This window comes from Arachis stenosperma, chromosome 8, assembly GCF_014773155.1.
Source record: "Arachis stenosperma cultivar V10309 chromosome 8, arast.V10309.gnm1.PFL2, whole genome shotgun sequence".
Lineage (NCBI taxonomy): Eukaryota > Viridiplantae > Streptophyta > Magnoliopsida > Fabales > Fabaceae > Arachis > Arachis stenosperma.
Genome location: NC_080384.1, coordinates 53558797 through 53676227, shown reverse-complemented (window position 1 = coordinate 53676227; position 117431 = coordinate 53558797). Strand labels below are relative to the sequence as shown.

The 117431-nt window shown below is 29.6% G+C and overlaps 19 protein-coding genes across 29 annotated transcripts; 9 read left to right on the top strand and 10 right to left on the bottom strand.

Moving 5' to 3' along the window:
- Positions 1 to 3337: 3337 nt before the first annotated feature.
- Positions 3338 to 6842, bottom strand: LOC130946231 (cytochrome P450 71A1-like). The gene is made up of 3 exons (XM_057874901.1): positions 6381 to 6842; positions 5187 to 5654; positions 3338 to 3964 (listed from the first exon to the last, which is right to left on the bottom strand). Exons 1-3 carry the CDS (start codon positions 6840 to 6842, stop codon positions 3338 to 3340), a joined length of 1557 nt encoding a protein of 518 aa, XP_057730884.1.
- Positions 6843 to 8512: 1670 nt separating this feature from the next.
- LOC130946229 (cytochrome P450 71A1-like) lies at positions 8513 to 10729 on the bottom strand. The gene is made up of 2 exons (XM_057874900.1): positions 9710 to 10729; positions 8513 to 9147 (listed from the first exon to the last, which is right to left on the bottom strand). Exons 1-2 carry the CDS (start codon positions 10727 to 10729, stop codon positions 8524 to 8526), a joined length of 1644 nt encoding a protein of 547 aa, XP_057730883.1. The 3' UTR covers positions 8513 to 8523.
- Positions 10730 to 18412: 7683 nt separating this feature from the next.
- LOC130946228 (uncharacterized) lies at positions 18413 to 24182 on the top strand. The gene is made up of 13 exons (XM_057874899.1): positions 18413 to 18670; positions 19156 to 19293; positions 19414 to 19495; positions 19950 to 20026; positions 20234 to 20340; positions 20588 to 20693; positions 21184 to 21300; positions 21407 to 21498; positions 22049 to 22115; positions 22247 to 22325; positions 23354 to 23445; positions 23857 to 24000; positions 24156 to 24182. Exons 1-13 carry the CDS (start codon positions 18413 to 18415, stop codon positions 24180 to 24182), a joined length of 1386 nt encoding a protein of 461 aa, XP_057730882.1.
- Positions 24183 to 25932: 1750 nt separating this feature from the next.
- On the bottom strand, positions 25933 to 26427 carry LOC130946227 (3'-5' exonuclease-like). Its single transcript, XM_057874898.1, has one exon. The coding sequence runs from the start codon at positions 26425 to 26427 to the stop codon at positions 25933 to 25935; it is 495 nt and encodes a 164-aa protein (XP_057730881.1).
- Positions 26428 to 29465: 3038 nt separating this feature from the next.
- On the bottom strand, positions 29466 to 30134 carry LOC130946226 (3'-5' exonuclease-like). Its single transcript, XM_057874897.1, has one exon. The coding sequence runs from the start codon at positions 30132 to 30134 to the stop codon at positions 29466 to 29468; it is 669 nt and encodes a 222-aa protein (XP_057730880.1).
- A 7620-nt stretch (positions 30135 to 37754) lies between these two features.
- Positions 37755 to 38420, bottom strand: LOC130946225 (3'-5' exonuclease-like). The gene has a single exon (XM_057874896.1). The coding sequence runs from the start codon at positions 38418 to 38420 to the stop codon at positions 37755 to 37757; it is 666 nt and encodes a 221-aa protein (XP_057730879.1).
- Positions 38421 to 40931: 2511 nt separating this feature from the next.
- Positions 40932 to 41591, bottom strand: LOC130946224 (3'-5' exonuclease-like). The gene has a single exon (XM_057874895.1). It carries the CDS (start codon positions 41589 to 41591, stop codon positions 40932 to 40934), a length of 660 nt encoding a protein of 219 aa, XP_057730878.1.
- Positions 41592 to 42565: 974 nt separating this feature from the next.
- LOC130946223 (uncharacterized) lies at positions 42566 to 43202 on the bottom strand. The gene is made up of 2 exons (XM_057874894.1): positions 42882 to 43202; positions 42566 to 42790 (listed from the first exon to the last, which is right to left on the bottom strand). Exons 1-2 carry the CDS (start codon positions 43200 to 43202, stop codon positions 42566 to 42568), a joined length of 546 nt encoding a protein of 181 aa, XP_057730877.1.
- A 4506-nt stretch (positions 43203 to 47708) lies between these two features.
- LOC130946221 (3'-5' exonuclease-like) lies at positions 47709 to 48365 on the top strand. Its single transcript, XM_057874892.1, has one exon. The coding sequence runs from the start codon at positions 47709 to 47711 to the stop codon at positions 48363 to 48365; it is 657 nt and encodes a 218-aa protein (XP_057730875.1).
- Positions 48366 to 49582: 1217 nt separating this feature from the next.
- LOC130943713 (cytochrome P450 71AP13-like) lies at positions 49583 to 52626 on the top strand. The gene is made up of 3 exons (XM_057871716.1): positions 49583 to 50171; positions 50692 to 51105; positions 51790 to 52626. Exons 1-3 carry the CDS (start codon positions 49638 to 49640, stop codon positions 52399 to 52401), a joined length of 1560 nt encoding a protein of 519 aa, XP_057727699.1. The 5' UTR covers positions 49583 to 49637; the 3' UTR covers positions 52402 to 52626.
- Positions 52627 to 53550: 924 nt separating this feature from the next.
- On the top strand, positions 53551 to 57883 carry LOC130943293 (histone acetyltransferase of the MYST family 2-like). Its single transcript, XM_057871095.1, has 9 exons — positions 53551 to 53871; positions 54731 to 54819; positions 54980 to 55042; positions 55587 to 55796; positions 56404 to 56472; positions 56652 to 56813; positions 57082 to 57175; positions 57270 to 57412; positions 57487 to 57883. The coding sequence occupies exons 1-9, from the start codon at positions 53568 to 53570 to the stop codon at positions 57688 to 57690; spliced, it is 1338 nt and encodes a 445-aa protein (XP_057727078.1). The 5' UTR covers positions 53551 to 53567; the 3' UTR covers positions 57691 to 57883.
- Positions 57884 to 58130: 247 nt separating this feature from the next.
- Positions 58131 to 61596, bottom strand: LOC130944959 (rhodanese-like domain-containing protein 11, chloroplastic). Its single transcript, XM_057873576.1, has 10 exons — positions 61289 to 61596; positions 61086 to 61178; positions 60724 to 60831; positions 60290 to 60386; positions 60119 to 60158; positions 59725 to 59799; positions 59424 to 59511; positions 59254 to 59321; positions 58628 to 58700; positions 58131 to 58537 (listed from the first exon to the last, which is right to left on the bottom strand). Exons 1-10 carry the CDS (start codon positions 61439 to 61441, stop codon positions 58454 to 58456), a joined length of 879 nt encoding a protein of 292 aa, XP_057729559.1. The 5' UTR covers positions 61442 to 61596; the 3' UTR covers positions 58131 to 58453.
- A 6817-nt stretch (positions 61597 to 68413) lies between these two features.
- LOC130946220 (putative ubiquitin-conjugating enzyme E2 38) lies at positions 68414 to 69310 on the bottom strand. Its single transcript, XM_057874891.1, has 2 exons — positions 69120 to 69310; positions 68414 to 69023 (listed from the first exon to the last, which is right to left on the bottom strand). The coding sequence occupies exons 1-2, from the start codon at positions 69308 to 69310 to the stop codon at positions 68414 to 68416; spliced, it is 801 nt and encodes a 266-aa protein (XP_057730874.1).
- A 2821-nt stretch (positions 69311 to 72131) lies between these two features.
- On the top strand, positions 72132 to 77160 carry LOC130946905 (E3 ubiquitin-protein ligase RGLG2-like). The gene is made up of 12 exons (XM_057875800.1): positions 72132 to 72382; positions 73102 to 73368; positions 74063 to 74147; positions 74237 to 74377; positions 74470 to 74583; positions 74666 to 74763; positions 74984 to 75063; positions 75134 to 75239; positions 75353 to 75480; positions 75706 to 75895; positions 76008 to 76064; positions 76934 to 77160. Exons 2-12 carry the CDS (start codon positions 73114 to 73116, stop codon positions 77012 to 77014), a joined length of 1335 nt encoding a protein of 444 aa, XP_057731783.1. The 5' UTR covers positions 72132 to 72382; positions 73102 to 73113; the 3' UTR covers positions 77015 to 77160.
- A 1536-nt stretch (positions 77161 to 78696) lies between these two features.
- On the top strand, positions 78697 to 86083 carry LOC130946537 (pentatricopeptide repeat-containing protein At3g53360, mitochondrial). Of its 9 annotated transcripts, none has more exons than XR_009072292.1 (4): positions 78812 to 79227; positions 80170 to 80243; positions 80383 to 82945; positions 83739 to 83972. XR_009072292.1 is itself a non-coding variant. In XM_057875307.1 (4 exons), the coding sequence occupies exons 3-4, from the start codon at positions 80677 to 80679 to the stop codon at positions 82716 to 82718; spliced, it is 1941 nt and encodes a 646-aa protein (XP_057731290.1). In that variant the 5' UTR covers positions 78812 to 79227; positions 80170 to 80243; positions 80383 to 80676; the 3' UTR covers positions 82719 to 83147. The 9 variants fall into 9 exon arrangements, 7 of the variants coding, with proteins under 7 accessions (XP_057731289.1, XP_057731290.1, XP_057731288.1 ...); XR_009072293.1 differs by having other exon boundaries at positions 83750 to 83901; XM_057875307.1 differs by lacking the exon at positions 83739 to 83972 and having other exon boundaries at positions 80383 to 80679; positions 80781 to 83147.
- A 1162-nt stretch (positions 86084 to 87245) lies between these two features.
- LOC130946976 (3'-5' exonuclease-like) lies at positions 87246 to 87893 on the top strand. The gene has a single exon (XM_057875891.1). The coding sequence runs from the start codon at positions 87260 to 87262 to the stop codon at positions 87878 to 87880; it is 621 nt and encodes a 206-aa protein (XP_057731874.1). The 5' UTR covers positions 87246 to 87259; the 3' UTR covers positions 87881 to 87893.
- A 5836-nt stretch (positions 87894 to 93729) lies between these two features.
- On the top strand, positions 93730 to 100814 carry LOC130943698 (probable galactinol--sucrose galactosyltransferase 2). Its single transcript, XM_057871697.1, has 13 exons — positions 93730 to 93988; positions 96309 to 96604; positions 96869 to 96959; positions 97066 to 97206; positions 97390 to 97497; positions 97600 to 97719; positions 98047 to 98457; positions 98781 to 98922; positions 99031 to 99098; positions 99186 to 99320; positions 99538 to 99749; positions 100119 to 100207; positions 100328 to 100814. The coding sequence occupies exons 1-13, from the start codon at positions 93795 to 93797 to the stop codon at positions 100622 to 100624; spliced, it is 2304 nt and encodes a 767-aa protein (XP_057727680.1). The 5' UTR covers positions 93730 to 93794; the 3' UTR covers positions 100625 to 100814.
- Positions 100815 to 101432: 618 nt separating this feature from the next.
- Positions 101433 to 103967, top strand: LOC130946605 (28 kDa ribonucleoprotein, chloroplastic-like). 2 transcript variants are annotated; one of them, XM_057875402.1, is made up of 4 exons: positions 101433 to 102044; positions 102457 to 102558; positions 103173 to 103461; positions 103725 to 103967. In XM_057875402.1, exons 1-4 carry the CDS (start codon positions 101535 to 101537, stop codon positions 103778 to 103780), a joined length of 957 nt encoding a protein of 318 aa, XP_057731385.1. In that variant the 5' UTR covers positions 101433 to 101534; the 3' UTR covers positions 103781 to 103967. The 2 variants fall into 2 exon arrangements, with proteins under 2 accessions (XP_057731385.1, XP_057731384.1); XM_057875401.1 differs by lacking the exon at positions 103725 to 103967 and having other exon boundaries at positions 103173 to 103643.
- Positions 103968 to 104314: 347 nt separating this feature from the next.
- On the bottom strand, positions 104315 to 106896 carry LOC130943738 (protein-L-isoaspartate O-methyltransferase 1-like). Of its 2 annotated transcripts, XM_057871742.1 has the most exons (5): positions 106639 to 106857; positions 106341 to 106476; positions 105900 to 106170; positions 105146 to 105310; positions 104315 to 104843 (listed from the first exon to the last, which is right to left on the bottom strand). In XM_057871742.1, exons 2-5 carry the CDS (start codon positions 106428 to 106430, stop codon positions 104593 to 104595), a joined length of 777 nt encoding a protein of 258 aa, XP_057727725.1. In that variant the 5' UTR covers positions 106431 to 106476; positions 106639 to 106857; the 3' UTR covers positions 104315 to 104592. The 2 variants fall into 2 exon arrangements, with proteins under 2 accessions (XP_057727725.1, XP_057727724.1); XM_057871741.1 differs by lacking the exon at positions 106341 to 106476 and having other exon boundaries at positions 106639 to 106896.
- Positions 106897 to 117431: the final 10535 nt, after the last annotated feature.

Genomic DNA, 117431 nt, shown 5'->3' with positions numbered 1-117431 from the left:
GATTCAAGAACACTAACAATAACACATTATTCAAATTCAGAAATAACAACATCAAATTTAACAACAAAATCAACACACAACAATAATGAAATAAAAAAAATAACAGAAGCAGAAGCAAAAACAAAAACATAAGCAAAGGCAGACACAAAAGCAAAACAAGAAGCAGAAGCTCAAGAAGAAGCAAAAAACAAAGGATTTGGATCTTCTAAAGTTTGAATTTTACTTTAAAGAGTAAAGTGTGATCTCTCACCATTGATTTCATAGGTGGACCAATAATAAATATGAAAGAGAAACTATTCAAGGGTAGAAGATCACACTTTACTCTCTAAAGTGAAATTCAAACTTTAGAGGATTCAAATCCAAAAAACAAAGGCCGAAGCAAGAAGAAGCAGAAAGCAGAGGCCGAAGCAAGAAGCAGAAGGCAATGCAAGAAGCAGAAGGCAAATCAAGAAGCAGAAGCAGAAACAGAAGGCAAAGCAAGAAGCAGAAACAGAAGCAGAAATGGGGAGGTGCAGCGGCGAGGTGGCGAGGTGAGGCGGCAAGCGGCGAGGTCGGTAGCAGCGGCTGCAGTGGCGGAGCACGACAGCGAGCTCTCTCCCTGGCTTACATCTCCTCTCTCCCTCGCGAGCTCCGATTCCCGATGGCGACAACGGCTCCAAGCTTCGCCGGCGCCGTCCCGCTCCCCCTTCTCCTTCCCCCCTTCCCCCTTTTCCCTTTCCCTCCCCCCGTGTTCTTTTTATTTTATTTTATAATTTTTTTATTAAAGTAGAGATAATTTAGTAATAAAATTAAAATTTTTTATTAAAAATAACGATTTTAATACGAAATAAAACGTTTGAAACGATTCTAAATAAAAAATTACGTGAGGGACGGTTTCGATTCTGACTCTAAACATTAGGGACCAAAACAATACTTACTCCTACTTTTAAATTTGATTATTTAATTACAAATTTAATTATTTAATTTATTTATTATAAATTTGATTATTTTAATAGTTAATTATTTAATTAAAATAATATATAAATACATAATGTCTAATTTATCGACTAATTTTTAATGTATATAAAACCTTTTTTCTTTCATGTGATAAATAATGCATAGATTTGATCAATTATTACCATTTAAAAATCTTAGTGGGACAGTAAATTAGATAAACGAAGAAATGATGTGCCATATATATATATATATATATATATATAATAAGACTGTTAGTAATTTAAGTTATTATCTTAAATTTTCGAAAAAAAATGTTATATATATTAGCATACATGTGAATAAATAAATTTTAATTAATAACCTACTAACATAAATTTGTACGATAGTATGACAGCGAACTTCAATGGTCCTCTATTGTGCCACGGGCACTTTAAACGTTGCAATAAACTTGGTTGGTTTATGTTGAGATTGGTGTTATCCTTTTTGTCTGTGTTCATGAGATCCCAATTTGCAATGGTTAGTTGTAGCAAGTGGAGAATGAGTGGAGGCCAAGAGGGAACGAGAGGGGGTGGATGAGGTTTTAGGATAGGGCAATCCTCACATATTACAATGTGAATATATACATAGAATACATAGTGTTAGTATATCTGAAAGTGAAATTATATTTTATTGAGTTAAAGTACACCATACATACACCACAAAAATCTAACGCCACATTTCAAATATACCATTTTCTTCAACTGGATAGTTATTTAAAAAATTAACGATGTTAAGGTGTACATTAAAATTATTATCAAAATTAATCATTAGTAAAAAATAATAGGATACAAGATACACTTTAAAAATAAATAAATATATAATAACTAATTTTAGTGGTCGATTTTAGTATGTATATAATATTTTTTTTAAAAATATATAACAAGTCACTACAAGAAGTTTGACAGATAGTGACAGTTTTTTTATGGCAATCAACTGGAACCGTCGCAAAAAAAACTAGCAGTAGTAGTTATTACGACGATTTTGACAGATGTTGCAAATATGTAGATATTTTGCGGTAGTTTGACTTAAACCGATGCAAAAATGAAAATGTTAGTTGCGATGATCAGTGCGATAAAGTAAAACATCATCTAAAGAACCAACAACAACAACAACAACAACAACAACAACAACAACAATAATAATAATAATAAGGGTTAAGTACAATTTTGGTATTTAAGGTATAGGTCGAAAATTTTTTCATCCCTAACCCTTTTTTACATACAAAATCGTTCTTCCGACCAAAATACTCAATTTCTATTATTCTTCTCCATCACAACAGCTTCTCTTCTTCTTTTTCAGCAACAACAACAATGAAGTAGAAACAATGTAATAGACATAAAAAAAAAACACAGAAATAGAAATAAAAGTAACATCAAAAGCAGAAAAAACAGAAGCAGAAATAGAATTAAAAGCAGAAGTAAAAACAGAATTAAAAACGGAAATAGGAACACAAACATAAGCAAAATCTAAAGTATAAAAAATAGAAGCAGAAGAAACAGAATAATGGATTAACAAAATTAGAAACATAATCAAAATTGAAAATAATGTGATTAACAATGAATTAAGGAAATCAGAATCAGAAACAATGTGATTAACAAAATCAGAAAAAAGAAGCAGAATTGGAATCCTAGAAAGGAGTAGCAGCGTGGAGCAGTCGCTTTCGAGCACCGTGAAGGAAAGGAGAGAGCGTGAGCACCAACGAGAAAAGGCAGAGAGGGAAAATAGATCGGAGAAGGAAAAAGGGGGCCGCTGTGCCATCGCCGAGTTTTTAACGCCGTTGCCAAACCGCCGCCGTTGAGTTTACCAAGAAGAAGGACGACAAAGACAGAAAGAGGAACCGGGGGAGAACACCATGCCAGAGTGGGAGCGAGCTGCCTCAATTTTCCCTTCTTTCCCCTTCTTCTTCTTCCCTTCCCCGCTCTTTCTCGTTCTCGTCCGTTTTTTTATTTTATTTTATAATTTTTTTAGTTAGGGGTAATTTGGTAATAAAATTTAAAATTTTGATAAAAAGATTATTTAAAACCAAATTAAACTTAGAGATGAATTTGTATGAAAAAAAAATATTGAAGACAAAAAAACTTTAACCTATACTTTAGAAACCAAAATCGTACTTATTAATAATAATAATAATAATAATAATAATAATAATAATAATAATATATCGTTTTATTTACAAGCTTTTTTTTCGCAGAAACTTGATAAAAGCTCTTGCTACAAAGTGGAAGAAAGTTCATAGCACAAAGTGCTTATAAATACAAAAATAGAAAACAAAGCAAATAAAATACTAACACAACAGACAAAACATATTATCAAATAAGAATTTTTGACATTGTCAATAACACACCTGAATTCCTTTCCACCCTTAACAAATTAAGTAAGGCATTGGCTCCAAATAAAGTGGTTGTTTCTTGGTAACGCTCAACCCATTAAACTCACTCATATCTATCAATGCACTATTATTATTATTATTATTATTAGGAACCTTCCAATCAAACCAATAGAGAAGATTAGCCATCATATACTCAAAAGAAGCAACCCCAAATGAAATTCCAGGACAACCCCTCCTCCCAAAACCAAATGGGATCAATTGAAAATCTTTTACCTTATAATCAACTTGTTGGTTACCTTCAAATCTTTCAGGAATAAACTCTTCAGCATTGTCCCATAATTTAGGATCTCTATGAATTGCATATGAATTTATATATACTGTTACTTTTTTGGGAATGTGGTACCCTTTTATTTTCACACTATTTGCTGTTTCTCTTGGAATCAAAAGTGGACCTGGTGGATGTAATCTAAGAGTTTCTTTGATTACACACTTCATGTACTTCATTTGATTTAGGTCATTTTCCTTTATCATGGATTTTCCACCCACAATTCTTCTTACCTCTTCTTGAACTTTCTTCATGATCTTTGGATTATTAGCAAGCTCTGCAAAGGCCCATTCAATAGTTGTTGAAACAGTGTCACTTCCCCCAACAAACAAATCCTACAATTAAGAAAGATGCATAATTTGTTTACTGTAAATTATTTCACATAATAATAATAATAATAATAATAATAATAATAATAATAATAATAATAATTTGATCATGTAAACTATATCACTAAATATTTAAGCTTTTTTCATTCTTAACATAAATATTTCAAACTTATTTGAAACAGTAAATAATTTTCAAGTATTAATAAAATATCATAAAAGAATCATGACCAATTAACCATTGTTGAGAATCCTTGCATTCGTTTAGAGTAAATCAGACAAATAAATGAAATGAATGCCCCCTAATATTACATGATTATCTTAAACTATGTTTGGTTACATATTTGTCTTCTTTAATTTTTTTTATATGTAAATTATGGCAGAGTGGCTAGAGAGATTTACCATTTAAAACTACTTTTTTACAAATTAAAATTAGATGCTAAAACTACTCAATTAAAAAAATTGAACATAATGATAACCGTTGAAAATAAATTCTTAAAAATGTTTATTTCCTCTTGTAGACATGCATATACAATTTAATTTTTCTAGACTGAGAATCTAAAATAGTAACTACAAAAAAAAATTAAAATAATTTTACATATACATTTGATGATATATTATAATATATATCATTAAAAGTAATTAATTTTTAAATATATTATTTAAAAAATTATCTAAACATATGAAATTGATTAAATGATCAAATAAACCTCTTACATTGATAGTGTATCAAATTAAACTGTGCTTAATACATACTTTATTTTTATCTAATAATTATTTTTCTGTAAGAAAAATGATAACATATTTTGGAAAAAGACAATATGTTAGAATGAGAAATAATTTCATTTGTGGGGGATGGGGAGCACATAAATCATGGACGGTAAGGATTTTATTATTTTGTCCAAATGTATTTATTATTATGTCGAATAAATGACTATTTGTATTTATAAAAGATGAAAATACTAACATATGTATCCATATTAGATCGAAGTTAAGTTTGTACCCACGTAAAATTTTTTTTGTGTGACAAAAGTATCCTACGTGACACTTCAATCCTCCAAAAACAGGTATTTTTGTCACACGGAGGACATCTTGTATGAATACAAATTTAGTTTCGATTTAGTGTGGGTACATATGTCAGCGTTTTCATCTTTTAAAGTACAAATAATCATATATATATATATATATATATATATATGGTAATAGAAGAAAGAGAGAATTGAAACCAAACCAAGAGGAGTGATTTCATGGTATCTCCATTGAGCTCAAACTCAAGCATGTCCCTCTCTTGAAGTTGAAGAAGTACATCAACGAAATCTTTATTATTATCATCACAATTTTTCTTTCTCTTATGCTCTTCAATAACCTCTTCTAAAAACGCATCTAATTCAGCAAAAGTAACTTTTAATCTTGACATGAAACCTGTAAAAACATCAACCCAATCCAATGAAGGGAACAAATCTCCAACTCCAAGTGTTGTTAATTGTGACATCATCTTTCTCACAACCTTAGCAATGCTTTTTCTACCATCATCACTGGTTTCGAACCTTAGCCCGAAAATGCACCTACTAGATATGTTTGTTGATGTTGCAATAATCATCTTAGATAAATTCACTGACAACCCTTTTGCACAAGCTTCATATACGGAGTTAATCATCATTGATACTTCATTTTCTCTAATGGGTTGAAAGGACTTTACCTATGTTTGACAAATACGAATTCAAATAAGAATATATATATATATATATATATGGAATAAAATATTAGATATATAATTAGATATATACTTCTTCATTTCAGCTTAATTAAATGTTTTAAAAAATAAATTCATAATATGACATTAGACCTTTAATTATTTAAAGCTCTATAATTGATCCTTATTAACTTTAAAAATAAAAAAATTATAACACTAATAAAACAAAAAAAAAGCTTATATAAAAAATTGACACACATCTTAATAAAAAATTTATATGGACGTTTTAAAAATATAATTGTTTATGTATTTTTTTATTAATTAAAATTTTTTGGAGAGATAATTTTATGTTTGTGATATCACAGCATCAAAATTTATATGACCTGAAAAAAAGCCTACGTGAAAGTTATATAATGTGAGAATTTTTATGATTCAAACGTCTAGAGTTCAGTCCTTGTTATAAAAAATTTAACATAAGATTAATAAAAAAAAGTCTATACAACAAAACTCACGTAAACTCAAAAGAGATTCATGTCTAAAGAGGTATCTTAAAGAGATAACTATTTATATATATCTTTTTATTCGCATAAATTTTTGAAAAAAGTGATGGGATAACATTACCAAAATATTCTTTTGTTTCTCTTATATGTAACAAATAAAATATAAATAAAATAAAATAATTATAAATATATTTTGAATAAGAATGAAGTTTTTGTGTATCATAACTCTTACCCTATTTGTGCTTAGAAGCTCAAGAACACAGAGCTTCCTCTTTTTTCTCCATTCCTCTCCATAGGGTGCAAAACCAACCTCGTTGCATTGATAGAAGAAAACCCTTGCAGCTTTATTGTTTGCTCTATTGGAGAAAGCAACATCATGTGATTTTGCTATTTCTTCAACAAGTTCTGCTGAAGAGACAACTAGGGCTTGAGTTTGCCCTAATTGAAGCAACAAAAGAGGGCCATATTTTTTAGAAAGTGCCTTTAAAGATTGGTGTGGAAGTGTTCCTAGTTGATGAAGGTTTTCAATTAATGGTAGCTTTGGTGGAGATGGTGGAAGGTTATTGATCTCGTTGTTTCTTCTTGTGAACTTAACAATACACAAGATACTTATGATTATGAAACATATGGTAGAGAGGGTTGAATTTGGTTGATGTTGCAATTTCTCTAGAATTGATGATAGAACAAGTTCCATTGTAATTTTTTGTTTTTGTGTGTGCCTAGCAGTGCAAAGTTGACATCTCTTAATTAATATAATGCTCAAGATGATGTTGAAATACCTAACATTCAAGTCAAATTCATTTGTGGATGTTGACCGCTTTGACATTTTGATCCCCATAATTTTGTTTTTTATGGTAGACATGATGACAAAATTTCTTATACTTACTCATTAAAATTTTGTCAACCACTGTATATAGAAATATGTATTTAGTATTTTATAAAAATATTTTAATAATAAATAAATTTGATTATTTGCCTATTATAAATATGATTATTTTATCAACTATGATATATTTAATTATTCTAGTAGCTAATATTTAGTTAAAAAAATATAAAAAATTTTTATATATAAATATATACAACATAGTGATAGATATATTTAGTGACTAATTTTCAATATATATATGAAATACTTTTGTTTTCATGCGATAAATAATGCATAGCTTTAATCAATTATTACTATTTAAAAATTTTAGTGGGCTAGTAAATTAAAGAAACGAAGAAATCATGTGCCACATATATTTAATAAGACTGTTAGTAATTTTTGTTATTTTAATTCTTTAAAAAAAATGTATATATATATATACTAGCATACATGTGAACAATTAAAAATTAATTAATAACCAGATAACATGAATTTGGACTATAGTGTGATAGCGAACTTCAATGGCCCTCTACAATGGCAGCACTTTAAACGCTGCAATATATATTATATGGTTTCAAAACGACAATAAACTTTGATAGTGTTTGGCCGATGTCTGTTTTTTTTTTTTTTATGTAAAATGTGAATGAGACTGAATACCTAATTTTGTTAGAGAATGCTAATGTGTTTTGAAAATAAAAATGTAGTTTTTTTTTTAAAATGACATGTTATTAGAAATAACAAATAAATTAATAAATTTTAGATTTTTTTTAATTTTATGAAAAAGTGACTAACTTATTGATAGATTATTCTTTTAAATTTGAACTATTAATAGAAATCTTACGTGGGTGTGGCCGGGTGATGCACTTGGATGTTTTCAACAAATAAGTTTGCATGTGGAAAGTGAGGAACAACAAATATTTAAGTTTGCATGTGCTTAGAGCTGATTATAGAATGGGGTTGTTTTCTTCTTTTCCTTTCCTTTTTTTTTTGTTTTTTTGTGGCTTATGTTTTTCTCTTGTCCTTGGGTTTTCTGCTTTGGAGCTGAGCTCCTCTTAGATAAAAAGTTAAAAAGTATAATTTTGATGTATTGATAGTATAATTTATACAATCGTTTAATTAAATATTTATTTTTTTAAATAATTATTTATATATTTAATATAAAAAATTATTATTTTTATCGATATAATATTATATAATTTAATATACATCGTATAAAATTATTTTAAATTGGTAGTATATTAAAATTAAATTAATTATTATTAGTATTTTATTAGAAAAGTAGTAGTGAATGATTAGTAGAATAATTATTCCTATCAAGGTAATTAACAAAAGAGAATAAATTATCTTTTAATTTTTATTATTCTAATATATTTCAATTATTTTCTTAATACAAGCACCATCGTTTAAAATATAACACTTAACTAAAAACAAAGAGAGTAACATATATTTTTTAACCTAATTTACAAAAAACACACAAAATATATTTTAAGAACATGCAAGTATTTCAACTTTAAATATCGCAACGCGGCATTATCGGTTGAAGATAAAGTGGAACTTTCCTGTTGACAGTGAGGCCAAAGGTCTCAGACATATCTAGGGCATGACCAGGTACACCACTTTGATTTGGTAGCTTCCAATCAAACCAACATAAAAGATTTGCAAGAACATATTCAACTGAAGTAAGTCCAAATGTCATTCCAGGGCATTTTCTTCTTCCAGAACCAAATGGTAAAAATTCAAAGCATTTACCATTGAAATTAACCTCATTGTCTTCAAATCTTTCAGGTATAAACTCATCAGGTTCTTGCCAAATTTGAGGATCTCTTTGAATTGCCCAAACATTAACATAAACCATTGTTTTTTGAGGAATATCATAGCCTTGGAGTTTGGTTTTACATGTTGTTTCTCTTGGAGTCAAAAGAGGAGCAGCTGGATGTAATCTTAGGGTTTCTTTGATGACATTTTTTAAGTAATTCATTTGATTAATATCATTTTCTTCTAATTTTGATTTGTTGCCAACAACTCTTCTTACCTCATCTTGGGCCTTTTTCATTTTGATTGGGCTTCTCATTAGCTCTGTGAAAGCCCATTCTAGTGTTGATGAAGTTGTGTCACTCCCTCCCAAAAACATGTCCTGAAATTTAATTTAATTTAATTTTATATGTATAAGCAAATAGTCAAATGGGAAAAACCAAATAAAAAATAAAAAAATAAAAATTTTTCATTTTTTTAGGTAAATTTTTTATTCTATAAGTATATACAAAATAAATATTAATGTTGAAAAGTCAGAACAAAAATTGCTGGATTGATATAATTTGAAAAATAATAATAATAAATAATAATAATTGGAGTGAAATTTTCTTTAAAGATTTTAATGAATATATATTTCATACAATTTAATTTAATAGTTGAAAATTATCTTTTCATTTTTCATAATAATCCAACAATTATTTTCATGATATTACCAGAAAATAATAAATTATCGATAAATTTATCAACATATTTTATCTATCAGCACAAATTTTTAAAGATTTTTTTACGAAGATAATTTACCGACAAATTTTCTTTTGATAATCGGTTTATAGATTTGGCAAAAAACATTCAATTTTTCAACAAATTTTTTGTCAAAAATTATAGTCATCTTGGCAAGTGTGGATATATATACAGAAAATATGAGATAGAGAGAAATTAAATACCAGTATGAGTGCCTTAACATCATGATCACCAAGCTCAAAGTCGACCATAATAGCCTTTTGATGTTGAAGAAGAGTGTCCACAAAATCTTTCTTGTTATTATCATGATCATCCTCTTTGCTTGCCATCTTATGCTCCTCAATTACATGATCAAAGAAAGCATCCAACACTTCAAAAGTGTCCCTATACCTCTTAACCCTTCCACTTATTAGAACATCAACCCAACCCAACATAGGAAAAAGATCCCCAACCCCTAAATCCAATAGATGACTCATTACCTTCCTCACAATCTCACCAAACCTAAAATTATTATTATTATTATTATTATTATTATCCTTATTATTATTACCTTCTACATCATAGTACTTCCTACCAAATATACACCTACTTACAATGTTGTTTGTTGTTGTAATTATCATCTCACTAAGGTTTACATAATTAGTAGAATTACCATAACTACTATTATTAACATTCATGCAAGATTCACGTAATTTATTAATCAATATTGTAACCTCCTCTTCTTTTATATATTGGAGTAATTGAACCTTTTTCGCGCTAAGCAACTCAAGAACACAAATCTTTCTTTTCTGTCTCCATGCTTCGCCGTAGGACTCGAATGCGATGTCCTTGCAACCATATAGCAAGGCCCTCGTGGCCGTATGGTGCGGCCGATTAGCGAAAACCACATCGTTTGTCTGCATGACTTCTTTCGCCAATTCGGCCGACGAAACTACCAAAACTCGGAGGTGGCCTAGGTAAAGCAAAATTAAAGGGCCATAGGTTTTTGATAGAGATTGGAAAGTGCGATGAGGAAGTGTTCCTAGTTGATGGTAGTTTCCAATGAAAGGGAGTTTTGGTGGACATGGTGGTAGCTTCAATTTGGTTCTTCTAATTGTGAGTTTATGAAAAAACAATAGTAGTAGTATGATGATTATGAAGGTAGATATAATAAAAAACATAGCATCATCTATGTTATATGGTAGTAATTTTCTCCTCACATATGATAATAGATTTGGATCCATTATCGTTATTATTGTTCTTCCATTCATCATCTCAATAATGATCATGAAGCACTATATATAAGTGCCGCCATTGGAGATGGCGTGAGTACCCAAGAGGCTGGGATACTTATCATTAAAGTATGTTTGCTTTTTATTTTTAATATTAAAGTATATTTGCAATTGTGGTTCCAATTTGTCCCTATGATCATCTCTGTCACCAGAATGTTGATTTGATGCAATTGCATGACATGGTGGACACTACTTAAACGACGGCGCGTTGGTTTTGCGCTCAAACCCTTTGGAACCACGTCGTTTTAGTTTTTTGTGGGTTAAAACTCTCTTTCTTTCCACTACGACGATCATAAGTTGTCAAAAATAAAAAAAAACCTTACACTACGTGGTTTTCAAAGAGTTTGCGCGCGAAACCAATGCACCGTCGTTTAAGTAGTGTCCATCATGTCATGCAATTGCGCTATAGATCAGCATTCCGGTAACGGAAATGATCGTAGGAGCAAGTTAGAGCCACGATTGTAAATTTGAAGATTCTAATTGGGGCCAACGAAATTGTGGGGGTTATTCTGAGTATCTAGTAAAATTTTAAGGGCCAAATTGAGATTTAACTCGTATATATTATATAATATCATAAAAATGAGAGATGTATTATGAAATTATGGAGGACAATTAAAAAGAATTGAGAGCCAAATTTAAATACAAAAAATATGAGAATAAGATTTGTGTTTATGATTTTTTTTATTTGCTAAAATAAAAAATTGAGGATGGTTATTTATAAAATTTTATTATTTTAAAATCACAGATCTAATAGTAAAATTTTTGTACCTATAAAATTTTATCATAAAATTTGATCCTTAAATTTTTCATTTCTACACTAAAAAAATCACATCACATTTATTCATCTCTAAAAAGATTAGTTTATATTCTATAAAAAATTTTAGTTAGCCAGTACTAGTCAATTAAGAATTTAGGTTTTACAATTTCAAAATAATGTTAAGAATTTATGATTTAGAAGGTAAAATAAATAAAATACTTTTTAAAAGAATTAGTTAATGTTGGTCCAAAAAATTTGATTTTTTAAGATTATATTTAAAAGAGATATTAAAACTAAGAAATAGAGATTAGGAGATAAAGACTGACAGATAAAAATTAAAAGATAGAGACTAAAAGATAAAAATTAAATTAAGTCTTTATATTATATTTTTGGTGTAAAATATATTTGATTAAGTTATATCTCACTTATCATATTTAATTTAAGATAAAAAAAAAAGAGATTAAAGAATAGATTTAGAATTTAAAAAGATAAACGAAAATATTTTTTAAAAAATAAAATACTATTAAAATTTCGATTGTTATCTCTAAAAAATTCAATTTCTTGAGTTTTCTGTTTATTTTTTTCAAAGTACTTAAGAGACTAAAAATTTATGACCAGAATTAAAATTTTAGTTCTAACAAACACAATATATCAATACTCAATTTTAATCTTTCAATCTTGATTCTAGTTTCAAAAAACAAACACGGTCTAATATTACTCATTTTATATTTTTTAAAGTCGAAATATATATTTTTTTATTAGAAAAAAATTATCAGTTTGATTTCTAAATGACATAATAAATGTGGGCAGCTGCTAAAAAATGTTTTATTAGTGATTTATACTTTAATGATTAATTATTACTCACAACCACTACTATAATTAAGTTTAATTTAGTTTGCTTATGTTTAGATTTGCATAAATTTTATATAATTTTTTATTTAATTATAATTTTTTTAGTTGAAATTAATTAAAATAATATCCTAAAAATGTTTAGTCATACAAATTATAATTTTATGTCATGATAATAAATTTATTGTATATCTCTAAAATTTAATCAGATAATCCTTTTTAAAATTTAAACTAAACCTAACTCTATAACCAAACAAATAAATTTAAATTTAAATGATAATAAATTTGTTATATATCTCTAATAGAACTTTCCCGGCATAATAAGATAACGACACAAATGTTGCCCTATTATGTGGTTCGGTGCATGGCAAGATATTTTAAAATTTTGATCCCTTGCTTCTTTGTATGTATCCTTAAAATTCAAAGAAACACATCATAATGATAATAAATGTCAGAAAAGAGAGGTGATACGGAACGTAACTTAAGATAAAAGATTAAAATTTTTTTATTTTAATTTTATTTTTTGATATAATAATTAAAAAATATATTTTATTTTATTTATTTATATTAAAAATTTTTTAAAAAATTCAAAAAAATTTATTTATTAAATTAAATTAAAATATTTTAAAAATATAAATTAATATTTTTTAGATAATACTTAAATTTTTTAAAATACAAATATTTAAAATACATATCAGAAGATATATTATTGTGATGATAAATATTATTAGCGTTATATGTTATATATATAGCTAATTTTATGATGTTTATAAATTTTTATCTAAATTTTATTTAATTTATTTTTTATAATAAATTTTAATTTTTTAAAAATTATTTATTTTTATATTTTTTAAATTAAATAATAATTTTTAATTTTTTTTAATAAATAGATACCGATTTTTAGGTACCATAGTATTCACATATATATTATCTTCAGTAGTATGATGATTATGAAGGTAGATATAACAAAAAACGTAACATCATCTATGTTATATGGTAGTAATTTTCTCCTCACATATGATAATGATTTAGATCCATTATGTTATTATTCTTCTTCCATCCTTCTCAGTAATGATCATGAAGCACTATATATATCATCATTGCTAGCTAATGTGCCGCCATTGGAGATGGCGTGAGTATCCAAGAGGCTGGGATACTACTCGTTAGAGTATATTCGCTTTTTATTTTTAATTTTCTAAAGTAAAAAATTTGAGGATCATTTATAAAATTTTATTATTTTAAAATCACAAATTTGATAATCAGATTTGTGTACCTATAAAATCCCATCCACATTTATTTATTTCTAAAAAAATTAGCTTATATTCTATATAAAAAAATAGAACGAACCAATTTTTAGTTAGTTAGTATTAGTCAAATTTAAAATTTAGAATTTATAATTTAAAAACAATGTTAAGAATTTATGATCTAGGATGTAAGATAAATAAAATATTTTTTAAAAAAATTAGTTAATATTGGTTGAAAAAATTGGTTTTTTAAGATTATGTTTGAAAGAGAAATTAAAATTAAGAAATAGAGATTAAAAGATAAAAATTGAGAGACAAAGATTGAAAGACAGAAATTAAAAAATAAATATTAAATTAAGTTTTTGTATTGTATTTGATATAAAATATATTTAATTAAGTTATGTCTTACTATCATATTTAGTTTAAGATAAGAATAGATATTAAGGGAATTTGAAATTTAAAAAGTTAAATAAAATATTTTTTAAAAAAATGTTATTAAAATTTCAGTTTCTATCCCTAAAAAATTTAATCTCCTATGTCTCCACTTTTTAGAGATACTAAAGAGACTAAAATTTTATGATCGAATTAAAATTTTTGTTTTAATTTTTTATCAACAAACACAATATATCAATACTCAATCTCAATCTCTTAATCTTAATTCAAATCTCAAAAAATAAACACAATCTAATATTTCTCATTTTATATTTTTTAAAGTCGAAAATACAATTTTTTTTTCTATTATAAAAAAATTATCAGTTTGATTTCTAAATGACATAATAAATGTAGGCAGCTACTAAAAAATGTTTTATTAATAATTTATACTTTAATGATTAATTATTACTCACTATCCCCACTACTATATAATTAAGTTTAATTTAGTTTGCTTATGTTTAGATTTACATAAATTTTGTATAATTTTTTTATTTGAGATTAATTAAGATAATAATATTCTAAAATTTTTAGTCATATAAATTATAATATTATGTCATGATAATAAATTTATTGTATATCTCTAAAATTTAATCAAGAAATCCTTTTTAAAATTTAAACTAAACCTAACTCTATAACCAAACAAATAAATTCAAATTTAAATGATAATAAATTTGGTATATATCTCTAATAGCTAGAACTTTAATTTCCTCGTATAAGATAACGACACAAATGTTGTTCTATGATCTATCACGTGGTTCGGTGCGTCGGGAAGATACTTTGAACTTTTGAATTTTGATCCATTGCTTCTTTCTTTGACTGTTTGTATTCTTAAAACAAAGAAACACACTACAATGATAATAACACTGCCACGATGATTACATACTACAAAAGAGAGGTGTATTATTGTGACAGATATTATTGGCGTTATATGTTTATACATTATCTTCAGTACCATATAGATACATATAACACCGTCTCCAAAGTAGGCTTGTGATATGATAGAGATATATATATAGGAAGATGAAAATTCAGGTTTATTGTGAAATATTAAATAATTTAATTAATTTGACTAAATTTTTATCTAATAATTTTTATTTATTAACTTTACATACTACATCTGAATTTTCGTATAAAAATTTAACATATCAACGAGATGAGAGAGGAAAAAAAATCTTCAACTATATATGATTTTTTTTTTGGGATTCGTAAGAATTCAGATCCCGAAATCGCATCATCCACATGAATGAGAATTATTATGAGTACATATCTACCGTTAAAATTTCAGCAGAATATATATCCATATAGGAGAAATGATTGACGCATCCAAACCTGTATTCGATGAAGAAAAATTAACAACGCAAATTTCGGACACCTTGTTAAAATTATTAAATAATATAAAATTATTATTATATGTTATAATGATAATTATATACTATTTAAAATTATTAAAAGAGTTATTATCAATAATAATTATATAATTATTGCTAAAAAATTTTAATTATAAAACATAATATAACTAATGTTTAATTATTTATAAATATCAATAAAAATAAAATAAATAACTATTAAAAAAATTTAGTTCTTGATGTAAATTCAGTTTTTAATCACCATCTTTATTTGTTATTTCTAATTCTAATATATATATATATATATATATATATATATATATATATCTTATTCAATTAAAATCTATTAAATACTACTTATTGAGGATAAATAGCAACTCTTGATATGCAAAATTAGAAGACGATTGTAGTGAATATTTTACTATAACATATTTAATTATTTTATTAATTAATTATTTAGTTAAAAATAAAAAATATTATTTATATATTAAAATTAATTATTATATATTAAATAAGTATTATTTAATTTATTTTTAATATATATTTTATATTCTAACCATGGTTTTAAAAATCGAATCGGACCGGCCGGTTCAATCGTATTAACCAGAAACCGATCACTTAACCAGTCCAAATAAACCTATAAATTGTCTGCCAAAAAACAGTGAAAAATCGGTCGAACCGGCGGTTAATCGATAAACCGATAAAATCGTCCAGTTTTTTAGAGGATTTTCGGTTCGAAAATACATTCTCTGAAACGTCGTTGTTTAGCCTATAAAAAAAAAGAAAGGCTCAACGCTGAAGTGCTGAAGTCTGAACGACTAAACCCTAATCACCAATTCACACTCGTCTCTCCTATCTTTTATGAACCATTGCAGCCACCACTACCAATCGAGCAGCCCACCGCCACCGCGTCCCGCAGCCACAGCCACAGCAGTGACGGGTTTGACCACCGCAGCTTCCACTGCGTCTTTGTCATCGCCGACCTCGCCTCCTATGTCGACGTTGTTGCTCGCCGCCGGTAAGTAATACTCTGTTATTCCTCCTCGTCGCCTTCTGATTTTCTGTTCATGGTTTTCTGATTTGCTGGACTTCATAATTTTGGCATCTGTTCATGATTTTCTGATTTACTGGATTTCATGATTTTGGTATTTGTTCATAATTTTCTGATATTATTTTGGATTCATGATTTTGGTATTGTTTATATTGGAATCTGATTTTCTATTCATGATTTTTTCCTGATGTTATTGTTTGTTGAGGAATCTGCGCTTCTCGATGGAACTTGGGTGTTGCTATAAGTCTGAGCTAAATTTTATTCAACTATGCTTTTTTTCTGAAACTGAATTGTTGCACCACTCACTCATTAATATTGTGTCGATGGATTAGATCTTTGAGGCTGATGGATCAAGCAGCCATGTGGGACTCACTTATTTGAGAAATTTTGCATCCATCATAACATCACAAGGGAATGCACATTTCATATGATTATACAAAAGTCAAAATTTACATTCTAAATCCCTCAGATCCACCCAAATTAACAACTAACCTAATAAGCGTGAAAGCATAGTTTGATCATAGAAACAAATAAGGAAATTTATTTGAGAAGAACTCTGAAAACTAATAAAGAGGATCAAACTAAACAAACTTATGAATACTCCAAAATCTTTCTTTTATTTTTTTACCTCTCTAATCTTCCTTTCTTGAGTGGAAAAAGAGGTGGTAAGGCACTGCCTTTGACCTGGGTACAACTTGAAACATTAATTATTGGTCTAATTCTAATAGTAGCTGACCTTGTTCTCTCTAACCCTTTCTTGATCCTCTTCACCTTCTTATGATTATTATTATTATTGTTCCTGATGATCCTTCACATGCGCTTCACATTATTCAACATATTTGTTAATACATATTTAGTTATGAATAGTTGCAGTTCAAGTGAACTATGCTTTTCGTTGAGTAATAAAACTTTGATTTTGATTTTGATTGATGTGATCGTGCATGTTGTTGTGTAAATGGAAGCAATTTGGGTCATGTCTTGGAAAAATAGTTGTTTTTTGTTATGAACTTTGTTGATTGAAGTTGTTTGTGAACTTTTAATATTAAATTATAAATAATTTATGATGTGAAATTGTGAAATTTTAAATTTTATTAAGTTAAAAATTATTAAATTTATATATTCAAAATTATATATAGATTTTTTAATAATTTTATTTAATATTTAATTAAACTGATTAAATTTCAGTTGAACTTCAGTCGAATCAATAAATTATTGAACCAGTAATTTCACCGGTTTATTAACCAGTTTGATTCTCGCAACCTTGATTCTAACTTATATTTTATATTAGCGATTAATTTTACTAATTAATTTTAATGTATATACAACATATATATATATATATATATATATATATATATATATATATATATATAGTTGATTAAAAATATACAGTACTTTATTTAATAGTTAATTTTTAATGTACAAAGCCTTTGTGAAAAAATAATCCAGGTGTAATTTTCATAATTATTTCACATGGAGAAAGGCATTGTATATAGTCCTATATATCATCACCATGCAAATCGGATTTTAAATAAAAATCAAAATTTTCTAAACCCCATCTTACTACCTAGAAATATGGAGAAGAAAATGATGATAATTAAAGTAAGCAAGAAAGAAAGAAGAAAGACTTCCAAAGAATGCTAATAACCAAGGGATAATTAAAGTAAGAGCAAGAAGAAAGCTAAGAAAAAAGAAAGACTAATAACAAAGAATGCTAATTAGCATTGAATTTGTATTCTTCCCAAAAAAAAATTTCATCTTACGATGAAAGAAATTCAAGGAAGGGGAGGTAAAAGAATACACAAATAAAACCCCACTTTCAAGTTTTTACTTTTATTTCTTTTTTTTTTCCTTCTTATTTTCAAAGGAAAAAAAGAATAAAAAAAAGGAGTTTTGTGAAATTGGATATGATTTTTTGGTAATTGGAGAAATAATTACCATAAAAAATTGAAAACCATGATGGAGAATTCTGGCTATGAGCGTGTCAGAAATTATGATGAATGTGATGAAAATGAAGAAAGGATACATCTCAATCCAATTAATAGAACAAAGAAAGATGCCAAAGAAAATGGTGATGTAGAGATGGCTAATTTGCAAGTCTCAGAATCAAGACGTGGCATTATATTTTCCAATGCAAAAGATAATAATAATAATACTAATAATAAAAATGATCGTCTTGTTTCACTAGATATTTTTCGAGGTCTTACCGTCACTGTAAGTATCATTGTTCCTCTATTTATTTTTTTATACAATTTTGTTTTTTTTTTAATTGATAAATGTTCATCATTCAGATTGTATTTTATGTCCTTTAAGCTTTTTTTTTGCCTTATTTGTTTATTAATTTGCTATATTAACACTTTTATTTTGGAGAGGATGATGTTTCAAATGATTTGCCAATTATTAATTACACTTATATTTAATAGAATGTTCAACTAACTTGTTCGTTTAAATGAGTATCAAAAATTCTAATTTTAATTTATATATGTAATAATTTATTAATTAGTAATTTTTAGAGTTAGAAAATACCGTAATACATATAAAAAAAATTAATAAGGTGTGAAAAAAAATATGCTACTTTTATGCAAATAATGTATGAAATGAGTGTTTTTTACATCAAATGAAATTATAAGTTTTTTTTTAAATATATATAATCTTAATTACATTTATCCTAATAATGCAATTGCTTTATGAGGATGCAGCTTATGATATTTGTGGATCATGCTGGTAGACTCTTTCCAGGGATTAATCATTCGCCATGGAATGGTTTAACATTAGCAGATTTTGTCATGCCATTTTTCCTTTTTATTGTTGGTGTCTCACTTGCACTCACATACAAGGTATATATATTTAATTTAATTTCACAAGCTAATTAAATTATTTCTATATATGTTTATAAACATACTTTGTATAAACTAACGTTGGATCAATTTTGCTTAACAAGCTTTATTTATAAACAGAGATTATCTTCTGGAATTATTGCAACTAGAAAGGCAATTATACGAGCTCTTAAGCTTCTATCAATAGGTGTTTTTCTTCAAGGTGCTTAACTGAGCCTTTTATTGTGTATGCCAAATTTTCAGAATAGGTTTGATTTAATTAATATGTTGGTAGATAATTTTACCAAATTTTTAATTGGTGCTTGCATATTTAAAGCTTATAATTAGATCTATATACTAAAAAAAAAAAAAGTATAATTGGATACGTGCTAGTTATTATTAATTTTCAAAAAATAATACAATAATCCTAGAATATTTATTTTTAAAATATTTCATAACTCATTCTATAATAAATTCAAAAATTAATATTTCAAAAAGAAATTGCATTTTTTAACACGGAGTTAGGATGAATTTGATTGAAAAATTTTATCCAATATAAAAATTTTGTAAAAGTATAAGAATCCTTTAATCAATAATCTTCAGTATAAATATTTATTTAAGACAAAAAACAATGTGCTTATATATTAATAAACCAAATATATTATATATATACACAGGAGGTTTTATTCATGGTCTCAATGATTTAACATATGGAGTGGATATAAAACAAATAAGATGGATGGGAATACTACAGGCAGGTATCCTTGTTCCTCTCTATAGTACTCCTTTTTAAACGATTTTTTTTGTTTTTATTTTTTATTTTTATATATAGTGGTGGATATATATCATTTGTTATAATTCTCACAAATTAAAATGTTACCATTATTTTCCGTTGTATATATTATTTTACAAAAATTTTAAAAAATAATCCTCACTCCTAATTTTCTTCATTTGATGTCAGAGAATTGCTATAGCATATTTGGTTGCGGCATTATGTGAAATTTGGTTGAAGTGTAATGATTCTGTTAATTCAGTTTTGTCTCTATTAAGGAAGTATAGATACCAGGGGTAAGCCTTCATTTTTTATCCGTGTATTTTTAGTTTCCTTAATTAATTCAAATTTAAATTATAAAATAAATACTTATTTTACATATATAAAATAATTAAATATAAGAAAAAATAATTAAAACTTTCACTTACTTATTTTTTCAACGGGCACAGAAATTATAATACTCAACTTTTATGTATAAGAATTATGCATATCTCATAATTATCTATTATTATTATTATTATTATTATTTATTTTTTTTTGCAGGGCTGTGGTGTTCTTTCTTAGCATCTTTTATCTTTGCTTACTTTATGGGTTGTATGTTCCTGATTGGGAGTTTCAAATTCCAAATGTACCTCCAAAGACATATTTAGTAAGTGCAATTCTACAAATTTCTTTTGTTTTTCTCATTATAAATTTAGAGAGTTCAAGCTTTTAAGGAAAACGTTGTTTCTTTTATTTTTTTAATATCAGTCATAAAATAAAGAATATAAATTAGAAACAAAAAGACATTATTAATTGATATAACTAAATTATATGTGTACACTAAATTACTTTCATACAAAAGACATTTTAATTGATATAACTAATATTATATTTTTTTCTAAAAATTACATGTATCATTATTAGATGGTGGAAACTCAGGTGCATGTAGTAAACTTCACGTGAAGTTGACAGTTGATGAGAGCAGTTAAATGATTTGATTAGATTTTCATTTAACGATTCTCAGTTATCAACTTCAGATAAAGTTGATTACACCTGAATTTTCAACTTATTAGATACAACTTAAAAAAAGTTACTATTTTATCTAAATATTATAAATAAAAAAATATTATAAAAATATTATTTTTAATTATTAATAGGTCAAATGTGGTGTAAGGGGTGACACAGGACCAGCTTGTAATGCTGTTGGAATGATTGATCGAACGATTTTAGGTATACAACATTTGTACAAGAAACCAATATATGCAAGAAAGCATGTATGGATATTCTTTCTTTGATAAACCTTTTATAGTTGTTTACTTTTTGTTATTCTTATTCTTTGATAAATAATTATCTTAGTTAATTATTTCTTTCTTTCTATAGGAATGTAGTATTAATTCTCCTAATTATGGACCATTGCCTCCTAATGCTCCTTCTTGGTGTCAAGCCCCTTTTGATCCTGAAGGATTTTTGAGGTTAGTAGTAAACCATATAGTTGATTTTATTTACAATGTCAAAATTATAATACACTACAATTGACATAAACGACACTTTCTATGGTTATTTATTTTAAAAAATCATTTAGCTACTCATTCCCAAAATTGCCGCAACTCTTATATCTAGCAGCGGTTTACAAAACCACCACTAAATATTCACTACTTGTCGAATGCCGTGTAATATAAAAACACAAATACATAGAGACTAATTTTAGTAGTTATTTTAGTATATAAATAATATTTTTTTATATGAATAATTGTAAAAGGATAAAAATTTGTTGACAATACTTTAGCAGTTATTGTTCGGTAATTTTAACAATAAAAAATAGGTGTCAATAAAAATATAATTGAACAAGTATCTTGGATCATTAGTTACTATTAAAAATGCTTTTGAATTTTTCAAACAATTATTAACATAACGATTGATTGTCAAGAATGCTAACTACTTTCTTTGAAAAGCATTGATGCCCTTAAAAAAATGCCAATATGTTATTTGGTTAAGTATTTATAGTGTGTTATAAAATTGTAGTTCTCTGATGGCTGTTGTAACCTGCTTTGTTGGCCTCCATTATGGGCATATTATAATTCATTTTAAGGTAACACTCACTTCTTTTTCCATTATGTACATATTTCATATATTATTATTACATCTTTATCTTTAATTCATATGCATTGTTAATAAAGCTTCTAATTAATCTTCGTTTTATCTCCGTAATGCTAAATGTAGGACCATAGAGTGAGAATTTTTCAGTGGATGTCCCTAACTTGTTTTCTTGTAGTTTTGGGGCTAATATTGGACATAATTGGTAAGCATATTATTCTTTTACTTGTTTTAGTTGTATCTAGGTTTATTTACGATTTTTTTTTAATGTGAGTTGGCATAAAAATAAAAAATATCAACATTTGAGTCAAATTTTAATTTGGTCTCTAATATTTTAAATGTTTTATTTCAAACGTTCTATTTTAATCTCAACAAATTTTAAACATGTTCAATATTGTCACTATTAAATTTGACACAAATAATTAACATATTAAAGAGAATTAATAACAGTCAATTTTAATACATAAGTAAAATTAACATACTAATAATCACTGATAGAAAAAGTATTTTTTTAATTTTGGAATACTGGTGATTGATTGTTAAGAAAAAAATGAAAAAAGAAAGTATTACAAGAAAATTTTTATTATTTTTTCTAACATACGAAAATAAAACAATATGACTTAACTAATAACATTGTTAATGTTTACATTACTAACTTTGTTAATTATTCATGTCAAATTTAATAGTAAAACAATATTAAACTCGTTTAAATTTTTTTGAGATAAACATAAAATGTTCGAAAAGTTAAGAACTAAATTAAAATTTGATCCAAACATTAGAGACTAATATAATAATTTATTCAAATAAAAAATTTATCTTCAAAAAGGATAAAAAGTTAGGAAGACCATTTTTATAATGAATATCTTCAGCTATGAATGTTGTTAAGAATAATTTAGAAATAAAATAAAAGATGAATTTTTTGTTAATTGTCTTTTAATTATATTAAAAGAATTGCTGAAAAATTTGACACAGATTCTATTATCAATGAATTTTATGATACGAAAAATTGACCACTATGTTAATAAAATATACATACATATTTTTTGTATTTTAAAATATATTATTTATCAGTATATTTATGTAATATATTTTATATTATATAATTTTTTAATATTATATATATTATTTGGACCATGATAATATTTTTGGATCCTTTTTAAATATATAGGGCACTTTAAAATTGTCTCTGTTTAATTTGTATTTATAATTAATGTTATAAGTCTTGTCTTGCAGGAATGCACATAAACAAACCTCTTTACACACTTAGTTATATGTGTGTGACTGCTGGAGCTGCTGGTATCCTCTTAGCCGGAATATATTATATGGTTTGACATTGATTCCTTGTTTCAAAATTCAAATATTAATAATGAAACATACATACTTACGGGCAATTGAAAATTAAGTAAACGTAATTAACGAACGCTTAAGTATATACACATACATAATTTGCTCTTATTATTACTTTGGTTGAGTTTGATCTAACAAAAAATGTGTTAAAAGCTTTTATTTTGTGAATACAAATTATATTTGTCCTTTTATTTTAAGAATTTAGTTAACATGTATTTTAAATTTTTAAGTTATCATTAGTAAAAAAAATTTAATTTTTTTATTTAATAAATATAAAATAAATATATTAAAAATTTAAAATATTTTTATTTTTTATAAAAAAATTTTATTTATAAATTTAACATATATTTTTAGGACACAAGGTAAATATTTTTTTTACTCTATTGTAGGTTGATGTTTGTGGATATAGATACAAGATTAGGTTTCTAGAATGGATGGGTAAGAATGCACTAATGATTTACATAATTGCCACTTGCAACCTCATTCCTGTTGTGCTCCAAGGATTTTATTGGGGAGAACCTCGCAATAACATTGTAATATTTTTGCTTCCCTTTCCAATTTGGTAATTTGGAATTTTTCATTAATTTATTATTTTTTCTATGACATTAAAAACCTAGAAAATTGTTGGAAATTCTATATTGTTCATGTGTTGATATCTTCTAATAATTAAAATTTCTATATGTTATAGCTCAAGTTGATTGGAATTGGACGTTGAATGAAGTATGGCAATCAAAGTTGGTGGATGGTTTAGGTCAAAAAGAAGATGTAACAATATTTGACCTTCTCTTTCATTGGATGTAAGTATTTTTAGAATTTTTTTTTGTATCATAAGATAGTATTCAAATATTCAATGAAAGATTACTTTTTTAATTTAATTTAATCCTTTTATATAATTTTTCTCTGCTGATCCGCATATGCATCCCACAAGTGAAAGATAGGGGAGAGGAAATGATGATATGCAAATTAAACATACATCTAATAACAAAAATACATCGAACATAATATATATTATTACTCCAAATAGTTAATTTAACTAGTATCATAATCACTTTCAAAACATTATTAAATTATTAAACCATTAAAATGGTGTTTAGGGAGGAAAATAAATTGGTAAGTTGGGATGTATTTATAGACTTAAGAAAGAATATAATGTAATCCTAAATCTACAACTTCTTTCTTTTATTGACACAATTAACCCTGCCTTTTCTTCTTCTTGTTTTTATGACCGAGAGTGCATGTATGTTCATTTAAGGGATCATGTATTTTTCTAGGTTGGACTCTTAGTGTTCCGAGTTTCTTTGGCAAACCAATGCAAAGAGATAGAGTAGAATAAATGCAAAGAGATAGAGTTTCTTTGGCAAACCAACGCCTCCTTTTTAAACAAACAATCACAAATTGGACTGTCTAAAATTTGTGATTTTGAAAATAAAAAAATTTTAATGTTCAAATCGAACCGTTCGATTTTTATTTTAAAAAATAAAAAATATCAAATACAAATCAGATCCTTCGATTTGTAGTTTATTTTCTTTTCAAACAGATCGAACTTTACGATTTGTAGTTTTTTTTAAATAAATCGAATCGTCCGATTTAAAGAAAATACCATATAAAAAAATACCTAATCTTCCAATAATAATATATTATACATATATTTAATCAATATAAAAAAAATTAGCTTAAAAATTTCGACAGTGATGAAGGTAAAGGATGAAGATATTAATGACATTTCAGTATTTTATATGCCTTTTATATATATATTATGTCTATGTCTTTTTAATTTATGTTTCAGTATTTATGGCATACATTAATCAAACATAATGTCTATGTTTCTTTATAACGCAATGTTATTTAACATATATCATAAAGGCACATGATAAGTTTATCGAAATAAATTTTTTAATATTTTTATTTAATAAATATAAAACAAATGCATTTAAAATTTTTATAACTTTATGTAATTTTAATAAAAAAAATTTAATTTATAAACTTAATATATGTGATACAAATTAAAATAGATAAACTCAATTATATATAAGTCCCAGTAATTAATTATAATGACTAGTCAATAATCACTCTCAAAAGTCAAAACATTGAAGTATTAAACACTTAATTAACCTAGAAGCTAGAACGAACTACTCTAGAAGGAACATGACCTACTAAGAAACAAATTAAGGTTAACAAGCTAATTAAAAAAGAAACAAACCAACCACCATTTTTCTTCATCACTGTACTCCACTAATTAATAACTAACATTAAGAACCACATGAACTAACTAAACAAGACTAATAACCCAATAGCACCACAAAATAACACATCCATACATAACCATTCTTGAGAAGCTTGTGACCAATCTTTTGCAGACATACTCAACTTGTTCAATGCTCAAAACCCTAGATTCCCAATTGCTCTGACAAATATATATGCAAACAGCACAAACTAACTAAACATGCATCATCAAGATTAAGTGATCAATCATCCCTGAGAAGCTTCTGACCAACCTTGTAAGAAACATAGGCATCGATGCATCCATACTCAACTTGCTCAATGCTCAAAACCCTAATGTCCCAATTGCTCAAACTCACAATGTTAGGCTTCTTTATACTCAAACCAACCACATCCATAGCTAGATCCTTCAAAGTCAGCGACGACCGATTCCACCGGACGGGCCATTTTCTTACCGCAAGGTCCTTAATATCGGCACGAACACCACCACAATTGAGACCATGCTCATTATTAATCTTAGAAATATCTTCAGCAAATGAAAATCCCACAAAAAAGAAATTAGGGTTCATGAGAAAGTTCTTGAGAGAAAGAGGCAATTTGTCAATGTAGATGAGTTGCACGATAAGGCACTTCTTATCGATGCAAAGATGCAATGTCGCGGGTTTGTAGTAATTACACCATTCAACATTTAAAGCAATGATAACGGATAAATTTGGTTGAGGCACCACTAATTCCATCATATTTACGGATTGATGATGTTGATGATGATAATGATTTTGATGATGGAGGTCCAAACATTTTCCTTATGTAAATGAACAACGAGAGAATACAACTAAACAAGCATATAAGGAGTTTGGGGATTAAGAACGAAAATAACTTGAAAACTTGGGATGTATTTAATTATTTATAGACTTAAGAAAGAATATATTGTAACCATATATACCCTTTCTTCTTCTTTCTGTTTTTATGACTCAGAATGAATGCATGTATCTTCATTTAAGTGATTATGTATTTTTCTAGGCAGTAGTGCTAGTAATCAACAACTCATTAAGAATAATAAAAAAGAATTACATTCTAAATAACAATCTCATTTAAAGGAGCGTGTTATTACGTTTCAAAATAACTTGATATATTTTTTATGAAGAATGCTAGGTTCAGCAACTTTTGTGATTTGTAGCCATCAAATAGTCATCAAGATAATTTTAATAGTGTGAGATTGATATGAGATTTCATCTAATAACTCACTTTTTCTTGCTGGTTACATACTGGCTAAAATTTAATAAAGTTATTTATCTCTAAACTTTTCTTTTTTTATTATAATGATTGATTCAATTCATTACACCATATATTAAATTCTACATTTTATGCGAATACATCTAAAAACATCTTCTATTTGTATTTGTTTCTATTATGCTCATAACTATTCAATTTTTTCAAATAAAAATCACAATTTTCAAAGCACATTTCACAAAAAATTCTAAAATTTCAAAATCACACATTATAAATCTTGAGAGCATATATTCATAGTGCAAATTTACCTATATTTATGTTCATTTAAGGGATCATGTCTTTTTCTAGGATGGACTCTTAGTGTTCCGAGTTTCTTTGGCAAACCCAATGTAAACAGATAGAGTAGAATCAATGTAATTTCATTTTATTTTTTTAAAGTAACTATTTGGATCTTGCATTGCAAAGTATATTTATTTTAAATACTGAGTTAATCTGTTTTAAATACCCCCTATTATTTTGTCTCTTAGTCTCATTATATATCTTTTCTTTTTCAAGACAAACCAAACTTAACATTAGTCCTCAATCATTCTCGATCTCATCCTCTATCCACGATACATGTTAGTTCTTCTTTTATTTTTTGTTAATAATGTGTTGACATAACTATTAGAGATATAATTATTAATGTTATTTTTTTTATCAATTTAAATTTTTAAAATAAGTGACTCTATGACAGTAGCATCCTAACATAAATTGTTAATGTCCTGTGTCAAAACATGCTTTAATCATGTGTAATTGACTGACAATGTATCAATTGTTAACACGTGATGACATGTCATCAGAGAATGAATTTTCTTCAAAAAAAAATTGGATGATGTTAATTGTGATATTTTATTTTTTATTATTTTTTTATATTTAATTTTAGTTCCACTTATAAAGTTAATGCTAAAAAATTACACTTTATCTTTTCAAATGTTAAAAAAATTGAAGAGAATTCATTTCCGTCACCACCCCATTGTATATAATTGAACTATATTATGACACATAATACTAATAATTCACATCAACATGTCGTTAATATATAGAAAATAATTCATAAATTTAACATTGGTCATGTAGATATCTACTTTAGAAACTAAATTGAGTATATTAAAAGTTCAATAACTTTAAAATGAGAGTGCAATTTCAAATACCAACATAAATATTAACTCCTATTTTTACTATTAGCCTTTTGTACTATGCATATAGACTAAGCAAATAATTAAAAATATTTTTATTTAAGGTAATTTTAATTTTCAAAATTCTTTTTACTCATTAGTATCTTTGATCTAAAATAGTTGTCTATCTTTCAAATTTGATTAGATTGTAAATAAGTGTCTATTAGAATAATTGGACAGTTTTAATTAATTTTTTTAATAAAGAAAGAGTAAGAGAAAAATGATGTACAAATTATTTTATTTTTTATTTTTTATTACTCCTTTGTTTTGTTTAAATACTAAAATAAAATAATATCATTTAATTATTTGTCTATAGCTAGTGTAACAAACCATAACTAATATAATAAATTTTGAATATAAAAAACAAAAATGATAAAAAATTTTAATAGAGATTATTATAGAAATTTAGTCCAGAGTAGTCGAACTTTATTGTTAGTTGTCTTATTCATTATTTAACATGTTTTAATTGCATAATATTTTCCCTCTCTCCCTTCTAAGAATGCATTAATGATTTACATAATCTCCACTTGCTCCATGGATTTTATTGGAAAGAACCTCGCAATAACATTGTAATATTTTTGCTTCCCTTGCCAATTTAGTAATTTATTTATTTATTTATTTATTTATTTATTATTATTATTATTATTATTATTATTATTGCTATGCCATTAAAAATTTAGAAAATTTTTGGAAATTCTATATTGTTCATGTGTTGATATTATTGCTTCATCTTCTAATAATTAAAATTTCTATGTTATAGCTAAAGTTTGATTGGTATTGGACGTTGAACGAAGTATAGAATGTAACAATATTTGAAGCTTGTCTTTCATTGGATGAAGTCATCTTGGTTGTGTTAAAGCAGTTTCAATATTTTTTTAGACTTTAATTTTGTATCATAAGATAGTATTCACATATTCAATGACAGATTTTTTTAATTTAATTTAATCCTTTTGTACTCACATATTCAAAGTTAAACATATATCTAGTAACAAAATAGCTCCAAAAATAAAATTACTCAAAATAGTTAATTATATCATAATCACTCTCAAAACATTAAAATATTAAAAACCATCAAAGTAACACAGAAGAAACAAGACCAACCTAAAACCAAAACATTAAAAGATCTGTACTAAGAACCAAAACAACCTAATTAAGATTAAAAACAGAATCAAAATCAACAGCTATTTTTCTTCATCACTCCAATAATAAATACTACTTTACTAGTAATAACTAATAACAACTATAAACATTCAAAACAACATTACTTTAACTAAACAAGAACTAACTAATAATAACCCAATAACACTACACACTATAGACATACATCATGATGATCAACCATTCTTGAGAAGCATGTGACCAATCTTGTAAGAAGCATAGGCATCAATACAACCATACTCAACTTGTTCAATGCTCAAAACCCTAGATTCCCAATCGCTTTGACAAATATGCAAAGGCTTCAACATGTTCAAACCAACCAAATCACAAGCAAGTCTCTCCAACCCTGGCTTCATATAATACCTAAGTGGCCATTTCTTATTTGAAAGCTCTCTAATATCAGCATGAGAACGACATTTAAGACCATACTCATTTCTAATCTTAGAAATATCATCAGCAACATCAACTCCCACAAAAATGAAATTAGGGTTCATGAGGAAGTTCTTGAGAGAAAGAGGCAAATTGTCAATGTAGAAGAGTTGCAGGATAAGGCACTTGTCATCAATGCAAAGTTGCAATGTGGCGGATTTGTTGCTCAAATATGGAATCCCAGTTGGTCTCCATTCAACATCTAAGCCGACGACGACGAATGATTTTCCTGCGTATAGAATGTTAATTTCTCGAACCCATTGATCTACAATGGTGGATTTGTCAGTGACTGTGGTTTCAATTGCTTTTCCATCAAAATTGATAGCGTATTTGGAAGTGTCATCAGGGTTGAATGAAACGGTTGTGGCACCACTAATTCCATGTTTATAGATTGGTGATGATGATGACCTAAACATGATTCTTATGTAAATGAAAAAAGAAAGAAAGAGTTTGGTGGTTAGGGATGAGAAATAATTTGGTAACTTGGGATGTATTTATAGACTTAAGAAAGAATGTAATGTAACCCTAACCCTATAGCTTCTTTCTTTTATTGACACAATTAACCCTACCCTTTCTTCTTCGTGTTGATTTTATGACTGAGCGTGCATGGATGTAAAGTGATGATGTATTTTTCAAGGATGGACTCTTTGGAAAACCCAATGCAGTGAGAGTTGAATCAATGAAATTTCATTTTATTTTTTTAAAGTAATTATTTGGGTTTATTTTTACTATTTACTATTTTGAGTGTTTATCATTTTTATTCATAAAAATTTTAGTCACTCACAAATGTATCCATAAAAAAAAGAAACTATCATATACTTTTTTATCCACAAAAAATAGTTTTATACGATAAAATTATTCAAATATTAAAAAATTACTTAAAAATTATAAATTACTCTTTTTCTAACCCTAATCTCAACATCTTTTTTCAAATCTCAACTTTTTCTTTATCTTTTCACGAACTTCACCATGTAAACCCCATCTTCGAAGACAAAAAAGACAAAAAAAAATAAGTAAACACATAATCTGGTTCTTATCTATTTTTACAAAGGACAAAACGATCTCTATTCAAAAAAAAGGGACACTTTGATCTTCAACCTTTTTATTTTGGGACAATACGATCCTTCTGTTAAAAAATTATTTAAATAATAATAAAAATTGGTTTTGTAGAAGTTTTATTTGTATTTTGTGGGGGTTTTAAACCTCCACAAACTATTAATAAGTTTATTTTTGAAAAATTCATTCACCAATAGTGGTTAAGTGAAGAAAAACTATCAATAAAAATGATGCCACAAAAAAATAGTAATTGTAGTACAAATACTTTTTAAAAGAAAAAAACATTGAATAAGAAATGAAAAAAAAAAACTTTAATGTTGATAATATTAGTATTAGTGATGATGACAGTAGAAGAGATAATGATGATGATAAATTAATAAAAATAATAGAAGTAGGAGCCATAATAATGAGAATGAAGAAGGTAGTAGTAATAGTGGTAGTAATTAGCTATATTATTGAAAATAATTTAGTGAAAATTTAAAATTCTCACAAAATACAAATAAAATTTTCACAAAACTAATTTTTATTATTATTTAAATAATTTTTTTAATAGAGAGATCGTATTATCCAAAAAAAATTGAAAGTCAAAGTATCTCTCTTTTTTAGATAAAAATTATTTTATCCTTCGTAAAAATAGACAAAAACTATATTGGTGTTTACTCAAAAAAAAAACTTCAGCAAGGCACCACTTGCTGCCTGGACTGGATATAAAAGTGACAAGTAGCACATGTTATAAGAAATAATGTTAATCTTCTGAGACTTCGTTCTAAAATTATTTATTAAAATATTTTTATTTAACTTATAATTATAAGGAATATAAAAATAGATTAGGTGGTCCATTTATTCTGATTTGATTTATAATAAAATAGATCTAAATCTATCTTTAATTTTAAGATTTATACAAGTTAAGATTATTAATAAATTTTATTTTTATAGAAAACATGTAAATTTTAAATTTTCAGTGCATTATTTGTATTAATTAAAGTAACATGCTTAAAAAATTTTATTTATAATAATCTTACTATTTATATAAGATACAAATCAATTAAATCTATAAAATAATTAAAAATACAATTGTATACATTCACTTGAAGATAGGGAAGAATATTTAATCTATATTAATAATTATAAAAAAATGAACAAAATTCTTTTTAAAAGAAACATTTATTAATAATAGGAAAGGATAGACAATACTCTCTATCATCTCATTACTTAATAAGCAACAAATGCACTTTCATTGGGCATAACAACGAAATTGGGAACACTAAAAGTCTACATCCTAGAAAAATGCATCATCACTTATTGAATGACCATTGATATGCTCACTATTAAGTAGAACAAAACAAGAAGGAAAAACGTTATTATATTATTATTTGATCCGTCTATATAAATATATATACATCACATTTTATCAAATCTCTTTACATTCATTCTAGCTAGTTTGATCCACCAAAGTTTGTCTCATCATTTTCTTTTACCTAAGAAAAATGTCTCATCATTTGCTTCCCTCGCCAATAATGAATTTATTATTTTGGAATTTTATTTATTTATTTATTTATTATTATTTAGCCAACATATATATGTCTTAAAGACACAAATTTAAGTTATCAAGTGAAGTAAGTCCAAATGTTTAGGGCAACACTAATCCCATTTTTAGGGCTTGCTGATGATGATGACGGTCCAAGCATTTTCTTATGTAAATGAAAAATGAGAGACAACACAACAAGATATAAGGAGTTTAATTTGGTGGTTAGGGAGGCAAAGAATTTGGTAACTTGGATGTATTTATAGACTTAAGAAAGAATGTAATGTAATCCTAAATCTACAAATTCTTTCTTTTATCGACACAATTAACCCTACCTTTTCTTCTTCTTGTTTTTATAAGTGTTGAGTTTCTTTGGCAAATCCAATGTAAAGAGATAGAGTAGAATTAAATGTAATTTCATTTTATTTTTTTTAAAATAACTATTTGTGTCTTGCAAAGTATATTTATTTTTACTATTTACTATTTTTCTAAGTTGATATATATCCCTAATAAATGTTAGTTTTTCTTTTATTTTTTGTTACTGACAAGTTGATGTAGCATTTTAACATACCAACAATGCTAGGGAACCAACTCTATATAAGCCAAGAATCAGCCAACTGGTAAACTAGAGGTACCGGTGACTTTAACTGGATGATGTTACTGATAGGCACACGGATGTTTTTTTTTTCTTGTAAATTGGATGGTTTTGGATATTATTTCTATGTTTCATGTATTACGCATTAATAAAACATAATTAATTATATGGAACCCGCTAATTAATGATCAAAGGATCTGTTCCGTGATTCTCTCCTATCACTAGCGTATCTTCCTTCATATTTTGAATGTGGTCAACAATAATTTAAAAAACAAATTAAATTATAAATTAATAAAATTAATTAATAATTAATTATGTTGTTCCATTCTTGGCTGATTATTAGTTGGTTCCATATACTTTTCCTTAACATAAATGGTTAATATCACGTGTCAAAATATACTTTAATCACGTAAAATTGGTTAATAATGTATCAGTGACAGTGACAAGTAATATGTTAGGCTGCGTTTGTTTACAGAGACACTGAGATATAAAATTGTGTTTGGCAGAGGAGACATGGATAGAGACAATATGTTTAGAGACACTGAATTAATGTACTTTGTGTCCATCATAATAAAAAAAACACAAATACATTAACAAGGGACACAACTTACTTTTTATTTTTTCTTTCGTTATTCTTGTTAATTTTTCATAATTATATTTTTTATTATTATATTTTTCATCTCAAATTTTTTGAATAAAAAAAAATAAAAACAAATTAAATTTTCATAATTTGTTTTAATTTATCACCAAACAAAATACAATAACACAAAATTTTTCAATGTCTTATCATATGTGCTCTTAGAAACAAACGCCAGTCTTAGGTTAGAGTTACATTATATTCTTTCTTTTAAGTCTATATAAAGGCTTCCCAAGTTGGTTACCAAATTATTTTCGTTGTTTAATCCCAACCAAATAATTAAACTCCTCTTATATCTTCTTGTTTTCTCTCGTTTTTCTTTTACATCAGAAAAATGTTCGGACCATCAACAATCCGTAATTACAAAGGAATCAGCGGTGCTTCAATCGTTTCCTTCAGCACCGACACTTCGAAGTACACAGTCAACTTTGATTGGAAACAAATTGAAACAACAGTGACTGACAATGCCACCGTTGTAGATCAATGGGTTCAAGGCATCAATGTTCTATATCCATCAAATGAATCCGTTATCGTTGGTTTAAATGTTGAACGGTGTGCAAGGAAGAACAGATCCGCAACATTGCATCTTTGCGTTGATACCAAGTGCCTTATCGTTCAACTTTTCTACATTGGCGGATTGCCTCTTTCTCTCAAGAACTTTTTCGTGAACCCTAATTTCTTTTTTGTGGGTATTTTGGTTGCTAAAAATATTTCTAGGATTCGTGATGAGTATGGTGGTCTCAGTTGGGATATTGTTCATGCCGATATTAAGGAACTTGCCATGCAAAAATGGCCCGACCGGTGGAATCAGCTGGGTTTGGAGGATCTATGTAGCGGTGTGCTTGGTTTGAGTATGAAGAAGCCTAAGCTTGTGAGTTTGAGTAATTGGGATGTTAGAGTTTTGAGCATTGAGCAAGTTGAGTATGCATGCATTGATGCCTATGTTTCTTGGAAGGTTGGTCACAAGCTTCTCAAGGATTGTTGATCATGATGATTCATTTTTATGGTTTCTGGTGTTATTGGGTTATTAGTTCTTGTTTATTTAGTTTGTGTTGTTTTTAATCTTACCTACCTAGTTCTGGTTTTTTTTTTTATTTATTTTATAGAACCTAGTTTTGGTTCTTAGTACAAGTCTTTGAATGTTTTATTAGTAGGTTGGTCTTGTTTCTTCTATATGTTACTTCAGGGTTTTATTATGCTAATCTTTTAAATTTTTTTCAGACATCATATTGGTTTTGAAATTATTTTTTGGTATTAGTATTGAGTGTACACATTGATTTAATTCTTACCTATCACATTAGATACAAGACTAAATACTAAATAGCATCATTTTATTTTAATATTTAAACAAAGCAAAAACAAAACTAAAAAAAAAATGTACATAATTTTTTTTAAGTCTTTCTTTAACAGATTACTAACGAAAAAATTTTGACGAAACTGTCTAATTATTGTAAATGGACACTTATTTGCAATCTAATCAAATTTAAAAGATAGACAATTATTTCAGATCAAAGACACTAATTAGTAAAAGGAATTTTGAAGATTAAATTTACCTTAAATAAAAATATTTTTAATAATTTGCTTAGTACATATGCATAATGCATACTTTATATATATACTTATTAACAATTTACTTTGGAGTTAATATTTATGTTGGTCATTGAAGTTGCTCTCGGATTTTATGTCGACTTTTCAATATATTTTATTTATAGACTATTTTAATAAAGGCACTAAATATTTTTTTTTTAAAAAAAACGTTTACATTTGTGATGTTATTGTTGGATATCTTTATTAAATTGGATAATAATTTATTTTTTAATAAGCCAGAATAAAATCGGTTTATTATAGTAATAATAATAAATCCAATTGTCTGTATTATAATTATTAGACTCGATTTGATCCGATCGAATTACACACTCTAATCTAAACTAAATATCGTTAAATTTTTTTATAAAAAGACAAATATATCCCTAACTTTTTGTTTTGCAGTCATTTAAATTCCTAAAAATTTAAAAATACAATTAAATTTCTAAAAAGAATCGATTTATTGCTATTGTTATAAAAAAATCAGTTTTATTCTAATTTCTTAAGAAATTAAAAAATAATCAATTTGTTAATACGTCCAATAATAATACGACACGTAAGCGTTTTTACGGAAGGACGTTTTACAGGTCTTTATGGGAACATCTCCCATTTTATTTAGTCTCCCAAAGTTGATTTCCCTATGACTCACGGTATGTAATTCATGGATTATTTTTCGTTGAATTTTTAAAATGGTATAACAATACCTTGAGAATAAGATATAAAAAATAAAGATAAAAAAATTAATATTTTTATATTTTGTCTAGTAATAAATTAGAATAAATTATAAAAATTTAATTTATTTTTATTTTTTAATTTAAAATATTTGAAAAAAATATAATAAAAATATAAATATAAAAAATTTAAAAAATAATAATAAAAGAAGAATTTAAAAATATGACATTTTTTATTATCAGAATTTGATTTAATGTCTTTAGACACAATATTTATATTTATATCTCATCTATTAAAAGTAATTTTCTATTATTGTATCCTTTGTGTTCCATGCTTCGTAAATTGGCATAACAATGAAATTGGGAACATAAAAGTCCATCCTAAAAAAATGCATCGTTACTTATTAAATGACCATCGATATACTCGTTATTAAGGATTATACTAAGTGTATACTAAAATTAGTCACTAAATCAGTTATCAATATAAAATATATATTAAAATATAAATACATATTAAAAATAAATTAAATTATACATGTATTTATATACAAATACATTAGTAACTTATTTTAGTGTAACATTTTCTCACTAGTTTTTTAGACCAAAACACAAGACAAAAAACGTTCATTGGACTTTCAACTTGATGAATACTCGGTTGCAAATCACATTCATTCTAGCTAGTTTGATCTACCAAACTCTGTCTCATCATTTTCTTTTACATAAAAAAAATGTGTAGATCATCATCAAGGATCCATAGATTTGGCAATAGTACGTAGTAGTAGTAGTAATAATAGTGGTGCTTCCAAATACAAAATCAACTTTGGTGGAAAAGCAATTGAAACAACGGTAACAAACAAAGGCATTGTTGTAGATCAATGGATTGAAGAAATCAACGTTCTTTATATATATGCTGGAAAATCAACCGTAGTTGTTGGATTAGATGTTGAATGGAGGCCAAATTATTCTCGCTACATGAACAACAAATCCGCAACATCGCAACTTTGCATTGATGACAAGTGCCTAATCTTGCAACTCTTCTACATTGACAATTTGACACTTTCTCTCAAGAACTTCCTCATGAACCCTAATTTCACTTTTGTGGGGGTTGAGGTTGGTGATGATATTTCTAAAATTAGAAATGAGTATGATCTCAATTGTGGTGCACATGATCTCAATTGTTTGCTGTTATAGCTCAATTTAATTGGCATTGGACGTTGAAGTATATATGGCAATCAAGTTGGTGTATGATTTAGGGCAAAAATATGAAACAACAATTGAGCTTGTCTTTCATTCATGGATTACATGATCTTCTTCGTGGTTGTGTTGAAGCAGTTTCAATAATATTTTAGACTTCTTTGTATCATTAGATAGGATTCACATATTCATTTAGGATTATCTTTTAAATTTAATTTAGTCATAGCTAATAAATTATTTTTATCTGCTTATCAGTATTTGCAAAGTTAAATATATAACGGATAATATCTCCAAAATTATATATTACTCCAAGTATTTAACTATATATAATAACTAGTACCATTAATCACTCTCAAAACATTAAAGTATTAAACTCTTAATTAACTTAGCCAGCTAGAAGCTAGAACTACTACTCTAGAAGGAACATGACCAACCTACTAATATACAAATTAACAAGCTACCTAAAAAAACAAATAAAACCAACCACCATTTCTCTTCATCACTCCACTAATAATTAATAACTAAGATTAAGAACCACATGAAGTACCTAAACAAGAACTAACCCAACACCACCACAAACTAACACATGCATCATGAACCATTCTTGAGAAGCTTGTGACCAATCTTGTAAGAACTATAGGCATCAATGCATGCATATAAACTCAACTTGTTCAATGCTCAAAACCCTAGATTTCCAATTGCTTTGACGACAAATATATATATATGCAATAGCAAAAACTAATTAAACATGCATCGATCATCAAGATCAAGTAATCAATCATCCATCATGAGAAGCTTGTGACCAATCTTGTAAGAAACATAGGCAACAATGCATCCATACTCAACTTGCTCAACGCTCAAAACCCTAACTTTCCAATTGCTCAAACTCACAAGCTTAGGCTTCTTTATACTCAAACCAACCAGTTGCTTAGCGAGATCCTTCAAATCCGAGAACCGACATTGGCCGAGCCATTTTTGCATGGCAAGCAACTTAATATCAACACGCACACCACTGCAACTGAGACCATACCCATCATTAATCTTAGAAATTTTTTTAGAAACCTCAAACCCCACAAAAAATAAATTAGGATTCATGAGAAAGTTGTTGAGAGAAGGTGGCAAATTGTCAATGTGGAAAAGTTGCAACATGAGGCACTTGTCATCAATGCAAAGATGTAATGTTGCGGATTTGCACCTCGAATATTGAACCGTATCTGGTTTCCATTCAATATCTAAGGCAACGATAACGGATGAATTTGGTGAATATAGAACATTGATGTCTTGAACCCATTGATCTACAATGGTGGCTTGGTCAGTGACTGTGGTTTCAATTTCTTTTCCATCAAATTGGATAGTGTATTTGGAAGTGTCAGGGTTGAATGAAACGCTTGACGCACCGCTAATTCCATTATACTTACGGATTGATGATGTTTCAGACATCTTCCTCGTGTAAATGAAGTGATTAAGAATGAAAATAACTTGGTAACATAAGATGTATTTAACTATTTATAGACTTAAGAGAGAATATAATGTAATTATACATGTAACCCTACGTTTTCTTCTTCTTTCTCTATTTATGACTGAGAACTAAGGCATGGAAAATTGATTCTCTCAATTTTTTTAATAATTGACAGAATAAAATGTCATTTTTTATTATTAATTTTATAAGTGAAACTAAAAATAAATATAAAAGAGATAATAATAAAGATTTATTGATCATACTTTATATTTTTAATTTTTTTTAATCATTAAGAGAATTCATTTCCCAAAAGCATGTATCTTCTTTTAAGTGATTATGTATTTTTCTAAGATGGACTTTTAGGATTTCGATCCCAATTTATTGCAATAATTTATGGTGATAAAAAAATAATATTTATTTTTTTTTATCAAAAATAAGAGATTCAAACTCGTAATCTCTTAAATGAGTATGAGAAAACTATGCCATTTGAATTATAATTCATTGGCTAATAATATTTATTAATTATTATAATAATATATAAATATTAAATAAGACAACTTTTTTTGGTGCGGAGAATCAATGCAATTTTATTTAGGTTAATATTTAAATTCGTTGCTCAAGGATAACCGAATCTTTGAATTGGTCTTTCAAAAATGTTGTTAATTACATTAGTAATGAAAAATACACTCCTAACTTAAATTAACTTTCTTCGTTACGGATAATGACATGACACACAACATGATAATATAATTACATAGCAGATTATTAATATCATATGTCATAAAATAATTATTTATATCTTAATGTAGCAAATTATTATATCAATCAATTATTTCATTACAAATGATATTAATCTATTATGTTATTATTTTATATGATATATTATCATCTAATTGATAAAAAAATTAATTTAACTTATAATTGTATTTTATAAAGACTAATATGAGTACTCATAATTATCAAAATTGAACTAATAATTAATCCGGTCACAGGTTGAATCGGTTAATTCGGTTATGATTAAATAATTATATAAAAATTAATTTTTTATAATAAAATTTTTGTATACAAAATTAAGTTATTTTAATATTTTAATAATTTATTAATTAATTATATTAATCAAATATATGTTGAAAAAGAGTTAATATTAATAAATATTATATAATTATCAATAACAAAAATATGGTATGATTAATAAAAATATTTTTGTTTATCTTTTTAATTTAAAGAATATTTAATAATATTTAATATTTTTAATAATTATGTAAAATTAAAAAATAATTAATTTAAGTGAGTAAACATAAAATAAAAAATTAATTAAATTAAATATAAAATTACTCATTAGAATAAATAGACAAAAGTATAAAGAGATTTTAAATTTTACATAAGTAAAAGAGTTAATAAGATAAAGTTATTAATTAAGATATATTTAATAAGTTATATATAATATATTTATAAAAAAATATCTATACTATAATATCAAAAAACATGGATCCAAGTGGAACTGGGCTTGAATAGGTTTTTCAGAGTGTTAGAGTTATAGTGATTTTTAGAGGGGTGTCGAAAATCATGAAAGAATAATTTAAAAATTATGTATTAACATAAATTTAATGTGAGAATATTTTTGTCAAACAAATTTTTCTTATAGTTATAAGATGAATCGATTTTTTATGGTAGTTTTGTCAATGTCATTTTTAATTATTTTTTAAAAATAAAAATAATATTTTACTCCTTTATAAAAATGAAATTAAAGTAGCATCTTATAAGAAATAATGTTAACATTGAGTGACTTTATTCTAAAATCATTTATTAAAATATCTTTAATTAACTCACAATTATTAGGATCGAAATAAAAATAGATTAGGTGGTCTATTTATTCTTATCTGATCCGGAGCAAAATAGATCTAAATCTATCTTTTATCTAAAATGCATTTAAAAGTACATATTAAGATTATTTATAGAAAAAGTTTTTATAAAAAATATACAAATTTTTTAATATACAAGTTTTTTGTAAGAAACATAGTCATCATCCATGCATCCATACTCAACTTGCTCAATGATAGATTATTTTTAATTTAATTTAAACCTTATATATTTTTCTCTGCTGACCAACATATGTATCCCATAAGTGAAAGATACGGGAGGAAACGATGATAAGCAAAGGTAAACAAATATCTAATAACAAATAAAAACTCCTAAAATAATATTACTCCAAATAGTTTATTATAAATAGGATCATATTATTTACTCTCAAAACATTAAACTATTAAACCATTAAGTAAGTAACATGGAAGGAACAAGACCAACCTATACTACAAACAAAACATTCAAAGACTTTTACTAAACACCTAAACAAGCTAATTAAGATTAATAATAAAAACAAAATCAACAACTACTTTTCTTGATTACTACTTCACTAATAAGTACTACTTTACTAGTAATAACTAATAACTAAAAACATTAAAAACCACATAAAATAACTAAATATACAAGTTCTAATTGAGAAGATTGTGGCCAATCTTGTAAGAAGCATAGGCATCAATGCAACCATACTCAACTTGCTCAATGCTCAAAACCCTATCTTCCCAATTGCTCATACTCACATGCTTAGGCTTCCTCATATTCAAACCCACCAAATCCTTAGCTAGATCTTTCAACCCCGGCCGGCGAAACCGGCCGGGCCATTTCTTCATTGCAAGCTCTCTAATATCCGCATGCCGACCACAATTGAGACCGTACTCATTTCTAAGCTTCGAAATATCATCACCAACCTCAATTCCCACAAAAGTCAAATTAGGGTTCATAAGGAAGTTTTTGAGAGAAAGAGGCAAATTATCAATGTAGAAGAGTTGCAAGATAAGGCACTTATCATCAATGCACAGTTGCAATGTTGCGGATTTGTTGCTCAGATATGAAATCGCATGTGGTCTCCATTCAACGTCTAAGCCGACGACAACGGATGATTTTCCTGCGTATAGAATGTTGATTTCTTGAACCCATTGATCTACAATGGTGGCTTTGTCAGTGACTGTGGTCTCAATTGCTTTTCCATCAAAGTTGATAGTGTATTTGGAAGTGTCAGGGTTGAATAAAACGGTTGTCGCACCACTAATTCCAAGTTTAGGGATTGTTGATGATGATGATGATCCAAACATTTTCTTATGAAAATGAAAAACAAGAGACAACAAGAAGATATATAGGGAGATTGGTGTGGTTAGGGATGAAAATAATTTGGTAACTTGGGATGTATTTATAGACTTAAAAAAGAATGTAATGTATAACCTTAACCCTACCTTTTCTTCTTCTTGTTTTTATGACCGAGATAGAGTGCATGTATGTTCATTTAAGGGATCATGTATTTTTTTAGGTTGGACTCTTATTGTTCCAATTTTCTTTGGTAAACCCAATGCAAAGAGATAGAGTAGAATATGTGTAATTTCATTTTATTTTTTAAAGTAACTATTTTGGTCTAGCAAAGTATATCACTACATGATTTGTCTCGTCTGATCTACAGATATATAATAAATATATCCAAACTTATATTTATTTTTTCTCAAAGACAGATTAAAGTTATTAATTAGTTAATATATGTATATATATATTAAAAAACTTTTATTATTTATTATTTTTAGTAGTCATCACTTTTTAGTTAAGTCAATTTTTTTAGTTAAATATTTTAATAATATATTTTAACTTATACTTTTAAATAAAAAATAATAAAATATTAAATTCTGATCACTATCCAATGTTTTTTTTACAAAAAAGATACAAATTTTAAAGTTGCATTTATTTTATATTTATTAGAATAAAAATAAAAAAATAATTGCTTACAATAATACTTCAAATATATATAAGCTAAACCCATTCAATTATGAAAAGCATAAGTTTATACATTCACTTCAAAAAGTAACATGATTCTAATTGATCTTTTTCACCATCTCTAAACAAAAGAAAGACTTGTACTAAGAACCAAAACAACCAAAATCAAAATTAAGAACATAAGCAAAATCAACCACCATTTTTTCTTCATCACTACTCCAGTAGTAAATACTATTATCATTAATAAGGACAGAAGATAAACCCAATAGCACAAAATAATTAAACATGCATAATCATAATGATCAAGTGATCAATCATCCCTGAGAAGCTTGTGACCAATCTGGTAAGAAACATGGGCATCAACGCATGCATACTCAACTTGTTCAATGCTCAAAACCCTAGCTCCCCAATTACTCAAACTCACAAGCTTAGGCTTCTTCATACTCAAACGAACCAGATCGTTAGCTAGATCCTTCAAACTCGGCGGATCAGCCCATGATGGCCACCAGTGGGAATATCTTTCCAAGGCAAGCTTCTTAATATCGATTAATATTAGGAATATCATTAGCAAACTCAAAACCCGCAAAAAAGAAATTAGGGTTCGTGATAAAGTTCTTGAGAGACACAGGCAAATTGTCAATGTAGAAGAGCTGCACGACAAGGCACTTCTTATCAATGCAAAGATTCAATGTTGCGGATTTGTTTCTTATGGCACACCGTTCAATATCTATGCCAACAACAATGGATGAATTTGTTGCATATAGAGCGTTCATGTCTTCAACCCATTGATCAACAACGGTTGATTTGTCAGTGACTGTGGTTTCAATTGCAGTTCCGCCAAATCTGATGGTGTATTTGGAAGTGTCAGGGTTGTGTTCAATGGTTGAAGCACCGCTAATTCCTCTATAACTTTTGATTGATGGTGATGATGATGACGATCCAGACATTTTCTTGGGTGATTAAGAATGAAAATAAGTTGGTAACTTTGGATGTATTTATTTACTTAAGAAAGAATATAAATATAACTTGGTAACCCTATCCTTTCTTCTTTTCGTTTTAATGCATGCATGTATCTTCATTTAAGTGATCACGTATTTTTCTAGGATGGACTCTTAGGCTTCCGAGTTTATTTGGCAAACCCAATGCAACCAGAGTACTATTAGAATAATCGTTCAAATTTTATTTGGATAAATATTCAAATTCCTTCTTCAAACATAATCTCATTTTCAAATTAGTCTTTCAAAACTTTTGTTAATCACATTAACGATCAAATATATAACTGTAGCTCAAATTATTTTTTTTTCATAGATGATAACATATTACGTGACATAACACATCAATATTACATGTTAAAAAATAATTGTTATGTCATCATCATGTTATGGGTGGCAAAATTTAAAACTTTGTTTTGGAGGAATAAAAAATTTTAAAATGTAATAATATTTATATTAAAATAAAATTTATAAATATAATTACTTTTCAAGCTTGTTATTAATATATAAGTTTGCACATGGTGGTTAAGATTAACAAAGAAACTAAACCTGATTTTGATTAATAAATTAAATTAGTTTTAAATAATAAAATAGATTATTAATCAGTTATAAAATTAATAAATTAATATGAAAAATGAAAATTATTTTTTAAAAATTAATTTGAGTAAGCAACTTTACACACATACTGAAAGCTCTAAAACATTGGCAAGAACAAAAGACGAAGTAGTAATAAATTATTAGGGATAAATATTGTTTTGGTTCCTAACGTTGATGGTTAGAATCGAAATCGTCTCTGATATAATTTTTAATTTAAAATCGTCCTAAACGCTTTATTCTAAGTTTTTGTTTAATTTTTCTGAATATGGTGTTGTTATTTATATAATTGTGCCGATATCAATATTATAGGAGAAAGTACGAGGAAGGCTCGTTGGTAGAGAAAAGTTGTGGATCAACACTCATAAAAAATGGCTCGTATATCCATGCTGATACTTATTGATGTAAGTAATGTTTGAAAATTTTAAACTTAACTTATTGTATATATCGTGCTAATTTTAAATTATGATAACTCATTTTTTTGTATATTTGTAGAAAGCAATTGCGAATATTGAGAGTCGAGATGAATTCTCTAAGCACCTTTTACAAAATGATTCACTAGTACAAATTCTTGGAAAGGAACATCCAGGACGAGTTCATACATTAAATGTTGGATCATGTATCACCCAAATTTTTGGTAACACTGCTACACAACCGTTGGGTTTTAGTGTGCCAACTGAAGAGTATCAAAGGACGATTGCAGGATTAAAAGCTAAGGTAGCAAAAGAGAAGGTGACGAGACATTCGATAGAGAAGCTTTTGGAATATCTAATCCGACAGCAAGGAGACAACTTGCTCGTTGATGTTGCTGCAGAGCTGGATTATTTGGGCAGTACACCAACCTCATCACACGCAAGGCCATTTTTTTCTGACAATTATGACCCGCAACAAAAACAATGACTTTCAGTCAATGTTATTAGAATACTATTGAATTTAAATTGTTTTAGTGTTTTAAGTTTATTTTCTTGAAATTATCGAATTCTACTCTTTATATTGAATGATGCACTTATGATAATCACATTATATATGTTATGTTTTCATATATATAATTTGGTTTGTTATGTTATTTTGTTGTTTTATTTGGTTGAAAGTTCTTTAAATTAACCAGTAACTAATAAATAAAAGTTGAATAAACAGATAGCTATAAAAGAGGCAAAATAATAAAAAAAAAAGTTTAATTACTTTGTTGGTTCCTATAGTTTTCTAAAATTTTTAATTAGGTCCCTATACTTTTTTTTTAATTGAGTCCCTGTACTAATTTTTTTTTCAATTAAGTCTCTCTTAGTAGTAATTGGCTTAATTTTATAGGAGCCAACTAAAAAAAAAAAAGAATTAGTATAAGGACCTAAATAAAAGGAAAAAAAAAGTATAAGGACCCAATTAAAAACAAATTTTGACGCAATGACTCAATTAAAAGAAAAAAAAGTATAGGGACCTAATTAAAAATTTTGCGAAACTATAAGGGCTAATATAGTAATTAAACCTAAAAAAATTAAAACTTTCATGAGAATCCAAAATTTGACGACAGTTTCTAACCACCACAAAACGGCCATCGTTTTCATTTCGCTGCTATTTAGCGGTAGTTTATAAACCGTCACAAAATTAATATACATTTTGTGAATTCCTACGCCAATGGATAAAAATCGCCGGCAAAACTATTTTTTAATTCGCGGTGATTTTTCTAGTTGTTAGTTTAAATCGCCATAAATCGTTTACTTGCAACCTATTTTTCAACGGATATTTAACCACTGTAATATGACTCCATAACTGCTGTCATATGCCGGTAGTGTTGTAGTGGTCGAACATAGGTAGGTGAGTTGGGAGTATATCATCAATTTACTTAAATGAGCTAAATTTTTTTACAAAATTTTTAAAGAAATCATAGTTTTACATTGTCCAAATAAAATTTAATTTCACCTTTATATATTATTATTTTATAAAATATGACATTAATCTTTTTTATTATTATATCATGTGACATGTCATATTGATAAAAATATCATTTAATTTTCAATTATATTTTGTAAGGATTAATATGATTAACAATAAGAATAATTTTATACAATTAGTTTAACTTACCTAAAGTCATCTCCTTAGTCTATGAGCCCAAGTAAAATTATGGTTGAATAATTTTTGCATAGTGTTTGAGTGAGAGTTTTAAAGAGGGTGTCGAAACTTACGAAAGGAGAATTTAGAAATTATTTAACATAATTTTTTAAGAAAATTAACGTAAATTTGATGTTTGAATATTTTTATTAAACAATTTTTTTTATATAGATATAAGATGAATTGATTTTTTTATGATAGTTTTATCAATGACATTTTTAATTATCTTTATAAATAAAAATAATACTTTATTAAGATGATACTAATTGATCTTTTTCACCATCTCTTTGTTCAATAATAATAATTACACATTGAACATCATTCTCTTTATAAAAACACAAATATGATGACAGGGAAGAATAGCTAATCTATATTAATAATTATAACACATTGAAAAATACTCTTTTTAAAAGTATCATATATTATTAATAATAGAAGGAGTAAATGGTGCTCATAGATTATCCACTTTTTAAAGAATTTAGATATTTTAAAGTTTAAATTTTACTTTAGAGAATAAAGTGTGATTTTTTATTTTTGAATAGTTTCTTTTTCATATTTATTATTGACCCTATTTATAAAATCAATAGTAAAAGATCACACTTTACTCTCTAAAGTGAAATTCAAACTTTAGAGGATCCAAATCCCTTTTTAAATTAGTTCTAAAAGATTTATTTTAATTAAATTCATCTTTAAAAAATTTTAAGTTGATTACATTAATATTTTTATCACTTCAATTACTAATGGCATCAGAATTTATTGAGATGTCATGTTAAGTCATATTATACTGATCACAATACATATTTGACAGTTCTAATTGACTGTTAATATATAGTAATTTTATGAAATTAAATTACATTAATTTAAAATTAATTTAATTTTATAAATTTATTATATTAGCAGCTAATTAAAACTATTAAATATATATTATGATGTTATTTAATATATTGCAACAATTGATACTGTGAACAATAAAAATAACAAAAAGACTAGTATGATTAATTTAAAATGTTTGAAAAACGAATTTAATAAAAAAAACTTTCAAAAACTAACTTGAAAAAACGAGTGATTTTTTAAGCGTCATTTGTTTTTGAGAATAGGACAAGACAAAACACTAAGAACAATATACAAAGGCCAGAGACACAAAATTTAGTGTTCTTTTATTTTATTTGGTGATAAAATAAAATAAATTATAAAAATTTAATTTATTTTCATTTTTTTATTCATAAAATTTGAGAAAAAATATAATAACAAAAAATATAATTATAAAAAATTAACAAAAATAATAAGAAAATAAATTGTATTCCTTATTAGTATTTTTATTTCCTTTCCATTAGAATGAATACAAAAACACTAGTTCAATATTTTTAAACATAATATTTTTATTCATATTTTATCTATCAAACACCATTTTGTATCTTTTATATGTATTCCTTTCTTAATGTCATGTAAACAAACGCAACAAATGCACTTTCATTGGTGTACTCCATATCATCTCATTACTTAAGCAACAAATGCACTTTCATTGGGCATAACAACGAAGTTGGGAACACTAAAAGTCCATCCTAAAAAAAAGCACATCATCACTTATTGAATGACCATTGATATGCTCACTATTAATTAGAACAAAACAAGAAGGAAACACGTTAAATTCTTATTTGATCGGTCCATAAATACATCACATTTTATCAAATATCTTCACATTCATCCTACCTAGTTTGAACCACCAAAGTTTGTCTCATCATTTTCTTTTACCTAAGAAAAATGTATAGAACATCATCAAGGATCCATAGATTTGGCATTAGTAGTAGTTGTAATAGTAATAGTGGTGCTTCCAAATACACAATCAACTTTGGTGGAAAAGCAATTGAAACAACAGTTACAAACAAAGCCATCATTGTAGATCAATGGATTGAAGAAATCAATGTTCTTTATGCTGGAAAATCAACCGTAGTAGTTGGTTTAGATGTTGAATGGAGGCCAAATTATTCTCGCTACATGGAAAACAACAAATCCGCAACATTGCAACTTTGCATTGATGACAAATGCCTAATCTTGCAACTCTTCTACATTGACAATTTGACACTTTCTCTCAAGAACTTCCTCATGAACCCTAATTTCACTTTTGTGGGGGTTGAGGTTGGTGATGATATTTCTAAGATTAGAAATGAGTATGATCTCAATTGTGGTGCACATGCCGATATTAGAGAGCTTGCAATGGAAAAATGGCCCGGCCGGTTTCGCCGGCCGGGGTTGAAGGATCTGGCTAAGGATGTGGTTGGTTTGAGTATGAAGAAGCCTAAGCATGTGAGTATGAGTAATTGGGAAGCTAGGGTTTTGAGCATTGAACAAGTTGAGTATGCATGTATTGATGCCTATGCTTCTTACAAGATTGGTCACAAGCTTCTCATGGATGATTAATCACTTGATCATGATGAATCATGTTTAATTAGTTTGTGTTATTGGGTTTTTCTTTATTTTGTGTCCTTGTTAATCTTTTTTGTCATTAGTACTAAGTGCCTAGAGAGCTAGAGTGATGAAGAAACCTAATGATAGTAGTTGTTGCTTGTTTTGATTTAGAAATTAAAGTTTTTGAATCATGTTTCTTGCAATTAGAAGTTTTGTGATTATGATAGTGATTGTGATTTGTTTTTTAGAAAAAAATAGAAAAGAAGAAAAAAAAAGTAAAAACTAAAATTGTTTTGCTTGCATTAATTACAACCAAATATAAAAGTTTTTTTCCATACGAGGATTGCAATAACCTTCAATAAATAAATATGTAAATTACTATAATTTTACCAAAGAAAAATAATATTCTTAGAAGCATTTTTCTCTTCAGATGTCAATTTTTTTTTTAATAATTGCTTTACATATAATAAACCTATTCATGTTACTAATTTCACTAATTAAAGACTAAATAACAAAAAATAATTTATAAATAATAATTTTATATTTTAATTTAATAATTTAGTAAATAATATCTATACTTAGAATTTGAAAAAACCGGCCCAACCTGTTACCAAGTGTGTGTATATATGTGATAGATACCATTTCCACTTTTGTAGAGTTCAAATGTGATTTCCCTTCTATAAAATTAAATATAGTTGAACCGTTTTCAGTGAATCCCAGTAGTTAAATTAAGGGATAAGGCATTCACGTTTTTCTCAATAAGACAAATGAGTAACAGCCACTAGTATATATCCTTTATTTGAGGTACTTCATTAACAAATCAAAGAGGAAAAAGATGGTAAATTATTGATCTATTAAAATATATTTATCTCCTTTTAATGAACATTAACTATATTGTCTTATATTAGGTGGTGATAAACATGCTACTTATATTATTTTTAATTATTTATAAATAGATTTCAAGCTATTAGTATATATTTATTATTCCCTAAGCTTTGCCAACAATTAAAAAAATAAATAAAATTCCAAGTTAATTTTAAATTTTTTTAGTGATCACTTTATTTTTTTTCTTTTTTTTTTCCTTTACCCTTATCATCTCATTCTTGCCAACAATTCTACAAATAGAAAAATCAAATTAATTTTAACTGTTTTAATGATCACTTTATTTTTTTTTTTTTACTTTTTTACCCTTATAATTCTCAAACTTCAAGATCATAATTAAGCTCATTCTTGCACTTTGCACACAAAGAACACTCTTCTTCCTCCCCTCTTTGTTTCTCAAAAATGTCTCTTCTTACATGGCTTAAGGAAGAAAGACTTATTACACCATTTTTCTTCATCTCCACACTAATTTTCCTCATTCTATTAACAAAGTTCCTCCTCACAAACAATTCAAGAAACAAGAAAAAAAGAAAATCCAAAAACAATATAAAAAATCTTCCTCCAAGTCCACCAAAACTTCCCATAATTGGAAACCTCCACCAACTAGGCACAAACCCCCACATTTCTCTTCAAACACTTGCACAAAAATATGGGCCAATAATTCACCTTCAACTAGGTGAAGTCCCAACAGTGGTTGTTTCATCATCTAAGGTTGCAAAAGAAGTGCTTAGAACACATGATCTTGCACTTGCAAGCCGTCCACAACTATATTCAGCTAAGTACCTTTTCTACAATTGCACTAATGTTGTGTTCTCTCCCTATGGTGCTTATTGGAGGCATATTAGAAAGATTTGCATACTTGAGCTTCTAAGTTCCAAAAGGGTACAATCATATAGTTCTGCTAGGGAACAAGAAGTTGCTCGTTTAGTTCAAAGGGTAAGACTATGTATTATTTGAATCATTTTCACATGAATAAGTATATAGAATTATCTTTTAATTAGTTAATATTAGTTAATTTTTTAATATAAAATTACTTTTTTTAATCTTTATTTTTTGAAAATAAAATTTACAATTTTTGAGAGAAATTTAGGATTTATAATTTATAATAAAAGAATAATTTTTTAAAAATTAGTTGATATTAATTAAAAAATAATTAATTTTCTAATTTTGAGTAATTCTTTGAACATTAGAAGTTTTAATATAATATAAATATTTAGTGAAAAAAATTAGAGATATATCTGAAAACTCAGGTGCAGTTGACTTCACGTTAAGTTGATAACTGACAGCCGTTTCATGAAAATTTAGTCAAATCGGTCAAATCATCTTACGATTCTCAACTACTAACTTCACGTGAAATCGACTGCACCTAAATTTTCATAGTATTAGTGTCGATTTGAAATATAATAGGTACTAAATTTAAGGATGCTACTAATTTTACAGTGTCTGTGCATCATAGGTTGCAGAGACTTATCCAAGAGTTTGCAATCTTTCTAAGATGCTTGGACTGTACGCAAACGATATTCTTTGTCGCGTGGCATTCGGAAGAGATTTTTCGGTAGAAGGAGAGTACCAAAGACATGGATTCCAGAAGATGCTTGATGAGTACCAAGAACTACTTGGAGGGTTCAGTGTTGGTGACTTCTTTCCTTCATTGGAGTTCATACATGGCTTAACAGGTGCAAAATCGAGGCTTAAAGAAACTTCTAGAAGATTTGATCAGCTCTTTGATCAGATATTGTATGAACATAAAGCATGTAATAATAATAAGGTGGATGAAGAAAAGGACCTTGTTGATGTTTTGCTTGAAGTTCAGAAGAATGGCTCACATGAAATGCCTCTCACCACTGATAATATCAAAGCAATTATTTTGGTTAGTCATGAAGCCTTATATATAATCATGTTTAGATTCAGTTTAGAACTTAGAAGGATTTTGGATTAGATTTTAAATTGTTTCAACCTGTTTGGCAATCATATTTAGTGAATTTTTTTTAAAAAAAATGATAATACTAAAAATCAAAACTTTATTCTTAGGCTAATTTTATTATCAGAAAAATGTGAAAATAAGATGATATTAAATCTAAGATGAATAAATGAATTTTACGACTTTATATCATTCAATTTTCGAAAAAATTTCTTCTTATGTAGTATTGGTCTACTTTATAATATCATTGTAGTCTTAAACCTTGATTTGAGTTACATTTTAATATAGTTAAGGGTCTTAAACCTTGTGTAATATTGCTCTGCTTTTTCAATTTGAAAATCAAAAACTATGCTTTTGAGAAAATAAAAGAAGAATTGCTCTGTTCTTCTTGAATCAAACACTTTGTAGTAACTTTAACTTACACTCCAAGTTACCCTCTTGATCATCATGGTTTGGATTATTTCTCTCTAAAGTTGAAAATTAATATAATTTTAACTTCATTAACTAATTTTTGTCAATTGTTTTTGGGCGTATCATTGAACTAAAGCATAATATATCACGATCAAACAGAGCAAACACAGAGCAAAAAACAGAGCAAATAAGTGATAACATTTTTACTTTGAATGATTGCAGGACATGTTTGCTGCAGGAACTGATACAACATTCATTACCCTTGATTGGGGAATGACAGAACTTGTAATGAACCCACAAATTATGAAAAGGGCACAAAAAGAAATAAGAGACATCATGGGAGAAAGAAAAGTTATCCTAGAGAGTGATGTTCACCAATTTCACTACATGAAAGCCATAATCAAAGAAGTGTTCCGGCTACATCCTCCGGTGCCGGTTTTAGTCCCGAGAGAATCCATGGAAGACATAGTCCTAGAAGGATTCGAAATCCCGGCAAGAACAAGATTCTTTGTCAATGCTTGGGCTATAGGAAGGGATCCTGAGAGTTGGGAAGATCCTAACGAGTTTAAACCAGAGAGGTTCTTAGGGAGTGATGTTGATTATAAAGGGAATGATTTTGAGTTGATTCCATTTGGAGCAGGGAGAAGAGGGTGTCCAGCGATTGCGTTCGCGGCCGCAGTTATTGAGCTTGGTCTGGCTCGGCTGCTACATAGTTTTGATTGGGAGCTTCCTCATGGTGTTAAAGCTCAAGATTTGGACCTCACTGATGTCTTTGGAATTTCCATGCATAGGAGACAAAATCTTCATGTTGTTGCTAAGCCATATTTTCCATAACACTTTATAGAGTTTAATTAGTATGTTAATTAGTAATTAGTTAGTGTTAAGGAGTTCTTAAGGTGATTTGTAAGTCAATGACTCCCTAGTCAGGTAGCAAAGTCAATTAGAAAAGAAGTGTTACTATGTAAGATCTAAAAGATCAATGAGATTAGTATGATATTGTTAGAAGAATTTAAATTGGATGTTCTGATAGGGAATCGTATATGTTATTTTGGATGTAAAGCATAGTATATTAAAATTAAATTTATATTAAAATATATAAAAAAATGAATTTTTGCAAATTTTATGGTTTGGAATTGAATGAACTTGTAATTCAATGAATTTTCCATTATCTCAAGCGTTGATAATTTTGGTTTTTCTCAAATTCAGTATATAATATACAAGAAGTTAAGAGGCACTATATGAGATAATACTCAATTTGATTTCTGAATTTATATGCAAACTTTAATTTAGTCTCTAAAATTTCAATTATTTTTACTTAGTTCTCAAATTTTGCAAACATAATTCATGTTATTGAAACACTATTGTAGACAGCTAGATGCTACATTAAACTTTGTAAAATGGTGTCGTTTTAATTTTGATGCTCAAATAACCCAAAAACAACATTGTAAATGGTGTTTATTAAAATTTTACCTAATAAAATAAGTGATATGACACCGTTTATAAGCTATTTAAATGTCAAAACTAAAACTACATCATTTTACAAGTTTGAACATGATATTGACTGTCTATACCAGTGCTTCATTAACGTTTTTGTACTGAAAATGGTCTCAGAAACTAATGTGAGATACGGTTATAAAGTTTGGAGACTAAATAGAGGCAATTGAAATTTTAAAGACTAAATTAAGACTTACCTGTAAATTTAAGGACCAAATTGATTATTAAATATATAAAAAATAACAAAGGTTATTATTTTGTAATTGGCATGATTAAATAATGTAAAAAAATATTTATACTAATAATAATGAAATAAAATTAAATGCACTAAATGTTAAAAAAAATAAATTTCACTTTTCTAGGTTTTTTTAATTCTTAAGGGTGATTTATGGTGGATAAATATTTTTGTTTTTATTTAAATTAAAAAATTATTTAATGTTTTACGATAAGTATATATAAGCAAAAAAAATTCAGACAAAATTATTCTCCACATCACAGAGCATCCAATGGGTTCGCTCGAAGCACCAACGACTACCGAAAACGGTTCCACCGCCACTCCCGCCGGCAACGGCAAATCTCTGGCCACAGACGGCACTGCACGTGTTCCTCCTCCGGAGATGACGTCGGAGAAGCCTCCGGATTCGGACTCATCGAAGCGCCGGAGATCGTCGGTGCTTCCCCTGGAGGTCGGGACGAGGGTTATGTGCCGGTGGAGGGACGGCAAATACCACCCTGTCAAGGTTATCGAACGCCGCAAGGTTTCTTCCAGTGACCCCAACGATTACGAGTATTACGTTCATTACACAGAGTGTAATTACTTTCACTTTCTCTTTCTTTTTCTTTTAATTCTTGCTATTGCTCATTTTGGAAGAGTTAGGGTTTTGATTGTGAGGTGGAAATGTAGTTGGAGTGTGCAATTCTCTTTGATAATAACTTGACTTCGTCTTTTTTTGGAGTTAACTGTGATTAATTGAACTTTTAGCTGGAATATTAGGGTTTAGGGTTTCGATTTTTGAATGTTATAGTTTTAAGAATCGGTACCAATTGACGGATGTATTAGAATTCTACAGATTTTGTTATAGGATGGATTTAATTTCAGTGTTATCCATGTAGCAGAGGTTACCTAGTTGGAAAAGGTTTGGCTTTTTCCTTCTGTTATTGTTGGGGGTGTTTGGAAAATGTGATATTAATGTATCATCATCATGCTTTCAACAGTTGTTGAGCTTCTCTGTTGTCTTTTTTGTTTTTGTGGGGATGAGGTGGTTGAGGAGGAGAGGAAGAAACAGAGAGATAGATTACTATGCTTTTCGACCTGGAAAAATGAATAATATGATGTTTTATTAAGAAAAAAGAAGTTAAAATAAGAGTAATATAATGGCTTTAATTAGTGACAGTTTCATGTATTATAAAGTTAACAGGGCAATATTTTCAAATAAATTTGCATTTTGTGTTTTTATTACTCACAAGTCACCATGTTTCCCTTGTATTGCTGTTTATGTATCTGAACTTTTTTTAGTTCCCTCTAGTTTATCAGCTGACGTCCAATTTTTTGCAAAGAATTTTGTTTTGTGATTGTGAGCACAGATGCCAACTGCTTAGTCTCTTGTTTTTATTGTTTCTTTTAGTCTTTCTATTTTTTAGTTATGATTATGGTTCTCTCTCTCGGCAGTTAATAGAAGGCTTGATGAGTGGGTGAAGCTCGAACAGCTTGATCTTGAGTCAGTAGAGGCTGTTGTTGATGAGAAAGTGGAGGAGAAGGTAATGATTATATCATCTTCAAAGTTCTTGGCAGCCTTTCAGTGGCTGCCTAAAATTAATTTTATATCTGTAGTCATTTGCTCCTGCTAATCTTGATTTTAATGCAATGAGTGGTGCTTTATGATTAAACATTTTGAAAATTACACATTTGGTTTCTCAGGGGGCAACAGGCTTGAAGATGACACGCCACCAAAAGAGGAAGATTGATGAGACACATGTAGAGGTATTGAATGGTTACTTTTCATTTACAATGTTGAAATAGGCTGAGCATACACACATACACACGCATGCGACAAAGTAAAACCTGCTAGACTAAACCTTTTTAGTCTCAACTTCAGCCATTGCTAACCAGCATCTTGACCTGAAAACACATAGAATTGTATAAAATGACAATTTTTTACACTGGCACAGATACCTACACACAATGTTCTGATTGAATAACTTCCAGTCAGTATTTGAGTTCTACTTTTAAATGACATATAAGAGACATGTGGCGCCTACTAGCTATGGAAACAGTACACACATTTGAGTACCAGTAACTCTGGTTCTGATATTGTCAGAGGGAAAATTTAATATTAATGTTATCTTGCTGGAAATTATTGCTGCTAATTACTATTTTCAATGAAACTGAAGCGACATAAAACATGTAATTTTATTATTATTCTGTTGAAACGTGAAGCTGGTGGTTGCTTCTTGCTGTAATTCCTATCCTGCTTCAAGCTAAAGCTTTGTTCCTTATATTCTACATTTCTCTTGATACATCATAGGGCCATGAGGAGCTTGATGCTGCCAGTTTGCGAGAACACGAGGAATTTACCAAAGTGAAAAATATAGCTACTATTGAACTTGGAAGATATGAGATTGAGACATGGTACTTCTCCCCCTTCCCACCAGAATACAATGACTGTTTGAAGCTGTACTTCTGTGAGTTTTGCCTCAATTTCATGAAACGGAAAGAACAGCTTCAGAGGCATATGGTAAGGGGTGCTTGAAATGTTCCTTTTTCCCCGTACTTCTCTTTGTTTTGGCTATTTTTGGTGTATATTCTTGTTGGAAGATCGTTATACATATGATTAATATGTTCACTTGCAGTTTATTCTACCATTTTGTAGATTGCACAAATGATGTTTTTGTAACTTGTGTTATTTTAGCTCTTTTTGCAGTTAGAGAAGTTAATTGTATACCTATGTGCGATATCTGTTTCCCCATGTGCAGTTCTAATATGTGGTTTTTTCCTCGCAAATATATTGCATAATGATACAACATACGATAATTTTATATGTATAATCATGTGTATTTTACCTTTTGTGATAAGAATCTATCATATGCTCTTTGTACTATTCTTCTCATTTACTAGCTACATATTTGAAATGACCCCTTTAGTTAAAATGCCATTTTTTTGTGGGAAAAAAAAACGATAATCAAATCCTATGAAATAGCTAGTGAAACTCGCTTGTGGTATTTCTTTCTCTATCTTCTGAGTAGCCAAAAAATAGAAGAAAGGTGACAGTTTTATATAATGAATGCAAATTATTTATATGCCTTTTTGAGCCCATGTAACAACATTGGTTCCTTTTCGTGCAGAGAAAATGTGATCTTAAGCATCCCCCTGGTGATGAAATATATAGAAGTGGTACCCTGTCAATGTTTGAGGTATATTTACAGTAATGTTTTTGTTATTATTAATATAAGTTCATCATCTATTCATTTTTCTCCTCCTATGGTAAGTTTTATCCTATGCCACTATGATTGATATTTTTTATATCCAAACTCAATTCTTTATTTCTTGCAACATTGTGATTACTTTTAATTATTGTTCTATGTCTAAACAGGTTGACGGGAAGAAGAACAAGGTTTATGGCCAGAATCTGTGTTATTTGGCAAAGTTGTTTCTTGATCACAAGACCCTCTATTATGATGTAGACCTATTTCTGTTCTATGTTTTGTGTGAATGTGATGATCGAGGATGCCACATGGTTGGCTATTTCTCTAAGGTAAATAATACTTGGCTCTAATCATTTCAGGTTGGCATGAGATATTTCAGTATTTATATTTTTTAATTTGCTAGCCCAATTCTTTCATCTCTTCTCAGAAGCCTGTGATGCTTTGTAATTGGTGAAACTTGACATTGGACATTGTTTTAATTTAAATATCTTATTTCTCCTCCATACTTATGCCTTGTGGTTTTGTTGCACTTATTTCTTCGTATTTAGTTTACATGAACGATACTGGTGTTGATATTGACTACCTTTTATCATAAAGGAAAAACATTCCGAGGAATCCTACAATTTGGCATGTATCCTCACGCTTCCACCTTACCAAAGGAAAGGTTATGGCAAATTTCTAATAGCCTTCTGTAAGCTCTCTCTCCTCCTCCTCTATCCTTCTCACGTGGATGCGCACACACATTTTTGTAGATTTCATCCATTCTAATTTCAAATATTGAACAGCATATGAACTTTCCAAGAAGGAGGGCAAAGTTGGCACGCCAGAAAGACCCCTTTCAGATCTTGGACTGCTAAGCTACAGAGGATATTGGACCAGGGTTCTCTTGGACATTCTGAAAAAGCACAAGGGTAACATTTCCATCAAGGTAAGCATCTGTATAATAATTTTATTTCATACAACGCGTGTTATCTTGTTACTGAGGAAGTTGTGTTTCTGCAGGAGCTAAGTGATATGACTGCCATTAAAGCCGAAGATATATTGACAACTCTTCAGAGCCTAGAATTGATACAATACAGGAAAGGACAGCATGTTATTTGTGCAGATCCTAAGGTTCTTGATCGCCATCTTAAAGCTGCTGGTAGAGGGGGTCTTGAGGTTGATGTTAGCAAATTGATCTGGACCCCTTACAAGGAACAAAGTTGAGGCAAGAGCTACCTACTATTTATGTAACTTTGATGAACTTGTATATATAGATTTTAGGTTAGGTTGGTTAGTTGTTTTAGCATTACCCCCCTTTGTGTATTAACAAATAACAAATACATGGTCTTGTAAAGATCTTAGCTGAGCTTAGGAACACACTGATTGTTATAAGCTGAATCATTCTTACCTGTTTTAATTCATGACTCAATTTATTTGTGCTTAATTTCAACAAGAGAAAAAGAGAATACTTGGAAATCGACCTCTAATATATTTTAAAAAATAGAAGTTGGTAAAATTAGATTTAGTTCTGCCTTTTCTTATGAGCAATGTACTAAATCGCATCTTTTCGTGCAGTTTGAGAGGCATGTATTGTATTTTCTTTTCTACGGTATCTTCCAATCGTGCAAGTTAAAGATTAATTTGTTGCAAATTTGTGCTCAATTTAACAGAGCATATTGAATTAGATTCTGAAATTAATATCACAACATGTTGTTATATAAGAGACCCAAAAATAAAAGGACTTCCCAATCAAACTTGCATTTACAAGCCACCAAAATTCTAGAATTAAGATGAGAAAAACTCAATCTATGAAAAGTTGAAAACCACTAAAAGACAGATATGCTATAAGGCTCTTGCAATGGTTGGTCATCAGAACACAAAATTGGTTTCCTTAGCCTACTGTTTCCTCTATATGCTCATCCATGACTAGCAACACTGTTTAACAAAAAGGGTTAGTCACTTCATGTTCAAGCAAACCATTGTAACCCTAATGACTCCTGATATCCTGGATATAGCGACCAATTTGCTGTGCACCGAGATATAATGCATCTACCGCAAGAAAGACTCCAAGCTGTGAGGAAATGATCAAACATACAAAACATCACGATTGAGAAAACGAGAGTTGCGACTAACAGAAAGAAACATAGATTTGGCAAATTACCAGCCGTGCCGAGAACACTAATCTATAACCCCAACCTTCCTTCGCTGCAGCCGCTCTTTGCTGATCAGTCCAACTGGATAATCATGAAAACATAAATTTTGCATTTCCAGTAGTAATATAATGAAACTATATTTAAATGGTGCACATAATGACTATGTTGTTTCAATTTTATATATAAATCCCTTTTTTATATTCCAATCATTTTGCAGCCATAGAATCTAGCTACACAGTTTTGTATTATCAACAAGCAAAGACAGGACATTATTATGATTTGTATCTCATGCTGAAATCTTCCAAACTTCTTGTCTTTGCAATTTATGTACTCACATGCTTATAATGACAATTTGAATATTTTAAAAATGTTATTTGACTTCATCTTAAAAAAGGAAAATCACAATAAGATGACCACAATTAAAGTTTTGCATGTTTTTCCAGCCAATTAATAAGTTCATAACTGTTAAAAGAAGCAAAAAAGTCAAGCATAGCAAGAACTTCTTTTGATAAAAAAAAATGCATACAGTATACAATAATTCATACTTTATAAAATTGAAAAAGCTTCAAATTGACAAGGCAAGCCACATCATATACATGCACTAAGAGAGATATAGTTGAGATTAGATAGTCACCCAAGGAATTCTGAAACGCCACCAATACCGGCAAACTTAAGAGGCATAGGACCCTCTACGATGAGATCCTGCTCCGCAGCAATAACAAGAGAGCCGAGAATGAATAACCTAATTTTCATTTCCAAAGTACACTAGAATACCAAAAAAAAAAGTAAAATTGGAAAATATGCCTCGTCATCAGCAGCCTCTAATCCTCCTTGAACCCAGAACAGGTTTTGATAGCCGGCGTTGTACAACAGTTCACAAGCAGCCAAGGATCTGAGCAGAAAATGAGGTTCAGAACTACTCAAGGACTATGTTCGGCAACAGTGAAATGATCTGAGAATTTTCTTTTATGCATGCAAACTAATTCAACTGGTGCAACAGCTATAAAATTAGTACTGAATGTGTTGCAAGGGAATGGAAAATTAGTACAAATAACAAATAGCAATTTAGCCTGCTAATAACTCGATTATGCGTACAAAAGCTCACCTCAGTCCCTTCTGGCATGCAACTATCAATTCTGTATCTTTCGGGAACTTCTCCTCAACTTTGGCTAAGAACTGGCTGTTGGAAGAAGGGAAAAGAATGAATGCAGAAATTCTTGTACACAGATCATGAATTATGAAAGTAAAGGGGAAATTATACTGTCTTTGCTTCGTACTAGTCGATATTACATACATGGCCTTGATTTGTAAAACCATACACTAACCTCATCTAAGGTTTTGAATGATACCGAACTCAATACCTTGAAATTTTTGTAAAATATGACATTGACCTTCCCTATAAAGTATAAACATGCCAGTAAGGTGCCAAATGTGACCTCACATGACCTTAGAGGAGTTCAGTGTAATTTATACAAAAAAGTAATGATGGTTCATCATACCTATCATAAGACAGTGTAGGCAAGCCACTCCACCAACCTCCTGTTTAACACAACATCAATTCAAATGCAGTAGATTTGTGCCGAAATGTTGAAAATTGCTGCATAACTTCTGAAAGTCTAGAATGAAAAATTAATAATGGAAGAGCCAGCATGGATCTTTCATTTCAATACCCATAACGAAATTCGTGACTTTTCTTGGAATGCTTCCAGCATCTAGCCTTTTGTCAACATCAAATATCGGAATCCAGGTTGAACCTCTGACCCATGCCTAAAAATTATGCAAAAGGAAAAGACAATGAACATTATAATGATAAAGAAAAGACCATAAGAATGAAGACTAAGTTTTAGATTACGTATTCGCAAAAAGAACTGAATCAAGAAGTGCAAATTATGCTTTTTAACAGATGACAGCTACCAATGTCAATGACCATCATGACAATAATCATCATCATGTCTTGACACATACGGCACCATGTTTACGCAGTCAAATTATTTTCCTTTTGACCTCCTAAACTCCTACTTCAAGTAAATGGCTAACCAACATGTTCAATATATTTGCTAATATAAACAAACATAAGGAACAAGTAATACATCAAAAGAGAAACCTTGTTGTGCTCGTTCGAGGGTCGAACATCAAGAAAGGGCTTGTTCGAAAGCTGAACTGCATAACCAGCTTCCCTTGGGGTAAGAACTTTAACCTTTCCATCTCTTATCTACAAAAGAAAAAGGGTTAACTTAAATCAAAATGAGAGATCCAATATGATCAGCATCATGATCTAAACTCTAAATTCAAGAAGGAACCAATCATATAGACAAGAAGGCACCTTTCAAAAACAAAACCTTTATCATAATACTACACAAGTTCAGGCCTTTGAGATAATTACAAACAATAAACACAATTTACAACTGAAAATTCAACTCTATGAATTATAGTTACAAGCATAAAATTGAATAAAATTATTATTACCAGAGCTTCCCGTCTCTTTCTAGCAGCAGCCATGTCCCTCATTTGCTTCAATTCATAGTCCTCACTATCAGCTTGAACTCTAACAACACTCTTCTGCAAACAGAAAAGGGCACAGCATACATAAACAAGGAAAAATCCACAAACCCATCAATTAAAAAACAAAACTTGAATAAGAAAAGAGGGAGATTAAGAATGAATAATACCAAAGAGAGTGTTGTGGTGGCAGTGAGAGAAGGAGTGAGTTGTAAGGAAGAGAGAGAAGCATAGTGAGAAGTTGCAGAGAGAGAAGTGAAATTGGAATTGGAATTGGAATTTGTAAGGCTAACAATGTTTATGGGAAGAGAAACAGCTCCCATTATTATTATTATTAACACTGAAAACTGCAAAGTTCTTCAGAAATGAATGAATCAATGAAGAAGAAGAAGAAGAAGAAGAAGAAGAAGAAGAAGAGTTGAGGTTCTTATCATCCCCTACTCTATTTTGTCCTATCTATCTTCCCTTCTTCTGTTCTTCACTTTATTGCTCATGCTCAATTAACAATGAAAATTCGCATTTTTATTAGAAAAAAACTAAATAAGTAAATATCAATAGAAATTAGGTTTAATTTTGTGAAAATTATTCTGAAGCACGTTAGAGAGATTTAATTATTAAAAATGACCTTTAATATTAAAATTAATAAGAAGGACCAAATCTTTTTATAATATTTAAGAAGACGAACCAAAACTTTTTATAATAAAGAGATAAATCTTTTTATAAAAAACTCTCTTGTTATAAAAGGTGCCCTTGAAGTTTAACCCATACTGCTGAAGAAGTAAATCCACCTTCCACTCCTCCATGATTTCATATGAAATTTTGAACAAATAGTAGGATACTCTTGTTGGGTCAATCCTTCTTCAGCAGTTTTGTCAATAAGGTAATACCTAAAACATGACAAGTTGAGTGAACAAGCCATCTAAGAGCCATTTAGACAATATAATCTTAGGGAATGGATCTTTTCTAGTGAGAAAAAAAATTAGATGGTGCTCTAATTTGTATTTCAGGTGAATCTTGCACATATTAAACATGTTTATATATAGGTGCACTGCACAACAATAGCACATACATAAAACAATTTCGGACAAAATTAATTCAAAAAATATTAAGATATTTGAATATTCATTTATACTCTTGCTAATAATTGAATGATAGACATTTATTATTTGATTATTTTTTATTAATTACTTATTTATTTTTTTATTTTTGTGATCTTTAGCTAAAGAGAAAAAAAAGACAAAAGATCATAAAGTAAAAAATAAATAAATAATAAAAATTATTAAAATTTAAAAAAAAATTGTTAATATAAAAATTATAAAAAATAAATAAATAAATAGTTAAAAATTAATATTTTAATAATTAAATCTTTTTAACGTTCTTTTAGAGTACTTTTTTAATTAATTAATTAATTAATCTCAAGTGAATATTCATACATATTTATATAACGTTGAGAATCAAACAGCATATATTAAAGATTATAAAAAATAATTAAAGATATATTTATTTCTTTATAAAAAAATTTGATTCTTCTTCTTAAATATTATAAAAAGATTTGGTCTTTCTTACTAATTTTGGTATTAAAGGTCTTTTTTAATAATTAAATCTTCTTAACGGTCCTTTACAATAATTTTTTCTTTAATTTTTATATAGTTTTACAAAATTTTCAATTAGGTTTCTATATTTTTTTTTAATTAGGTTTTTGCACTAATTTTTTTTCAATTAATAATTGGTTTAATTATATAGAGATCCAATTAAAAAGAAAAAATTAGTGCAGTGACCTAAATAAAAGAAAAAAAAATATAAGGACCCAATTAAAAATAAAATTTGGTGCAAGAACTTCATTAAAAGGAGAAAAAGTACAAGGATCTAATTAAAAAATTTATAAAACTATAAGAACCAAAGGAATAATTAAACCTATAAATTATATTTGTATCATTTTGAAAATAAAACTCTTATCTTTTTACTTTTTATCATTTAGTTTTAATATTAAAAAATAAAAAAATATATATATACAAAAGTAATATATAAAAAATATTGGTCAAATATCTAACCTTATCATGTTTATTTTGGAAAAGGACATTCTTAAGAGCATATACTTTCAGTTTTAACTTTTAACTATCAATCTTAGTTCAATTTTATTTTGGTTTTCACAAAATATTATTTTAATATTTAATTTCTATTTATGTAAGAAGATACAATGTAGTTGGTTTTTACTAAAGCAAAACTATCTATTTATGTTGAGACTTTTATTTTTAATACAAAATAAAATTTAGAAATAATATATTTTTATAAAAAAACAAGTCCAAAAAAAATTACTGAAGATTTGGAATTGTTCCATACAAATATAAATGACAATTGTTTTTTTTTTCTCATCTAAATAATATAGTATATATTTGGATTAAAGTTTGTAAATAAGAGTTTGTATTAAATTAATTTTACAAATATATTTTTGATAAAAAAAATAAATTGGTATTAACATTATTTATATGTGATAATTTTGTATTAAAATAAATTATAATAAAATGAATGTTGTTTGAATTATATTATTCAAATTTAAAATCGCGTACATTTAGATAAAAATTACTAAAAAAAGATTTTATAATTTTGTATCATTCAAAATCATATATTTTTTAACATTATTTGAGTATAATCTCTTTTATAAAAAAAAGTGTTAAAATTTAGTATTTTTTGTGATAATTTATTAGTACTTTCTTAGTACTCTTTTTGTAATTAACCGGCATTTTTAATGGAATCAATAATTTATATTATAAAATAATAATAATAATAAATAAAGTATATATTAATTCAAAAATACATAGTGAAAATTATACAAAATCAAAAGAAATAACAAAGTTCTATAAAAAATATATATATTAATAAAAATGATTTTAAAAAATATATGAATATTGAGTACTCAAACAATGATAAAAAAATACAATAATATGCATTAGAGAACATAAAAAAATTAAAATAAAGATCATAATTTTAATAATATTTACTTTCTTCATCCATATACGAGTAATTTGGAATAAAATATTAGTTGAAACTTGAATATAAATATGAATAAGATTAGATAATTTGCTATATTATATATTATTGAAAAATGTTTAAATAATTAATGTAAAATTAATAAGAAGATAACAAAGTTATTTAAATTTAAATGTTAACAAATTATTAGATTCTAATCTAACTAAATCTATTTGTATACTATCTTTGCTTTAAAATTAAGGAAAAGTATAGGTATTTAACTATTAATCTGCTAACTATTGATAATAATCATTAATTATTATTTTTTAATAAAAAAATATAGATATCCAACTATTAATCTGTCAACTATTGACAATAATTATTAATTATTATTTTTTAATAAAAAAAGTATAAGTATCCAATTATTAATCTGCTAACTATTGACAACAATCATTAATTATTATTTTTAATTAAAATTAAAAATGTATTGATATCCATTAATTAGAATTTTGAAAATTAGGATTTTTATCTAGTAAATATTTGTAACGTGAATGGAGGAGTCATGCAATCCCAAATTCTCTCACTCTTCTCTAGCTATCTTTGGGCCTGGAACTTACACCGTCGCCGGAACGCCGCCAACCACCGCAATATCTCCCTCGTGATTTGCAACACCGCCGACCGTCGCCCGCCGCAGAGCCGTTATTGTCGCGATTCGCAGCGACATCGATCACCACAGCGCCCTCCTCGTTGCGATTTGCAGCCTGCCACCACCATATCGCCGTTCTCGTTGCAATTTGCGCCGTTGCCACTACTGCCGCAGCCCTTTCCCACACGATCCGCCACCACCACCGCAACTCTCCTCTCCTCGCGATTTGCAATTTATCGCCGCAGCCCCTCTTCCCCACCACCACCGTCTTAGCCCTTTCCCTCGCGATTCACAGATCACCTTCTCTCCCCGACGCATGCCCACCAACACGGTAACTAACGGGTCTCTACAGTGTTGTTTCAGTTTTTTTATTTTTTTATTTTTTATTAAATTTTTCATATTTGAAGAAAGGTGTTTTGGATGTTTTGGGGTTTTTTAATGTTTTGATATATTTTTTTCATAAAATTGCAGGTCTTTTTATGAAGAAAGGTATTTTATGTTTGGAATTTATGTGGCTTTTTATTTTTTGTCATATTTCATGTACTTATTAAATTTATTCTAATTGCTTCAATGAAATAAAATTATGAAGATTTACATATTCATATTTTGGCTACTTATATATTTATATTTTTTTGCTAGTTTTTAGTTGGTGTCTAGTTGTCATTATATATATTCCTTTTTAAAAATCTAAAAAGTTAAAAGTTGAGAGCACCATAATTTTTCATTAGTTGAGGACATATGTAGAGCATAAGAATTATATCATGCCTTTACATTGTGACATAAGCACCAAGATAAAACCAAGTTTCTAAAGAGTTGTTCTACTTGTTATGTATTTTAATTTATGTTTTACTTTTGTTTTGGTGAATGTTTCTTTTACATTCAAACTATGCTTATGGTTTTAAATTAACTCATATTTTTTTGTCTTAATTTTTGCTTTGTGCTGCTGAAATTAGTTTATGGTAATTGTTAGATATAAAATCAGTTAACCTAAGAAATTAAACTATTGATAGTGCCATTTTGTATACTTAATGTGTCTATATTAATAGTAAAAATGAAACTGTTTCGGTTGTTGTCTTTATTCGCTAAACTTAGATGATTGTGTTTGTTTCAGGGATTGTTTGGGTTTAGTTTTGTGTTTTTTGATTGATGTTTATTATTTTTTTTGACAGATTATGAGAATTTTTACAAGAGTAAGAAAATTTCGAAAGAGGAGGATAAAAAAATATAGGTCCAAATAGATGTGTCTTTAATAGTTATAGGATTACTATAACTAAATAGATATAACAAACAATAAAACTTACATTGATGTTAATATATTTACAGAGAAATTGAGTAGCTTGAAAAAATAATGTGCACATTCATATATACTTAGAAAGTTTATTGATGAATAAATTAGGTTCTTTGAGATTCAAAATAAGAATCTAATAAAATTTTAAGAGTATAAATTACTTAATCTAAAAAATGTTGAAAATTCAGCAAAAAAAAAAAAATTTAAAATTTAGCTAAAAATTCAAAATTTAATGGCAACTAGAATTATGATGACTATCTAATTAAAACCACCCAAACCTCCAAAGATGATCATCAAGGTTTGATTAAAATAAACATATGTACAGGAACAAAAGTTAATTTTTTTTGTTTAAGATTAGTATCAATAAGTGTTGCTTATTCAATCTTCTTCCCCAAGCCAATCTTCATGACCTTAGCAACTAGGGCAGTGCACTTTTTACGCTAGCAACACTCTTGATCACGCAATCTGAAATGGAGCTTCAATTTCTCTATATAACCTACTTGAGAGACTAAGTTAGTCGTAGCTTTCTTCGTATGGGGATGGGAAACTAGCGGCGTCTTGTACTTGTGACGACGACGTTGACCTGTGCCGGAGTTTGTGGCGGCAGCGATGAGAAGTGACGTTGCCGACGATTGTATTCGTTCAAGCGGTGACGAGACCGACGAACTGGACAAGAAAAGCACATAGACGACAGTGATCAGCTTCTTTAAAAACGACGACTACGACGGTGTTTCAGCAACTTTAGTGTATAGGATAACAGTGAATTAAAAAAATTGAATGAGTGTTTTGCCTATTAAAAATTGACAGATTTTAACAGATTCCTTCTTACGTAACACAATTGTTAAATTAAATGAATACCACATCGCATGAATATTCATAAATTTTGTTTTTCTCGTCATCCGTTTGCACTTTTACTTGGCATGCGGGGGATACTTTAATAATTTGAAAACAATTTTCTTTCAAACCAAAATAAAAAAAATAGATATTTAATTTTATTCTTAATAGCGAGTCAAGTTAAAATAAAGTATCCCAGTGTCCAATAACTACTAATAGAAAACATCAAAGAAAAAGTTATAAACAAAAACATCAATATTATAAAAACAATAAATGAAAAATTGATAAAAAAAAATTAAAACTTACTAAAAATAATAGTATAAAAAAGCGTTGTTTGTAAAACATGATCATGAAAAAAATACAAATACAAATACAAAAAGTTTGATCAAGTATCTGTTGTTATAAATAAGATTGAATAACAAAATTAATTGAAAAACAATTTCTTCAACTATTTCTAAATTTAATAATTAAATGTAAAAACTATAATTTGTTATTTCTGCTAAATAAGAATTAAAAAAAAAACAGACAAAATTTTAACATTCAAACAAATCAAACGTTCGATATATATTTCAAACACTAAGCTAAACATATTTGTAATTTTTAAGAATTAAATAGCTTATATATTTTTATAAAAAATTATTATTCTTTATATAAAAGATGGTAATGCCCGAAAGATGAATAATTAGAAGCTGTATTTTTAAAATCAGGTGATTGTCGATAAAAATGGATACAAAATGTTATTGAATTGAATATTTCTGTTTTTTTTATATATAAAAAGAGAAAATATATATTGCGTTAATATTAGAGAAAAGCTATAAAATGCCAAGGTTTTGATAGTTCTATATAAAGTAGTATTTTCATTAAATCACATATTTATATAATATTTTTGTTTATTATAAACTATGCAATTCACACATATATTTTTTCATTGAGTTATACTAGTTAATCAATGATTTTTTTGAACAATATGAATAACTACCAATAAAATAAAAATACACTACACATATAAATTATCTACTTAAATTTTAATATTAGAATAAACATCTACACACCTAGTGAAATGAACATCTAATATATCTCTTGTTTACATTGTTTAGTATTTTCATTGTCTACCTATATTTTTTCTTTCTTATTAACCTATCTTCATACTTTGGTCTTTCTTTAAAAATAATATGAAAGAATAAGAAAAGAAAAGAATGTGGCCTTTTATTGATTGTTGATTGAATTGAATTGTAAATTATGAAAGTAAAACTAAATATATATAGAACATTGGTTTAAGAAATAAGATAAAGAAAAGATAAGATAATAAAACTTAAAATTGTAATTGAATTTATGTATTCTATTGGGCTGAATTTGTGGGACATGAAACCTTTTTATTGTTGTCATGAGCTAAGGTCGAATAGTAGTTTAATATAATATAAAAAAAGAAGAATTTTTTTTCTTTTTTATTATCAAAATTTATAAATCCGAAAACATTCACTAAAAAAATTCGTAACCTTAACTAATCTCAATTATAATTTGCACATTAACAATAACATAAAGCAACAAAATCTCTATTATTTACATAATACACAATGGCAATTTGGAGTATCCATTTTTCTTCGTGATGTTGTTGCACTTTGCTTCCTCATAATCATGATTAACAACTTGATTACAATGATGCTTACAATAACTTCCATTAGCTTCAAACGCCTTGATGAGCTTCCAGAATAGATTCTTCATAGTTTCATCCTTAGAATCCATATAATTCTTAAAGTTTCTAAGAATTGCATGGGCTTGAGTTCTAAAATGTCCCTTAACCAAGATTTCAAAACCCTCCAATGGTGACTCTAGCATCACAAGCATGGCCTCCCATGTTCTAATAATTAGAACATTTTTTTTATTGCTTGAAAACTCATCATTGAGAAATCCTTGAATAGTGACAAGTATATCTAATATTCTAAATGGATTTGAAGAACATTTTCTCTTAGAGTGTGGTAGGTTGACTTTTCCACTCTTTTTCAAATTTGGATTCAAATCATAGTCATAAGAATGGTAGAAAAGTTTAGGAGGTTGATTAGGGTAATCACAAGTAAAACATATGTCGAAGCAAAATAATGCGTTATAATAAATGGTGTTAGGAGGACCTTTTATTATAGCTCTCATAAGATAAGGTCTTGACTCATAAACCCTAACATAAATTGAAGAGTTTATTAGATTTAAATCTAATACTTCCCATTCTCTCCTAATTATGAAATTTACAGAATTTTTTTCACTAATGTGATACTTAACGAAGTTGTCGTGACTAGAGAATCGATGATCAGTCGGAGAAGATTGTACCTTGTCAAAATTCTTTATCTTCCAAAAATTCATCTCAAGTTCATCTTGTAATTCTTCAATCTCTCCATAAATTTGTGCAACTAGCAATGTTTGTTCTTCCTTTGGCTTCTCTAATGGTAATTTGCTTTCTTCGTCCATGATTGATGAAAATTGTTTGCTTCAAATATGAGTAATGATGGAATAAAATACTAGTTGAAACCTGAATCTCAATATTTTTTTGGTGACCGAAAAGAAAATCAAACAACAATCAAAAAAAGAAAAAATAAAATAAGAAACTCTTTAAAAAAAAAGACAGTCATGCTAAATATTATTTTCAGATTTTTATTAAAGTAACCTGAATCTAAATACGAGTAAGATTAGATAGATTATTTATATTATCAAGAAGGCGTTTAAATTTAAATAATTAATAAAAAGATAACATTGTTGTTTAAATTTGAATCTTAACAGATTATTAGATTCTAATCTAAATCTATTTGGATACTATATTTGATTTAAAACTAAATGAATACCACGCTACACGTTTAAATATTCATGAATTTTATTTTTATTGTGTCGTCAATTTGTATTTAGAGGAGTGATAGGGGTTAGTAGATATTGTGATTTGTAACGTAATCATTAATTAATTATTAATAATGTTTTTAATGGTGTGAGATTTTATCTAACTGTAAAAAATTATTCCTTTTTTTTTTGTTAATTAAGTACTGATCAGATTTTGATAAAAATGCTGGCTCCTTAGACTTTCTCTTTGCTTTTATACTCGGCATGTGCAAAATATTTTAATAATTTAGAAGCAAATTTAAGTTTTTTTTTTCTAAAATCAAAATAAAAAGAAAGTAGATATATACTTTAATAATTTGAAAACAAATTTAAGTTTTTCTTTTTTTTTTCCAAACCAAAATAGAAAGAAAATAGATATCTAATCTTATCTTAGACTGAAGTTAAAATGAAGTGCTCACTAACTACCAGTAGTAGGTTTGAAATTGAATATCAGTTCTTAATGATTGTATTGTGAATTTGTGACAGCTATTTTCAAATTTTCATTTTTTTTAAAACTATTTTCAGTTTTTGATTTATTCATAAACAGAAGAACCGTATTGGCGTATTATTGTATCATATATCGTTATCATACATACACTCATATCAATCATATTTGATATGTGACAAACCAAAAAGTGAAACAAACAACGCCCGTGGTATCCCAATCCAACCACACCCATCTATAATAAATGATCAATCATTACATAAACAAATTAAAAAAAGTGAAAATTTTAAAAATAAAGATAAAATATTTAAAATAAAAATAAAATTTATTAAATATTAATTTTTTAATAAATTATACACAATCTAACAGATATCATAACATTTATTATATATTTTTTTTACTAAAAATTGACGATTTTTTAAGTGAATATAAAAAAATTATGTTATTTAAATTATAATTCATTAACTAATTTTCTAACATTATTATTGTTGTTGTTAAAATAATTTACTTTGTTAAAAAAATAAAAGATAATTATAAACTTTAGAAGGCTTTTTTTTATTCCGAATAATAAAAATGTTGTTTGTTTAGAAAATATAGTAGAAAGAAGAGAAATTGAATTAAATAATATTTTTTTATTTATATCTATATACATGTATTTGATACAATTATCAACATAATTCAGTCCTTGTTTTATCTTAGTAATTTGTGAAAAAACAAAAGAATTAATCATCTCAAAACACAATTTTATAATAGTTTATCTAATCCGTACCTACCATTATTGTTGTTTTTAGAGTAATCATTATCATTATTATTAAGTTATAAGTCAAATAACCTCATAAGCGCTTATACTGAATATAACGAAAGATAGAGGGAGAGCGCAACTTTTTTTTTTTTCGTCCAACACATTAACTAATTTTTTTTAATTTTAAATTTTAAATTTAAATTTTCTATTATAAATTTTAAATTTAAATTCTAAATCTAAAAAGCTGAAACATAATTTTATTATAAAAAATAGTTAAAATTTATAATAAAATATATAAATTTAAAATTTAAAATTTTAAAAAAATTAATTAATGTGTTAGACGAAAAAAAAAAAAGTTGCGCGGCTCATTAGAAACTAATTCCTATATATTTTCAATTAAAAAAAAAATAATGAATACGACAGCAGCAACACTAATAGGAACAAAGAGAGCGAAAGGAAATTTTTTTTTCCATATTTTGATGAATAATACAAGAAAACACATGATTAATAATTTTTAACCAAACTTATTATAAAAAAGATAAAACGAGTTTACAATTTATGTAGTTAAACTTGGTCACCTCAACCAAATCAAAACACATGAACAAGGCATATCATCATTTGTTTGAAAATCAAGTTCAACTCTAAATTTAATTTTTTCTCTGAATATCTACTAATTTAATAAATTAAAAACTAATTTACTGTGAATTCAATGAGTTATTATATATATAAAATATAATTTAAATTTATAATATTTATTTAAATAGACGAATAAATTTATTATTAACCAACATAAATTAATTTCTATTTAAATTTAGATATTATCATCTTTATCTATACTATATACTTACTATATATAATAGAAATACAAGAGAAATTTGGTATATATATTTTCTTTTTCAAAATGTCAAATATACTGTTGTTTTAGTAATTTTTAATAATTAATTTTAATTATAAAAAATATATAATATATAATTAAGATCAACTGTTAATACTGATATATTTTTCTAAAATATAATTAGATAAAACCTCAAACACCCCTAATCCCAATCCAAGGGCCTAATCCCTACACCGCTTGATAAGAACGCAAATCAAAACCTGGGTGCTAAGCATTAAGCAACATTTTAATATGATTATGATTGTTTTTTTCACTTATTCAGAACATAGATTGATGATTTAACAATAAACAGTTTTCCTTTTTAATCTCTTTTTTTTTTTTTGGTCTGCCTAACAAAGTGAGTGAGTGAAAAGTGAAGTGCTAAGAGAAACTTCGTGGAAGCAACAACCTCTCTCCACCACTTACCAATCAATCAAAATCAAACATTTTGTTTTGTTTGTAACATAAAAACAATATCATAAGCATAAACATATCCATTGCTTCTATCTCTAAATCCAGTGTCACTGAAGACACTCAAACACACCAAAAGCTTCGATCTTTGTTAGTGTGTTATGCTTTTTCACTTCATTCTCTCTTACCCACCTCTTCAAGGTATAATCTTTCTTTCTTTATTTTATTTTTCTTATGCATTTTCATTTTTTCCTCATTTTTTGCTTGCTTTATTTGTCAGCTTTTCTGTTTCTGATGTCAAAGTTTCCAAAAGTATCTTTTTTTTTTCACAAAAAGGAAAAAAAAAGGGGGTTTGGTATGTAAGAGTTTTGGAACTAATGTGAAAAGGGATTGAAATAGAAATCATGGGATTCTTTTGTGTAGTTTTCATGATTTAAAAAAAAATTGAAAATCAAGTTTATTATTATAATGCAAATTGGGGGTGTATCTTGACTTTTGCATAATGTGAATTGTGATTTTCATGAATTTTTTAAGGTAGGGAGAGAAAAAAAAAGTGTTATTTTTTTAATTTCACTTAGATTGAGCTTGAAAAAGTGCAGTACAGTTCTTAAAGATTTGATCTTTGATTGTTTTTATTGTGTTGCTGAATATTCTGCAAGATAAACAATTTAGCTTGAAAATTGAAAAACAAGTTTATTATTAAAATGCAAATTGGGGTGTTGTTTTGACTTTTGCTTTATGTGAATTGTGATTTTCATAATTTTTATAATAATGTGGGAAAAAAAAGTTACTTAGATTTTCCTTAAGAGCTAAAAAAATGTGTCTTTGATCTCTTGAGCTTGATAAGACACAGCTCTTAGAGTTAAAAAGATTTGATTTTTAATGATTTCATTTCATGGGGCTTCTGAATTTATCTGCAGGATAAAGAATCTATGGGTGGATCAAGTTCTAAAAGAAGTAGTTCTAGGCGTTCAACCACGAGGTCGAATTCAAATTCATGGTACCCTCAATATCAAACACCTTCTTATGCACAAAACCCTCAGTATCATGAGCCTCAGGGTTATCAATATCATGGCAATACATCTCAAAGCTATGGTGGCAGCGGGAGTGGCCGTCCCGCGGAGCAGAAGAAGAGGTTGGATAGGAAGTATTCGAGGATAGATGACAATTATCATAGCTTGGAGCAGGTAATTTTATCTCCCTAGTCTCTGCTGGTATCTCTGGAACGATTTTCAGGGTTGTCGTTGCAGAATAACTCGGTTCTTGTTTGCGAATTGCATGATAATTGGCATCTCTAGAAAGATTTTTCGGCGTTGTGCCGAAAAATGAAACTGGTCAAGGTTATCAAACACTCGAGTTAATTTTATTTACAAGTTTAGTTTACAATTCAATTAAACTATACTTCACGAATACAGGTGTACTCTCGAGTTTGGTAACTTTGAAATTGGTCATGTTGGAACTCATGCACTTTTATGTCAAAGTTTGAGAAACAAGAATCTGTTTAGGTGTTCAGCTCTTCAGGTCATGAATTATTTCGGAACATTATTGCCATTGCTATCAAATTGCTTAGAATTTTCTAAAGTTTGAGGGGAACTCCTTTTTTCCGGTCTTGTGACTGTTGCTTTTAGTTGTTACTTGAAATTGTTATTATAAAGGTGGCGCCGGATTTGGTACAAGAAATCATCTCTCGTCTATTGGGTGCAAGTTTTGTACATACATCTTGTTGCACATTGGCCATCTTTTTGTACATAGCTATTCGTTTCGTTTTGGCATTGTGTTGGAGGATGTAAAGATGTTTTTGTTTTTTATTTTAGCCTTAGTTATTCTAAATTAATTTGTTTTCTTTTTCTGACATTTTGAATCAAATTTTCATATTCGAAGGTAACCGATGCTCTGGCAGGTGCTGGCCTAGAATCTTCCAACCTCATTGTTGGTATTGATTTTACAAAGAGCAACGAGTGGACAGGTTTTGATTCGGTCGACTTCTCTCTTTTCTATTTTCTATTTTCTCCTGCTTGTTTTGCTTCAACGTGCATAGCTTGTCGTTTTGACCAGGTGGAAGATCATTTCAAAGGAGATGCTTGCATCACATTGGTCACGAGCAAAATCCATACGAACAAGCTATATCTATCATTGGGAAAACATTGTCTTCCTTCGATGAGGATAACCTGATTCCTTGTTTTGGGTTCGGTGATGGTAATTCGAGAAACACTGTTATGATCTCTTTAAAATCCGATAGTTAATGTTCTTGTGAGTTACATTATGTCTGCACGTTTACATATTGGCAGCATCGACACATGACCAAGAAGTTTTTAGTTTCTACCCGGATGATAGATTTTGTCACGGATTTGAAGAAGTGTTGTCACGATATCGGGAATTAGTCCCTCAATTAAGGCTTGCAGGTCAATTAAGCTTCATTTCATTTTTTTAGCATTCTTAGTTTGCCTCTTTTTTATGCCGTTTTTGCCTTCCAACTTGCGACAGGACCGACATCATTTGCCCCAATTATTGAGATGGCAATCTCCATTGTTGAGCAAAGTGGAGGCCAGTACCATGTCTTATTGATCATAGCTGATGGACAGGTAAAATCTTTTTCAAATTGAATTTGAAAATAATAAAAGTGATTTACGCGAATAGCATACACCGAAATCCTTAATCTAAGGTTTTCTGTTAAATCATTTTTTACGTATTCCCTCTTAATGCATAAGGTTTTAGTTCTCAGTCTCACTTCTTAAATGTGGCTGCTGATAAATAACATTAGAGTTTTCATATTGAAATATTGAGGATTGTTACTTGTTGCAGGTAACAAGAAGTGTTGATACGGAGCGTGGTCAATTGAGTGCGCAAGAAAAGAACACGGTAGAAGCTATCGTGAAAGCAAGGTACTTATATAACTGTTTCGCTTTATTCATTGTTTTGGTTATCATATTTCTAAAACGTGCTTGTTGACAGCGAATATCCCTTATCAATCATTCTTGTTGGAGTTGGCGACGGGCCGTGGGACATGATGAGAGAATTTGATGATAACATCCCTGCCCGAGCATTTGATAATTTCCAGGTATGTATCGCCTGCGAAGGTATCAGTTTCGTGGTTCACAATTCATTTATATTTCTATTAATGTTAAGCTTCATTTTCACCCCTTCTTTTTTGTAAAATTATTCCTTCCATAGTTTGTGAATTTCACGGAAATAATGTCAAAGAACATGGATCGATCACGTAAGGAAGCAGAGTTTGCACTTGCTGCTTTGATGGAAATACCCTCTCAGTACAAGGCAACACTAGAACTTAACATATTGGGGTAATGAAGTTAACCCTTTTTTTTTACTTAATTTTCAAAATAAATGTCACTTTCATTTGTTTGGTATAATGGAAAACTAATGTATCCGGTGTAAATTGTATCCGAATACATTGAATTTCCAATTTACCAAAAGTGAAAGTGATGTATATTTCGAAACGGAGGGAGTAGTAGTCTTTGCAAGCTTCGCATAACGAAGTCATTTACATCGTATTATTTCTTGAGCAGTGCTCGCAGAGGGAAAGATATAGACAGGATTGCTCTACCACCGCCGCTATATGGTTCCAATACGCCATCTTATAACTCTCCGAAAGCTTCGCGACAAAACAGTTTCCGCCCCACTGCGCCATCTCACAGTCAAAGACACGATGATGTTTTTCCCGCACATCCTCCTGCGACTTCTGCATCTGATAACCAGGTACTTGGACAGTTGAACACACTTTTTTACTCTCATGCTTTTGTATCTTACTTTCAACTTTCCTTGTGAATTACCGTTACTCTGAACCTTCATTATAATGTGATTCTTGCAGCTTTGTCCTATTTGTCTTACTGATCCCAAGAACATGGCATTTGGTTGTGGGCATCAGGTAAGAATCCACTCGATTCAATGCTTTCTCACATGCATGACACGAGAAAAACTTTCATGCTCGTGGCGTATCATTAGACTGTTTGATAAGTGTCCCGAGATAGAAAATAAAGATATCATCTTTGTTTTCGTCTTTGGTCTTTCCGGGAGTGTTTGGATAGTGTAGGGACAAAACCGAGCTTGTGGAGACAAAATTATGAAAGAAAATTATTTTGTATCTCGTTTGATTGCGACCATAAAGGTAAATTTTTGTCTTAGTGTTCTGTCTTCACAGCCGATTCCACCTAGAGGGATAAAGCTTTGTTGTTGTATTCTGTCTTCACGGTTTCCACTTTTCCGTCACAAATTCTTAGTCTAAACATGATAGATGCATTTTGCATGTTTTGGACTTTTGGTATACAAAAATGTTACGTGTGCACTAAAAATCAGCCACTATATATTTGTACATAACTACATATGTTGTTTTACACACTTTCAATATGTATTTTTGTATTTTAACATGTATTTTCAACAAATGGCTAATTTTTTGTATACACGGAGCATAGTTGTTTTGTCTCTGAGAGAAATACAAAGACAAGAAAATTGAATCTTCTATCCCAATTGTGTTTTCTATCTTCAATCAGTGTCTTTGTATTTCTTTTCTAAGACAATTATCATGATCATGCACAATCACTCATTTTTCTTATTTTATGTATAACCTCCTAATGCTATAACTGAAATTAATTAATAATTGCTTGTGAATATTTTTAGAGCTTGTTATACATGATTGAATGAGCCTGCTATAATTCTTTTATTATTATTATTATTATTATTATTATTATTATTATTATTATTATTATTTTGAATTATTTTTGGTAATTTGCATTGCAGACATGCTGTGAATGTGGACAAGAGCTTGAATTATGCCCCATATGCAGGAGTACTATTGACACAAGAATTAAACTTTATTAATGTTATATATCTCAATTTTTTTTAAGAAAAAAAAGAAAGGATTGTGTGCAACTTTCTTGGTGAGGTGTGTAAGTAGGATGGGCAACAAAATATTGCTTATTCAGGTCCTTATTTGTAAATATTTTGGTATTTATTGGTTCAACAAATCTATGCTTTTGGCTTATTTTTATATTTCATTTACATGTGGTGGTTCATCAACATAATGCTCCTTGCCCCTCATTAGGTAGGGATTTAATTATTTAATAATTTTTTAATTTAATTGTATTTTTATTTTTTAATTTTTAAAAATAATATTAAATAAAAAAGTGATTTTAATTTTAGTTATATTTTTTAAATATAATTTAAATTTTATATTAATTAGAATCACTATAAAATATATATTTTTCCAAACCATCTAACATTGTCGGTGGAACAACATAGTTGTGTGAATTATTTGGATACCAAAATTCCTTAAATTTCACTAGTGAATAATGGTGACACTAATTTAGTGATGGGATATGACATGAAACATGATGAGTTGGACAAGGTTGTTTTTGTATTTTTGTACATTTATTTAGGAGTGCTTTATATATTTATTGATGAACAAGCCTAATATGCAAGTGAGAGCTTAAAGCAACTTATTATCTTATCCACAACTAACTTTTCATTGACTCAATAATACACTTTTAAGAAAAGCAAATGTCTCTCCTAATGGACTTAATAGACTAAATTATATTTAATATATTGATAATGTAAAATAGTTTTACACATGTATTTAATTATATAATGTCACATTATTAAAAATAATTATTTTTATTGACCACGTAAATAGTTATGTAAAAAAATAAATATGATTACATATTATATAAATATTTTATATTATCAATAAATCAAAATTAAACTCATAATATGATATAATGTATAACATGGCTTAGAGGGTAATTTTGCTTTGCCCTTATACCATGATCAAAATGTGAATAGCTTAGCTTTTCACAAATACTTCAAAAAAAGTCAATATTTCCAAAATCCTAAATGTCATTTTTTCTGTTCCTATTTTCTAAAACTACCATATTATTATCAATGAATTTGGATCTTTTAAATTTTAGATTTTCATTTTAGAGAATAAAGTAAAATCTCTTACCATTGAATATTTTTTCTCTCATATTTTTTCTTAGTCCTACTTATAAAATAAATGATAATAAATCATACTTTATCATCTAAAGTAAAATTTAAAATTTAGAGAATCCAAATCTATTATTAATGATAGTGAATTAATAGGTATTAATATGCTTATTAATTTATTTTGTTATTAATTAATATGTGTAATAAAAATAAAATATAAAATAAATTAAGATGGTAAAATTATGTTCTTGGATTTAGATGTTAGTAAAAAAAAATAGACTTAATTTTTTATTATATCAATCACATCTTTCTAAATCATCGAAGTTGACTCAATATTTTTAAGCATTAATCTAAAATTAAAATAAGTTTTTTATAAGTTTATTTTAATACACTAAATAGCATAAAATAATTTATATAATGATCAAATTACATTTTTTAATTATTATTTGCACTACAACTATAAAAAGTAAATATTTTTCCTAATGTATCACTATGTAATTTCATGCCTAAACAATTTATCAATTTTTATTTTTCATATTATTTATTTTACCTAATTAATAAATAATTGAATATATCGGTATTCTAGTTTTTGTCAATTTAACTAATCGTATCTCCGTTGACCAGAAACTTGATCGGAACCGCCTCTGGCGGTGGTCAACCCTCTCTTTTCCCTCATTGCTTCCTCAAGGTGCATACTTTTACTCCTTTACTAACAAGTTTGTTTTTTTCCGTGCGTTTTCAATTTCATTTGGCATCTTCAATTTCACTATAATGAATATTTTGTGTTAGGGTTTACGGGTTACTAATTACTGGTATTACTTCTGACTTTGCGAGAAGTTGTGAAATTTGTTAATTCAGAACTTCATTTTTAGTTGGATTTTTGTATAATGAGTTGGGATTTTACTCATTAAGATGTAAAGTTTGAGCTTTTACGTTTTGCTTATAGATTTAGCTTTTAGTTGCAAACTCTACTTTTAACACCCTTGATAGTGTGAACTATGAAGCTGAGAGATTAAACCCACACTTATAGCAGTAAGCAAAGCTTCAAGCTTTTGAAACTTAGATAATTAGAGAGTAAATGCTGAACTTAGCTCCCTGCTTCAGCACCACGGGTCAGTGCCTCCTTCTTTGGTTTGCTTGTCAATAATCTTCATTTTCCAGTCATAAAATTGCAGGAATGATGACATAGGAAGTATCAATGGCAGCGTGAAATTCGTTCACAAATATATAGTAATATAGCACTCTATGTGTTTGTTACTTTGCTTGACAGAAATTGGAACTTTTTAACTACTTCTAGTTTGATATTTCAATAACTCTTTTGCCATCTTAGTGTTAGTATGGGTTTGCTACTAGTTCGTTTTTATTCTTGTGGTGTGAATGTTAAAGTACATAATTTGTGAATGATATAGCATATAATTTGTGGGTGTCTAAATCTTGATGAGTTAGAATGATTTGAGTACAAAGATCTGATTTCAATGCTGAGTTTTATGTTAGTTGCGGTAGAGATACTTTCATTTAACACTGGAGAGGAGAAGAAGGGAGAAGAGGTCTAGGATGAGATTAATTTTTGGGAGTGAGGTTATACTTCATGATTTAGGCCGGGGACCAATTTGAGCCAAACAAAATCATTTGATGTCATCCTCCGCGTCAGCTAGCCATTGGAGTCCCACGTGAGCACATAACCGTCCATGTTGGAGTGCTCTTAGGGACTAACGTGATCATGGTGAAAATTTTGGGCACCAATTTGATGCAATATATTTTTCGGGGAACAACTTGATTCAATTGTGAGATTTTAGGGACTACTTGAGCATTTACTCGATAATTAGATATCTTTCCACTAAGAGCTGCTACAAAGATGAAAGATGTTTTCGTTTCAATTAGCAGAGTGCTAATATACATCTTCATGCATTTCCATTTGAGAAGGAAATACTATAATTTTGTTAACTGCCCAAATTTTAGGATATATATAGTCGCTGGTTAATTCTAAACTGGCCAGTTTCATTTAACATTGCCATTGAGCGCAAAAATTTGATTCTTGTGTATGGTTCTTGCAGAAAGAAGCTGTTCACTTGGTTTTCAATGTTGGATTCGATTGCATCTCATTTTGTCAGTCTCATTGGCATCATAGGTAACATTTTTTATTTCAGCATTGCTCAACTTTTTGTTACTGGATTTGTAGGCACCTTTTTATTTCTTAATCTTTTTGCTATCGTTGTGAGCAATGAAACATCAAAACCTAATGGCTTCTTCCTGTTGAATTCATCTAGATAGAGGAGGCAGGTCAAGATGGAAGCTCTAGCCAAGAGTTTTAGTACTCTTGCTTTTTAATTATTCCATGTCAATGATTACTCAAGGACAAGTTCGATATTTATCTAAATGCGTAAAACCTATGATACAACCAACACCAAGCAGCAGTTACATCGATTTGATGTGCAAGCAGCACCATTACGAAGAAGCACTCCATGCATTCGATTTCTATATAAAGAACTCAAGTATCCAGCTGGAACCAAGCACATATACGAATTTAATACTGGCTTGTACTAACTCTAGATCTCTTGAATATGGTAGGAAAGTTCATGATCACATTTTAAATTCCAACCATCGACCAGACATTGTTCTGCATAATCATATTCTTAATATGTATGGAAAATGTGGTTCTTTGAAGGATGCTAGAAAAGTTTTTGAAGCAATGCAGCTGAGAAATGTGGTCTCATGGACATTAATGATCTCTGGATACTCTCAAAACAGTAAAGAGAATGATGCCATCATCATGTATTTGCAAATGCTGCGATCGGGACATTTACCAGACCAGTTAACCTTTGGAAGCATACTCAAGGCTTGCTCTATTGCAGGTGATATAACTTTAGGTTGGCAGCTGCATGGCCATGTAATCAAATTAGGATTTGGTTATCATCTGATTGCACAAAATGCTCTTATTGCAATGTATACAAAATTTGGACAAATTGATCACGCCTCAGATGTGTTTACTACAATCTCTACAAAGGATTTGATTTCTTGGGGTTCCATGATTACAGGGTTTACCCAATTTGGTAATGAGATAGATGCTTTATATCTTTTCAGAGACATGCTCAGGCAGGGTTCCTATCAGCCAAATGAATTTATATTTGGTAGTGTTTTCAGTGCTTGCAGCAGCCTGCTAGAGCCAGAATTCGGAAGGCAAATACATGGAGTATGTACTAAATTTGGTTTAGGGAGGAATACTTTTGCTGGATGTTCGCTCTCAGATATGTATGCAAAACTTGGATTCTTACCTTCAGCAAAACTTGCATTTTATCATATTGAAAGCCCTGATTTAGTGTCATGGAATGCAATTATTGCAGCATTTGCTGACAGTGGTGATGCTAATGAATCCATATATTTTTTCTGTCAGATGATGGATTCGGGATTGGTCCCAGATAGCATTACATGCCTCTCCTTACTTTCTGCTTGTGGGAGCTCGATGGCACTCAACCAAGGCAAGCAAATTCATTCCTACGGTATCAAACTAGGATTCGATAAGCATGCACCTGTTTGCAACTCTTTACTAACCATGTACACGAAGTGTTCAAATCTACAAGATGCATTTAATGTTTTTGAAGATATAAGCGAGAATGCCAATTTAGTCTCGTGGAATGCAATTCTTTCAGCTTGCTTGCAGCATAAACAAGCAGGAGAGTCTTTCAGATTGTTTAAACTAATGATTTCTTCTGCAAATAGACCTGACAATATCACCATAATGAACTTATTAGGAACTTGCGCAGAATTAGCTTCATTGGAAGCCGGGAATCAAGTCCATTGCCTTAGTGTTAAAAGTGGACTTGTGCTAGATGTTTCTGTCTGCAATGGATTGATTGACATGTATGCAAAGTGTGGATCACTTAAATCTGCTCAAAATGTTTTTGATTCAACTCTCAACCAAAATGTTATCTCATGGAGTAGTTTGATTGTTGGTTATGCACAATTTGGGCTTGCACATGAAGCACTTAATCTCTTCAGAAGAATGAGAAAGTTTGGTATTCACCCTAATGAGGTCACATATCTTGGGGTTCTCAGCGCATGCAGTCACATTGGATTGGTGGAGGAAGGATGGCACCTATATAAAACCATGCAAGTCGAACTAGGTATTCCACCAAGAAGAGAGCACTTCTCATGCATGGTTGATTTGCTTGCTCGAGCTGGATGCTTGAATGAAGCAGAGACTTTTATCATGAAAACAGGATTTGACCCCGATATTACTACGTGGAAAACTCTCCTATCTGCTTGCAAAACTCATGGTAATGTTGACATTGCGAAGCGAGCTGCAGAAAATATACTAAAGCTTGATCCTTCCAGCTCTGCTGCAATGGTGTTACTTTGCAATATTCATGCTTCTGCCGGAAACTGGGAAGATGTTGCCAAACTAAGGAGCTTGATGAAACAAACAGGTGTACCAAAGGTTCCTGGTCAGAGTTGGATAGAAGTCAAGGATAAGATCCATGTGTTCTTCTCAGATGATACATCACATCCTCAAAGGGAAAAAATATACACAATGCTTGAAGAGTTATGGTTGCAGATGTTGGATGATGGTTATGATAGTTGCAAATGGTTAGACATTGACATTTAGTGAGGAAGTTAGTTGGAAGGTTTCATCGAAGCTATGCTTTTTTTGGTTCCCGATTGAACAACCTGCATCCAAGTCCTTATACTAAGAACCCAACTAACCTATCCCAAACCGGGACTACAGATTAAGGGACCAAGGGACTTACAATATTGACCAATCCCATATTGGTTTGTTGAAACTATGCTGCTGATATGTGACAGATAGGGTGAGTTAAGCTCCACTTAAACAAGGTATGCATCAGTTATTGGGATTGATGATATGCAGTATGCCTCTAAGTTATATCTTGTTTAATGCCATATATCACTTTGGGCTAAATAGATTGTTGCATATAATATATGACAATGAGTTATATGTTAATCAATGTAAGTTATTAAAATTTTTGTTGGAGATATTCTTATTTCTTTTGTATAGGAAAAATTATCTCTTCTATTATTCTCTTTTTTCTTCTATCTCTCTTCTTTATATTAAATGGTCAATATTACTTATTACTTTATGGAGTAAATATTTCTTACTGTAGTAAAAGTTAAGAATGCATTTGTATATAAGGATATAATTGACAATATAATGATAAATTTTAAATAAAAAATGACATTGTGGAACAAAAAATAAGGTATCATATTTAATGAATGAGGGAGTATAAGATTATGTTAATCAATTGGATTCTCACCAAACACTCAACTGCTATTTACTTCCTTCAAGACACCACCACTCTTATTAAATTAAATCCTAATCAATCATCACACACTATATGATAATTAGGTTAAGATTTTGTCAAATTAATTTCTTCTTTACAAGAGCATGACTTCTAGTTCTAGTTACTCGCCCCCAACCAAAACAATGTCATGAAACATTACCCTTATATTGCTAAATCTTATAATTACCATAACCCTCTAGGCATCATCATCACATGGTGTATGAAACAATGGTCATAATAATTTCTTGCACCAAATCCATGATTATCACAATCTTAATCTTGATCATCTTTTGTGCTGTGTTGATTAATGGTGCCAATGTAAAATCTAGTTCCTCTATAGGCACCAAAGGGCAATGGCAACTTCTACTTCACAATTCTGGCGTGGTCAGCATGCACATGGCTTTGACCAATCGGAACACGGTTATAATGTTTGACCAAACCGGAGCTGGCCAATCAGGTTACAAATTAAGAAAACGCTACAATGGAACACGGTGCACCACAAGTCACAATGATCTTGTGGATCCTACATGCTATGCACACTCAGTAGAGTATGACATTGCTGCTAACAAAGTTAGGCCTTTGAGGCTTGACACTGATACATGGTGTTCCTCTGGTTCATTTCTTAGCAATGGAACACTATTGCAAACTGGTGGATATGGCAATCGAGCTAAAAGCATAAGATTCTGTAGACCCTGTGGTGGTGGTGGTGGAAAGAATCTTACATGTGGTTGGATTCAATCAAAGAAGACCCTTTTTGATGAACGGCGGTATGCTTCTAGTCAAATACTCGCAGAACATGACAGAGTTGTTGTTGTTGGTGGAAGAAACGTATTCACATATGAATATGTACCAAAAATTAATCATGAAGAAAAATCTTTTGCTCTTCCATTCTTGCACCAAACCAATGACAAAAATTCAGGAGGGAACAATCTCTATCCTTTTCTTCATTTATCATCTGATGGGAACTTGTTCATTTTCGCAAACCATGATTCAATCCTGCTCAATGCGAGAAGGAACCGGGTGATCAAGACATTCCCTCGGATCCCCGGACATGGATCAAGAAACTATCCAAGTTCAGGCTCATCTGTGATGCTACCTTTACATCATAAGGACAAGTTCCAAAAGGTGGAAGTTATGGTATGTGGTGGTTCTACTACTGGGGCATTCAGGGCTGCTAACAAAGGCATGTTCCTAGAAGGCTTAAGATCATGTGGGAGAATGGTAATTACAGGTAAGAGTTAGAATTTCAAGTGTAAATAATTTGGTCTGATATGGGTTAAGATGTGGTGTGTGACATTTTTATGGTTTATCATTTAATTTGTTAATTTAGAAATTTTCAGAATTATCTTTTAGTGGATTGTATGAGTAGTAGCATATATCTATTTCCCCATGATTCTATTAATTTGACTTGAGTCAAGATAAAAATTACTTAAAAACTTGTGTTTGGAAATTTTCTGGATCTGTCACTGCAGGTAACCATCACAAATGGAACATGGAGTACATGCCGCAACCGCGCCTCCTCCATGACATGCTGATTCTCCCAACTGGCCAAATTTTGATCATCAATGGAGCAAAACATGGTTGTGCAGGGTTTGACAATGCAAGAAATGCTTCTCTTGAACCATACCTGTATAACCCCAAAAAGATATTTGGGAAGAGGTTCAAGGTGCTTAAGTCCACAAGCATTGCCAGAATGCACCATTCATCAGCAACCCTTCTTCCTGATGGAAGGGTCTTGGTTGGTGGTGGCAACCCTCATCCAAGGTATTACTTTTTAAAATTTATAAAACTTACAATGAAATCTCAACCATTAAGAAGCGAAAATTTTAATACAAAAATGTGTCTTTTATTATCATTTTCACTATTATTATTAAAGAACGGTGAAGGGAAGCCTTGGAGCAACGATTGAGTTGTCTCCGTGTGACCTGAAGGTCACGGGTTCAGATGTGGAATAAGCCACCGATATAATTATTAAGTTTAGGTTGCCTACATTGCACCCTTTGGGTGCAGCTCCTCCCCAGATTCTGCGTTAACGCGGGATGTTTATACACCAAACTATTAACGACGCTAGAGTATAATTCCTATGATTATTCAGTTGATTATTATTCATAACAGGTACATATTTCGCAATGTGGCATACCCAACAGAATTGAGACTCCAAGCATTTGTTCCACACTACATGGACAAGAGGTACCATAACAAGAGGCCTATGAACTTAACCATAGAATATGGTAATCAAATTGGGTACGGTAAAGAGTTTAGAGTGAAGTTTATGGTGGTTAAGAAGGGGCAAATTAGTAATAATACTGTAACGTTCAGTGCATATGCACCACCATTTACTACACATGCATTTGGCATGAATCAAAGGATGCTTAAGCTTAGGTGCAATAGAATGGATGTGAGCAAAAATGGTTCAGTGAATGCAATTTTGGAAGCACCACCATCATCTTTTGTTGCACCTTCTGGTTACTACTTGCTCACTGTTGTTAATGCTGGAATTCCAAGCATTTCTCAATGGATTAGGTTCACACATAATGGTTAGTTGATTCATTTAATATACAATTTAGGAGTACTAATTACCTAGGAGTTTTCTCATATACAAAATGTCTAATGATAATGCTTATTATTATTATGTTATAGATTATAGATAATAAAATTGTTTCCAACCATTTATTTGAGCGTTAACAATTTAATTATGAACAATGTTATTACAACTTTTTATTTTTGGGTTAGATCAAATTTGACTCCTCTGGTATGAGATGTGATATGAAATCTAATTGGTGTAAGTCAAAATTTCAAACGTTTATTTTTTTGGTGACTAAATAGAAAAGAAAGAAAAAAAAAAGAGACAAAACCAAAAAAATAATAAAAGAATAGAGTCTCTTCAATTTCAAACGTTCATTTAATAATAATAAAGAATTTTCATGATTGCATGCAATTTGTAAATACATATCAATGATCATTGATAATAGTAAGACATTAGGATTTGAATTAAAGTTTGAACGTGTGATTTATTCAGTTAATTGATTTTGAATTAAAGTTTAAACGTGTGATCTATTCAGTTAATTGATTGAGAGACAAATTCGTTTCAATTCCAACAAGCTTTTTAGTATATTCCAAAATAATAACTAAAATTTATATTTGAGAGAGATAAATTAAATATAAACTTATTTTTCTTTATTTTTAGAAATTAAATATAAGGCTAACTTATCCCAAAAATTAGCTTAATATTTTAGAGACTTTATTTTTGAAAGGTGTCGAACTTATAATAGAAGGAAATAACATTTCTTTTAGTAGAAAGTGATCAAACTGCATTAAGAATTTATGGTTCATTATGGAATCCAAAATTCCAAATTTTATTGCTTTAACCACGCCTTATTTTATTGGTCAATGCAATATTTTGTTGTATAATATCTTTAGAGCATTATTTAGCTAAATCTATGAAGATTTATATAATTAGAAATTGATTGATTTTTGTTAATTTTTAATAATCAAGATTACATTAGCTCTTTTAAAAGTTTTGGTTTCTTAAAATTTAAATACAAATTCAAATATGTAACAAACTAAAATAAAATAATAGAAGATCAATCTAAAGATACTATCTAAACCTAATGATAAAGATAAAACAGAATAAAATTAAATCCTAATAATTATTCTAAAGGTAACCTTTCGAAACATTAGATTGCTATATATACAAATCAAATCTTCAGTATATTTGATTTTTTAAATTCCATAATTTTACAATGATGCCAAAAGGCACAAATTTTTTTCCCCTATATTAGATTGTTATTTCTTTATGATCAATTTATATTTTTTCTCTCCTTCTTAATCATCAAATTAACTTGTCTCTATGAAGATGGTTTTCATGGAAGACAATTCAAGTTCAAAATATGTGGTGCTTTTTGATGGATTAAGCATTGAAACAATCATAACTCACAAAGCCAGCATAGTTGAGGAGTGGATTCAAGAAATTTCATCAAAAGAAGACATGATTATTGGATTGGATACCGAATGGACCAAAGATAAAAACAAGACAAAGGTGGCAATTTTGCAATTATGTATTGAGGATAAGTGTTTAATCTTTCAATTTTTCTTCAATAATATTGTTCCTCAATGTCTTAGGAGCTTTCTTATGGATCCTAACTTCAAATTTGTTGGGGTTGGAATTGAGAATGATATCAAGAGACTCAAGAGTGATTATGGGTTGGAGTGCAAAAATGGCATAGATTTGGCTACTTTTGCAGGAGAAAAATGTGATCAAAATTATTCATCTAGAGGGTTGAAATTTTTGGCCAAAGAACTTGTGGGGCTTGATATGAAGAAGTCAAAGGATATTTGCACTAGTGAATGGAAGTCAAAGGAGTTGACCAAAGATCAAATTGAATATGCATGCATTGATGCCTATGCTTCTTACAAAATTGGCCACTATCTCCTTCTTCAAAAGAAAGAGGTTTACCCTAAACCTATCTAAATGATGTTTCTTATGTATGTAATTTGTTTTTTTTTTAAGGATTATAGGTTTTTTTTTCTCTCCAAAATTAGGAGTGAGATTCGAACCGAAACTTTTAGATGAAGATATGTAAATTATGTCATTTGAGTTATAGTTTGTTGGCAAGAATGATAGGTTTATTAAGAATATGTTTCTTATTCTTTTTAACTCATTGATCTTATAATTGTTTTTGTTTATTGAATTAGCTCTATTATTGTAAATTTTTCTTAGTTTTTTAAAACTAATGATTAATATAACTTTATATTGTTAAGCAATTTTGATCATTGTTATCACGGATAACAACTAAATTGGTTTTTGGGTGCTAATAATATTCAATGATTTAATTTGAATTTTAACAAAATTTGTAACTTTAAATAATTTTTATTAATATAAAATTTGTAACTTTAACAAAATTATTATAAAGATTTAATTAAAAATTTAGTAAAATTATAAAAATTAATAAAATAATAATTTAATTACTTTGTCGATGTTATAGTTTTACTGAATTTTTAATTAGATTCTTATATATTTTTTAATAGAATTTTTACACTATATCAAATTTTGTAATAAAATTTTTATTGTGATAAAAATGCTGAAATAATAGTAAAAATTTAATTATAAAATTTAATGTGATATAAAATAATAAAATTTAATTAAAAATTTGATAAATTATAAAAAAATATAGAATAATTAAATCTAAAATAATTAAATATTTATCCTTTAAAGATTCTTTATCTTTTAAATTAATTTTAAGTTGAGTCATGTTGACATGGCACCACGTGGAAAGCTGGGTTTCAACCGAACAAGATGCATATAAGTTAGGTCGTGTTTGACGCTTACTTTTACGTGTGTAATTCTATTGATGCTAGCTGTAAAAAAAATATAAAATATATAGGCTCTTGTATACATGTGAATGGATAGAAATGAAGACAGACATGGATGAGAAATAAGAAAAAAAAATATCATATTGGGGTGATTTTGTTAGAATTCAAGAATATGGAAGAATACTTTTTAAAAAATATTTAGCTAAATTTGTGTAAAAAGTTCATATTATTTGGAGCTTTCATGATTTTTTTATATGTGTAGGTGGGAGTTTTTTAGTATGATATATGAAAATGGGAAAGTAGTTTTTTTTTTTAATTTTACAAACAAAATCTTTATTAATTTATATTATTATTAACTGTTTTTATCACTATATACTACACATAAAAAATTATCAATCATGTATTTTTATATTTATACGTATTACTTTATACATATTTTTAGTTTAATAATTATTGACTATTAAAATAGTCAAACTTTTTTTTAGTAGTATAATAAAAAATTTTGAGATACCAAATACTAATATATAGTAATTGATTGATGGCTAAATTTTTATATCGGTATAATTAGGTATTTATTATAATTGATCTTTTAATTAGTTATTATTTATAAAATTTTAATAAAATAATTATCATAATTATTTTTAGATATTGTGTCTCACATTTTTTATATATTTAAAATTTAAAATTATATCTTCTTAAAGTTAAATATTCAAATTTAAATTTAAACTTAATAAAATAAAAATAATAACCCAAAATTAAACTCTAATCAAATTAAATTAAAATAATACTATCAAAATCAATCTTTTTCGATTCTGAATTGTATAGAATTATTTAACAAGAGAAATGAACGTAATTATTTTTGAATGAGTTTCAGATGCGTTAAAAAATTATTTAGTGAGTAATTTTGTAATTTTAGATGTGTTAAAAATTATTTATGTTAAAAAAATACAAACACGAGTATAAACGAATTTTAGATTTGTATACAAAATATTGTGCGTTATCTTGTTAAAAAATAATTTATATTAAAAAAATATAAGTATAAACTTAAATAATTTTAAATATATACTAAGAATATTTTATTTGTTATCTTGTTATTTTAGATGTGTTATAAATATATGTAAAATAATAAAAAAATTTAACAAAACAAGGATGCGACAAAGAGAAATAAAGTAATTCAAATACAAGAGATTTACTAAGTAGTGCTTTATCATGCAATCAAGTAGTTAATTTCCAATTTCTAGTCAATTTTTTTTTTTTTTGTGACCGAAATAAATTAAACAAAGAAAAACAAAATAAACAAAATAAGGAATTGCTTAAATAGAGGGGCAGTCCCGTTTAAGATTACTCTTAAACTCTTCCCAAGGTTAAAGAAGCTCCACATGCGAAAGTTGTAACTTCATCGCCATCTTTGTCATAGTATCTGCCACCGTGTTTGCATCTCTCATAATCAAACGAAAGTCAACACACCAATTCCAATGCATGATATCTCTTATTTTGAGCACCAATGGATCAATAAACCCAAAACCATCTTGAGTAACAAGATTAAATGCTTCCACACAATCCGTCTCACAAATAACATCTCGTTGACCCACATCCCAAGCTAAGAGATATCCTCTCCAAATAGCAAACAATTCTCCTTGAAGAATACTATTACTCTCAATCATTCCCAAACACCCCATTTGCCAACTCCCATTACAATCTCTAATAACACAAGCAAAACCAACACTATCACCCGAACAAAAATAACTAGCATCACAATTAATCTTAAAAGTACCAATGGATGGGGATTCCAAAAACCATTTAGAGTAGAGGGAAGGGACATACATTGTAATTTAAAAATATTCCTAAGCTCCTTTTCTGAAGTTAATGCCAGACAAATCACTTTTTCCGGAGGCCAAGTTTCATGGGGATTAAATATGTCATTATTCCTTACTCGCCATATCCACCAAAGTCCTGAAAAGAACTTGAACGGATGCTCTCTGCTATGATACAAGAACCAGTTCTTCAAATCCAAATGATGACAAGAAATATCCAACCTATGCCAGACAAGCTGAGCTTTTGGACAATCCCGAATACAATGTAAAACCGATTCCTGGCTAGAAAGACATCTTGGACACCTATCCGATGACGACATCCCTCTTCTAAAGCGAAAACTTGCAGTAGGAAGAGCCTCCTTAAGACACAACCAAGCCAAAAACTTATGCTTTTCCGGAACAAGCTGACGCCAAAGCCAAAGCCAATTCTCCCGCTCCTCCCAACCAAACAGTTGCTTACACAACCACAAGTAACCATTGCGTGAGTTAGTTATAGACTTTGGCAGCAGACCCACGCCAATACCAACCCACTTCCGGACCTGCTTGTTCATCTGGATTGTAAGAGAGAATATTACCTTTCAGATTTTGAGATAAAGGAGAATAAAGAATATCCAAATGCCACCTACCAACCGACCAAATATCTTGTATCCGGATATTCGAATCAGAAATGTGAACATAATCCATCTCATTAGATAACCGTCCTTCTCTCCTCCAGCTAGAAAACCAAAAATTCTAGTTCAAATCTCCAATACACCAAGCAAACCCATCATTCAACACTTCCCAAGCCTTGCAAAGACACCTCCAAATGGGAGAGTCCTTATTCTTAGGATAACTAAAACAGTCATATAGAGATGATCGGTACTTGGCATCCAACAATTGGACCCATAGCTTGTTTGGCTGCTGGAAAAAAGTCCAAATTAGCTTCCCAAGAAGAGCAATATTTACACAATAAGGATCTCTAATCCCCAAACCTCCATATTTTTTTGGAGTAACTAGTACCTTCCAACTAACAAGATTCAATCATCTTCCATCAACTTGTCCTTTCCAAAGAAAATTTCTCATCATAGACTCCAATTTACTAATAATTCCTTTGGGAAAAATAGATACCTGCATCTGGTACGTGGGAATAGCAGCGGCAACAGAATTAACCAAGCAGAGTCTACCAGCCCAATTGAGTAAACTCCCTTTCCAGCTTGCTAGCCTACTCTGAACCTTATCCAGGACACCATTGAAAGCTGAACGAGTCACCCTAGAATGGCTAAGGGTAACTCCAAAATACTTGCCCAAGTCCTGGACAAATCTGATAGAGGATACCCCAGTGAAAATCTCTTTCCTTGTTGCAGAGACATTCTTAGAGCAAAGCGCTTTAGACTTCTCCACATTAATCTTCATCCCAGATACTTTGCAAAAAGTCTCTAAAACCAACATCACATTTTGCACTTGTCTCTTTGTAGCTTTACAGAATAGAAGCAAGTCATCCGCAAACATTAAGTGGGATATTCTTGGTCCCCCTCTAGAAATAGCAACCGGCTCCCACAAGCCCAAATTAACCTGATGACTAATAAAGCATGCCAATCGCTCCATACACAACACAAAAAGATAGGGTGACATAGGATATCCTTGTCTAAGACCTCGACTAGGAGTAAAGCCATTCAGACGACTCCCATTCCAAAGAATAGATAAAGAAGAAGCAGTGACACAATTCATAATCAAATTAAGTGTAGGAATAGGAAAACCAAAACTCTTAAGGGTATGAGCTAAAAACCTCCAGTCAACTCTGTCATAAGCCTTCTCTAGATCAATTTTAAAGGCCAGTGTGCCTTTCTTTGATTTAGTCTTCTTCATAAAGTGGAGGACTTCTTGAGCAATAATGATGTTGTCAGGAGTTCCTCGTCTCGGAATAAATCTTCCTTGAAGCGGGCCAACAATATCGACAAGATGAGGACGAAGCCTATTAACAAGGACCTTCGTGATGATCTTATAAATAATGCACACATTGAGTAACACATTATTTATTAGACTAAATAGTTAGTAATATCTAGTTAGTTAATTCATAATGCATTGAACATTCATCTATGACAAAATGGTGTAAAGAAAATTAACTAAACATAATATAATTTTTAATGATAAAATGGTTGGTAAAAATTTCAATGAAGACTTACTAGCAACGCTTTAAAATATTATTAATGTAATATTGAATATCAATTTCTATATATATTTATATGGTATACGTTTTTCATGAAACTAAAAAATAAAAATAATTGAAGTTGCGTATTTTATAAATGAAAAATATCAAACTTTTGTAAATTTTTAAAAATTAAAGTTTGAGATTTAAGCTTTAAAACTTCCATGATTTTTGAAAGGAGAAAGGAGGAGTGACTCATCTTTTTAGTTACAAGTATATAATAATTATAAAATTTAAATTAAATAAAAATAATAGTGATTCCTTAAATATAAGAAAGATGATTAATTAAATAAATTAAAATATTTATATTGAAAGAAGGAATAAAGGATAAAAATTAAAAAATAAGTAGCATTTTCATATTTTATATATACTAGTATATATACTTATGTTTTGTAGGAGATAACGTACAAAAATATATAAAGTAATTTTTTAATAAAAATATACATAAAAATTTTATAAAATTAATTAAATTTAAAGTTTAATTATTTTTAGTATTAAAAATAATAAAAACAACGAGTAATAATTTTACTCATTTTTAAAGTATAACAATTATCATAATATATATAGTTTGGAATTAAATTAAAATATTTATTAAAATTTTATTATTTAAAAGTTTTTTTAGATAATATTAATAGTTAAATTTGTGGATAGTTTTTTTAATTTTTGAATAAAATTTTAAAATTTTCTTACTAATACGATCAAATAAACTATTAAACAATTTAATATTTATTTCAATTAAATAAATAAATAAATAATATATTTAAATAAATCAAATAAAATAGATAAAAAATTCCTTCAAGAATTATAATCTCAGCTGTGTTATTCAACCAAAAAATGTGATTTTAATAATATTTAATAGATACTATAATTATTTATAATTGACTAAAATCCCATGTGCCGGGTCCACCACTTGAAAATTCAATTCCAACTGTAATATTTAATACCAACTGGTTTGCTTTTGTTACTATCCAAAGAAAGAAAACAAGTATTTTGATAAATATATATATAAATGAATACAGCTTGTGACTGAATTTCAAGCCATTTTTCTTCAAGTTGATTTTTGGTAATAGAAGATGACAGTGAAGGTGGTGCCTAGTTTGAATGAAGAGAGGTGCCTTGTGGTGAGGGGAAAAGTGGTTCTAACTGATGTTCCCAAAAACATTCAGGTTTCTTCAATTGGCACTGCTGAATCTGATTCTGCCGCTTTTTTGGGTGCTACTTCTCATCTTCCAAGTTCTCGTCATGTCTTCACTCTTGGCATTCTCCGGTCAGTACTTGATAGAGATATAACCATTTATACGTTTTCGATGATATAGTTTCTCTTAATATGATATCATATTAGAACTTTTATATTGTGATGATTCAACTTTGTGGCATATTTATATACATGACAACAAAAAAATAAATAAATAATTTGGTTGGTCGAGCAATCAGCTCACTCACAAGCACTAGTTTGAATCTTATCTCGCGTATGCAGTAACTTATTAGCTAGCTACATACCCTCTAATAAAGATCAAATTCACCACAGATTAATCATTGACCTTTGTGTTAGGAATAGGAAGTAGAAACAAAAAAAGGTTAAGTACTATTTTAGTTCTTAAGGTATAGGTCGAAAATGTTATTCATCCCAAATCTTTTTTGCATACAAAATCGTTCCTAAGGTTTAAAACCAAGTTTTAAAATTGTTATTTTTACTTAAATATTAAAATTTTGGACTAAATTATTCATAACAAAAAAATTATAAATAAAAAATAAAAAATAAGACAGAGAGTGTTTCTGCTCATGCGAAGGAGGAAGGGAAGAAGGAAAAGGGGGAAGGGAAGAAGAAGAAGAAGCTGCTCATGATTCACCTCTGCTTCCGCTTCTGTCGCCACCTCCGTACGATTTTGGCCTCTAAGGTAAGGACGATTTCAAAACCAAGTTAAATCTTGGGGATGATTTTGTATGCAAAAAAGGTTAGGAACAAAAAAAAATTTGGACTTATACCTTAAGAACTAGAGTATATACCCATTTTGGTCCTCAAAGAATTTCAGACTGGACACTTTAGTCCCCAACTAAAATTAATTACTCGATTGGTCCTTAACAATTAACTCCGTCAGTCACTTAAGTCCTTTATTCCGTTAATTCTAACGGAGGACAAAATAGTCCCTGACAACTCTAACAGGGGACAAAATGGTCCCTGATCTCCTTTGTTTGGAAACGACACTGTTTTCTCCCAATTTTCATCATATCTCGCATAACACTAACAGTTTAACACTGTAACTTCAAACTACACAATGCACACTCTATAAATTTAATGTTCACAAGAAAAAAAATCCTCAACTTATTCTCAACCAATTCATACTCAGGAAACTAATGTCTATGTCTCTCAGCTAGTTGTCGTCTTCGATGGATCCCATGAATCTAGACGGCAAGTCTGATTTGTTAAGACTCGTCGTTGTTGTTGCCATCTCCCTCCTCCTCTGCCCTAACATCTCCATGACCACATTGTCCACCATTCCGATCACTTCCTTCAGCTTCTTCTCTGAACCAATGTTCAGTAATCGCTTCAGTTTCCATATGAGCGGCAACAGCGACATTGTTCGTTGTAATAGCTTGGATGCGAGGTTGAAATTGTCTGCCAACTTAGACTCCAGAAAAGAAGGAATGAAGCACTCGGTGTCTATTTGAAATGAGAATTTGCATATGATGTCAAAGGAGAATCTTCTCATGATGTCCTAACGTCCAACAATCTATATTGGTTGCCGAAGAGTGGAGAAAGGCGTGCCCTTAGAGTAGTTGTGGAAATTAGTCTTGAAGATGTCGTGGACGTTGTCGGGGTTAGGTGATGTTATCAAAGACGTGCAAGTGGATGCTTTTGGTGGGTGAAGTGCAGAGGAGGTGGATATACCAGTCACAAAGATTTAGGAAGTGTGTGGTCCATGACATCTTGAGGTAGGTGCGACACGTGTGACAATTACACCATGGCTTAATCTTGGAGCTAAAGAGGAGGAAGGAAAAGATGGAAAAAAAAGACTGTGAAAGTAAAGAAGAAGAGTATGAATGTTAGGGTTATGCGAGATATGATAAAAATTGGGGAAGAATAGTGTTGTTTTCGAATAAAGGGGTCAGTGATAATTTTGTCCCTTATTAGAGTTGTCAGGGATTATTTTGTCTCATGTTAGAGTTTTCAGGGACTATTTTGTCTTCCGTTAGAGTTGACGGAGCCAAGGATTTAAGTGACTGACGGAATTAATTATTAGGGACCAATCGAGTAATTAATTTTAGTTGGGGACTAAAGTGTCCAGTCTGAAATTCTTTGAGAACCAAAATGGGTATATACTCTAAGAACTAAAATAGTACTTAACCTTGGTGGTCAGATATTTAGAGTTCAAACCCGATCTTGCATATGTAGCAACGTATTGACTAGCTGATCAAATTTGTGACGGATTATTCATTGTGTTGAGTTGGATTAGGGATAGAAACCAAAAACAAAATATGACAAAAAAGAAAGTCAAACTTAATTTACTCAAAGAAGTTATTAATTCAACATTATATTGATGTTAAGTTGTTAAGTGCTGAACTCTTGATTATGAACAAAAATGCAGGGGATATAAGTTACTATCACTCTTCAGAGTGAAGATATGGTGGATGATACCAAGGGTTGGAAAATGTGCAAGTGATGTTCCATTGGAGACTCAGTTCTTGCTTCTAGAAGCAAGAGAAGATTCTGCACTCAATGGTGATGATGATAATGATGACGAGTTTTGTTCTGATTCTGATGAGGATCCTTCAACATCACAAAACACAAACTACATTCTCTTCTTGCCTGTTTTGGATGGACAATTTCGTTCAACTTTGCAAGGAACTCAATCAAATCAGCTCCAATTCTGCGTCGAAAGCGGTTCGTATAGACTCTTCTTACACTTTCATTTTCGGTTCATTTTGGAGGATCAATCTATCCGACAGAATTATTTTCTGAGGACTTTTAGAGAATAAAAATTTATTAGGAACTAAAGTATCCGATCTGAAATTCCTTGAGGAGTGTCTATTCTTTAGTCAAAGTAGATGAACAATAGTTTTAACTTTATTATTCTATAAACTGTGATACTTACCAATTTAATAATTAACACTAATTAATGTGAGTTTTAATTTTTAAATGATCCAGGAGATGCACATATCAAAACTTCACAATCACTAGAAGCTGTATTTGTAAATTCAGGAAACAATCCATTTGAGTTAGTCAGAAACTCTATCAAGTATGTCTTATTTTTCTATGATGTCCTTATTAATTCTTCACAGTATGCTATGTCATGCAAAATTACATATTTATTCTTCTTCTTCTTTCTTGTGTTAATATAATAGGATATTGGAAAAACTCAAAGGAAGTTTTAGTCACATTGAGCACAAGAAAATCCCTGCACATCTTGATTGGTTTGGATGGTGCACTTGGGATGCTTTTTACAATCAAGTGAGTCCACAAGGAATAAGAGAGGGCCTTCAAAGGTACAAAATGTTAATCAAAAGTTCAAGAGTTTAGGCCGTTTTTGTTTACAAGCACTAATTTTTGTATCTTTGTCTTTTGTGTCATGTTTTCGGTGTAGTGTCTTATTCTGTTTTCAAAACACCAAACACAGCTTGCAAATGTTGAGAAAGCAAGTGACAATACTTATTACTTTTACTTAACAGTTTCTCAGAAGGAAGTTGTTCACCAAAGTTTCTTATCATTGATGATGGTTGGCAAGACACATTCAATGAGTTTCACAAAGAAGGTGAACCACCAATTGAAGGAATACAGTAAGGCCATCATTTTTGTTTGCTTTTTTCAATTTTGGTAAATTACCCTTTCTACCCTCCATTTCTGACTCATCAAGGTGACATTTCCTGTTTCCCAAATAGGTTTGCAACCAGACTAATAGGCATGAAAGAAAACAAAAAGTTCAATAATGCAGACCTTGACAATTCTTGCAACAATCTCCACAATTTTGTTGATTTCATCAAACACAACTTTGGACTAAAGTAAGCAATCTCATGTCAATTAAAGCATTTATGCATTATTCGTTCCTTCATGTGTCGGTCGCCATTAACTATAAGCTATTTTAAGTAAGTATCTCATAACAGAATATACATATACGGGATAGAAAGGTTTTGTGTATCTTTGTGAATATAAAACCGAGCAATTATTCTCTCAAGATAGAAGTCATCTATCTCGAAATAAGTTTGTATTTGCAAATATATCTATATTTTGAATTACTAAGACAGTTTGCAAACAAGGCCTAATCTACAACACCATGATTCACAATAAGAAGAGAATTGAAGAGAGTTACAATTTTGTAAACCATGCAGATATGTTTACATGTGGCATGCATTAGCTGGTTACTGGGGAGGAGTATTCCCATCATCAGAAGCTATGAAGAAATACAATCCAAAACTTTCATATCCAATTCAATCACCTGGAAACACAGGGAACCTTAGAGATATAGCCATGGACAGCCTGCAAAAATATGGAGTTGGAATCATGGATCCTGAAAAGCTTCAAGATTTCTACAATGACTATCACAGTTATCTTGCTAGCTGTGGCGTCGACGGCGTCAAAGTTGATGTCCAGAATGTGATAGAAACCTTAGGCTCTGGCCATGGCGGACGAGTTTCGCTGACGAAACGGTATCAAGAGGCACTAGAGGAATCTATAGCCAAGAACTTCAAGGACAATAACCTCATTTGTTGCATGTCTCACAACTCTGATTCAATATACAGGTTTGTGTACTTAACTAAATATCAAGAAGGGTTAAGAGCAAAAGTATCTTACTCTAAGTTGATCTATATCTGAGATTTAATTTTGATGCACTATGAATGTAATGCAGTTTTACACGTACATCCAATCATGTAACATTGTGTCAGCAAAAATAACTACTTTTTACATTGACCGTATTAATAGTCATCCAAAAAAACAGATGTAATTCAATGACTGTTAAAGAATCAAAATTAAACTCCTTTATGTATACCAGAAACGTATTTAACTATATAAAGAATTATTTATACTGTATCGAAGCTAAAATTTTCTGTTGATAAATTTTTAGTTCAAAGAAGAGTGCATCAGCAAGAGCATCTGAAGATTTCATGCCAGGAAAGCCAAAACTTCAAACCTTACACATTGCCTCAGTATCCTTCAATAGTCTTCTTCTTGGGGAGATATTTGTGTCTGATTGGGACATGTTCCATGTAATACAATATTCCTGTCACCTTTTCTTCTCAAATCTTTTATCAATGACTGAAAATGTTACAAGTTGCTTCATATGATTCTGAACATTTTTTCCTATTTTTTTTCAGAGCAAGCATGACACTGCTGAGTTCCATGCTGCAGCAAGAGCAATAGGTGGTTGTGCAGTATATGTAAGGTAAATAATGCACCAAAAAATGTTTTTCTTATGCTTAAGAAAAAAAATTCTGAAATGATCTTAACCAAAATTTGATAAAGTATACAGTGATAAGCCTGGAAATCATGATTTTGAGATCCTCAAGAAGTTAGTACTGCCTAATGGATCAGTCTTGAGAGCAAGATTCACCGGCCGCCCGACTCGAGATTGCTTGTTTAAAGATCCTGTTATGGATGGTAAAAGGTATCCTAAATTATCCCTAATCTTACAGGAGAGACTCATATGCAGATGTCGTGAAACTGACAATTAAGAATCGTTAGATGACAATTTAGTCAAACATGTCAAATTATCTAACGACTCATAGCTATCAACTTCACATGAAAACAACTGCATGTGAGTTTCGACCAAATAAGATTTGCTCAAAAAGGTATGCTAAATTATTATTATCCTTTTTGTGCAGTTTGCTGAAGATTTGGAACATGAACAAGTTCACTGGGGTGGTAGGTGTGTTCAATTGCCAAGGAGCAGGAAGCTGGCCACTGAAACCAGTTGATGGAACACCAAATAACATAACCTTATCAGGGAAAGTGAGACCCCTTGATGTGGAGTTTCTAGAAGATGTTGCAGGAGAAAACTGGAATGGAAATTGTGCAATATATGCCTTCAATTCAGGTTCAAATTTCAATTCAACAATTACATTCTTATTACATGTTGGTCAATTGATAGACTAGTTTGTAGTCTTCTTACTAGTAGTCCTAAATTCGAGGACTGCGGATTGGAAAGAATCTATACCCGGAGAAACAACTACTGTTTCTTGACTCGAATTAGTCGAATTTCTGATAATATGATTCGGATACCGGCGAGCGATAAAGACTAGAAAAAACCTCGGAGTATGTTTGGTTCATGTTTTTGTTTTCAGTGTCTTGTTTGTTTCTCTTTCTTTGATTCAAATCCGAGACCTCTAGTTAAGGGATGAAAATACCCCCACTTTGAGTATTCCCAAACTCATATCTACTTCCCTAAAATGGGACTATAATGCAGGTGTTCTTACCAAGCTACAAAACAAAGAAAAACTAGAAGTGACATTAGAGACTCTCCAATGTGAAATATATACAGTATCACCAATCAAGGTAATTATCCTACTATCTTAACATTGTAATTTTTTATTTTATGAAAGAAAAAAGAAATCATGTTTACTAAGGCCAACATGCAAAGATGTTAATGTTAATGCTAATGATTGAAACATACAGGTGTTTGGTAATGATGTAGAATTTGCACCAATAGGATTGCTTGACATGTACAATTCAGGGGGTGCAGTTGAATCTCTGAACTGCACCATGGATGCTGTTAATGATGAAGAATGCATGGTCAAAATCAAAACCAGAGGATGTGGCAGATTTGGAGCATACTCTAATGTTAGACCAAAACGTTGCATGGTGGAAATGAAGGAGGAAAATGAGTTCTTCTACAACCATGAAAATGGACTACTCACAATTAATCTTGATGGTAGCGATTGCAAATCAAGGGGCATTGAACTTGTATACTAACTTGGGCTAATTTTGCAGTTACCTTTTTTCTTAACTGCTAAATCATGAAACTAATAATATTGTTATGTGTAATTTTAATAATGAAAAATGTCAAGGGGAGTAATCCTAATGTCTTTGGGAAGGTTCCAGAACCTTAATCTTCCGGTTGCTAGAACAAATAAAATACTACTACAAATAACATTTTTGTCAAGCATCCTATAGTATTTTTTTTTTCATTTTGGTCAACTAGATTATGATACAAGAAAATAATAAGTGTAAACAAAATAATACAAAAGTCAAAAAGTATAAATAAATAAATAAGTAAATAACTAAACACATTAGTTGGCGCCAAGGCTAAGGACTAATCCGTCGCGAATCTGAGTTTCATTTAAGGATCTGTTACTAGCTAATGAGTTGCTGCATGCACAATGTGGGATTCAAACTCCCGATACTTGCTTAAGCAGACCAATTGGTTAAAGAAAAAAGAATATATTTTTTTTTGGTTTATCCAAACGGTATCCCCAAATCCGACAGGTTAAGGACTAATCCGTCGCGGATCTGAACTCCATTTAAGGGTCTGCCGCTGACCAATGAGTTGCTGCATGCACAAGGCGGGATTCGAACTCTCAACACTTGTTTAAGCGGACGAGTGAGCTGATCACTCGACCAACCCTTGGTTAGGAAAAAAGAATATATATCCTGCTTAAGGATTTTTTTTTCTTTAAAAACCCAATTTAAATTCAGAGATGGAAAAGAAAAAAAGCCCAGCCCAAATAATCATGTGATAAGAGAAGAATGATCTGCTTGATATTTTTGGTGTTGTTGAGAATCACCGTAAACCCTTTGCTTTCAATTCCCACCCCCTCCTTCCTTATCCTCATTCCCTTCAATTCAAAACCCTTTCTCTTCTTCTCTCTGTTCTTACGGTTACATGTCTATCATCACTGGCTTCAAATCCCTAACTACCATGGCAGAATCATGCCTTCTCTCTCCTCCTTCCTCTCTCTTCCATTCCAAACACATCACCCATTCAAATTCCAAACCCCACCACCACACTCTCTTCAAACTCGCTTCTCCATTCCCTTCCCTCTCTCTTTCTCTCACCGCAAGGCGCCATCATCACGTGCTCACTCACGTGGCCCAAACCTCCGACTGGGCCCAGCAAGAGGAAGACAACACTCTCACCTTGGAACAGCAAGAAGCTGAAGAACCTGCACTTTCCGATTGGGAACCCAGCGCTGAAATCGTAGGCGAAGCTGAAGTTGCTGAAGCCGAAGACGGAGACGAAGAAGAAGAAGAAGAAGAAGGAGAAGAAGAAGGAGGGGATTTTGTTGAGCCACCAGAGGAGGCGAAAATCTTCGTTGGAAACTTGCCTTATGACGTTGATAGCCAGAAACTCGCCATGCTTTTCGAGCAAGCTGGAACCGTTGAAATTGCCGAGGTAACTAACAAAACGAACCAACACTCTTCGGTTTTAGTTAGGTTTTCTGCTTTCTGCTCAATTGAGTTACAATTATTAATTAAATTGTTAAAAAAGTCATTTTTACCAATAAAAAGTATAATTTTTTAGGGAGTTATCATTTTTTATTATTGCTAGAGTGATTCCCAAGAAGCACATGCACTACTATAATTGTTTAGGTGTATACTGTTTCATTGTAATGGCTTGTGATGACTTTTGAGTTTTGAAGATGTTAGTTCTTTGTTCTTTATTTTTTGGTTTTTATTAGTTTTGTATGTTGTATTATGACACTTATTTGTTTGTTTTTATAGCTTTTTCAAAGATGTTTGTGTTCTGTGTTGAATATGTACTTCATGATTCTGAAGGTGTTATGGTATTGTGGCTGTGGCTTTAGGTTATTTACAACAGGGACACTGACCAAAGTCGCGGGTTTGGCTTCGTGACAATGAGTACTGTCGAGGAAGCTGAGGCTGCTGTGGATAAGTTCCACCGCTATGTAAGTTCTTCTTCGACTTGTCGCTGATATCACTAGTTTTGTGCTGTGTATGATGCTAATTTGTCTGAGTTTGGAGTTAGTTTCTTATTGAATTAGGAGGATTGAAAACTCTAAATAGCTTTTGAATTCAAAATTTTCACGGAGAACGAATTCATGAACTCTTTTGGTGTATGTATTTCTGAGGAGATACTGAACTTAGTTGCGTGTGCTAGAAGCTTTTTTTGTATGTTTTCCAATTAACAAGTGAGGAAACAAAAAATTGCACCGAGCAATGTAATGGATCCCTGTTTTGTGTTTTATCTGTTGGATTCTAATGAGGACAGAAAAGTTCAATTTGCAATTGGAGCTGTAACCAATACTCCACACAATTATTTGCAATACTTTTGTATGTAGATCAATGACCTTAATTTTTTTCACTAAATGAAATTAAGCATGTTTTCAATTTTTATTATCACTTAATTTCACTAAATGAAATTAAGCATGTTTTTATAATTTTGTTATTATGGACTTCTTTTGCTATAGAAAGTCTTCTATGCAAGAGTTTTGATTTGATTGCAACACTGAATGTCCTTAGTATTTAATTTTCGCCTCTTTTTTTTTTCCCCTTGCAACAGGATTTAGGTGGAAGACTGTTGACTGTTAACAAGGCTTCTCCAAGAGGAGAGCGACCTGAACGCCCACCCCGTTCATTCGAACAGGCTTTTAGAATCTATGTTGGTAACTTGCCTTGGGATGTTGACAATGGTCGCCTGGAGCAGATTTTCAGCGAACACGGTAAGGTTGTGAATGCTCGCGTAGTGTATGACAGAGAAACTGGACGATCACGCGGCTTTGGTTTTGTCACAATGACTGACGAGAGTGAAATGAACGATGCAATTGCTGCTCTTGATGGCAGGTATTTCAAAGCTACTTTGTCACGTTATCAATGTTATACATTTCATGCATTGATAATTCAAAATGTTTTGAACTTTGAACTTGAGAGGACAACTTTTTGAACAGCGTAGTTGCTTTTGTCTTAGATTTTCCTTCTGTACACTGATTTAATCATGGGTTTTTAAAAAGTGAATATAATTTTTTTAATTACTAGGACATGAAATTGATGTTTAGACACAAACAACTGTTAATGGATATGATCCAATATCCTTAAAGTTTTAAGGGTATCTTGGATGGAAGGGCAATAAGAGTGAATGTTGCTGAGGACAGACCCAGACGCTCTTTTTGAGTATTAGCTCATGTAATCAACAACCATGGCAGCTGCTGGAGTTTTTTGTTTTTATATAGCGCTGAGAATATAGTGTCATTTTTTCTGAAAAATATTTCCTCTCCTGGGCAACCGGTTCCAAATTAAGTTAACACATTCTATTGTCATTATTTTATAGCTGTAATTCTAATTTTCCTCAGATTCTGAAGTGGTCTATGTTCTCCTTTACCCTCTCTTCTTTAGCTGTTTTGTTTTGTTTTGTTTCTATAAAACGGAATCAAATTAAGAAAGATTTACCTTCAAATTAATGTAGCTATCTTGTAAATTTCATAGCTTGTGTTGTGAATTGTAGAGCAGAAACTAATTAGTGTTTTTAACTGTTAGAAGTTTTTCTATTGCAAATTTGAAATCTGAATTTACAAACACTTGAGACATACATTTCTATTCTCAAAGAAAAAGATTAACCTGTTTCAAACTTTTATTACATGTGTCGCCCTTCTTTAGCTGATTATTTGAAACCTTCATCACGTGTTGAACTTGGTTTGCGGAACATAATTAAAATTCGTTGCACATTTTTAATACCAAAATTACTATCACTGCATATGAAGATGAACTTTATTTATATGATACAAGGAGTTGAGTAGCATCAACACTAACTATACAAATTCTAACACCATGTGAGGGAATCCAAGTTCTAACCACGGATATCTGTAGCATTAGCCTTTCAAAATTCCAAGAAACTTAACTATACAGACTCTTAACATTTGTGTATCCGCCATATTTCAAAACCAGAGAGAGACATGTGAACCAAAATTCAAGATCCCTCCTCCATTTCAGTAGCCACGAAGTTGAGCTTCTCGACTGGTGAGCGGTACATAACGAACGGAGGTCTCGGTGTGGACACTAATAGAGCCATCAGATTTCTTGTCCACCACCTTCAAATCTTGAAACATGTTTCCAACTGGGATCACCATTCTTCCTCCAGGCTTTAACTGATCAATAAGTGCTTGCGGAATTTCAGGTGCTGCTGCCCCAACATGAATGGCGTCATAAGGGGCAAACTCCGGCCAACCTTTTCTTCCATCTGTCAAAATTGCTCAAATGTATTCAGTTAGCAATTCAAAATCTATTGTGATTTGAATATTATGAATATCATGCTCAAATATCTCGAATATCGGTCACATGAACAATACTTCTGAACCAACATAGTTTCAAACAAAACACGAATCATAGCAATCTTTATATTTTCAATTTACAAAATGGACTAACTAAAAAATTATTAAACCAGTTGCATTATGTCCTCATCACCAATGAATATAAACTAAAATCGGGAAAAACTAGATGGCTATGGTTGACTAAAACGAACTAATATATCAGGAAACTAACCAGCAGCATGAACTGAAAGGGAGCCATCTTTCAATAATTGAGCGGCAGCACTTTTCTGAATATTCTCTATTGAAGAAGAAACCAATTCAGGAATATGCTCCACACCAACAGCACGGCCTTCCGGTCTAACCATCATGCCAAAGCACGCTGTCAAATACCCTGTTCCTGCAAGAGGCCCATATGAAGATTGTTACTCAACACTAAATAGCAAACCTTGGAATACGAGAGCTATGTGAGAAACCAAATTCCCTTGTCAATCCCCTATGCAAGGTTTTACATAAAAAAATCTTCACATTATCTTGCTATGCCTATGAAACCTCGATGCAAATGAGGTATACAGTATAAGCTGCATTTTTTATCCATAATCTACCCAAAAAGAAAAAAATTAAATAAAAAGGATTCCAACTTGAAAGAAACTTACATCTTGGATAAATGCTCAAATTAGACATCAAATATTATATGCAAGACATTAGTCCTTCAATATTCTAGTATATAGCAATATGCCAATATGGTTTCCATAGTATAATAGATCCTACATTTAAGGACAAAGTTGATATCTCAAACTAAATTGATGTCTATTTAGAAATTTGAAAGAGCCGATAACCCAAAATCTTTACAGAACAAGCTTGACATTGCACATACAATGTTCATCGACTAATCTGAATATTTATTCTACCCAATCCATTTCTATAGAATCCGCTAAAGAGAAAATATAGTGCAAAACAATAGATGCAGTGTGTTTCATGGACTATACCGGAGCCAACGTCGAGAGCATGCATTCCAGGCTGCAAATTCTTCTCCAGTAACTGAAGGCACATCGCATGCATATGCGGCGCAGATATAGTTGCGTTGTACCCTATCGACATGGGGCTGTCAATATAAGCTCCAGCCCCGTTGGGAACAAACAATGCTCTATCAATGCTCTCCATTACTTCAGCTACCTTATTTGATCTTATCACTCCATAACGCTGCAAACTTTCCACCATTGCTTTGTTCCTACTCATGCTGCTGCCAGAGCAGAATCTCTATATATTTGACAACCAAAACAACAAGAATTTCAAGCTTTTGGTAGTGGCAAGGCAAAATTATCAAACCCTCAAATTAACTTGTAAACATTCCTAATCAAGTTTAGGGATCTAAGAGTGTAAACTCTAACAAGAAAATTGACAAGTTTAGCTATGCAATTCAAGTTTACCTTGTTGTGAAGGATTTGAATATGGCATAGTAATAGTAATAACCATAAGCCATGATTAAGGAAGTAAAGTAAGGAATTATACTGTTTCATTATCTTCCTTTTCTCTTTTCTTTCTTCTCCCCTTCCTAAGAGGACACTAAAGAAGGTTTTAATCAAAATCACAAAGAGAATTAGAACAAAACAAAACTTTTCCCACCAAAATCAAAGAAATAACGCATCTTTACAGCATAGGATACAATTTGCATGTTGGAAATTCGCAAGAAATGAAAAATTAGAAAGAAAAAGAAAGAGAGAATACCTGCATGGAATGGAAGAGAGAGTTTCCCGTAATGAAATTAGGGTTTTGGAAGAAGGAGAAGGAGGTGGTGAGGGAAACAGAGGAGGGAGGCGAAGAATGAGAAGGGAAGAGTGTTGCTGTTGCGGTTAGAGAGAGAGCGCGTGAAGGAGGTAGAGCGCGTGAAGCAGAGGAAGAAGAGAAGAGGAAATTATAGCGCGCAGAGGGAGAAGGAGAAGGAGTAGTATTCATTGTGATTCTGATTCTGTTATTTCTGGTTGTTTCCACATTTCTCCACTCTCTTCCTTTACACGCTCATGTCATATACCACTCACACGTGTCCACTCCACCAAAAAATTTATATACAGATAAAGTTTTTAAGTATGATATACTGATATTTAATAAATTTTAATAGTTAATTTTAATTATATATATTATATATATTTTTTATAATTAAAATTAATTATTAAAAATTATTAAAATATCAGTATATTAATATATTTAAATTTTTTATATAATTATTTTTATGTAAAATTGATATTTAAAAATTTTTAGATAATAACTATAACTGCATGTGTACGGATTTTTTATTAATTTATTTTTAATTTTGTATTACATCATAATACTTACACATACTACATATTTACTAGCGTGATAACCCGTGCAATGCACGGGATTCACGAAATTTAAACTTTTTAAAAAAAAATACTAAGAATATAACTAAAATATATTCTATACAAATAGATATGTTCTATTAAGTTTGAATAATTACAAAATTATTATTAAACTAAAATAAAAAAATAGATTACAACAATTATTCAATATGTCAATAAATATATAACATGTTTTGTAAGATAATAAAAATTAATAAAATATTCAAAGAATTGCTAAACACTAAAAAAACAGAAAAAAAAGTACAATAGAGATGTAGTTTACTATTACATATTATCTTAAGAACACATAACATCAGGATACTTACTATTACCAAAATAAAATATATACAATATATATAAATTTGTTCATTAAACACAAAATAAAATATCTCCAAGACAACTTAACATATAATTCACAATATCCATCAAATAGAGTTATACATAGGAGGCCTAAGAACGCTGAATCGATAACTCTATCTGACGGTTAGCTATCGAGCTAAGTTTCAAAGTGATGGTATCACCCTCCTTAAATTATATGTTCTACAACATTCACTCCACCCGACCCCAAATTTTCATTCTGTACGTCTTCCTCGACTCCTCAGTAACTGAAAAGAGAACACATTCTTCTCAACATGGAATCTGGACCAATGATCGTCCAAATCGAACCATCTCCAAATGGTTTAAGATACACAGCAATTTTGAAGCCAAAACTGCAACAAATAATTCATAGTAACATAAACATAATATTTTATACAGAATGATAACAAATTTAGGAAGAACATCCAATAAGTTTGTAGAAAAAAAAAGAAAACACTCTTTAAGATCAACTTACCAATCTAGACTGTCCAACATCCCAAGCTGTGATCTTCTTTTCATAAGAAACCTCTGGAGCATATCTAATTCAAGATAATATGAACCTTAATCACGACAGTAAAAAATAAAAAGCTATCAAATGATATTAAAATAAAAAAGAAAGGAAAATAGTTACATGTAGCATTACCTAGGATCAGGCAATCGTTTGACACATTAATGTTTCATCACTTCCAATGTAAACTGCTGCCACTAGACAAATTTATGGGATTATGTGGATTATCCCCAACCAGTGACCCATCTTGATCATTGTCTTCATCACCATCCGATGAAAGCTGTTCATCCGATGGTTCAGACCCAGATAGAACAATGACATCAGCTGATAAGTCTTCTTCCATCTTAGTATACTTTATGTGGAAGACTCTTGACACATTATCAAGTGTCTCTGGGTCCATTAGCTCAGGAACATAGCAATCAGGATCAAGGTGAACTTGGATGGGTTGGTTGTCTTTATCAAACAATGAAATAAAAAAATTCCAAAACTGAGTACTCAGTTATCAGCAACTGATCATTCTTTTTGATCACCTCCAACGATAAACAATTATCTAACTCGTCAATGACATAGAATTGGCCCGAATCCTTCCCCATGAGTTGAAACAAAATTTGAGGGAAGAGCTCTATCACCCTATTCAAATTTCTTAACAAAGTTAACTCTTGTAACTAAACATGCTAAAAAAGCTTCACATAATCTTACCTAATTATTTAGCAAATAGAGGTATTTTAAATCTACTATTATTACGAACTGAGCAACACAAGAGAACAATAATCACGTAAATGAACTAACATTATAATGAGAAGAAACCTTTAGAATAAATAATTGAGAAAATTCTAGTTCAGTAAATAGCTCAATGAATTTAAAAAAAATATCCATAGAAAAACGACAAAGGGGCAAAGCAATCAGTCTCACAGATGAAGAAAATAGAAAATAACAAATTAAAGAACATAAAGCCAAATCAGTAATCTAATTAATTGAGATTGACACTACTCTAGAAAACCTCCTATTAGCATATAAAGGCACGATTAGAATTTAAGACCGAGACTTTTAACGAAGAACAACTAACTAAGTATACAAAAAAAATTGCAACAAACTAAAAGACAATAATGAAAATACCCAAGAGACCACATTAGAAAACTAACATACATATTGTATAAATTACAACAACTTCTGAAATCTGGCCCACATACAAATGAGAGGCCAATAAAATTAAATTAAACATGAAAATATCTGAGTAAGAATTTAAAAGAAACACTATAGATGGCATTACATCGATATTGAATTCACATTAAAATTTTCATAAGTTAATATGAAATATATTGAATGGAAAAGCAAATGAGACTTCAATCGAATTGAAAATGCAGCAAAGAAAACATATTCTCTAATGCTCAGCACCATACCTGTTTGGATCTTCTCTATTAGCATCCATGGCCATTCAGACTTGTCAAATAGAGAGGCTTGATATAAAGATTTAAGAAGAAATAAAGGACGTTGTCTCGTACTACAAAAGAGGGCATTATAATAAAGTAAACCCTAACAGAAAATTTCAACAAATTCAAGAAAAACAAGCGATAAAATTGAATAAAAAAACTTAAAGAACAAAACATAAAGCATGTCATTTGTAGGACCTTAAATCAGGTAGGAAATTGAAGATATTTAAGAATTTTCACATAGAAACAAAAGCCACAAAGAAAACATTAAAACTGTAACAATAAGATAAGAAAATATCAACACTAACACTCAAGACATGTGAATTAGTAAACTCAATTTATGTTTCTAGTCAACATCATATAAAAGTTTTAATTTAAGCCAAGTTCAAAAAGCATCTGAAGAAGCATGATTAAATTTATGCATTGAACAGTTAGTAGAATATTCAGATGACTAAAATTTTGCTATACAAACTTATTAAACAGAACTATCAAAATAGCTATAATAACTAACTTCTTTATCCATTATCAAAAGCTGAAGAAAAGCATGTTATTCATTCTCCTCCCTATGATCAATTAAAGGACCTGAAACAAAAACACAAACAGCTGAAACAAAATAAAAATCCAGCACAGAGGAGGGGCAGCAAGTCAGCACAGATTGAGAGCTGGGATGGTGCAACCACACAATGAACAAAACTAAAAAAACTTTGAATCAATAACATAGTGAAAATTTAGAAAAGTTTAATAAAATTTAACTATAGAAACAGACAATAAAGCACTAATAGAGTTATAAATATAAAATTTATAATCAAATGTAATCACTGAGCAAACCCAAGCAATCAAGCATTGTATGGGCAGTCGATCAAAAGAAAGAATCAAAAAGAACATTTAAATCACACCAACAATACAATAACACCAATTGAAACATTTAAAAAGAAAGCAACCAAAAAGAATATCTAGAAATCACCAAAGTTGAAAACAATAATTTGATCTCAACGAATTAAAAGCTAAGCTTCCAGGAAAGTGAAAAATACCCAAACCAAAGAACATTCAATCACAGTTTAAACCAAAATTCAGAATCCCATCAAATTGAACAGGCAAGCAACCTAAAAATCAAAGAACCAAAAAATAATTTTCAAATAAAGATTCAGATCAGTTGAATCAGAGTTCACAGAGCTTCACTATTTCAGTAACACAGTTTCACTATATCAGAGTTCACAGAGTTTCACTATACCAGACTTCAATCATAAATTGATAGTTAATAAAAAAAATTACCTAGAGAACATGCAAGAGACTGTGGTTGCGGAGAGGGACAGAGACACCGAGAGACAGAGACAGAGACACCGAGTGACCAAGGGAGACAGAAACACCGAGGGAGACAGAGCATGCAAGAGTGCTGGAGTAGACGATGGCTTCGAAAGTTACGATGGCTACCGCGCGATCGAGCCTTCCAAGGTTGCGATGGCTGCTTCGCGATCGAGGGAAAGTGAGCGCGCAGACGGTAGCTGTTCGAACGAACAATGGCGGCGGCAGGAGGCGCTCGCTGAACGGAGCTGAGGGGATCTCTGGAGCTCGATGAGATTGAAACGGCGCCCTGGACTCTGGAATGCTAGGTCTGGCACGGGAGGATGCACTTAGGGCTTGCTAATTGTCTCATTGAGTGGAACCGCAGCGTTTTGCTGCCTAGAAAGTTTTAAACTTTTTTTTTTTATCAAAAAAATATCTAACTATACACTATTAAAGTACTAACATAGATAACTTACATATATCAATAAAAAATTAATAAAACCAACTAAGTATTTGAGTATTGGATGACTACTAAATCGAAAAAATAAAAAAGGATGAATAATATATTTTTATTTACTTTTTAGTAGAGTTGATATATTTTTAATAATAAAAGTAAAATTACTAAAAAATTCATTAGATTTTTTTTTAGTAATTGAAATTTATCTTTTTAAATTTTGTTTGAAATATATATTTTCACATGATAAATAAGAAATACACATAACCAATTTGACTAAAAAATATCCTTTTACATGAGATATCTAAATCTAAATATAAAATTATAACACAATTTAAAAAAATACATTTTTAAATGATTTTGGAATTCATTATTTAAATTATTGCATACATTTTAATAAGTTATAACAAAATATATATATATATATATATATATATATATATATATATATATATATATATATATATATATATATATATATATACCAAACAAACCCCACATCTATAATCAATAACGATACATACAAATTTAAGCACAAGAAAGAGAACAATACCTTTTATAAATATCACAACTCCAAAGAATGAGTTGATAATTACATACCAAAATAGATCCATCGACAATATACTTTACCAATTTCCCAAGTACTTAACACAACTAAGCAAAATTCTAACAATTCTTCAGAGTCTTGCAATGATATTATAGATAACTATATAATTATATATTGTAATGTAAGAAACAATTAGCCACTACACTCATCCATCCTTTCCACAGCATCGCTAGTATTTTCACAATGTCCAAACGCCTTCCGAAGCTCCTCCCTAATAATGAGAGGCTGATGATTCCCAACTAAATTGGAACCTTGTGAGGAGCAGATTCTTGCATGAAAAGCATGGTTAACAGTCTACAGAGAACACAACAAAATATAAGAACAAGGAACACAGAAGAAAAAAAATAAATAAAAAAATAAAAAAATAAATAAATAAAACAAATTGAGATAATAAAGAAATCAGGTATGATAAAAATTTGGAAAGTAATAACAGAGATATTAAACAAATAAAGAAACCAAAGCTAACCAACATACATGTATCCATATATGTATTAGTGTAAACATAGTTTACTAATAGATAAAGAATCAAAGCCCATTAGATAAAGAAATACCCAACAATTCCAGTTCAGAACGGAAATCGGTGAAGCATCATGCACTGGAGCACCTGAGCTCGAGGAACACTGAACGGTTGCATTGGAGTGAAACTCAACAGGATTCTTAAATTCGAAAGGAAAATGAGGAACAAAGGGATCCAGAGGAAATTTCTAAATGGAACAACAGAGGAATAACATCAGTAACACTTAATACATCGCCCATGAAAAAACACATAACAATATAGGCAATTGAGGCTAACTTGATAAAAAAAAAAAAGAGAGTGGACTAACGCAACATCAGATTTACATAACAATGGTACCACCTGCTGTTGATTATCATGGATGGAATCCTCCAAAAAGCTCACAATATCAACATCATCACATATTGTACGAACAACATGAAGAGATTTATTCAAATCATATCCAATGGGTCTAGGATCCACTATGAAGATAATTTTCTTGTTCATCAACTGAGAAATCATGCTATTCGGAATAGTGTAATCATCCGTTGACTAAGAAAAAGGAAAAAAAAAGAATAGGTACATTAGCAAAATTAACATACCTGAACCATAAACAGTCAACTGAAAACAAGGACAATTAAATTAAATTAAAAACAAAATGATTACTTGGGACGAATTTCCTTGGTCCATCAAAAAATCTACGCAACTCTTTTTCAGTATTTGCATCACCTCATCATCCTCAAGTATGAAAATATTGCTCCCATTTGAATGGGAAACAATAATTTTGATGCGATACCTAAATAATGTAAACAAAAGAAAAAATATACACTAAGAGACAGTTGTAGAAGATGAAATTAAGCAAAAAGAAAAACTGGTACCAAGAACTCCAAGAGATAAAATAGATACCTTCTTATGACATCAAAACACTCAACTTTACACAGATAACAATAAAATAAATTTCCAACATGAGAAACAGGTGCATTACACAAACAGCAATAGTACCACCACTTCTGATGTTTTGGCACATCAATAATTTCACCGATCAAAATACAAATCTGATCCTGTAGAGAAACAGTAATTGGCATATTATGACACATGTTTCTATCATACTACACATGTTGAAATACATTTGAGACGGTTGAAAATATAAGCATAAATACTAACATTTCTTGATGCAGAAGAATATATTTTAGCACAAAGAATGTCAGCAAGCATCTCTTTAACACTATGCAGTTGTATTGGAACACCAGAAACAACCTGGTTGTGATAACTTCTAAGCTGTCCACACTGAGAGAAGTCTTCAAGTATTGGGCTAAAGCCCGAATCAGAAGTAACATCCTTAAAGTTTGGAAACAAAAACATGAATCACAAATGGAAGCCAACTTGGTAAAGTATGCGGCAAAATCATATTGGCATGTAAAGGATAGCATTCAAAAGAACAGCCAAAGAATTAGAAACTGGCGATCAAGAAACTATATCTAAAAATAACTCCTCTAATTCACTAGTATCTAACTTAAAGAGACCGCACTAACCTTGATGCACTGATCAGACTGAACTTTCCTGAAAAAACGTGCATCACTAATGACATTGATGATTTTAAAGGTACCACAATAACTGGGACTGTTAATCCGCTTTGCCTGAACTTTGAAGACAATCTCTTTCCCAATGAGTTAATGAAAAAATTGTGGACAGTATGGGTGCTCAATTTTCTGACAAAGATATTCAAAAATGATCACTAATTAACGAATGAAATTGAAGAATAAGAAATACTTATTGATAAAGTATACAGAAATAAAACTTAAGAACATTAACCATACCTCCATTTCATCTTCTAACAACAAAAATACATCAGAACAGGTTCTCCCTAATAGCTTAGTCGCCGCACTGTCTAACAACACAAACATTCCACAAGAAGTACCATCTTCAACAAGTATCTTAATCCTGTAACTATAACCAAGAAACTAAACATCAGATTAATCTATTTGTGAGAGTCACAAGAAGGTGATAAGTGAAGCTAACTTATATTATTGAATCATAACAGATCCAAAAAAGTTTTCTAAATCATAACCTGGATTTACCTGGTCATAAAATGCTGGACCTCTTTACCGCACAGCTGACAATGAAACACATTATCATCACCAAAAATTGGATGACCACAAACACAACAAAAGACCCACCACTCTGGATCTTCAACAATCTCTTTAATTTTTCCAACCACAAAGAATTGTCCATCCTATTAAAATAAAAAATTTAAGAATTGAATGCACAAGCCCTGTCTACAATATCGAAAAATCAATTAACATGAGTACTTCTTACATAGCCCTAGAACATGTAAAAAACCTAATAGTACACACCTCATTGTTTCCTTTAAGATTAGCAATAGTCCGCATTAGCTTCCAGTCAAAAGATTCATCATCGATTACACATACTAAATCCCCATTCTCATCACTACACAGTCTACTGAAATCATGGCTTGCGATATGGTATCTATGAAAAAAAAATATTATAGTAAAACAACTTCAGAAAAACACATATATAGAGAGAGAGAGAGACAGAGAGAGTGAGAAAGACAGAGAGAAAGAGAAAGAGAGAGAGAGGAACAGAGTGAGTGAGAAATATAGAGAAAGAGCGAGAATAAGAAACTGAGCAATAGAGAGACAGAGTAAGCAACTGAGGGATGGAGACAAAGACAGAAATTGTCAGTTCATTGCGACAAAATTTCACGAGTTTGAATGGAACTAACCCATTCAGAAAATTCACTGTTTCCTGCATATCAGGGTTGATTGAAACCCGAGAAACATTGATGACATTTTGAAGACTAACTTTATCTAAAAAATCATGAAACACAATAAGAAGAAACTAAGTGAGAAAGAAACAATTAATTCGTAAAAAAAAATATATCACGAAATCAAACTCAGACATATGTGCAACATGGACAACTTTTCACCTCCATTGACTTGGATCTTGAAAGATTCCAGAATAAGAACTGGTGCTCTATGATACTTTTTCAAACTATTGATATCCATAAGAGCAGAACACTCACCAACAAGAATACAGGGGATTTTCTTCCTGTGTAATCATTATAAAAAATGAGCAACAACAATAGAATAATCCAACAATAATAAAAAATATGAAAAACAGGCATAACATGATTTAAAAATAGAATAGAATAAAAAATAGAAAGGGAAGGGATACCCATCTGCAAAAACTACAAGGACAATAACTCTAAATATCTTTCCATTAAACTCAACATCAGTTTTCCTTTTCAATCCGCACAGAACCCCAACAAAATCTGTTTAGTCATAATATAGCAGAAAAGATTCAACCACAGGATACAATAATACAAGACATTTTATTCAGCTGTTATTAATCTCACTTTAAAACACCTTTATTCCAGGTCAAATCTCAAAAAGGGAAACTTACCTATTAGGTACTCATAATCAGAGCGCTTTTGAAGAATCTCGTCCAGAGAGGTTAAACTTAAACCAGGATTAGGTATGTCTCTATCTTCAGCTGCAACAACAGAGGTACTACACTTGAAAAGGATGGGAATCGATGTGTTGTAACCCTAACCAATCCACCATTAGGTATCACTTTGAAGTCAGAAATAATGAATACATGTCCTTCTTTTAACTGATGAATAAAAGTTGTGATCAAATCATGGTCAACAGTTGCTTGGACCTTGTGGTGCTGCAAATTAAAAAAGAGGAAAAAGATCATATCACCATTTCTAAATATCATACCACGACATATTACATCCTAAAACTGATCAGATAGACGATTTACTTAAGTAAAAACTGATTTTTTGATACAACATTGGGACACACAAACACACATACACAGGATATTTAAAATACAATACTGACCTGCTTATCCATCAACACCATATGTAACAGTTTCTGCATATTTTCATTAACAATGCTAGCATCTTCCCAAATGGTCAAGATCTTAGCCTCAATACTCCAACTTTCCTTCCATGGAGAGATTTTCTGAACAGGATCAATAGGAAGACTCATCTTATCTTATCAAATAAATAAATAAATACTAAAGATCAAAGAATGTGGAGGAAAAAAAAGAAATTAAAGAATAAAATAGCAGCAACAGAAAACTGTGTGGGATCTCAGATTTATCTCAAGAGAAAGGAATGCAAGAGAAAAAAGACAAGGAAGGAACAAGTGATAGCCCTTGAAAAATCAACACAATACTCCATCACCTCATTACTACTTATACAAGAGGAATGAGCAAGTTTCTAAGGCAAAGCTTGTAGAATACGTTTCTCTTACACTCCTTGGCTACATTGATTGATTGATTGACATATGACATTCAATTTGTCCATAGGTAATTAAATTAGATTTACCCATACCTCTATATAATATAGATAGATATCTCATATCAACTTATCTATGAATCTATATACATCTATCTACCTATCTATCTATATATCTATAAATCTATAAAGAAACCATACCTACTGATTGATCCTATCTTTGACTATATAATAATACTATTCCCAATAAGTATGACTGCTGAAATAGAAGACATGTAAACTTATTCCCATCAGAAACATAGATTCCATAATTGAAACTGAAAATTGATAATCAACTCTTGAGCCGAATCATTAAATCAAGAAGAACACAATAACAAACTAAGAAGATTAGCTCAGATAAAGAACAAAACTAAAATATTTTTTCCAAACCAAAAAATTAAACCTACAAAATGACACCAAATTAGCACTGAATTAGAGAATCTACAAAATTAACTAACACGTCGGAAGTACAACCATAATTAATTGGAAGATTAGGAATTTCACAAACCCTAGAGAATAAAATGTCCATTAACCATATAACAGATACCAGTAATCATCAGAATTTGAAAAATTAGGGATTTCAGAAACCATAGACAAAATCATCAGAAATTGAAAACTTAGGGATTTCAGAAACCATAAACAATAAAACCCATGCCAAAAGTGGAACAAAATTTGAAAGATTAGGAATTTCACAAAGCCTAGAGAATAAAATGTCACTTAACCAC

Coding starts and splice junctions, on each gene's coding strand:
- LOC130946231 (XM_057874901.1), bottom strand. CDS start 6,842: ATGGAACTTGTTCTATCATCAATTCTAGAGAAATTGCAACATCAACCA. Junction 5,655..6,380: donor AGCTTCTAAGCACAAATAGG/GTAAGAGTTATG, acceptor TGTCAAACATAG/GTAAAGTCCTTTCAACCCAT. Junction 3,965..5,186: donor CCATGAAATCACTCCTCTTG/GTTTGGTTTCAA, acceptor TCTTAATTGTAG/GATTTGTTTGTTGGGGGAAG.
- LOC130946229 (XM_057874900.1), bottom strand. CDS start 10,729: ATGGATCCAAATCTATTATCATATGTGAGGAGAAAATTACTACCATAT. Junction 9,148..9,709: donor ATGTTAAGGCACTCATACTG/GTATTTAATTTC, acceptor ATTAAATTTCAG/GACATGTTTTTGGGAGGGAG.
- LOC130946228 (XM_057874899.1), top strand. CDS start 18,413: ATGATGGAGAATTCTGGCTATGAGCGTGTCAGAAATTATGATGAATGT. Junction 19,496..19,949: donor AATAGGTGTTTTTCTTCAAG/GTGCTTAACTGA, acceptor ATATATACACAG/GAGGTTTTATTCATGGTCTC. Junction 20,341..20,587: donor AGGAAGTATAGATACCAGGG/GTAAGCCTTCAT, acceptor TTTTTTTTGCAG/GGCTGTGGTGTTCTTTCTTA.
- LOC130946227 (XM_057874898.1), bottom strand. CDS start 26,427: ATGATGGAATTAGTGGTGCCTCAACCAAATTTATCCGTTATCATTGCT.
- LOC130946226 (XM_057874897.1), bottom strand. CDS start 30,134: ATGTTTAGGTCATCATCATCACCAATCTATAAACATGGAATTAGTGGT.
- LOC130946225 (XM_057874896.1), bottom strand. CDS start 38,420: ATGTCTGAAACATCATCAATCCGTAAGTATAATGGAATTAGCGGTGCG.
- LOC130946224 (XM_057874895.1), bottom strand. CDS start 41,591: ATGTTTGGATCATCATCATCATCAACAATCCCTAAACTTGGAATTAGT.
- LOC130946223 (XM_057874894.1), bottom strand. CDS start 43,202: ATGTCTGGATCGTCATCATCATCACCATCAATCAAAAGTTATAGAGGA. Junction 42,791..42,881: donor TCTACATTGACAATTTGCCT/GTGTCTCTCAAG, acceptor ATCGATATTAAG/AAGCTTGCCTTGGAAAGATA.
- LOC130946221 (XM_057874892.1), top strand. CDS start 47,709: ATGTATAGAACATCATCAAGGATCCATAGATTTGGCATTAGTAGTAGT.
- LOC130943713 (XM_057871716.1), top strand. CDS start 49,638: ATGTCTCTTCTTACATGGCTTAAGGAAGAAAGACTTATTACACCATTT. Junction 50,172..50,691: donor TTGCTCGTTTAGTTCAAAGG/GTAAGACTATGT, acceptor TGTGCATCATAG/GTTGCAGAGACTTATCCAAG. Junction 51,106..51,789: donor ATATCAAAGCAATTATTTTG/GTTAGTCATGAA, acceptor GAATGATTGCAG/GACATGTTTGCTGCAGGAAC.
- LOC130943293 (XM_057871095.1), top strand. CDS start 53,568: ATGGGTTCGCTCGAAGCACCAACGACTACCGAAAACGGTTCCACCGCC. Junction 55,043..55,586: donor TTGATGAGACACATGTAGAG/GTATTGAATGGT, acceptor GATACATCATAG/GGCCATGAGGAGCTTGATGC. Junction 55,797..56,403: donor AACAGCTTCAGAGGCATATG/GTAAGGGGTGCT, acceptor CTTTTCGTGCAG/AGAAAATGTGATCTTAAGCA.
- LOC130944959 (XM_057873576.1), bottom strand. CDS start 61,441: ATGGGAGCTGTTTCTCTTCCCATAAACATTGTTAGCCTTACAAATTCC. Junction 60,387..60,723: donor CCTCGAACGAGCACAACAAG/GTTTCTCTTTTG, acceptor CATAATTTTTAG/GCATGGGTCAGAGGTTCAAC. Junction 59,512..59,724: donor GCATGCCAGAAGGGACTGAG/GTGAGCTTTTGT, acceptor TTTTCTGCTCAG/ATCCTTGGCTGCTTGTGAAC.
- LOC130946220 (XM_057874891.1), bottom strand. CDS start 69,310: ATGGACGAAGAAAGCAAATTACCATTAGAGAAGCCAAAGGAAGAACAA. Junction 69,024..69,119: donor AGTCACGACAACTTCGTTAA/GTATCACATTAG, acceptor AATTTATGTTAG/GGTTTATGAGTCAAGACCTT.
- LOC130946905 (XM_057875800.1), top strand. CDS start 73,114: ATGGGTGGATCAAGTTCTAAAAGAAGTAGTTCTAGGCGTTCAACCACG. Junction 74,378..74,469: donor TTGTTTTGGGTTCGGTGATG/GTAATTCGAGAA, acceptor ACATATTGGCAG/CATCGACACATGACCAAGAA. Junction 75,064..75,133: donor GAAGCTATCGTGAAAGCAAG/GTACTTATATAA, acceptor GCTTGTTGACAG/CGAATATCCCTTATCAATCA.
- LOC130946537 (XM_057875306.1), top strand. CDS start 80,451: ATGTCAATGATTACTCAAGGACAAGTTCGATATTTATCTAAATGCGTA.
- LOC130946976 (XM_057875891.1), top strand. CDS start 87,260: ATGAAGATGGTTTTCATGGAAGACAATTCAAGTTCAAAATATGTGGTG.
- LOC130943698 (XM_057871697.1), top strand. CDS start 93,795: ATGACAGTGAAGGTGGTGCCTAGTTTGAATGAAGAGAGGTGCCTTGTG. Junction 96,605..96,868: donor CCAATTCTGCGTCGAAAGCG/GTTCGTATAGAC, acceptor TAAATGATCCAG/GAGATGCACATATCAAAACT. Junction 97,720..98,046: donor AAACACAACTTTGGACTAAA/GTAAGCAATCTC, acceptor TAAACCATGCAG/ATATGTTTACATGTGGCATG.
- LOC130946605 (XM_057875401.1), top strand. CDS start 101,535: ATGTCTATCATCACTGGCTTCAAATCCCTAACTACCATGGCAGAATCA. Junction 102,045..102,456: donor GAACCGTTGAAATTGCCGAG/GTAACTAACAAA, acceptor CTGTGGCTTTAG/GTTATTTACAACAGGGACAC. Junction 102,559..103,172: donor TGGATAAGTTCCACCGCTAT/GTAAGTTCTTCT, acceptor CCCTTGCAACAG/GATTTAGGTGGAAGACTGTT.
- LOC130943738 (XM_057871741.1), bottom strand. CDS start 106,866: ATGAATACTACTCCTTCTCCTTCTCCCTCTGCGCGCTATAATTTCCTC. Junction 106,171..106,638: donor CTCTCTTCCATTCCATGCAG/GTATTCTCTCTT, acceptor TCAAATATATAG/AGATTCTGCTCTGGCAGCAG. Junction 104,844..105,145: donor CCTTTCAGTTCATGCTGCTG/GTTAGTTTCCTG, acceptor CAATTTTGACAG/ATGGAAGAAAAGGTTGGCCG.